This window comes from Glycine max, chromosome 6 (assembly GCF_000004515.6).
Source record: "Glycine max cultivar Williams 82 chromosome 6, Glycine_max_v4.0, whole genome shotgun sequence".
Classification (NCBI taxonomy): domain Eukaryota; kingdom Viridiplantae; phylum Streptophyta; class Magnoliopsida; order Fabales; family Fabaceae; genus Glycine; species Glycine max.
The window spans coordinates 6317602-6446059 of NC_038242.2; the positions used below are offsets into that span (position 1 = coordinate 6317602).

Here is a 128458-nt window from a genome sequence, read left to right on the forward strand (position 1 = left end):
AGTTTTATTTTTTATTATTAATTATAAAATATCACATTATTTTTATTTTATTGTTAAATACTTACATGAAAAATAAAACCATTTTTTTATTAAATAAAATATTTTCTGGAATCAAATAGACTTTAAGGTTCGTACTCTTATTGAGTTTTTTTTCACACATATATATTTAGAAAAAATCATATTTGAGACATAATAAAACACTAAATTTAAATAAAATTGTACATACCCAATAATTGGAGACTAAAAATGCAATTAAGAAAAGGCAGGCCCAGAGAGAAGATCGACAAGTGCACTTTGCGATCCACCTTAGGAAAGGCAAAGCTTGGTCAATGGTCATTCCCAAAATAAAATTATTTACAAGCTAAACTACACAAACTACCTACTTGACCAGATGAAACCGTAGTTCAAAGTTGAGCATCAAATCCATACTTCTTTAATCAACATTTGTTTTTGTCATATGATACGTGTCAACATTTTTTGTCCAAAACTGATTTCCAAACCATACAGCATTATTCAAGGCATGAAAGGCTGGAAAAGATGATGCGAGGCTCTTCACACTGAATTTATCCAGTTCAGAGTCTTTGCCTGTTTGAGTTAGTACGTGCTGAATGAGGTGCCTCATCATAGCTGTTAGGTTCGTCTTCTTCATCAGAAGAAAGAAGGGATGGACCCATCCATGCCTTAAACCCTTCATTAACACGCCTTTCCACCTCTGGTGTGACTTCCAGGGGGCTTGCTTCCAGCATTTCCAGCCCTAGATTTCGACCACTAAAATTTCCCTCATCAAGAATTGTGGCTGCCTTTCTCCTCAAGAAGAAGGCAGTGCCACCATATAGAACAACCAGTCCCCAACATGCAATTTCATAGCACCAAAACAGAGGTTTAGAACAGTTGCTCATCATTGTCAAGAGGCTTGAACCAAGAAACAAGGCAAGACCACCAAAGACGATGGCAAAGATAAGGTTTAAGATGGATAGACAGCGAACACCGCCTGTAGGTTATCCAAAGAAAACAAAAACTTAAGAAGAAAACTGATGCCATAATTGAAAGCGTAGAAAAAGCACACAAGGGAAAAAACCATTGACAGAGAAGAAAACATACCCCGTCTTGAAGCACAATAATTATTTTCAACCACCTTCAAGCATCCATGCCTATTTGGAGCAGAATATGCAACAGCCATGCCTGTGAAATAGTGTTATCAAATAATAAAAAACATCAAGCATAACCAAAGAGTCTCCATAGAAATTTTAGAATTAATAATAAAAAACACAAAGCTTTTAGAATTAATACTCTACCAGAGAAATTTAAAACATAGTTATGTGGCGTTATCTAAACTTCCAATAAAAAGGTAGGGGGTTGTATTGAAAATAGAAATGAGAAATACTCTACCAGAGTAATGGACATTTGTGCAGCTTTCTTAAGTTTAAAACGGAAAACATTTGACTTACATGAATCAAACTGTAAAACTGTGCAGGATTGTGAATCCAAAATTTGAGAATGTAGCATTACTCTACTAAGATAGTGTAGACACTATCACATATCAATTCTCGTCTTCGAAATAAATCAAGTGATGCAAATTAACAAGATGCTAGAAAGAACTTTTGAGAAGCACAAAATGATCTATTTCCCCACCCAATACACCTCTAGAATGCCAGAAATGCATAACTTCAAATTATCAAAGACAACGATCCCATATTCCAAATTTGCTCATATCAAACTTGTTGAAAATAACCCACACGCTACATCAATGCCTATAGATAATCCTTAAATTTCAGCAATCACAAACTAGACAAGTTAATAGGAAATCAAAGAATTGGCTTTCTAAATATCACAATAGCGAGACAATCCAAGTCCATTGAAGTATTTTACTTATCAATTCAACTTGTACCATGACTCATGTGAGCTAAGACTTCTCTCTCAATCTTTTATTGACATCAACCATTTTGCTTCCATTTCTTGTGATTTTAATTCCGTTTCACGACTACTTCCTTTTAACCATGATGTAAGAAATTTATTTCCTGATCATCCCCATAGAAATTTCAGATTTGACGGCAATCATGAATTATACGTCCGCCATAAATGGCAATATCAACAGTGCAATTCTTCCCACAGTGCTTCTCTAGAAAAATATTCCCAGCAGCCCCCATTCCTGAATTCTTTCAGTGCCAAACAATTCTCCACCTCAAATGAGCCCCCACGCCTAATATTCTCTCAATCATTATTTTATAGCCATAAATGTTTTAAAATCAAACTTAGAAGTTAGAACCAAGAGAAGAGGTCACCGAAGTGACATTGACATAATGACATTACATTTAACATACAGTCTCTCTAACTATATTTAGGCACCTTTCTCAATTAATACATACTGCAAACACCAACAATATTTTTTAAATGAAAATATTGCGCATTCTACCTCTTAACAATAATCAGATAGAAAAACATAGCCAAACAACTCAGCAATGAAATTCACTTCCTTACCAGCAACGAGATACACAACGGAGAGCGCGAAAACGATCATGGAGGGAATAAACACAACCATCCAGTAATAATCAGCAATCTCCTGGTCCGTAAGATAAAAAGCGCCAGGGAACAGATCCGAATCGGGACCACCTTTCATACCTAACTGTATGGATTGAAGCCTTCGATCGACGCAGAACGCTCTTCTTCCATCGCTACTCGGAAACACGATTTTCAAACTGATAACAGTGGACACGACGATTGCGAGCACGATGACGGCCACGGAAGCCACCGTTACGGGTCTCTGAAGCTTACCCCACGCCTTGTCTTCTTCTCTGAGGCTCTCGTACTCGCGCTTCGGCATGAACGCCTGGCGAAGCGCATCGCCGATGATCGCCATTGACGGAAGCACCGCGAGATCAAGCTGGCATGGATTTGTGGAATCTAGGGTTTCAAGCCTGCTCTGAAATTGGCTTTTCGAAACCCTAACATGCTGCTCCGATTAATTGATTTTTATTTTAGTGAAAAGTGTATGACTTCGAAGAAAATGGAATTTGAAAGATGGTAAAGAAACTTGAGAACAGTGACAGTGATAGAAACTTGTAACTGCGGGATTAGGGTTTGAATCGTGAATTAACAGATTGCAAGTTGAACCTAAACGTGAAGGAGATGGTAAACTTTATTCTATTTCGGTGCTCTCTCGTTAATTCTTTAATTTTGTTGAAATACTTTTTTATTTTTTAGGTGACAATCACAAAGCTGCTTTCAGAATTTGGTATGCCAGCGGCGGTATGCATACTTTGGAATGAAATGAATAATTATTTTTCATTTTAAACTTTTTTATTTTTTATTATTACATTTTTTATTTTTTTTATATTTTTCCTTTGAAATTATATTTTTATTTTCTATTTACACTTATCCAATCCAACCAACATTTATTTAAATAATTTTATTAATTTTTATAATAATAATAACTATAAAAAAATTATACCATTTTTTTATTAATTGATATTATAAAATGTAAAAATAGGTATTAAACTCTTTCAATTTATATCTTTTCCATATATTTTTTCTCTCTACTTTTTCTAGGGGTGAGAAAGATCTGATTGGTTCATTAACCCAACCCCTGAAATTGATTTTAATGGGTTTGGATTTTGAAATTAAACAGTGTATATTTTAAGATAGATTTGGGTTGGTAGCTATATTCCAATTCAGTTGTCTCCTCTCGCTGAACCTAGAATTGAACCACAGAGATGGTCGAAACTCGAAACATACAGCTTAATGACAAAAAGTGAGAAATAATTTCAGTGAAGCTTGAACAAAAGCAATAATAAAAGGCGTGTTCCCGTGTACTAAATTTGCTAGTTAATGAATTAATAAATTAAAAAAATAATGAAATTCATTATTACACTTTTAAATAAAATAACTTTACTTTTATCACTAATAGTAAATAATAATTGATTTATCTTAATATATTTTTTTCCCGTGTTCTGTACTATGTTAGCATAACTGAAGTCAACGTAATGCTTCTTCATAAACCATTAGCCTTCAAGCCGTTGGTCTGCTTATGACATGCATTCTCTCGTATTGCAAGAAAACAATTTCTTATTTTTTTATTCATTAAGAAAACAATTTCTTATTGGTTTAATGATTAAATTTTTTGACACTATACTTCTAATATTTTATTAATAAAACAAACCAGCTTCTAGTTGATAATGATCACCTTATGCAACTTATATATGCAACAATGCAGAATCTCTCACTTTAGGGACTTGACCACCGCTTTGTTCCACGTGGCTCCATCATAAAAATGAAGGCAGTGACAAATTGCAATCAATCTGGATGCTTGGCTTGTAAGTTTTTTTCATGAATCTGCTTTTTTATTTTTTATTTTTGTGGCCTTTTCATGGACCAATTGATATATCACAATAATCAAGTGACATGATTTTATGGTTAACAAATATTGATGTTCATAAATCATTTGATGTTGCAGATTCTAGAACTGAAATATCTGATGTTCCACTTTTGTCTTGTTCAGAGGTTTACCTTTCAACCTCTTCATTAATTTCGCATTGGCAATTTAATTAGTCACAAAGGTTACTTATGGTTTTTCATTTTTACATTTATCAGGCTATGGAAAAACTAAAATCATTCAGAGAAAAGGTAAAGGGCAAGCAGCAATTCCTTGCTATGTATTCTAGCATTTTTGGTGGGATAACAACAGACCCAGCTGCTATGGTTATTCCCATGGATGACCACATGGTCCACAGGGGCCATGGTGTCTTTGATACTACAGCAATAATAGACGGGTTAGTCATTTCCTCCTCATAATGAGGACACTGTATTCATATATATATAACTCAACATAGAGAAGCCCACACTTTGTTGCTAGCTAGAAGATCTATCAGATCTCAATACTTTATGCTGATTTCATAAGATGAATCTTCTGATCTACTACTCTATATCCCATTATGAATCATACTTAATCAACAAGGCATTAGATATATAGAAAGACGAGTGTTTTGTTTAAAATTTGATAAAAATTACAAAATCATAAATAGGACTTGAATCCACAAGGGTTGGTCCACTACGAAAGAGTATGGCCGAAACCCCCCAGCCAGAATCAAACATCTCGAGGCAACTATCTATCCCTCGGCCAAAGCCTAGTACCATCCTCAGATATAGCCAGATACTCCATCTGGTACAAGACTCGCAAATTTGTGGGTCAAATAAACTTCAAACAATAATACAGATTTTTTTTTATATAAAAGAATGTGTTTAAAAAATTGTATTAGAAACTATGTGACTGAAATTTAGATATAAAACCACCAACTATCCCTAAAACATCAAAGGATCATCGACAAGATGTGAGAAACAATTAACGAATGCTCTAAGGTTCGATCCTTGACACCCCCAAAGATTACCCTCCCCCACCATGTCAATAATATATATCTCAAAACTTCAACACTAAAACATTATTGGTTGTATATCTAACACAGTTTCAATACGAAGCAGGATTATTTATGAATTTTGAATTTATGATGTAATATAAAGTCTCTTATCTCATTTTTTCCTTTATATTTTTTTTTATCCATGAAAATCAAAAATAAAATTTTTATGTTCAACCAATTGAGTTAGAATTTTTTATTATTTTTTGTATATTTTTTAAGCTGTCAAATGATGTATTTTATGCATTATTATAGATACCTCTACGAGCTGGATCAACACCTTGACCGCTTTATAAGGTCAGCATCCACAGCCAAAATAAACCCCCCATATGATCGTGGAACCATAAGAGGAATACTTATCCAAACCGTGAGTGCTTCAAAATGCAGAAACGGAACACTACGTTATTGGCTCTCAGCGGGACCAGGAGATTTCGACCTATCTCCCTCTGGCTGCCACAAATCGTGTCTTTACGCAATCACAATACAGGATTTGTCACCAATCAACTTCAGAGGAGTTAAAGTTGTGACCTCAAATGTTCCCATTAAGCCTCCTCAGTTTGCAACCACCAAGAGTGTGAATTATCTTCCGAACGTGCTCTCCAAGATGGAGGCTGAGGAACTTGGTGCGTTTGTGGGCATTTGGCTTGATAGTGATGGGTTTGTTGCTGAAGGGCCTAGCATGAACGTGGCTTTTGTCACCAAAGAGAAGGAACTTGTGATGCCTCTATGTGACAAAATTCTAAGTGGCTGCACGGCTAAGAGGGTTTTAACCCTTGCTGAGTCTTTGGTTAGGGAAGGTAAGCTTTGTGGGATAAGAATGAAAAATGTGAGCGTGGAGGAAGGGAAGAATGCAGATGAAATGATGCTTCTTGGCAGTGGAATTATGGTTCGCTCTGTAGTGCAGTGGGATGAGCAGATAATTGGATGTGGTTAGTACTTTTACTACTTATTTTCTTGGGAGGAAAGACAATGATTAATATACAAATTTAGTTGAAATATACTGCGAAGGTTTTTGCTGCTATGATTTACTAATATACTTGAAAATTATTAAATTTTAAAAATATGGTATTCACTAATTATTATTTACTTACTAGTAATTGATAGTATACAAATCGCTATACTGATACTATATCAAAATTCTTGAAAACGAAAAGCAAGAGTAAAAACTTTTTACCGACAATACTCTTGGTCTTGGCTTATTTAGTTGTGACCTGTGGGCATTTGACATATGCTGTATATTAATTATCGTCAGCAGATTTAATGATGCTTATGTTCTTCTTATATATATATATATTTTTTTTTTTCATTGTGCATTTCTTGGGTGGATAGACATTTCAATAGTTATAATATATCATTCGTAGCTTAATGTTCTTCCATTTTATATGAGTTGATTTGATTTCGTTAATCATTTCTTGTAGGTAAAGAAGGCCCTATAACCCAGACTCTACTGAATCTAGTTGTTGAGGACATGAAATCCACCCTGCCAGCTGTTGGCACACCTGTTCCTTATTGATGCAACTTGCTTTTTGTTTTTTTAAAATACATGTATTATATTTTTTTTCCAATTTACTATCTAAAAATATTTATTTATTATTTTTTACGATCTGATTTTTTCATTTTTTTTTTATTTTGATGTCTATGTAAATCTCGATCTATTAAATGATGACGTAATAAATTACATAAAAAAAATCAGCCAATAAAGATAAATTAAAAAACTCTACACTAAATCGTCATAGAATTCCAAAAATAAATAAATATTAATTTTATGTCATATATAAATATATGGTGAATATTTGGTCCCACAAGAATAAAATAGTCAGTAAAATATGTTTTTTTATTATATTTCTTGCACTTAATGAGAAGTATAAGGGAGAAAAAATTGATGTTACAATTTTATATATCTATAATATAATTCCAAACTTCCAATCCTAAAATTTCACTTATATCTTTTATCGTTTGTAAATTATATCATATCCTTTCTCAATTTGGCGCTGATGAATCTATCTTGTTTGTTTATTTAACATTGACGCTACTGCCATATATATATATATGGTGGCGTTCTTTCCTTTAGCTGGCTGGTTTCCTTCTGAGAGCGGGCACCAAAATGAAGATGGCAATAGCGACATGATGGAGCCACCAATGTAGTAAACTATTGTATTGCACTGACAGAAATTCTGATCGTTGCGTCATAATTTTGGTAACTTTTGGTTTTGATTTGTAAGCATACTTTATCACTATCATTTATCTACAAGCTAGAAAGTACAATTATCTAGATTTTTTTTAAAATATTATCACAAGATTTGTAGAAAAGTTTATTTGTAGGATGTTTATAATCTGCAGTTTAAAAAAAGGATGTTTATAATCTAAATATGTTTATTTATGGTTTTTTACATCAATTTTTTGGTGGCTTTTCGGGGGATCAGACGCAAATTATAATTTTTTTACATGAGGCGCAAATTATAATTAACGTACATAAATCTCACCAAATTTCATTATATAAAACAATCTTAACAAGTAAGAAATATACAAATTCAGCAAGAAAAAAAGGTAAGAAGTATACAAAATAAATACAATTCATTCAATACAGAGGTTTGTTATCCTAGTAGAGAGAATATACGCTTGGCTATGGTCGATGGTTACCTCTAAGCCGATTTGCTTTGAAAGAGGTGATCGTATTTGTTTTCTTCTAGAATATTTTATTCGTGACAGTTGGCTTAATCATATATTAAGTTTTGCTTAATGATTGTGGTGATTCATGACATGTTATTGAAGGTTGACTTATTGACTTTAAAAAAGTTGTTGTAACTTGAGGTAAATATGAAAATTATTTATTACAAAAAAAAAGTGATGGGTAAATTAAAAATGTTTGTTTTTGCTCATTATAGAACATTAAAAGGAGATTTTGCTCATTATAGAACATCAAAAGAGAGAATTTGAACATCAAAAGGAGATTTTGCTCATTAAAAGTTTTTTTTAAGAGTTAAAAAGTCAATTTTTTTTTAAGAGCTAGTTAATTAAATTGGAATTATTTGATGAAATTAGTTATCAAATTAACTAATAAATGTAAAATAATATGTGATATATGATGTATGATGGCATACGCAATATATCAAATGAAAACTTTTTTTATACGTAAAAATGATAATTTTTTTACTATGAAAAATAAGAATTATAAATATATTTCATTAAATCATATTTAAATAATCAAATTAAAAGAAAAAAATGTACATGGTTTTTAAGTTATCATGTCATCTCTAATTTTTATTTTTAATTATTTATGTATGATTATATATTTTAGATTTATAATTTTAATTATAAAAAAATTCTCACATATACATCATGCGCAGACACACATCACTTTCAATATTTGAATTTATTTATTATAGTTCATCATCTTAAAAATTAGCTAGAACGATAATTTTTAAATTTCATATTACAAAGGAACGATGAAAAAATGATTATTTTGCTTAATTGTTCTCAAGTATGGCAATTCATTACTTTTGAAAAAAATGGGCAATTGACCAATTGTTTTTTGTGTGTGTGATGTGCGTCCTCTTCACAAAACAATTATAATATTATTTTAAATCATTTTTTAACGTTTGAATAATTTTTAATAACACGGTACCATTTTAAATAATATTTTTCTTTATAAAATGAACAAAGTGGAACAAGGTTTCAAGTAAATTGGTGCAGATAAAATATGAAAAAAGAAAATAAAAAGTTAGTAGTCTTAAAAATAAAATATTTGTTGAGGTTTTGTTTGGATGAGAAGAAGATAAGAAGAAAAACTGAAATAAAATTCTCTCAAATATTTTTTTTATTTAAATATGTTTTTCATATTTAGAAAATATATCGTTTTTAAGTTATAACCTAAAATTTACATTTGGTCATTTATGCACCTAATTTTTTTTAATGTTTTAATATAATATATGTAGTTAGTCTTATTTTATTATGTGATGATGTCGTAGATGAGGTATTACGTCACCAAGTTTAATCACTTGATACCTTAGCAAATTGAAGTCATATTATTATTTATTATTTAATTTATTTAAAAAAATTAATTATTATATTTTATTAACTAATATTTTTTTTAAATAAATATGACTTCACTAGACAAGATTGAGTTCACCACCATGCTCCTTCACTTGCTCACCTACCTCCCCCGCGCCACCTCTACTCCTACCACCTCATCCTCTGCCTTAGGTCCACTGATTGCGTCGTCCACTTCACCCCCATCATTAACCTTGACCTCCGTCTCGTCCACACTTACACCTTGCGTGCTGAGGAGATCACGAACACTATCATGACGACGACATGCATTGATGAAGTTGGTGGTGGCTGTCGCATGGGCATTGACCTGGCACGGTAGAGGGTCGTGGTGGGATCATGATTGTGCACAAATGAGGGGTGGTAGTGGAAGGATGAAGAAGATGGACCAACTTGGGTGGTGGTGAAAGGATGAAGAAGATGAATGGAGGAGGAGGAGGGAGGCGATGGCATGGACACTATTGGCGGTGATGGTAGCGGGAACTACGGTGGAGAGTGGAGGCTCATGAAGAAGAATGCAATCACAACTATGGTGATGCAAGTGAGTTTGACAAGAGGGGAGAGAAAAAGGGTTGAGTGAGATGTGAGAATGAAGATTTTTTGAATATGTGTAAGTGATTGGTCCTAAAGATGTGATACTCCACCTATACATTATCATTCAATAGAACAAGACTAACGATAAGTACTAAGTACTATACTGAAACCTAAACAAATTTTAGGTACATAAATGATCAAAAATAAATTTTAAATAATAATTTGAAAACGATTTATTTTCCAGGTATGATAAACATATTTAAGTCATTTTTTAATAAAATTTCTCATGACAAATTAATTTATAGAAGTTTTCTCATTTTAACTTATGTATAAGTTTTCATTTTTGCCATCATAAATATTAGTGTAAAATATTCATTAATTATATTGAAAACTAATCTCTACTAAAAAATATAGTTAATTATATTGACTTGGTCTTCTTTTTTAATCACACTTTTTTCTCATATAATTATGATAATTTTAATCATTATACTTTTATTTATTTTTTCCTCTTATAAGTGCTTTTTGAGAATTTTATTTAAATATGATCAAATTAATGTAAGAAAATAAGCTAAAATTTACTTAGAAATGGTTGTGTATCTCGTTCGCTTATTATTTTATATAAGGATCGAAACGGAACAAGGAATCAATGATTTATTTTAATACAGGAAAAAAGGTTTTAGACTTTAGAAAAATAAAGTTTTGGTTGATATATTTTTTATTAATAATCATAAAAATATGACCATATTTTGATTTTGATTCAGTTTCCTATTTTATGGTTTTGCGGAAACAACGTCCGCATTTAAATTCAAATACTGTTGACTATGTACGTATGATGCAAATCTTGTTTCGGGACTGTTACCAGGTGAAGGTGTGGCATAGCGAAAGCACGCCTTCACACTAACACGTGCACTTCAATTATTGGTCCCTTATTTCTCATTCCAATTCTACCCCTACTTTACCTCAACGGAATTCATTCAGTGACGTATGCAATCTTTGTTATTGTTGTTAGAGACATATAACGAGCGAGGCCGTTACTTACTTATATATCTCTGTGCTATTGCCGGAATCGTTCTTTCAACTCACCGGAAAAGCATCGATCATATCGTCGCCGGCGAGAGGCCATGGTGAATCCCTTGGTGGAACGTGCCACGAGCAGCATGCTCGTGGGCCCTGATTGGGCCTTGAACATGGAGATCTGTGACATACTCAATCGTGACCCTGGGTGCGTATACCTTCGGATTTTCGCGTCCTTTCTTTTTCTCAACGTAATTGTTTTTTTACGCGCTATTTTCTTCTTCTTTCTCTTTGTTGCGTGTTTTGATCGAACAGTTCTTTTTTGTTTCTGTGGTTTATGGCGGAATTGTTGCGAGTGAAAATGCACGAGTGAGATTTCTTTGGCCTTATGTTATGAATGAATTCTGACGATGGTAGCTAGGTTATAGAGTGGAGTTAGTGTCGATGGATGAAGATTTGCGTTTCCTAATTCCTTCTGTGTTTCTTATACTCTTATTTGTTTCATGATGATGATGATGATGATGACGGCTGTGATTTCACTTTTTGCATTGTTTTATTAACTGTAACAGCAATGGAACAGAGAGTCGAGCCAGAGGTTGGACTTGAGTTTTCACTTTTTGAATCGGTGATTGGGGATTGAGTGCTGTTGTTTCATTGATCAATTAGGGAATAGGGATAGTAGATGGTTATTATGGATTTCGCTAATTCGTGCATGATCATCTAGTTCAGTCTGATGCTGTGTGATGTCTAATTTGCTTCTGGTCACTATAAGTTGCCAGTTCCCAGTTCCCTTCCACAGGACATTATAAACCTTCTAGGAGCTCTAATACTTTTGTGTTTGTGTCCATTAAGTTACGTTTCATAATTTGGAAATCTCCAAGTTGATTATGAGTTGTTTCAGTCTTTTGCTAACGGGAGAAAAGGGTGGAACATCTTATTTTATTCTTTATTTATGGTTCTATGCATTTCTGAGTTTATATAGTTTGAGACTGGAATTTTTCGTTTTTTAATGGATATTGGTCTGAGGTGATCCAGAATGGGGTATATTCACTCTCAGATCAATTCAGCTCTTGATAGGCTTAAAGAAGATTGGACACAGCAGAGCACAATGAAGGTGGTGCAGTACCTGTAAAGACTCTAATGCTGGAGTTAAAGAGTGATTCTGGCAGAGTAACAATATATATTGAATCTAAGATCTTACAGCTAAAGGGGAGGAGGCATGTATTTACAGGTGAAGGTGGTGGATGCGTGATAGTTACCAAACCCAGTGGGTTGGTGGTGATAGACAGCCATATTTCGGCGATAAAGATGGGGGACTAATGTTGTCCTGGTTAAGATCAATGTTCAGGGGCCATCTAGAGGTTCTTAAATGACAAGGCGTAACTAATGTGGAAGAAGAAAGGGTATATGGGCCTTGTTGAGTGGGCAATACCTCATAAATGCAATCTGTACCTTCCTGTGCACCATGTGCTGGAATGAATCCTCTAGATGATCTGTAGTGAGATGTTTGCTTGGGCCAACTAGAGGCTGGGTTTCCAGGTTCATTCTGTCTTAACTGAGGCATTGTGGGGGACATATGTGTGGGGCCCACCGATTTTTGCTTATATGGGATGGTCCAGAACAGATATAAATGTTTAACTGGAATTTTATGTATATAATTATAATTTTGCTTCCTGGTTTGTCTTTGAGAGTTTGCTAACTCAGTTTGGTTATGATTTATCAGGCATGCAAAGGATGTTGTTAAAGGTTTAAAGAAGCGGATTGGAAGTAAAGTTCCTAGAGTTCAAATTCTTGCACTGACTGTAAGCTCTCTGCTTGTCTGAAATAGACATTTCCTTAAAATAACAATAAACCAAGAGCCTATGGTAAAAACCCTGTCTGATAATAGATTTAAGGAATAATAGATGCCACATTCATCAACTATTATGCCCGTGGATTAAAGAAAAAATTATTAGAAGAGAATAAAACTATTAACTTGTTTGATTCCTTGGATTAATTTTTTCAACGTTGATTGATAAATAACTGGCGGAAAGGTTTTGTTATCTATTGACTATTAGTGTGCCATTTTCTTTTTGATGTTTGAAATAGAAGTCTTTTCTTTGAACTAGTTTGGAGTAAAGTCAATAGTGTGATGTATATGGAAATTGAATGTTCCATAATGCAGTTGCTGTTCTTTGTTCAGATTGCCTGGATGTTTGAGTTCATAACTTCCATCTGAGAATACCTTATAGCTGTATAAATTAGGTTTGCTCAGATACGGAGGATTCTATCTAGTCTGCGTATAAAGAAAATGTCTATAGCTGTATAAATTAGGTTTGCTCAGATACGGAGGATTCTATCTAGTCTGCGTATAAAGAAAATGTCTGTATCATCTTTAATAATTGGAAAGGCTCATTTGTTTTCGATTTGACTGCTATATTTTAGCTGCTGGAGACAATCATAAAGAATTGTGGGGACATTATCCACATGCATGTTGCCGAGAGAGATGTTCTTCATGAGATGGTGAAAATAGTAAAGAAGAAGGTATTAGTTTTCATGGCATTCCTATTTTATACCTGATTTCATCATGAAAAGTATGTTTATCATATTTATCACACAAATTGTAGCCTGATTACCATGTCAGAGAGAAGATATTGATTCTTATAGATACTTGGCAAGAAGCTTTTGGAGGGCCAAGGGCAAGATATCCACAGTATTATGCAGCATACCAGGAACTTTTGGTATGTTAATCAAGTTATTCCCATCGAGATATTTTTTACCAAGTATTTCATCTCCACTTATCACTACAAAAAGGAAAGATACAGTTCTTAAAAGAAGCATTTGCCACTTTTCTTTTGGACATAATGCTCATCATCTGATTGCTTATATGGGTTTTGACTTTGAGTGTTAATGGTTACAATAAGAATATTTTCATAAATTTTTTAAATTTAATTTGTTTATCTATTCCTTTTTTTCTATAAAGGATTTGTTTGTTTCAGCATGCTGGGGCAGCATTCCCTCAGAGGTCTAAGCAATCTGCACCTGTATTCACGCCGCTACAAACACAACCATTGTCATCATACCCTCAAAATATACGAGACACTGTTGCTCAGCAAGACGCAGCTGAGCCCTCAGCGGAGTCTGAGTTTCCAGCCCTTAGGTACATTTCTATCTCTTTTCTTGTCATTATCTATAAGGAAGTCGACTTCATTGTTGATAACTTGATATTGATTGATACTCATCTCTTGGCTTCTAATTCCATGCTATCTTCAGATTTTTCTTTGATGGAATGTGTTAATTATATACTATCTCTGTCCCTAAATGTAAGACTCTTTTAGTATTTAATAGGGTGTACTAAATGCTCTTTAACTAGTGTCCTTAGGGTGTTTATTAGCATGACCCTATTCTTTTTTATTTATAGAATTTCATGTGGGTTTCACAAAACAGAAACTAAAGAGTGGGCCAAGGTTTTTCAATGGGTCTCATAAAATATACCCAATAATATGTTGATGATGACAAAATTATGCTAATGGTACAGACTACAGTCAATAATCATGCATGGATTTGCTTTGATTGAATTTTCTATTGCCAGTTTGTCTGAAATTCAGAATGCACGCGGTATTATGGATGTTCTTGCAGAAATGCTCAATGCATTAGACCCTGGTAACAAAGAAGTAAGTTGTTCAATTCAAACTTTCAAATTATGATGTAAATGAATAAAAAATATTTTGTGATGATTAAGGCTTTTATCAACAGAACTACTGATTCTATTGAATATATTATGACATTTCATGTATGACCTTCTATTTTCAGGGGCTTCAGCAGGAAGTTATTGTTGATTTAGTGGAGCAATGTCGAACATACAAGCAGAGAGTGGTAAACCTTGTTAATTCAACTTCGTAAGGCCTCATTCCCTTTTCATGATAAACAATGTAATTATTGCCATATTTATATATTCTTCACATGTTTGATTCATGTTAACTCTATTCTTAATAAGTTTTTTCTTCTTTAAATCCAAACAAAAAACCATTAATCATGGAATGCTTTTGTCTACTTTTTCAGGGACGAGTCACTGCTATGCCAAGGCCTAGCTCTGAATGATGATCTGCAGCGTGTCCTGGCCAAACATGAATCCATTGCTTCAGGAACTTCTGCTCAAAATCCTGCTGAGAAACCGAAACCTGCACCTACTGGAGCACTTGTAGATGTTGATGATCCTTTGGTTGATATTGGAGATACTAGTAAACAAACAGATGTGAGGTTGTCCATTGTCTATTGCTGTTCTCCATTATTGCTCCGCATTCATTGACATGATTTTATCAGTCAAACCCAATGAGGAGAATTCAAATAATTCCTTTTACACCCTATTGTAGTCCGTTTAATTCATTACCACTATGTTTGACCCAGTAAATTTTATAATTCAAAATAAATTCTAAACTCTGTGCCAATGGAACCCTGGAAAACTGTTTGTATTGTTTCTAGTGGAATGATGTCTTCGTTGTTAGGAATCAAATTGAAGATGATTTTTTGCTGTAAGCTTTAAAGCTAAGGCTTTTGTTTTTGTTCATTTTTGTGCTATTATTTTGTTTTGGATACTTTAGTTTTTGGTCATTCTTGCACTTTGGGAGTTGGGTGTGTTATATGCCATCATCAGAAGTTTCCAACAATGTGTCTTGCTTCATATATTGGTAATTGTTGATTCTCTTGTCTTTGTTGAACTACTCCCTCCGGTCTCTATTATAAGAAAAAAATGATTTCACTTAAGAAATTAGTTAATTTCATTGTGTTAATCCAAAACAAAAATAAGCTTTTTTCCTAAACTGTCCTTCATTGGAACTTGATATGAAGCATAAAAAAGTCTTTGACCCTATTAAATGAAGGGCATTTTGAAGATAGTCTCATTAAATAAGGCAAAGTTAGTTAACTTTTGCTTATATTTGAGACTAAAAAACAAGTGCTCTTGTTGCTTATAATAGAGACTGGAGGGAGTATGTAATAAGTCTAGATTTGGCTGCAGACTTGCATGTTATTGACTCATGTATAAACATGCAGAAACAGATTGGCGTATGAAATTAATTCCAAGTTGACTTATCCTGTCTGGTGCCTTCTGGTTATATGGCTTTTCATTTTAATATAATTTTGCAGATCGTCTTCTAGTGCTGGAGCTGGGTCTCAAACATTGAATCAGTTAATGCTTCCTGCACCCCCAACATCAAATGGATCAGTCCCCCCTGCAATGGTTGATCCCCAAGTGGACCTACTCAGTGGTGAAGACTATAACTCACCAAAAGCAGAGACTTCACTTGCTCTTGTTCCTCTAGGAGAACAGCAGCCAGCCAGCCCTATATCTCAACAGAATGCCCTTGTTCTTTTTGATATGTTTTCTAATGGAAGCAATGCACCTATTTCTGTTAATACCCAGCTAATTAATGTTGCTGGCCAAACCAGTCCGTTAGCTCCTCAATTTCAACAACAGACTTTCATATCTCAAGGACTGTTTTACCCTAATGTAAGTGTGCCAAATGTGGGGTCACCTCGATATGAGCAATCACCTTTTGCCCAGAGCACAGGTCCTTCTTGGAATGGCCAGGTTGCGCAACAGCAACAGCCTCCTTCACCAGTTTATGGTGCACTTTATGCTTCTTTATTGTGTTTAATTCCCGTTTGGCTCAAATCCTTTCACAATTGCATTCTCTTCTTTTTAGCAGTTGCTGTGATGAATTTTGATTTCTGATCCCTGATTGCTGCTTTTAACTTGGTTTACGGCAAATTCATATAGGTCTTCAACATTTTCTTTCCCAACTGACCGGCTGTAATTTGCTGGGTTGGTGACTGATTGGATTGGGGAGAATGTCAATGTATAGGATTTGTGCTCTCTTATTTGGGATTTTTTTGTATCATTCACCCTTTTTTATTTTCTGGTTTACAGGTACAGCAAGTGGTGGATCATTTCCGCCACCTCCCTGGGAAGCGCAACCTACAGATAATAATAGTCCAGTAGCAGGCAGTCAATACCCACAACCACTGCAAGTGTCTCAAATGATTATGACGAGTATACAGAGTGGTACACATCCTCAGGGACCTCAAGCAATGGGGCATGACCAGGCTGTTGGAATGTATATGCAGCCACATGCTGGCCATATGTCAACGATCAATAACCATGTCCAAAGCAATCAATTAGGCTTGTACCGACAGCATATTCAGGGTGCTGCTGGTCCCTATATGGGCATGGTTTCACATCAAATGCATAATAGTCCCGTGGCTTCCATGTATCCTCAACAGATGCATGGCAACCAATTCGGAGGATATGGCTATGGTCAGCAACCAGGAGTTCAATATCTTGAGCAGCAAATGTATGGTTTATCTGTGAGAGATGACGGTGCTCCGAAAAATTCTTACCAGGTTTCTTCTCCATCCTATGTGCCACCGGGGAAGCCTTCCAAGCCAGAAGATAAGTTATTTGGGGACCTTGTTAATATGGCAAAAGTGAAACCAAAACCTACTCCTGACCAAACTGGTAGCATGTAAAACTGTGATTGGGCTTGCATTTTTCACCTGTTTGCTAAATCTTGTCGTCTATTTTCTTGATTCTTTTCATTTTTGTTTTACATATATTAATTATAATAATGTATGTACATTATTTATTTTGTTATCCATAAAGTGTTGCTTGTTTGGCAATTGGCAATAAATTATGTACATTTTTTCTAGAGAAAATACTGAACATGGGGGAAAAAATAGGGAGAACATCCTATCGGTTGAACTGGAGTTTGTGGCATCTATCTTCCTCGCTCTCTGTAATGGTTAAAAGTTTGGTGTGCCCTCCAAATTGGGGTCAAATTACATGGAATATATTTCACGCAATTTTTCTATTCCCTAATTTCTCGCCTGTATTTTTAAAGGAAAAGAGAAGTTAACCCTACACGCTGACTGAAATGTGGAGAAAAGCATGTCTTACACAACAATGAAGATTGAGTCGAATAGAAACTTTTTGGTAGGGATTGTCGCTGCAGTAACTAACGGATGATGGGTTTTATTTATATTAAGAATATTATAGAGATAATTAATGCCAAAATTATTTACAACACAAACATTAATTAAGGGTGTATTTGGAGAGAAAAGAGAATAAAAGAAAATAAGAAAAAGTTAAAAAGAGGTTATTTGGTTGAAGAAAAAAAAGAACATAAGACAAATATTTAAATTAAAGTTAGTTGGTAACTAAGAAAAGAAAAAATAATATTAAATTTGTAAATTTAATGTTTGAAAAAATAATTTTATTTTGATTATATAAATTTTTAAATTAGACTAATTTATTTGTTAAATTAAATAAATTAATTTACATATATTTTTATTTACTTTCATACAAATTAATTATTAAATTACATGATTTCTTTATTAAATATTTTCATTTTATATAATTTACATACTTTTTATTAGTTCAAACACATTATAAATTGCATGTATAAACATATAAATTTATTTGTAAATGTGTATATTAAAAATAAAAATAAAAATATTTAATAAAGAGTATGCACTAACAACGTCACTTTATTATAAATTATATATAAAATAAATATATTAATTTTTATAATAATTATTTTAAAAATTATATTAGTAATAATTTATAATTAAATGATAATATAAAATTATTTTAAATTAATCATTCAATCCATATTAAAAATTAACACACAGACATATATGACTATGTTGCTGATATTTATCCAAACTAATTTAATTATGAGAATGTTAGCAATACATCTTTATTTATACTTTTTTTTATTAGAGAAAGACTAAGTGAAATCTAATAAAATTTGTAATTTTTAATAAATTTGGTCAATAATAAATATATATTTTAAAAAAAGTACTATTTAAGAATGTGTTTCAGTATTTGTACCATTTCTGATCAGGACGATCTAATCTCTTGTGGAAATATTACTGATTAGTTCCCACCATCGGTGTTGGTAACTAAAGACTTCTTGGTGGGTCCACTGTTTTAGGGTTTGTTTGCACACTTTTCATTTCCGATCCATAATTGTCCCAATTCTTTCCACTCGCGAAATCCAGAGATATCGATCAACAGATTCGTGCGACACGGTACCATACTTGGTTCCTTGAATCTTGTTTACGTTTTCTCAATTTTGTCCACACACACGCATAATGAAATTCATCTCTTAACACTGCAGTTAAATTGTTTTCAAGGTTGCGCATATCCAGGATGCAGGTTCGTTGTCACTCACTAGTTTTCTGTTTTATTTTTATTGTTTTCTGGTTAGAGTTGATGTGATGGACGCAATTGTTTATGAGTAATGAATCTGAATGTATGTAATTGTTATGGTGTTTTGAATTATTAACTTTGCAAGGGGGTGGTTTGTTCCTGATTTTGATGCCATCTCTTGCAATTGTACTGAGGTTGATTTTGACTTTGGATTGCGTTTTCTCACGCAGGCATCGCGGGCAAGGTTGTTCAAAGAGTACAAAGAGGTGCAGCGGGAAAAGGCCGTTGATCCTGATATTCAACTAGTTTGTGATGATTCAAACATTTTTAAATGGACCGCTCTTATCAAGGTATGCGAACTAAGGCTTGTCGATTACAACTTGTCAGTGATGGTTCTGAAATTTGCTCTGGTTTGTTTTGTTTTGTTTACAATTAGGGACCCTCTGAGACTCCTTTTGAGGGTGGTGTGTTCCAGCTTGCCTTTTCTGTTCCGGAGCAGTATCCTCTACAGCCACCTCAAGTCCGGTTTTTGACTAAAATATTTCACCCTAATGTGCATTTTAAGGTAGGATGGATCCCCGTGTATATTAGTTTGTGTTGTACTGGTACTTTTTGTCTTATGAAGATAAACTGTATGATTTCTGAGGAGAATTATATTATCCTAATTTATCTCACAATTTTCTCTGAAGAATGGTTTCTGATTTTTTCTAAGTGATGTACTGTTTAAAAAGTATCTATGGGTTTGTTTTGTGAATGGAATGGGAATTATTGTTCAAACCTCAAAATTGAAATTGCAATTCCAATATTGATTGGTTTGGAATTATATATCCTATGACTTGATACAATTCGGCTACATAAGATGAATCTCAAATGACTTTTGTATTTTATCGTACATGAATGAATCTGTGCAATTTTGTATCATCGGTATGAATCACACAATTCATTATTATTATTATTATTTTTGTTCACTTTCACTAAAAAAGTTCTGCAACTTTTATTATAGATATGCTTTAGTGCTTTTGTATGATGTTTGAAAATGATGACTGTTTTTGCTTGGTCTTAGTTTGAAAATGATTACCTTCTCAATGGTGGAAAGAGCTATAATGTTTACCATTTATGGAAGGTTGATAAGTAAAAGAAACCTAAGCTCTATGTCTACTATTAGCCCCTTTCAGTTTCATAAGGAACTCATTGAAAATTGAAAGCCTTTGATTTGAGTTTGATTGCATGTCTTTATAAGTTGATGGATGACATTTTTCTCTTAGAATTGGAGTTCTTGACATTTTTTCATGACAATTGTTTAAACATCTAGTAATTTTCCAGACTGGAGAGATTTGCCTAGATATCTTGAAAAATGCTTGGAGCCCGGCTTGGACGCTTCAATCTGTCTGTAGGGCTATAATTGCCTTGATGGCCCATCCAGAACCTGACAGCCCACTGAATTGTGATTCAGGTTGTTTAACTCTCTTCACTTTATATTGTTTTCTCATTTGTCTCTAGTTGTGTGGAATCAAAAGAAAGAACTGCAAGAAAAAGAAACTTGAATTCATATGATACTCTTTCATAATTCGTAATATATATGTTACCTTGATTATTGATGACCAAATTGAAGCTGGATATGAGGATTGAGAAAATGCAAAAAATATGCCAATTTTTATACATCCACATGCTTATCAGTCATGCTTGAGAGAATGGATGGGGAGGTGGTGCTCTAGAATCTGATGTTTCATTTGTTGTCTTTAACTGTGTGTTGTTTGAATTTACATGTATATTTCTAGATTTTTGTTGTTGATTATAAAACTATCTACAATAGCATTTTAGTATTATTGGGAAAACAGAGAACTTCAAATCCTTACGTCATCAGCTCATTCCAAATATATGCCCTCATTTTTTATTTTTTTTAGTGAAAGGTTTAATATTACTCATTTGGTCCCTACACATAAAAACTACTTTAATCTTTATACATACACTCTTTAATCCATTTAGTCTCTGTTGTCCATAATTGTTGAGACTAAAACGAGTTAAAAAATGTATGTGTAGGGACGAACAAGCAGTTTCTAGGCATAGGGACTCAAATATAAAGATTGTGCAGGTGGGATAATAAGTAATTAAACCTTCATGTAAAACTTGTAATTTTGCTGACCAGTATGAAAGGAGACCTTTTTTCTGGCACTTATTTTCATTTGTTGTTATAGGAAATCTTCTGCGTTCAGGCGATGTTAGAGGGTATCAATCCATGGCAAGAATGTACACGAGACTTGCAGCAATGCCAAAGAAAGGCTGAATGATTTTAGATAACTTGCTTCCTATGTTCGTTGTTCCAATCTTAATTGTTTGAAATGTATGCATTTTAAGACATGATATTGATTGTTTGATTATATGTATTAAAGTAGTGACTTGTACAATGTACAGAGTGTAGGTGTGACCTCGCATATCTGGATTCATGCGAGAATTGAGGTCAACATATTCAAATAATCCTTATTGCTTGAGTTTTATGAAAGCCTATGTTGCATGGATTCGGGTATGGGTATGGCATGAAATACGGGATTTTCCAAAAATATAGGGTACAGGTATGTTAATACAAATTCTTAAAAAAAAATGTATATATTAACAATAGAATTTAATACAAGTGTGACTACATTTTATAAATGATGGGAAAAAAACACAAATAAGCATAATCTATAATATAAAATGACATTAAATTCTTCAACCTGACAAAAAAGTATCTAATAATAAAAAATCGTAATAAGTAAATGTTTAACTGAAACTTACGACACCTAAACATTACTATGATATTACACATACTTTCAATCTCATTTTTTTGTCTATAGTGAAAAGAATTGTCTCCAAATTTGGTTAATCAAAGAGAAATAGTAGCAACTTCAAGAATTTCAGTCCATTCAAGTGGTTGGCATTCATCTTCACCAATATTTCACATTTAATCCTCATCCTCATCCTCTTTATTTATATATATATATATATATATAAAAGGATATTATTTTTAGTTATTGGACTTGGATACAGGCCCGACACATACCCAAAAGATCCCATAAGTACACTTTTTTTAAAAATTTTTTTTTTACGTATTTACGAGTGTCCAATATGTGTACCGCATGGTTTTAGGAGTACCCATGCTTCAGATGAAATTCCAGAGCTTGCGTTCAATAATTTGAGTTCGAAGCAGGATAGTGCTGTGCAATTACTTTAATGGCTTGTCAGATCCTATATAATTGACGATCTAATTCTTGTTTTCTTTTGGTGGAAGCTTTTTACTTCTTCCTTGTGGACTAACCATTTCAATATCAATGGGACTGAGATTCATTTATATCTGATGGTCGTAATCTTAGAGGAAGAAACTTCTTGGGGATCATTGCAACTAATCATGTCGTTTATGCATGTGATTAAGAATTTATTTTCAGTCTTAGTTTATGAGAGAATATTTGTATCTAGAAACATTAGTTTCTCACTTTTAATTGGGAGATATTTTTTATTCACACAAAATCTCAATAATGGACAAATTAGTAAATTAATAATCATAAGAAAGAGTGATTTTGATTCCACCTCTGTACCCTAAATTAGTAGGGAGGGGGACTCAAATTAGGATTAGGAGATTAGATGGAATTCGATGGAATCCATTAGAGACCAAAATCTCATGTGCAACCTCGACCATCCTTCGATCCACTCCATCGTGCTCCCCTTTTGAACACTGTAATTTCGCTCATGAAAACTCTTGCTACAAGAAAATATAACATGATTTGAGACCACCAAATATCAATAGTCTCAACTAATTTTCACATAACATAATTAAATTTTTTAATGTCACAGATATTGATGCAGACTAAATTTGTACCATCTAATTTCTCCTGATCTACAAGGAGAGACAAATTTTTCTGACAAGTGGATATCAAAGTAGATAATAATCATGTTTCCTAGACACAGAGAGGTCAGACATAAGTGGAATATTTTATAGTGATTAGCAATATCTTGGACTAGAAAATATATTCAACAAGAAAAAAAAAACATTTTTTAATCTTCTCTATATGCACGATCAAATAATTCAAACCATGTAGCATGCTTAAGGAACTCAGTCATCTATCAATTGTGTTGAACCTTCTTGGTAAAAAAAAAAAAAAAAACTGGAAAAAAGCATTTTGCTTTATTCATATCATGACACATACAATCATATAAACACAACTGGAATGAAGCAACGAGCTAGAGCAAGTTGGTTTATAATTTTACAACCACACAGGGCTCGAAGAACACATTCTGAGGGCACAGGCTTAAGGGTTCAAGAACCTATCAAACCAATCAGATGATTCTTTCACCTGAAATCTCGTTAACCGGTGCCAAATTCCAGGTTCTGCAATAAACTGCATGTCAATGCAACCAATCATAAACTTGGGCAAAAAAAAGCAACCAATCATTAAACCCCCTTAATATAAAACTAAAACATTTCTCTTTCCTTTCCCTCCAAACTTACTTCCAAACATACCCTAAACAGAATGCCCAACCAAACACCTCTTTGAGTTCTCGTAATGACATCCAACTTAAGAGGCTGCACCTATAACGGTGCCATTACTTGAGATTCAGATGTTAAGTTTATTGAATCTAAAGTCAAGCTGACAAGACAAAGTCAACAATATACATGCACTCACATGTTTGGCAGACTTTGGAAAGCGCATGTCAAATTCAAGGGACTTTCATTTCCACTTTTATTATGAGAGGTGTTTTATAAAATGGTGCTCCGTTTAAATCGGAAAATTGCAAGTTGCAACCAACTGTTAAACCCATTCTTAATAAACTGATAACGGACGACATTGGCATGTATAATTTTCTCACCGAAGTAACCAAACAACACAAGTTCATATACCTTTAAATTATCTAAACACTGAAACTCTCCATATGCCTGGCTTGCCATTGACCTTGGAATTTCCAAGCCTGCAACAGGACACCGACGATCTTCCGCACCTAGAGTTCTCAAAACCCAAACAAATGCTTCAATTCCTAGTTAGCTTAAAAAAATCCACAAAAGCTAAATGAACGGAATAACAAAATTGACTAAACAATACGGATGGATGCGGTCATGCAGAGGCCTACGATGTTATTGATATATATATATATATATATATATATATATATATATATATATATATATATATATATATATATATATATATATATATATATATATATATATATATATATATATATATATATATATATATATATATATATATATATATATATATATCTTAAAGAAGCAAAAACCTTATGTTGCAGCAGTGCAGTTACCCTGAATTGCCCATACATGAAGTTGTATATGAATAAGGTAGCCAGATTCAATTTGAATAAGGGTCTTACCACCAAGAATAAGCAATGGACGTGGTGCGATAGTTGGAATTGAATAGGGTGAATCAAATTGGGAAGCTAAACCAGGAGCTATTCTGTCCCACACCTGATCAGAAATATAAAATTTTGTGATCAGTATATAGTATCCACCGACAACAGTTTAGAACTAGAAGAACAAAGCTCTAGATGGAAATTGTGCCCAGTGGGTGAATAACTAGCAATTCTGGGATACGTATCATGGTACCATGCATTGTCAATTGACAATTGTTAAAGCAATAAATCAAATCATATAGCAATTCATTTGGAGACAACCAGAGTTGATTTCACAAAAACTCTTGGCTGACCTTCTCCACCACTTCTTTGTCAATAACATCTTTACCCAAATCATCACGAGCCACTGCATCCATGAACCCAAGTATGTTCAGAATATATGTTCAGTTGTCCACTGTTAGCATGCTTGAATGAATAGTACCTACATAATATATGTCAGTTTTTTTTTTAGCAAACATAATGTGTCAGTTGACTACTGTTAGCAAGCTTGAATGAATAGTACCCCTATTGGGTACCATTATACTCCTATTTCCCTTCTAGCTCTTGCTCAAAAACCGTTCCAGCTTCACCATGTAATTATATCGGATGTCCCCGAGGGGACCACCATGAAATTTAATCCATAGGCTATCTATTATAAATTACCAATTGTAAAAGAAATCATCAATTATAAGAATTTATTAGATACAGCATATGAAATCAAACACCATGCGCTACAATATAAATACATACAAGTTTACAGGATTTATATGAATACTAATTCCAATAGTATTATATAAACCAAAATGAAGTACAGGAAGCAATAAAAGCAAAGATAAGAAAACAGGTAAACATGAAAGAAATTTCAAAAACTCATTTAACATTATCTTACCCTCAAAAAGAGGCTTTATACTATTAACTCGAGCCTGCCATTTATCGTTGTCTATGGCCCATCTAAATCCCTGCAATCATATAGCACAAAAGTTGTCAAATAGTTGTTTCAGAAACACATTTGGCTAAATAAAACCTTCACTCAATCATTCAATGCCACCTGAACACCAATCAGAGGAACAACCACAGCATAGCGAGTATCAGCAACTGCAGCAAACCATGCGTGCATTCCTGCACCAAGGAATAAGTGATGAGTCACATCAAACATGCCATCTGGCATATTCCTTTCAACTTCTTTGACCAACCTCCAAATGATTCTCCACTGATTCCTATCCTAGAAGGGTCTATATCCTCTCTGTGTGTTAGATAATCTGCCAATTTAATCAAGTCCCAGACCTGCCAGATGAAGGAATAATGCACTATTTTTCTGAACCAAACTTATCATAGGTTTAAACTGCCAGAATTACAGTTCAAACAAATAATATGGAGAATTAATTGGTTCCGTCTTAACTACATGATAAATAATAAGTTACCGTGTCATATATGAATGGCATCGTCTCACCGGTTTTCCATGCAGATATAAGGGCCTGTGTATTTTTTTGTAGGAGAGGTTGTAGAGAAAACAAAAAATTTGTAAAGAAAGTCCATTTCTTCTTCATACATGGACGATAAGAATAAAAAACAATAAATTTTTCAGACAAATTACTTCTTCTGAGGCTTAAGCTATATTCTTCAGGGCAAATTACATACACTGTCCTCAGAACCGCTAAAATACAAAATAGATTTGATTTTTAGTAATCAAACTATTGTGTTTGGAATTCTTCAAAAAAAGACTATCTGAACTAATTTGCAAATGAAATTTATGTTGGAACTTACAATTCATTTTATTTAAGTAATTTACTTAATTATCATCAGTCTGAATACGTAAATGAGTAAAGTAATAAGGGAACATAGTTAAATAATTCAAACTGAATTGCAATCAAATCCAACAAATTTTGAGTAACACAACCTAAACTCAAAATGATTATAATCAATTGCTAAAATTTGTTGTTTCAAAAAAAGCATTTGAAGTACGAGTTCCGACTAAAACTTTCCCCAAATAAAATTGCGCAATTTATCAGGAAGACTAAACCAATAAGTAAATCAGAGCAAAGCAAACACGAACATCAAGATAGGTGGTTGCGCTGGTTGCACGTTCTCCATGGTAACGAGAATCGACTGAAATTGCTATATATCCTCGTGAAGCGTACGCCTAAAACACGAAGAATAAAAACAGAAACCGAAGCCAGAATGAAAATCAGCGATTATAATCATATCAAAGAGAAGTACAGTACAATTGCAAATGAAAAATAACTGATGAGTGAAGCAGAGAAAACGTTGTAGCTACCTTGAGCAATGGACGCATGGATTCTTTGTTACTGTACGACCTATGAAGAAAAACAACTGCAGGCCTTTTTCTCTGCTTATCGCTTTCCTTCAACTGCAATATCAATAAAGGCAACCGTCCTTGCTCTCCTTCCTACGATCCAAAGTCAACGAATTCCTCTCTAGCGCTCAAAATAACAAAATTATCGATTCAAAATTAAACTCAAGAGAAATCGAATTAATTAGTTACCTACCTCTACATTCAAGTAGAGGTTCTCCTCCTCGAGCAGGTCTTCGAGGTTCTCTACATCAGACTTTGGACACGACTCCATTATCTCGATCTATAAGGTTATCATGCGATTGAACCATCAAATGAAGCAGAAATTGAAAAAAAAAATGCTATGAATGTTGATACCTCTTTGATCGATGGAGGAGCGTCCTGAAACAAAGGTGTCGCCACTGGCTTCGCGAGTTCGACTGTTAATGGAACTGAAACATATACAACGAACGAGATTTAATTAAAAACATCATTGCGCAATACACAGCGAGATCGTGGAAGTTAATTAGTGAGTGAATTTTGATTGTTATACTAATTAACTACCTTGAGAGGGTCGCCTACTACGCAGGACTTGAAGGAACTCTGATCGGAGCTTTCTCTGAGCTTCTTCAATGGCTTCTTTTTCCGCCATTTTTGTTTGGATTCTACTTACTGTAAGTGGCTTTGGCGGCTTAGTGGTATTTATTGAATGCTCAAGGCACGTGCGGAAACAGAATCCGCACGTGCCTCGTTGTGAGCGGACTCGCAGGTGTAATGCAATGCACTTTCATCATTGCTTTCCAGCTGGCTATGGTGGTGTACTTACCAGTGGCCTTGCTCGTTGCGTTATCCTTTTTCGCATTTTACGAAATTTTTTAAAAAAGAAATTAAGCGGATGCTTGTAAAAAAAATAATGTTATAAATAAGAACATTCATTTAATCCTGATTTCTTCTTGTTATAAGATAAATTATGTTAAAATAAAAATATATTTTATGTACGTTTATTATTCTTGATAAAGATTAATTCTTCTTTTTTATGATGCTTATTTCATATTAAAATCGTGGTTAAAAAAAAAGAAACAACATTCATTTAATTGAATGATTTTATGTGATCATTTATGTTTATTTTGCTAATTTCGTCTCAGTTGATTCAAGCCTTAATAATCATGTAGTTGATTTTGTTCGTGTAATAAGGAATAAAATTATATTTAGAAGTTAATTCAAGACAAGTTGCCGTGAAGGGAAAAAAATCATGTTATTTTTTTATCATAAAAATGAACTGTTTTGTCGAACATATTTTTAGTTTATGAGAATGTTTGTTTTATGGGTAGATTTTTTTTTAGTTTGGATAACATAGGAGGAGGAAAAAAAATAGTCTGACGTTTATTATGAAGTAATAAATTAATTAATTTTGAATATATTTTTAATTTAGGTAAGCAATAATTTCACATTCATTTAATATTTATTCTCATGGGAAAAAAAATTTGTGAGTAAAAAATACAGATACATCTTCTTCATAACCAGGATAGCATTCCTCTTTTAATAATCCCTTCATTTTCATTGTTTAATTTTTGTCATTCTCAAATTTTTTATTCATGCATCAATGCTTATTTATTATCAATCTTATAATTTTACCCACAATATTTTTTGGTTTTCCCTCTAATTATTCCTTGTTCATGTGTGATGTAATGCATATAGGTATATCTATAATTTGAGTCATACTTTAATGAATAATAAATGAGTAGTAAGAATGATTTTGTATTAAAAAAAACTTGACATACATAATTTTTTGAGTATGCTTGCATTTGTTGGTCTTATAATAAAATTTTTTGTATTATAAAAAAAAATATTTTTAACATAACAAGAATATTTTAATAATTATAATATCTATTCCAAAGAAAAAATAATTTAACCAAACTTATGTCTTAATTATTCTTGAAAATATAAAAAATATTTCTAATTAATTTTGTAGTTAATTAAAGATATTTTTTTATTAAATACCCAAAAATAATATTTTTATATTTTATTTTCAAAAATAATATTTTTATATTTTATTTTCAAAAATAATATTTTCGAGAATAAAAAAATTATTCATAAAACAATCGTCTCCTATGTAAATATTGAAAGGGCAAATCTACTTGCTGAAGTATGGAATTTAGGAGAGGGGGAGATAAAATTTAGGAGATTTGATGAACAATAATAGGAATCCATTTAATTAGAAATCTACTTTATTTCATTCCAATTTTATCAATTTAAACATAGCATATTTCTTCCGTCTCAAATTAAGATGTTTTAGTTTTTCATGAGATATTAAATCATCTATTTTAATTTTGTCTTCTATTAAGTATTGTTGTATTAAAAAACTGAATAATATATCTATTGAAACTAAAAATAGAATAATAATATTTTAGAAAAATTGTTCCCAAATAAATACTTTTATCATACAATAATTATTATTTTTAATATGTATAAAAAACTTTAAATATTAGTAATTTAAAAACGAAAGAAATAACAAGATACCGCAACATTTCACCTCTTACCAATACTAATTAGCATTCAGTTAAGCCAACTGTACTGATCCCGATGTATCTAAAACATCAATACTCGTATAGTCGTATTATTCTGTGAATAATTGAATATGATACACTACAATACTGCATCTAGCTGTGAATCATTTTTCTCTCACAAGGAGAATTCAGCTTCTCCTCTTTATAATTTTCCATTACTGGTCAGATACCTTTATTGCGTTTGCTTAAGGTGCACTCAGTCAAGTCAACTATTGAGGGATTATTAATTAATGTTTAGTTATTTCTATTGGTTACTATATTTTTTATACATTTATTAGTTAGTACAAATTTATTAGAATAGAAGTGAGCTGAAATCTCATATTAAGAAAAAAAATAAAAATTAAATATCATATAAATAAAAGAAAAACTCATAAACATAAGTTTTAATAAAATTCATTGGTGTAAATCTTTGTCATATTTACCCTTCAATTGCACAACAATATTACCAATTTATTTTATAAAAAAAATATGTTACTAATTTATTAGCTTAATTACTGCATCTAACTTGAATGTATCAAGGTTTTTGCCATGAATTTGTCTGCACAGTAATATTGCTCTTTCGTAACATGCTTAACTCGTTGCCATGTTTGACAAATTTGTAGAAAATTGATTTTGTCCTGGAACAATGTTGATGAATTAACATGTTATTATAACGGGGCAAAAAAAGTTTGAATAAATAATATATGCAATGACAATATAATTTTTTTTTTACTATCATTCAATTACACACCATCATACATAATAAATTTATTGACTGTACCTTAAGAGTCATCATGATGATGATTTCTATTTGACAATTTATTGACTTTGATATCATGACACAATGACAATAGAAATGAGGCAATGAGCTAGAGCAACAACCACACAGGGCTTGATGAACACATATGAGGGCACGGGCTAAGGGTTCAAGAACCTGTCAAACCAATAAGATGATTCTTTCACTTGAAGTCTCGTTAATTGGTGTCCAACTCCAGGTTCTGTAATAATCTACATCTCAAAGCAACCAATCATAAATTAGGACAAATAAGAAAGCAACCAATCATAAATTAGGACAAATAAGAAAGCAACCAATCATCAACACCGCCTTACTATAAAACTAAAATATTTCTCTTTTCTTTCACTCCAAAACTAAATTACAAACATACCCTAAAAAGAATCCCCAACCAAACACTCAGCTAAGCTCTTCTCACAATCGCATCCAATATAAGAGGCTGCACCTTCAATGGTGTCCATGTTGGAAATTCCACATCAACATCGACTAGTGATATGAGTAAATTAAAGTATATATAAGTGGAAGGAAATTCTCTTCTTCAAAATGGCTTAGTAAGATTGAGTTAAGTTGAAACGCAAATTTTAAGAGCCTTGTGACTTGAGATGTTATGTCTATTAAATCTTACAAGTCAAGCTGAACAAATAAAGTCAACAATAGACATGCACTCTAATGTGTTTGCCATACTTTGGAAAGCCCATGTTAAATTCAAGGGACTTCCTTTCCACTTCTATTATGCGAGGTTTTTTATGAAATGATGCTTTGTTGAAACCGGAGGAGAATTGCACGTTTCGACCAACAGTTAAATATATTCTTATTAAACTAATAACGGAAGATCACTGGCAAATTTAAATTTGTCATCAAAGTGACCAAACTATACAAGTTCATACCTTGAAATTATCTAAACAGTCAAACTGTCCATATGCCTGGCTTGCTTGTGCCCTTGGAATTTCCAAGCCTGCAACGGGACACCGAGGATCTTCCGCACCTAGAGTTCCCAAAACCCAAGCAAATGCTTCAATTCCAAGTTAGCTTAAAAAAAATCCACAAAATCTAAATGAACGGGATAACTAAATTGACTAATACAGGGGTCTACGATTTATTGATATATCCTAAAGAAGCAAAAAGCTTATGTTGCAGCAGAGTGGTTACCTGAATTGTCAATATATGCCGTTGTATATGAATAAGATAGCCTGATTCATTTTGAAAATGTTTAATGTACAATATATACAAGGGTCTTACCATTAACAATAAGCAAAGGACGTGGTGCGATAGTTGGAACTGAATAAGGTGAGTCAAATTGGGAAGCTAAACCAGGAGCAATTCGGTCCCACACCTGATCAGAAATATAAAATTGAGATTAGTATATAGTATCAAGAATCAACTGCAAACACTGTAGAATAACAAAAACAAAGCTCTCTAGATGGAAATTGTGCGCAGTGGGTGAATACTGAATAACTAGCAATTGTGGGATAAGTATCATGGTACCAAGCATTGTAATCATGTTTAGTTAAAGCAATAAATCAAAGCTTATAGCGATTCATTTGGAGACGGAATCATAGTTGGATTCATAAAAACTTGGCTGACCTTCTCCACCACTTCTTTGTCAATAGCACCTTTACCCAAATCATCACGAGCCGCTACATCCACAAAACTAACAGCATTAGGGATAAATATACCAAAGTACCTTCAGAATATATGTTCAGTTTTCCACTTTTAGCATGCTTGAATGAATCCCAACAGATAGGACCAAGATTCATATCATATTTTCCCTTATAGGTCTTAAACACCGCTCCAACTTCACCATTTAATTTAATCCATAGGCATAATCAATTTTAAGAATTTATTTAATCTTGCATATGAAATCATACACTATATCCCACAAGTAAAAACTGCTACCTACAAGATTACAGGATTTGTGAATAGTAATTCCAATATTATATAAACCAAAAAAATTGAAATACAAGGAGAAGTAACTTAAGCAAAGATAGGAAAACAGGTAAAACATGAAAGAAATTTCAGAAAACTCGTTTGACGTTATGTTACCCTCAAAAAGAGGCTTTATACTATCAACTCGAGCCTGCCATTTATCGTTGCCTATGGCCCATTGAAATCCCTGCAAGCATTTAGCACAAAAGTTTTCAAATTGTTGTTTCAGAAACACATTTTGCTAAATAAAAGCTTTACTCAATCATTCAATGCCACCTGAATGCCAATCAGAGGAGCAACCACAGCATAGCGAGTATCAGCAACTGCAGCAAACCATGCATGCATTCCTGCATCAAGGAATTATATAAGTGATGAGTCACATCAAGCATGCCATCTGACATTTTCTTTTCAACTTCTCTCAACCAACCTCCAAGTGATATTCCAGTGATTCCTATCCTAGAAGGGTCTATATCCTCTCTCTGTGTTAGATAATCTGCCAATCTAATCAAGTCCCAGACCTGCCAGATCAAAGAATAATACACCATTTCTGAACCAAACTAATCATAAATTTAAACTGCCATAATTACAGTTCAAACAAATCAGTTGGAGCATTAAGTGGCTCCATCTTAACTACAATATGGTAAAGCTGCATGATAAACAAGTTACCGTGTCAAATATGAATGGCATCGTCTCACCAGTTTTCCATGCAGAAATAAGTGCCTGTGTATTTTTTTGTCGGGGAGGTAGCAGCAAAACAAAGTAAAACAAAACATGATCAGTTTCGAATTTTATATAGATGACTTATTTTTAACTTTCCTAATAATCTTGAATAAATATGTAAGCAAAAGAAAGTCCATTTCTTCTTCATATAAAGACAATACGAACAGAAAATAGAAAAGAGACTTGTGTAATTTCTTCAAACCTGAAGGGAGGTTTGTGTAATTTAATCTTCATGTAATTTAAGTAATTTACTTTATTACCATCACTCTGGATATGTAAATAAGTAAACTAATAAGGGGAGCACAGTTAAATAATTAAAACCGAATTGCAATCAAATCCAAACAAATTAGAGTTGCACAACCTAAAATCAAAATGATTTCAAAAGCAAATCAATTCCTAAAGTTTTCTTATTTCTAATCAAATCCAAACAAATTAGAGTTACACAACCTAAAATCAAAATGATTTCAAAAGCAAAATCAATTCCTAAAGTTTTCTTATTTCTAATAAAGCATTTGAAGTACGAGTTCATACTAAAACTTTTCCCTAAATAAAATTGCGCAATTTATCAGGAGAACTAAACCTAAAAATAAATCAGAGCAAGGCAAACACGTACATCGCGATAGGTGGTTGCGCTGGTAGCACGTTCTCCATGGTAACGAGAATCAACAGAAATTGCTATATATCCTCGCGAAGCATACGCCTAAAACACGAATAAACCGAAGCCAGAAAGAAAATCCGTTATTAGAATCAATTTATCATAAATGCATACAACAGAACAGTAAATTGCAGAGAAGATGCAGTGTTAATTGTTAACCTTAAGCAATGGACGTAGGACTTCTTTGTATTTGTTCGTACTGTGAAGAAAAACAACTGCAGGCCTTTTTCTCTGCTTATCGCTTTCCTTCAACTTCAAAATCAACAAAGGCAACCGTCCTTGCTCTCCTTCCTACGATTCATAATCAACGAATTTCTCTCTCTCGCTCAAAATCAAATCCGAATATCAAAATTATCGATTCAAAATCCAACTCCAGAAAAATCGAATTAATCAGTTACTACCTCTATATTCAAATAGAGATTCTCCTCCTCGAGCAAGTCTTCAAGGTTCTCTATATCAGTTCTCGGACACGACTCCATTATCTTGATCTGTAAAAGGTTCTCATGCGATTGAACCAGCAAATTAAGTAGAAATTGAAGGAAAAAAATGTTGATACGATACCTCTTCGATCGATGGAGGAGAGTTCTGATGCAAAGGATTCACCACTGGCTTCGCGAATTCGACTGTTAATGGAACTGAAGCATATAAAACGAACGAGATTTAATTAAAAGATTTGTTGACTCGTTGTGCAATACATAGCGAGATTAGGGGAGTTAGTGAGTGAACTTTGATTTTTATACCTTGAGCGGGTCGCCTACTACGCAGAACTTGAAGGAACTCTGAACGGAACTTGCTCTGAGCTTCTTCAATGGCTTTATTTTCCGCCATTTTGGTTTGGATTTTACTGTGAGTGTGAGCTTGAGCGATGGTTCTGCTTCTCCTGGTGAAATGCGTTCCGCGTTTATAATTAAGTGACTTTGGCGAGTTGGTGGTAATTATTGAATGCTCAAGGCACGTGCGGTGAAACAGAATCCGCACGTGCCTCGTGGGAAGCGGACTCGTAGGTGCAACTTTCATCATGTTCCTCTCTTGCTTTCCAGCTGCTATGGTGGTAGTACTTACCAGTGGCCTTTCTCGTTGTCTTATCCTTTCTCGCGTTTTTGCTAAATTTTTAGAAAAATAAATTAAGTGGATGCTTATTAATTGCATATCACAAAAATAATAATGCTATAAATAACAATATTCACTTAATTGATTGGTTTTATGTGATCATTTCAGTTGATTCAATGCTTAATATTCTTCATCTCGTTGATTTTTGTTCAATGCGTGTAGTATTTAGGAATAAAACTATTAAGATCCTCAATGATATATATCATTTACTAATTTAACCTATTTAGAAGTTAATTTATGACAAGTTGCTGTGAGGGAGGGGGGAGGGGGAAATCACGTCGTTTGATGAATATATAACAATAGTGAGTTGTAACGAAGCTTCATGTTCCTGACTTTTTATCAAAGACAAATCTCAGTGAGTACTTTGATTACTTATTCTCCGCATTGTTTAACAAGGATTACGACAAAGGAATTGATGCTGTATTTGTTTACATTATTGAACAACCGAGATCCAAAGGAATGTATCGAAACATTCACTAGGCTACATTGACGTACACATGCAAGGCTCTTTGTAGGTAATTTATAGATATGTTCTCATTAATAATCATACGAAAGAATTTCTATAAATTAATTAGTTAATGGTTAGTTAATTAAAAAAATTGTTTTAGCTTATGGAAAAGTTAAGAGAAAAAAAATTAAGTTTCTCTTAAAGTTAAAATGAATTTTTCATTAGTTAATTTATATATTTATCTCATTTTCTAGAAAACTTATAACAGAAAATTTCTACAAAAATTATGTAATGAAGAGTTTATTTTAACTTATGGAGAACTTTTTTCTCTTAAAAGTGTTTTTAGGAAAATACACCAAATCAGGCCCTAAAGCTTACTAATTTTGTATAGAATAGTTTTTTTTAAGCATCGGAATTATATATATAGAATAGTTAAAATTTTCCTATAATTTGTACTTCCAAATCTTTCTATTTATTAAATAAAAACTATTGAATGCTTGTCCTACTTTAATGATATTAATAATATTTACTTTTCATTTATTATTTATTTCATAGGATATTAGGAAAATTTGTAAGATAATATTTCCCATATCTATATTTATTTATTTATAAATAAAATATAATTAAGAAGAAATATTAATAAATTTATAAATAAATAGATTTCTTTCCTATATAAGTACTTAGTGATTAATCAAGCAATCCAAATTCTTAGTAATGAGTTTAAGCTCTTCATTAAGACTTTAGTCAAAGTTATTGAACAATAAATATATAAAGTCATGTGTTGATTAAAAATATGCATTAACTCATTAGAGTTTGATAATAATATTATAGTCTAAAGACAACTAAGAGCTATAATAAATTAATAATAGAAAAAAATCCTATTATATTATTTTTCATTAGTTCTTGAAATTAATTAAAAAAATATTACTTCATATTATATATTATGATTTAGAATGTTTATGAGAGTTGTCTGACATTTACTTTGATTAATAAATTAGTTTTGATTGATTTACTATCAATTTAATATTGAACCCACATGATCACATACATGTGATTTAATCTTTGTGTAGAAAAACAGTTTATTTGATAATTGAACTTATGTGATAACATAAAAAAAGTTTTAATTGTTTTTTATTCTTAAAATATTTTAAATAACACTTTAAACAGTATAAAAATATTTTGAATTGTGAATTTTTTTTAATGTAAAACACTTTAAGACAAAAAATAAAACAAATAAATTTTACAATGACTAAAACAAAAAAATAATTACAAGGATGAAATGAAACAAAAAAAATATTAAATTACCGCAAAAATATAATTAAATCTTTAAAAAAAATTTCGCATAATAAATTTTTAATCACCAAATAGGCAAATATATCATTTTATTTGGCAGTATATAACTTAAACACAGCCTTTTAAGTCTTAACTATATATCCATTATCCAATCCCTCCACTAAATCAGCCATAGTAGCTAGTGGGTTTCAACGGGTAAAGCATTTTGTATTGCATATTATCACGACGGACATACAATCATACAAAGGCGATTGGAAAGAGGCAATGAGCCTGAGCTCTGAGCAAGTTGGTTTATAATTTTATAACCTCAGAGCTTGAAAAACCCAGATGAGGGAAAGAGCTAAGGGTTTAAGAACCTGTCAAACCAATCAGCTAATTCTTTCATCATAAATCTCGTTACTTGGTGTCCAATTCCAGGTTCTGCAATAAACTGAATTTCAAAGCAACCAATCATAATATTCTTAGACGATAAAAAAAGACAACCAAACATTAGCATTCACTTAATTTTGTAGGGTAATTGTCTTCACAAATTTTGAATTTTATATTACTATTTCTTTTCATTTTTAGATGTGTATTTTACATACTATATTTATAATTAATAAAAGATTTTTCCTCATTCATTTTAAATTACTTTTCTTTTTATCTTTACACACATAATATTTGAATATTTTAATTGCCTATCATTTTCAATCTGCATTCTTTTACCTTTATCTTTCAATTAAATTTCAATAATAAAAAAAAATTCAATAGTTGTTTTTCAAAATAAAATATCAATAATTAAAAATAATCTTAAATCATAATTTAAGTTTTTCACTCTTAATTATATTTTTCATTCATAAATCTCAAACTCAAAAATTTATTTGAAAGATTAAATTTAGTATCACTCAAACTAATAATTTAGTTAATTATATTTATTTATAATTATAATTATAATGTAATTTATATTTTAAAAATTATTGTTTATTATTTAAATTTAAATTATATAAAAATAAACATTTATTATCTATGTTCCATAAAATAAAATACTAATTTATATACATAAATATTGCCCCCATAACCCAAAATTTCTCCATCTGTCCGTCAGGGATTCCAAACAGATCCTAAAAAGAATCCCCAACCAAACATGCCTTTGAGTTCTATCACATCCAACAAAAGAGGCTGCACGTATACAACGGTGCCATGCCATGACTTGAGACCTTAAGTCTATTAAATCTTAAAAATCAAGCTGATGACCAAATAAAGACAATAATATACATGCACTCGCATGTTAAATTCAAGAGACTCCCTTTGCACTTTTATTGTGAGAGGTATTTTACGAAATGGTGCTTTATTTAAATGGGAAAATTGCAGGTTTCAACCAAATGTTAAATCAATTCTTATGAAACTGATAACGGAAGATCACACTAGTTTAAATTTCTCACAAAAGTGACCAAACAAGTTCATACCTTGAAATTATCTAAACAATGAAACTTTCTGTATGCCTCGGTTGCCTTTGCTCTTGGAATTTCCAAGCCTCCAAGAGGACACCGAGGATCTTCCGCACCTAGAGTTCCCAACACTCAAGCAAATGCTTCAGTTCCAAGTTAGCTAAAAGAAATCCACAAATTCTAAATGAATGAAATAATTGAATTGATCAATACGGATGGATGCAGAGGTTAATTTACAATGTTATTGATATATCCTAGAGAAGCAGAAACCTTATGTAGCAGCAATGTGGTTACCTTGACTTGAATTGTCATTACATGAAGTTGTATATGAATAACGTACGTAGCCAGATTCGGTTTGAAAATGTTTAATGTACAATACATTACACATAGAAGGGTCTTACCATTAACAATAAGCAAAGCACGTGGTGCGATAGTTGGAACTGAATAGGGTGAATCAAATTGGGAAGCTAAACCAGGAGCAATTCGGCTCCACACCTGATAAAAAATATAAAATTTTGAGATTAGTATCAGCTGCAAACACTCTAGAATAAATAGAACAAAGATCTAGATGGAAATTGAACCTAGTGAGTGAATAGCTAGCGATTATGGGATAGGTATCATGCTATCAATTAAGCATGGTCGTCAATCGTGTTATGTTAAAGCAAATCAAAGCATATAGCAATTCATTTGGAGGTGGAATCATAGTTGGATACTTGGGATTCATAAAAACTTGGCTGACCTTCTCCACCACTTCTTTGTCAATAGCACCTTTACCTAAATCAGCACGTGCCACTGCGTACATAAAGCTAAGAGCATTAGGGATATATATATACACTAAAGTACGTACCTTCAGAATATATGTTCAGTTGTCCACTATTAATTAGCATGCTTGAATGAATAGTAGCCCTATTAGGTACTATTATATTTTCCCTTCTAGGTCTTACTCAAAAACCATTCTAACTTTACCATGTAATTTAATCTATAGGCAATCTATTATTATAATGTAAAAGTCAATTTATTTGATGTTGCATATGAAACCACACACTATCCCTACAAATATAAACCGGTACCTACAAGATTACAGAATTTATATGAATCATAATACCAATATTATATTAACCAAAATTGAAGTAAAAGGAGAACTAACTTAAGCAAAGATAATAAAACAGATAAACATGAAAGAAAATTCAGAAACTCATGTGAGATTATATCTTACCCTCAAAAAGAGGCTTTATACTATCGACTCGACCCTGCCATTTATCGTTGTCTATGGCCCATCGAAAACCCTGCAAAAGCATTTAGCACAAAAGTTTTCAAATTGTTGTTTCAGAAACACATATACATTTTGCTAAATAAAAGCTTCACTCAATCATTCAATGCCACCTGAACGCCAATAAGAGGAACAACCACAGCATAGCGAGTATCAGCAACTGCAGCAAACCATGCATGCATTCCTGCATGAAGGAATTATACAAGTGAATGAAGTGATGAGTCTCATCAAACATGCCATCTGACATATTCCTTTTAACTTCTCTCAACCAACCTCCAAGTGATATTCCAGTGATTCCTATCCTAGAAAGGTCTATATCTCTTCTCTGTGTTAGATAATCTGCCAATTTAATCAAGTCCCACACCTGCCACATCAAGGAATATAATACACCTTTTTTTAACCAAACAAGTCATAAGTTTAAATTGCCATAATTACAGTTCAAACCAATCAATTGGGGCATTAAGTGGTTCCATTTTTAAAGCTGGATGGTAAACATTAATGCGTTACCGTGTCATATATGAATGGCATCGTCTCACCGGTTTTCCATGCAGATATAAGTGCCTGTGTATTTTTTTTAGGGGAGGTTGCAGGGGCCAAAACAAAAGTAAAGATCAGTTTTGAATTTTACATAGATGACTTATTTTTCACTTTCTGAATGATCTTGGGTAAATATGTAAGCAAATTAGTGTCCATTATTTCTTCTTTATATAAGGACAATACGATCAGACAAAAATATGTTTTTAAGACAAATTACTTCTCCTAAAGCTTAACGTATGTTCTTGAAGGAAAATTTACCTATGTTCAGAATCACTAAAATACGAATTTAATTTGATTTAGTAATCAATTATTATGTATGGAATTCATTAAAATAATAATTTGAATGAATTTACAGACCAAATTCTATACCCGTTACAGAGGTAGATTATTTTAATTGGTGTGGATGAATAGAACACATTTGTTAAAAAAAAAAAGTTAGTTTGTCAATTTATTTGGTGCTAATATTATAAAATAAAGTATAGATTCTAATGTAAGCTTGTTGAGTTTAATAATAATTATTTTCTTCTTATATTTAATTATATCATCTAAAAAGTATCTTTTAATTTATTGAAATTTTATTTGCAATAACTCAATAACTCATTTTTATTCCTAGTATATCAAGTTCTAAATAAGAGTATTTTAGTAGAAAAAGTTTATTTTTAAAAATTATTAGTAGGATTAAATGATAATAATAGTATAAAAGTTAGTTAATTTTATATTTGAATTCAGTACAACTTATACTAATGGTATTTACTATTTAATAACAATATAAAATTGTATAAATATAAATAGGTGGTTGTGCAATTCATTAAAGTCAAATAACATTGTGCAATTCATCACGAGGTAAAAACCCAATAGCAACCACTTAATAATAATAAAAATTTAAAAAAGCATAGCAAACCAATTAAACTTATAGTACATCAATATAGGTGGTTGTGTTGGTGGCACGTTCTCCGTGGTAACGAGAATCAACCGAAATTGCTATATATCCTCGAGAAGCATACGCCTAAAACACCAAGAAACCGAAGCCAGAACCGTGATCATAATCAATTTATCATACAGATGTATTGTACAATCGCAAATGAAAAAAAAAAAAAAAAATAACCAATCAGTAGTAGCAACCTTAAGGAATGGACGCATGGATTCTTTGTTAGTGTATGAACTGTGAAGAAAAACAACCACGGGCTTTTTTCTCTGCTTATTACTTCTCTTCAACTTCAGTATCATCACCGGCAACCGTCCTTGCTCTCCTTTCTTCGATCCAAAATCAAAGAAATCAGAATAACAAAATTATCGATTCAAAATTCAACTCTAGAAGAATTAAATTAATCACTTAATTACCTACCTCTATGTTCAAGTACAAGTTCTCCTCCTCGAGCAACTCTTCAAGGTTCCCTATATCTGCCTTTGGAGTCGAATCCAATATCTCGATCTATAAGGTTGTCATGTGATTGAACTAGAAAAATGAATTACAAATTGAAAAGAAAGAAAAAAAAAAAAAAAGATACTATGAATGTTGATAATACCTCTTCCCTCGTTGGAGGAGGCATTTGATACAAAGGATTCTTCACTGGCTTCGCAGGTTTGACAGTTAGTGGAACTGAAACATATATTAAGAACCAGATTTAATTAAAATTATCGTTGCGCAATACATAGCGAGATCGAGGAAGTTAATTAGTGAGTGAATTTTGATTGTTAAACTACCTTGAGTGGGTCGCCTACTACGCAGGACTTGAAGGAACTCTGATCGGAGCTTGCTCTGACTCTGAGCTTCTACAATGGCTTCTTTTCCCGCCAATTTGTTTTGGATTTTACAGTTAGAGTGAGAACCACCGCCATAGCAGCTTGAGAACAAGAGGTAAATGACGAAAGATGCACTGTTTAATGCTATTATTTTATTAGGATTAAAATTCATTTTTATTCTGAAGAGAGATGAGAGATCTCAAGCTGGACGATGACTTAGTGGTACACAGTGGACCAATTATTTCATATCCTCATCGTTGGATATAATATAAAAAGAAATATTAACAACACGTTTTTAATATAAAAATAATAAATGGCAGAGATCGATATTTTTTTTCTTCAGTTATAACAAGTTTTCAAGAATTGGCTTTATTCCCTAAAAAAAAAAGAGACTTGGCTATATTAAGGGCAACAAATCTGCCGTCATAGGCCTTTGTTAGATCATTTTTTATATATTTCAAAAATAATAAATTCGATTATTATTAAGTGATTTACTTCATTATATTATTTGTAGTTAATTTGTTAATAAAATTATAGAATTTAAAAATATGCGTATATACATAAGATATAATAGTAGGTTATTTGAGAAGTTTTATTACTCTTTCTTTTTTTTCTGCAGTTTTGTTACTCATTTAAAAAGTTATAGGAAAATTAATTTATATTTACTTTGAAGCTCCTTTCGCATTCAAGCGCCCCTAGCCTGTTCATTGTTCTGAACCCTAGTCTCTTCCTTATGCTTGTTCTTCCATTGAACCTTAGCCTCTTTGACATTCAAGCAACACCCTAGCTTGTTCTTCTTCCATTGAACCCGACGAGGTCTACTTCCCGGTTCGAACTGGCAGTTCATGAAGAAAGAGATTGGTCTCACTTCGAAAAAACCAAGTTAATGAGTTACTTATTTAGTTAGGTTAAGCTTTGAAGAAACCCAGTCAATAAGGTTTGTGTAGCGTTGAAGAGAGGTCGTGGGTTTGATATAAGCTTCTTTTGCTGCTGATGTTTGCTAATGGTGGTTCCAGGGAAGACGCAGGTCATAAATGAGTTGTTTGTGAACAACAACTGATACCTTATTAACTGGGCTGCAAACGGGTCAGTGGCTATTTCTTAATTTTCTCTGGTTCATGCTTATTCCTATGGTTTTTTATTAGTAAAATATATTTATATTTATATATTGGTTATGTTTTATTAATTTGATATTTCTTGATATCTTCAACTTTCTTGATATATAGTTGATACTTAGGTTGACATGCTAATTGTTATCATCATAATAATTTTGTTACTGAAGAAGCATAATTTTAGTCAAATTTAAATAAAAATTCTTGATTCAAGTCATCAAATTGATTCCTTCATTATCTAAAGAAAAAATGTACACAAGAGGGTTAAAGATAAAGACACTTAAGCTCAAATAGGGGGGAACCACCATACTATACATATATCAGTATCCCCTTTAGGTATGTAGATCCCCTTTAGGTATGATATAAATACATAGTCAAATTTAAAGTGTTCGTGCATTAGAGTGTAAAAATATATGGAAGGAAATGATCAGTAATCACACAAATTATTACATGTTTACAAGGTATTAAACAGGAAAAAATAAACACACATTAAAATAGTCCACACAGACTAAGTAGTAAAAGATCAGAATAATCAAATCATGTTTGAAGTAGAATTATAGACAACAAAGTATTTAAAGCCACAGTGATGCTGAACTTGTCCAAAATAGGTACAATAGTCTTACCTTATAGCTTTCAAGAAATGCTGAAACATCTCCAAAATCAGTGCATCACATTCAAGGTCCAGCATTACCACACTTGATCTGACTTTAGTCTTACCTTATAGCCTAAAACACATTCTGATACACCTTTCAAGACTTTATATTATTGGGTGACATATCATATTGGGGACTAAAAATAACCCAGGCAGGTTCACTGTTTATTAGTAGGGTCAACATAAAATGTTAGCTTATTATAGTGTTCAAAATAAAATGTAAGAGTGTTTTCTTATCATTTATCTGATGAAGAATATATTACTATATATGCGGGCACAAGCACGAAAGACCATTCATTCATTGGATAAGCTTTTGGATAAGTGGGAATTCCACAACTTTGTAGTAGAAAAGAAATAAATTTGTTGAAGTTAATGCTACGAAGGATCAAATGTCATTTGTTAATGGACACGGAGTGACTACCAATGTTGTCAAATAGCGGCTATCGCGGCGCTATCACGCTATAGCGTAGCGGGTTTTTTGGAGAAAACGCAATTGCAACGGCGTCGCGTTGCGGATTCCGCGAGAATCGCGATCCCCGGAGCCTTACGCATTGCGAAACCACGTTGGGTCGCGGCTGTTGCGTCGTCGGTTTCCGACAAGGATGAATCCGGAGAGAAACTGCATCGACGGCGACGGCGACGGCGACGGCGCGTTTAGGGTTCATCGTGCTGACTGCTGAAAGAGGAAACCGGGTCGGAGCGGATGCGGGTCAGTGCGGATTGCAGTTGTTTTGGGCTTGCAGAATGCTCACAAGGGCCCAAAAGTAGCCTTGCTTATTGACTTTGTTAAAAGTTAAAACTCATTTTACTTTCCACTCTATTCCTTTTACTTATGGACTTGGGCCCAACAGTAGCATTTTAACTTCAGTTCTACTTCTTCACGTAAGTTTTTTCCAGAGCATTCTAGAACCTCTCATTTCCTCTGATTCTCTTAGTCACTACGTAGCATACTTCTTCGCCCAGCCTCTTGTTTTTTTACGGGCAAGATAACAATTTTTTTTTTCTTTTGTTTAATAGTTCTTTCTTCTTCTTCTGTTTTCTTGATGCTGGGGCAGGGGCAGGGGCAGAGCAGAATAAATAGATGTTTTCTTGATGCTTTTAGCTTTTTTTGATTATATGCCTTAATGGGACTTGTTTAGCTAATTAGCTTTCAGCTGTTTATAGCATTTTTTTATTATATTGGGGAAGGGGCAGAGGAGAATGAACATATTTTGTCTTGAGCAATTTAAATTGATCTTATAGCAAATAACATTTTTGTTTTTCCCTACTGAGGCAAGTACTCGTAAGGTGTTATACTCGATGGTTTCTTTGAAAAAATCTTATAGCAAATAACATTTTTGTTTTTCCCTACTTTAGTAATCTGCATTCACAAATTTGATCTTTGTCATGAATGGCAAGTACTCGTAATGGGACTAGTTACTTGTAAGATGTACCAGTCTGTTTATTTTGCATGACTAAGCATGGAAAGCCAGTACTGACACTATGTAAGTTAATCCAGAATTTGGTATTGCATTCTGACGTTGAAGCAGTGTATCAAAGACGAGAATTACTGTATCTCAATGGCAGCTTCAGAGAAAACTCTAACAAACAAATGCACAACAAATGAAGGTTGGACTGTAGTTTTACCCCGTCGCAGCAGACAAAGAAGAAAAGCTACCAAATCTGGAGTTTTGGAGGAAAAACAAGAGCCATGGACTCCAACAGATTCTCAGACTGACCCAAGCAAAGAAGCAACATTGGTGCAGAAAATGGAAAGATGTATAAATAGGATTGAGGGATCTGAATTCTATCATACTTTCAGGGATCAAATTCAAACATCCGTTGTTGATTACTTCAATAGAGTTTTGGGCTCAGAGATAAAGATGCAAATGGTCATTTATGGTATTGGCAGCATCAAATTGTATGAGCCCCCTCGACTGCAGCTTAGTCTTGCAATATTGATGAGAAGAGATTTGAGTTGGATTGGAAACATAGAGGTATTTGATCCTATTCTTTCTGCAACTGAGTCTCGGGTTTTGGAAGCTCTTGGTTGTTCTGTCATGTCCATAAATGAGCATGGGAGGCGAGAGGCTCTAAAGCCAACAATGTTCTTCATGCCTCACTGTGAAGCAGAGCTATATAACAACCTGTTGCAAGCAAATTGGAAACTGAATCTCTTAAAAAACATGGTATTATTTGGGAACAGCTTTGAAACATATGAGCAGCACGTGTCACTGTGTAAGAACTCACCTATTCTTAACTCTATGGGGCATATTTTGGCTGCTCAAGGATTCACAAATGAATTTAGAATCCAAACAGTTTCAGATGATTATTATAATGCATTCCATGATTCAAGTTGGCATTTTTTCAGCCCTCTCCTTGAGACAGAGCTGCCTATTATCAATTCTTGATCGAGGGTATCTTATAAGCATAAATTCATTTAAAGGGATGTATATCCGTATCAACGCGGTTGTACATCATTTTGTCATAATTATTGATCTAGTGTAAGAGACTGTTACCCTCCCATGTCTTCTTATTTTTTCAAATATCCTAAGCTTATGTATGCTTTAACTGTCAACTTGTATATTGTTTTAAGTATGCTTGTTTATCTTTGCATTGTTGCACGTGTGGTCTGGGTCTGTGATGACCCTGTATCTAGTGTATGTGGATAATAGATGAATAGGAGGCGGTTTGGAGACTTCATATCTGGACGTAAAGATGCGATATTTGTTTTTGTTTTCTTTAAAGTTATGTATAGTGCTGATCGACTTATAATTTATGTAGTTTATTTTTATAGTGTGGTTTAAGTTTATATGTATGTTTTGAGAAAATTTAGATTAATATGATGTGTGTGTGTATATATACATATATATCATGTAATGTTTTATTTTGGGGAGTTGTGCATTTTAGTTTTTGGCCTAAAAAAATTTATAAATATTTTCATAATCAAATTAATAGAAGAGTTTTAAATGAATTAAAAATAAAGTCTTATTTGAATTAATACTTAATTTCATATAATGATGATAAATGATTATATAGTTCTTATCAATCATATCATCTTTTATGTGAGTGATTTTTTTTTTCAAAGTAATGTTACTAATTCTAATTTTTTAGTTTTTGGCCTCAAAAAATTTATGAATATTTTCATAATCAAATTAATAGAAGAGTTTTAAATGAATTAAAAATAAAGTCTTTTATTTAAATTAATATTTAATTTCATATAACGATGATAAATGGTTATATAGTTCTTATCAATCATATTATCTTTTGTGTGAGTGATTTTTTTCTTCAAAGTAATGCTACTAATTCTAACTTTTTTATTTTTCACATAAATAAAAAAAATTATACTAAAAAAATATGTTTCAAAAACACTCTAATATTATCACAGATAAAGGAACAGCAGACGCATTTACATTCAAACCTCAATATCCATTTTGGAGTCTTTGGAACAATTTGATTCCTCGTGTGGTGGCAACAAATGATTAACATTTCAAGTTTGGCCCGCATTATATTATGCCATTTGAATCCATGTCATAGTTGAGAATCCTTTTGGTGTTTTATTTATTATTTGGGGTAGTCGTGATGTCATCATGACTCTTTTCTATTTAATCCATGATGTTGGAGTATTTGGGTTAGTATAAAATTAGAGAATTTTTTTTTTTTTACGAAAGCACATGTTGTTATTATATATAAAAAAACGTGTTAAATACTTTAGAATAAAATTTGTAGTTGTATTAAGTATTCATAATATATGTTACAAAATGTACCCGTGAATGTAGCTAGCAATTTTTTTATATGTAATAATTGAACTTAAGGATGAAGAATTTATAATAATTCACTCATATAACTCAATCAATTAAATTAAACTTATTTAATATAGTTAACAATTGATTTGTTTCTTTATTTTTAATAGATATATATATTTTTCGAACTATGCAAATACTATATTAGTTACTTATATGGAAAAATAAAAAATATCGTCATTTTATAATTTCGAAAACAAAAATATTTATAATCATTAAAAAATAGTAACCGGAAAGTAAAATATAAAATATATTTTGCATTTCATTTATAATAAGAAGGATAAAATATAATCATTAAATAAACTAATGAAAACTTTTGTATTTCATTTATAATAAGAAGGATAAAATATATTTTTGATTCTTAAAATATTTCATAATTTGATTTTAGTTATTATAAAATTTTATTTAGTCCCTACATTTTAATAAAAACACGTTTATAGTCTTCAATGAAGGACTCAAATTACATTACTTTTGCTAAATGTAGGAACTAAAATATATTAAACTTTTATATGAACTAAAACCTAATTTTAGGGTATTTTGAGGGATCCCAAGCATAATTTATTCTAATAAGTAATATTATTTTATTCAAATAATTTTTCTTGAAAAAAGTATTAATGGTTTTTAATCAATTAGAAGGCTTTTTTTACAACGACAACATATTAAAAAGATTTTTTTTACTTGTGTTTTTTTTTAAAATATTTGTTATTATTTTGTATGATCATATTAGATTATTTCATTACTATATAGTATTTGAAACAGATAAGTATTATATTTATTAACTTTTAAGAATAAAAAATTTAACATATTTTAAATTTAACTTTAAACATATTTGATTATTTATTTTATAAGATAAAATATTAAATGTTTTTGTTAGATTAAATGGATTTTTTGTTAATTTATTCTACTAACTTGTTCAACCTGGTGAAACTTGACAAACTAGAAAAATATATCACATTAGATTAACGTTTTGCATACATTAATCAAAATTGATATTGTTATTGTTAAAAATTGATCAACTGACCGATTTAATCAAGTAGAGATGTTTTAAGAAAAAACATTTTTTTGTTTAACTAAGATATATATGGAATTTTTATTTGACAAACTAAGAAAACATTTTTAACTTAAGAAACCTAACTCAAACAAAGGTCTAAAATTTTATTTTAGCTATAAAGTTGTTAAATTCAAAATAAATAATATTTTTTTCTCCAATAATTTTCTGAGGATATTAATTACTCGTTCATGTGTAATTTTGAGGTCAATTGTGCAACTTTACAAATCTATCTTTTTCAATTTTTTGTGTTAGAAAAGTTATCACAAATTTACTGTAATCTATCTTTAGTCATAAAAGAACAACCAACAAGCACAGTATCACTCATTCGGCTTCGTTGTTCTTCGTGGTTCCACCGTTTCGCACTAATTGTTCATCTACTCTCGTTTGCGCGTGTCAGCGCTTCCCTCGACTTAATTAGATCTATAATCTTTTTCAACTCTTTCCGTGTTGATAACTAGAATCAAAAAGAAAAATAAATAAAATACTTGCTAGTGGTGCTAGAGAGAGATATGTTTTTAGATCTTACATTTTAAATCTTTCTTTTTAAATCTTTTTTCCATCTATAATTTATTTGAATTTGAATTTAATATTATTTTTCTTATTCTAAAGAATATTAGTTATATTTCTCTAGAGTTTTTTTTTTCATATTCTATTGCATATTATAGTATAGGAAACTAAAATAATGACAGAAAATTAAATATATTCCATTGTGAAAATTATAGAAAAATATAAAAAATCATAAATAATATAATTTTATGAATCATAATAAAAAAATATTTTAAATTTTTTAACCATTATCCTAAGGTAAAACCTTTCCAGCCAAACTAATTATCACATGTGATTCAAACTTATACCATTTTTTTAATTTTGTTGTATTTTCATAATTGAACGAGTTTGTGTGTCTGTCATTTTGAAACTTATGGCTAATAATTACTATACATAATTTAAGTTTATAATTTCTATTGTTAGTTTCAAAAGTCTATGTGAACTTGTAAACTCAAATAAATTAACTCAATTTGAGACTACAATTTCAACTTTTTTTTCTTTGAAGACGAACACGTGAAAAAATAATCTATGGTGTACTTAAATGTTCCATTTACTACACACATTTTGTACGTATTAAGAAACTCGTTGAGTTCGGAAACTCGTTGAATATGGAAGAATCGCGTTTGGGATGTAAAAGTTGTAACTATTAGTTTCTAAAATCATATCCAAAACATAAAAATCACATTTGATACTTGAAACACCAAACACGTTATGCATATACTGTTGTTATATTTATCTTTGGTTATCGCAACAATTTTACATAAATACAAAGAAAATTATGCATATAAATTATCATCGATGTCAATTGTTATACTGTCTTGAAGGTGGACGTCATTTTCTCCTAAATTTTCAGTGCAACAAATAATCAATTGCAATAACTAAAAGACTTAAATATGATTTTGACCTATAAAATGAGTGAGTTTTAATTTTAGTTGTTATAAAAAGTTATGTTTTCATCCATCAAAAAGCTAAAGTCAATATTTTTATCTTTCACTGTTATGTGACACTCGTTAATGCATTTCGACCCCGGTTTTTGTTCTAAATCATTTTGTGACACCGGGCAGGCTGAACGAGAAAAAGTGTTACAATTTATGTATTTAACGAAGATCAAGTGACCATATTAGGTGATACTAGTATTTCTATGAACATGTTAACATGCGATACAACAAAAAAATTAGATCTCTAAAATAAATGTTATTGATGTATCTTGAAGTGAATGTTAAGAACAAAAAAAAAAAGAGATTTCAAATAGATAAAAATAAACAAAAATTAAAAGGACTAAAACTAAAACTGGATCCTTTTATAGGATTAAAAACATATTTAATTATAATTAAAATAAAAATAAATTATACTATTTTCCTGAAATATATAAGATTTATATTTTCCTTCATATGATAAAAATTTACCCTCCATCTTATGGCATTTGATAAAGTTAAACTCAATTTTTTTAATTTTCATCAAAATTTCGTTAACTTCTACTAAAAAATAAAGTTATTACAAAAATGTGTTTCACGCTATCATTCCCTAAGAGATGTAAGTGTTTCATTGTCCTTTTGTGTTAAAATACACACTACCCTTAGTAACAAATACAAATGTTACATGTTACTCAAAAACACACACACTAGTATTTTAGTCTAGACAAATATTTACTTTATATAATTAAAATTTATAATAAATAATTACTTTTGAATATATATATATATATATATATATATATATATATATATATATATTATAATTAAAATTTGTAATGAAAAAATATTTTTGAACATATATGAATTATATTTTAAATTATGATAATTTCTTTTAAAAATAATAAAATTTAATTTATAAATAATAATAATAATAAATGATAGATTAAAAAATGATGAAAGTTAGGGTGAATCAAAACTCTAAATTATTAGATTAATCTTTTCATAAATCATACTCTACATCTTCTACACTAGATTACTTCTCCCCCAACTCTCTTCTTGACAACCCCTCTGCAGATCATCATTCTTCATCGTTGGAGGCAATTTCCAGCTACAATGTTTCCATAAAAAATAGTGTAACATGTTTCACTCTATTTCATTCTGATTTGATCATCTCAAAAGAGGATGAACGATGCAGGGAGACAAGGGCTAAAATCGGATACAATTGTGGGGCTTGCCAATACTTTGAGAACTTCATCAACGACTTATCCAATAGCAACAAGTGGCTCCAATCGATTGGCCTTCAACATCTTCAATCCTCCACCAATCCCTTTCCTCTGCTTAACGTGATCTCATCATTTTTTTTTCCTTCTATTTTTCCTTTCCATTATCGGTCGGACAACATGAGGTGAGAATTATCTAATTCAATCTTAAAAATTAGCTCATGAGATGAGAATCACTTATTTACACTACTTTGATCATATTGCAAGTTAATAGAGGATCCTCAACAGTGTACCCAAACTCATTCAACCATTTGCCAAAAAAAAGTAATAAAACTATTTTTATGGGGATTCTATCTATCGCTGTAGGATCCCTATTCAAGATCACTGCAGTTCCTTTTCGGAACCCTTAAATATCTATTGGTATCATAATAGTAGCTCTCTTACTCCAATTCCTATATTCATTATTCTTCTATTAAAACATCTTTATTTTCTTTTGAAGCAAATATGATAGACGATGTGTTTTTCAGATACCAGAAATGGATTTCACAAGTATATTTACATTTTACACGGTAACATTCAATAGAATTTTCTGGTGTATATTAACTCATGTGAAATGATACAACTTATGTCATTTACCTATGAACAGAAAATACTTCTGTTTATATAGTAAAATCAAAATTGACCCGTGTCCAGGCCAATACTTAATTCTGTTGAGATGTCACTGCAGCAAAGAGGCTCCAGTTATATCCTATAATTCTAGACTAGACAAGCTCTAATTTAACAGCAGAGAACAGGGCTTGTATGTATCATATATAACCATGCACATCAGTGCCAGAAATTACTGGCTGCACACTGTCAACAGCAACATTTTTCATTATCAATCAGGTCAACGAAAGATCATTATTACCATGTCCATTAGTTACGGCATAATTTGTCTGGGATATTTTAGTAACAGATGGGATGAGGTAATTGCCAAAGGAGTTGTTATGAATTCCCTTCTCTCTCCCAACGTTAGTTTCAGCACCAATATTGGCATTGTCTGCAGGCTCTTTCTTGCTTCTCTCCCCTTTCTTGGTCGATGAAGAGCACATTGTTTCTACAACGTTAAAGATAACTAACATTAGTTAATTAGCATTAGTTAGATTCTTAATAAAACTTCATAGAAGCTCAAGGAGTGAAAGGATCAAACAGTTCTGATTATTATTCTTTCAATTGCAAATGTTACCGATATTTAAACAAACTACCAATGCTATTTTTAGGTCACTAATTCTTTCACTATATTCTTGCATTCAATAAAAACAAATACCTAAAGATGAACTGAGGAATTGGTCCTTCCTTTCTTTTCTCAGCATGAATTGGCCTAAGACAAATCACTACAAAGTACATCTAAGATACACCATAAAGAAGTTAATACCATCTAACAGCTAACATAAAATTGGCCCAAGACAAATCACTACAAAGTACAGATGCATCATAAAGAAGGTAGGTATGGGTACACTACATGGTCAGCTGAATTAGTATTTCAGTCACACCACATAGGGTAAATATTTGTTAGCCATGTTGAATGGGACTTTCCACAATGACTATTAATAGAATATTACAATCTTAAGACAGGAATATCCCGATTAATTTTTCCCAAACAAAGTTGTTAGTGTGAAGACTTCAACACCATAACACAATAACACTAAAGCCTAACCTTTGATGCTACCGTGAGTAACGAGTCCGCGAAGAACGTCCAAGAACTTGGTCAATATAAGCCTTTCCTGCTCTCTGCAAACATCAGTGCATCCATCAGAATTAGATGACTTTTGAATCATGTTTTGCAAAGTGCTGTTGCATGCAACTCCATTTGCAGAACTATTTCCAAAAATCATATCATCCTGTTCATCACACATCAATGCCAGTGTTTCTGGTGACAATGGCCTATTATAATTAGCAATATCAACTGCATCTGCTTCATCTTTATTCACGTGATCATCACAAACAAGCTGGTGGACATCTCTAGTTTCTTGCAGTGATTTAGATGATGAAGCAACAGAAGCTTCAAAGTTCCCAGTTTTTGTTTGCTGGTCTACTTTGCCTATCATTTCTGGAAAGTTGGAAAACAATCAAAATGCCTTGTGTTCAGATAAAATACGTTGAGAAAATATGGAAATAGGGAAAGCTAGAAAGCAGAGCATAGAAAGACAAAAATATTGACAGGTATTTGAACAGTGCATATAACATTGACTCTCAAACCTATGTTTCCAAAGATATGCCACTGCATAATGCACTTGTGGCCAAATTACATTTATGGCTGAAAATGAAAGACTTCAGGCATATTTTAGTAGTGATTATGGATACCTAACCAATTAAAAAAGTGAAAAATGACTGAAAGTATTCAGTGTGTGGAAGGTCTCTAAAGGTTTTAACCAGAACCCCTTACTTAAATTATTGTTAAATGACACTAGCTTCATAAAAAATTGCCTCATTAATTTTATTATATGTCTATAATTTCCCTTCAAACATTACAAATTCAACGCTTACAGAACCAAATATTCAATACTCAATAGTAAGTTTTATCAAACATACTTTAAAATCTTAACTTTGGATATGCATTAGTTAACTCTTGCCAAAGTACCATAATACTTTCCCAATTCCTTAGTACTTCCCTGAGAAAAATATATCCTGAAATATAACACCGCTACCCCATAATTTATCCCTTAATTACAAGTACATATGTAAATATCTTCAAAATGATAAAAAGAGGACAAAATAGGTGGGAAAATAAAATAAAACTGATGTTAACATTAAATAAATGTCCTACCAGCATGAAATTTGGAATATTTGCAAACAAAAATATTCAAAATTATTCACCAGACATTAGATAAATCAAATTATTTTAAACAAGATAAATATAGTACACATCCATGAGTTGCTCAAAACCTGCATTTGTCTTAGCAGCTACTTGTGAGAGAACAACAAAAAGTGAACAGAGATTCTTCACATTTTGTGGCTGGAAGAAATCTGCCAATACGGACCTTCAGCATGAATAAATTGTTAGTTGTACATTTTTTAAATTTATATTTAAAATGTTTGATAGATTTCTCAAATAATGATTAAAAAATTTATATACCGGTATGTAGATCTTGAAGACGCTGAAATTCTTGTGTTGGAAGGGTCAGAAACAAACGAATCTGACAGAAATGAAGGCGATGAAGCCATAGGATCAATTTCCTGATTAAAATTCAAAATAATGTAAAAAGCATTATATAAAGTTTTGATATCTGGGGATGGAGAAAAATGATTACTAAACCAACAGGAAAATAATATGGAAATAAAGTGTTCCAAGGGATAAAACTAGGATTGAAATGTTGATTTATGTGATGCGATAATTACAAGACAAAGTTATTGCTTTGTTGGATTCACATATTTTCATTTTCCAATCCAATGATAATGAACCTACCACATAAAGAATAGGTAAATTATTATTTATATAAATCCAAGTAAATCCTGTCAAGAATGCAAAGAAGAAATCACCTGTTGGTATTGAGCAGTAATGTTATCAGTTTGATCCATGGCTGACTTTCCAGGAAACATTTCATGAATTTTTCTCTTCTTGGGTGTTAAATGGGTTCCATAGCCAGATGATCCAGCAACTCGACTAATGGTAGCATTAGCTGCCTGTTTGATGTGAACTAGATTATAATCTTTGTGAAAAATTGCTCTTCTTTCATCACTTCCTTCAAAATTCTTGCAGTCCATGCATTTACAATTTTCAGAGCAGAGGATATTGGCTTGGAAGCACTCACAATACTTCTTAAGGCAACCTGATTTCTTGCAGTGACATCCTTTATTGTGCTTTCCTATTACTTGAATTTCACATTCCTGTGTTCAAACAAGATATTTAAATGCACCACAAGTTAACTAAAATATCAGATAAACCCAGAACAGTAAGTATCATCACAAAAAACTTGACTTAAAAGCATCATGCCAAAAAGCAATAACACCTGTTTGAGGGAGTTGAAATTGAATTACAAACCTTGGAATCTCTTCTTTCTAGCGGACTGCTAGCAATTTTTGGTCTGAAAGCATTTGGATTGCGTTCCAATGTTATTCCAACTGCCTCCTGTCTGGCAGCCTCATTATCCACATTATTATGGCAATTTACACAGTTGCAGCCATCACAATAGATCCCAGCTGCAAAACACTCACAGTACCTAGCATTTGCGAAATTAGGTTTTGCCAATTAGAGAGACAGAGAGCAGGAAGAAAACATGCAGGATGTTTAGATATAGCATGGTTATGTGATAAAGTATTCTTGATAAAACTTTTCATATAGAGAAGCTAAAGTACTTACAACTTGAGGCATCTAGAATTTTTGCAGTTACACTGTTTCTGTTTCTTTGGAGTGGTGTCCTTCAATTCCACATTACATTGAGGTTGTGATCTAGGAGACTTCGGCTTTCTGAAAGAAAACAAATAAATCCTCAAACAACAAATTCAAATTAGTACAAAAGTTCTTACTGTGAGGCAAATTTTAATAGTGAGTAAAGAGATGTAACAGTATCTCCAATCCCTTTATATGGGCTGGTGAAATATTTAAAGTTTTTTTTTTCCTTAACAAAAAATTTAGCTCTTTTGAGTAGTTTCCAAGCTTAGCAGTAATGATACTACTTGTTTTCCCAAAATATATACATACTATTTCCTTTTTTTTTACCCATAATTAAGATGATTACAACCAGCCCCAAAATGATAACAGTGAGCCCCACATTGCATGCGGACACAAGCAAACCAACCTCTTTTTTTTTTTTTTAAACGTCAGAAAACAAAATCAAGTAAACAAACATTTATGATTACTGAATTACTGAAATGATTTATCAATAGCAAGTTAGAAGCAATTCCAGCCTCCCACCCCCTACAGAAATGATTGTCACTTCTTTTTTTCCACCAAAAAACACTCTACTTCAGTACTTATGTAACCATCTCACCCTTATAAATTTTGGTTTAATTATAATCTTTACATTTTAATCCCTACAACTAGAAAGTACAGTTTTAGCCACCACACATACATTTTTTTTAACTCGTTTCAGTTTTTACCCATACACTTTTTAATCTCTCAGTCTCTATAATTTTGGACGCCAAGGACTAAAATATGAGTAGTTTCTAATTGTAAGGACTAAAACATAAAGCCTATTCAGAAATAGGGATCAAAATGAGTAATTAAACCTAAATTTTCCAAGAACCATTCTTTTTGGGGCATCTTACCAAATTATTTCAGCCAAGAACCCAGGTCTTCAAATAGAAGCTAACTTCTAGCAACTGTCTTCTTTTCCTACACTCTTACACAATCTTAATCGCACTAAAATTCAACATTCTAAACGCACAGTGATACACTTGAGCGCGATCCGAGTATTCCTTATCATTCAGACAGGGCAAACCAAAAACACTACCGTTTTCTTTTCTTTTTAATTTCGTTTGAGCTTTAAGAGTACTTACGCCACTTGCAACACCTTCACCGGAAGCTTCTTCACGGGGTGCGGAATTCGTCGAACCGGCGAAACTAGCTTCAGCCGCGGTGAATATAACCACGCCTGTTGTTCCTGCGGCTCTGAACATAACCACGGCCGTTGCCCCGGCGGCAGCAAATCCAATTGCAATCGCAACGGAGAATGCGACGGCGGTGGCGGTGACGGTGACGGTGACGGTGGAGGCAGTTTCAGGTGCGACGGATCTCCGTAAACGGCGGCGAAATTCAATTGGCGAACCAATTTCCTCGGAGCTAAATCCGACGCCGTTTCGCTCTGTTCCATCTTTCGGCAGTGATGAGAAACCGATCTCGTAAAACAGCGATTTGAATTGCAATGTTACTGCTCTCAACAACTCGCCGTTTGGAGTGGCGTTCCCGAAACGCGCGGAAAAGGCTTCGGCGAAGTCTGTTGTAACGAAACGGGGTGGCGTCAGCCTCAGAGTGGCGCCATAAATTCTCGTGCGTTATGAATTGAAAGGAATCAAGGGCATTTAAGAGAGGGAGAGTTTCGGCATTTGATGAAAAGAAAAAAATAAGCGAAATTATTGTGGTTCGGTGTCGCCGGAGAAAGGGTGCGTTGAGGAAAACTCTGGTGTGGTGTGGCAGTCGATTTTGAAAATTGAATTGAATAAGTTGGAAGGTTTGGTTTCACGGTTGTGATTTTCTGGGGGAGATTGAAGTGACCTGTGTCCGTTGGATAAGGAAAAAGGTAACGGTACTTTCGGAGTAGTGACGGAGATACATTTTGGCGCTAATTGAGTCCAAGTCCAACAGAGGAGTAAGCCACTCTGCCAATTTATCAAGACAATTATGGGAAAGATATGTTTTATCTCTCCAACAAATTTCGAATTTTATTTTAGTTCTCTAACGAACAAATTATCGCTTACCAAAAAAAATTATCGTTACTTTAATTTGAAAATATTTTAATTTTTATCTCCAAAAAGTATATTTTCTTACTATTTATAACTAGTTATATATTAATTGCTATAACCATTTTAAAAATCAAAACTGAAGTATTTCTAAATTAGATACTAGAAAATAGGATTAAATTTTTCAATACCAAAATTAAATTTGATTTTTTTATAGAAAAAAACAAAACATTTTATTCAACGATAATTAATTATCAATTAGTCTATTCTAATTCCATCGAATAAATAAATTTAATTTATTTTTACTTTTCATAGCATATTTTTACATATTAATAAAATAAGTTATGTCAATAAAATAAAATAAATATAAATATTATTATATTATTATTAAAGATAAAAGAGAGTTTTGTTAAAGTAGGTAGATGTTGTGATTTTTTTCAATCAAAATGTCTCTAAATTATTTTACTTTACTTTTTAATTCATAAAATACATAATTATAGCAATAAAAATGATTTTTTAAAGGCTAAGGAAGGTTATTATTTAATTATGAAATATTTAATTATGATAATTAATCATGATTTAAACATTTTAATTGATGTTACAATTACATATTCTAAATTAAATTAATTATAAAAGATAGAAAAAAAATCAAGTAGGCAAATTTGTCTAAAAAAAATAGACAGATATCATGTGATAATATCATTTCGATACTTTTTTGTCAAAGTATCTTTTTAAATTATTTTATTTTTTAATTCATAGAATACATAATTATAATAATTATTGAATTATAAAATATTCAATCATGGTTTAAATATTCTGATAATATAAAAAATCAAGGAGGTTTAACTAAATTGGTTAGATAGAATGTATGAGTGTTGTAAATCCCATGAATAAAAAAAATTGACAATATAAAATTCAAGTGATTAAATATAAGTGTTTGATGTGTTGAAGTTAAGATTGAATTGTTTAGATATAAATAATTGATAATAAAAATATATATCCTGAATTAAATTAATTAACTAGTATTTTAGTTTGTAGAATATATATGATATTTGTTTATTTTATATAACTTAAATTTATTATAAATAAATACTTTCAAATTTATAAATTTTATCATAATTAAAATTCATAATAAATTAACATTTTTAAGCATGATAATTATATCTTATATTTATCATGAATAATTTATATTATGATATAAGATAATTTCTAATTATTAGTAACTCTTTTTTTAAAAAAATATTAAAATTCATTTTAAAAATAATAATAAAAATGATATATCGAAAGAGATAAGACATTAAAAAATCTCTTAAATTGTTTTTGTTGAAGAAAATTGTCTAAGAACACTCTCAGACTAAAGATAAAGAATTACTGAGAGACTTGATGTGGGTGATCTGGAGGGAGAGAAGTGGCTGGGTTTAGTGCTTAAGTTGGTAGAGATGGAAGACGCTGCAAAACCACACATCGAGGGGAAAGGATTAGGTATTGGGCTCAATTTTTTATAGTCATGAGTAGGAACTGGGAAGGGTTCTTTACTCTTATCCTTCATAGACTTTGTGCCATTCTGGGTATTTTTATTTTATTTATGAATTTAAAAAAAAAATTGAATTAATTTTTCAACAAATAATTATAAAAAGAGGAAAATAAAATAAATAAAGCATATCATATAAGCTAAAATTATTTTATGCAATTATTTTATGTATTTTTCAACAAAATTTCTTTTACCTAAATTCTTTAAACATTAAATAGATAAATTCATTTTAATTTATGATAAATATGAATACATTTAATCTTTTAAAAAAATGTTTTACAAGTACCTAATAAACTTTTTATCCAAGCATATTTTTTTTAATTCAGGTTTGCGTCAATCGTTGCTTTTCTCATTGACATGAGAATAATTAATTTGTGATAAAAATATTTTGACAGATTACTTTGCAGTAATTTAAGGAAAAACGAAATTGTGATAAAAACATTTTTAATAAAAATATATTATTTTTTGTCATATAATTTTTTTCTTATCGAAGACGATATTGAGTTTACCACACTTAAAGATTTATAAATAAAAGTAATGTTCAATAAAATATTTTAGCTAGTTTCTTAAAATATCTTTAATGAAAAAAAAATACATTTTAGATTCTTAGATTACTCTTTGTTAGTCTTGTAATGTCACGGGGTGAAAGAACTTTGCTCATCTTTTGTTATAATAATAAACCCCAATTTGAATTCTGATAACTTTTTGTAAATTTCACGTCAAAGTTAAAATTAATTAGAAAATGAGACATTAAAAATAATATTTCTTTTAAGAAAGATAAGTTCTTAAAAGTTCTTATTCTAAAATTCAACTTATAGCATAAAAAACTTTTTGAGCAAAAATAGTAATAGATATGATGAATAAGGTTGTTTGAGCTTAAAAAATCCATTAAAAGATATTCTTAGAAATCTCTGATGGTTTGTAAAACGTTATGAAGTGGTATTTATAAAAGTTAATTTCTAATTTTTTATATTTTTTTATTTTTATCTTTAATATATTTATCTATTTATTACTTTAACAATTAATTTTATTAAATATTTATAATTTAATAAATTAATTTTTTAACTTTCAACTATCAACTAACTTTTTCAACTTTTAATTAGATTTTCAATTTTTCTATCCAACAGTCAAAATATTTTTTCACGTTCTTGTTTAACTAAATAAATTACTTTGGTTGTTGTCAGATAGCTCAAGGCCTTATGAGTTATAACCAAACACAGCTTTTGAAAGTTTATTATACACATAGCGTGCTCTTCACTTCTTCCTTTTGACGTTCCAAGTTCCAATGGCGCCTAAGCACATAAAAATGGTCAACGTCTCAACGAAACTTTTTAACGTGTCTAATAGCAAGTTGGCAACTGATCAATCTCAATGTCATGGTGGAAGAAAAGTTTATTAACTGTCAAATTTTGTATGTAAGTGAGAGTGAGAAAAGAGAGTAGGAGAATGGGACGACAAGGCTTTCCAACTTTTATTTCAGATATGAATGAATATTTTTTTATTCATAAAAATAAATACAAAATAATTTAAATAACTCAAATATTTTACACAATCAACATAATTAAACTCTTTTAATACATTTTTTTTATATATATCAGAAAGTAAAATAAAACAAAAAATAATAATTACAACGAAGATGACGAATGCCTATGGCATCCGCCAAAGCTTATTGTGCAAATCATGAGGGGGCTTGTTGAGAAGAACGGGAGGTGAAAAAGATGATAAATTGGAACAAATATGTGGACGGTTAACCTTTTTAAAAATAATAAAATATTAAATTATTTTTAAAAAAATATAAAGTGGACTTTATTATAAATAAAAAAATGCATTCTTACTGTTTTTACAAAATCAACTTCGTACTAAATAGTATTATCCTTTAAAGAAAGGTTAACCTTCCGCATATCCATTCGTATGCTTCGTGAAAGAAAAAAAAATACTCAATAGCAGTACTCTTTATACATAGGGAGGGAAAAATTAAATTAAGACAAATCATCAGTTGTGTTTAATTAACTAGTGATTTTATTTTATTAAGATACTGTGAACCCTTTAATATTTTAATTAATTAAAAAAACCCATGAGTGTTTCAGCAACAACAAAAACTTACGAGTGACTAAATCCAAAATCTTCTATTATAAGTTTATAACCAATCAAAAGAAGAAAAAAGTAAATTCTATTGTACATGCTCACTTATCATCCTCCCAAAGATATACTGATTAAGTTGGATGCTATGTCACTGTCACTCATACTTGTCAGTCATCAAAGTGTTAAGTGATTATCGATAGCTTTCGTGATCCTTTTAATGGTTGTGGGTAAAAAATGCCGATGAGTTATGCTAGACTAATATGGAGCATCGAACTCGTATTTTCCAGATAGATTATTGGGATAGGGAACTTGTCTAGATGCCTTAATAGACATAGTTATTTCGTTTGAAACATTTTTGTCCAATATAAAAAGGCTTATTAACTGATAAATATACAGGTGGAAACTATGTAGGGATATTTATATTCATATTTATTTTTTTAATAAAATATCAATAACATATAATATTTTGTCTGCCTTTTATGCTAAAGTGTCTATTATTTATGTTTTGAGATAAGTAAAATATATTAAAAATATTTTCTTACTAACCATTATATTTAATTAAAGTAAAAAATAATTTTAATAAAATATATTGTGATTTTTTTAATAATTATTCTAAGAATAAGAATGTAAATTTATGTGATACATATGAAACAAGAAGTAGAAATTCATATATGGCTTTCTAGTATGCGGCTAGAGTATCTCTCATTTGTGCTTGCGGATGTATATAGGCGGGTGTGAGGGTAGAAGTAGGTTGGATGTAATGTGTAGTTGAGTATTTCATTTAGTAGTGATACACAATGATTTTTTATTTTAGATATTTTTTTGATATCTTTTATTTTTTTTATTATATCATAAATTCCATCATATTTATATTTTTTTTCTTTGTTTAGGTGTTGAATAAGATTTGAAATGTTTGTCAAACATTTTCTATTTCATTAACATGAATGTACTAATGTGACAATAAAATTGTAAATTGTAATAATTGAAATTAAATTTATGATTTTTTTCTTCTTCTAGGAAACCAAGTTCACTAAATAGTGATAGTAAGAGGACAAGAGTGGAATTAAGTTTTTTTTAATGTATTAATTAACTAAAAATATTAATTTTGCAATGCCCGATCGATTAGCCAACCAATTACCATTATAAAAGAATGCATGGGTCGCCATATCGAGTGACACAATGAAGCATCCCAAAAACACAAACACAGACCTCTTTAGAACAGTTTCAACTAATTATGAACATTTCATTTAATACCGATTAGTGTAAAACTGATTGTCCGATCCATTAATAATCCTCAGCTGATGATTCTTACATTTTCTTTAATTACATTAAAGTTGAAAGTTTTTTTACTCACTTTTTTTAAGGCGTTTTTCTTTACTCACTTTTAAAATACAGTAATATTATTTTCTTTAAACATGAACAGTGGATAGATTTGTGACTCATGCTCCAAAGACATGAGATCCTGTCATACCCATGTTTGACCTTTCGGAATTATTCGTACATTAAATGCCCAGACAATTAACCTTTCAAACCGATCAAACCAGCGTCACGGTAAAGGATAATGTTCCTTTAACATTTTCGTCGGTATTCACCACTTACCACTTACCACCTTTTCATTAATAATTAATTATGAGAGTACTACCCACACTTTCTTTTGGATATTTTATTTATAATCAGTTAAAATTTATTAAAAATTATTTATTTTGATAGTTTTTATTTTTATTTAATAGAAATCAGAAAAAAAAAACATTAATTAAGAAATAAAACTTATCAAAATTAATAGTTTTCAAAATCAATCACAAAGAAAATGTCAGATAGTGTTCCTAGAGCTCCTCATTAATTGTATCAATGCAAACCCATACTCCATCTACTAACGGCCTCTGCTATAAATTAATCAGCCATTGTTGAAACGTTTGAGGCTTTTAGCCATTTTTTGCATTTTGAAGTTAGCCACATACTAGTATATTTCTAATTAAAAAAATTAGTTGTTTCAGATTTTAAGAACACCCGAACGTTCTCTTAAAAAAAACACACACACACACACTAGAACGTCAATTTGTTACACCCATTGATTATGAATGCTAGAAGGTACTCCATCCATCATACATGGACGCCATCGTGACTACCACCCCATCTTCATCGTTGTGTTGTGAATGTCTATATTTTGATATACAATCAACAGTAATTGACAACTTATTTTGGCAAGAAAATGGTTTGAAAAAAATATACTATCAATTATTTATGGCAAAACCATATGCGTCATATCAACTATTAGTATCTAAGAATCTTATACTAATCATATATATATATATATATATATATATATATATATATATATATATATATATATATATATATATATATATATATATATGTAATTCTACATTTCACTTTCTTTTCTCCATCAATTTTTTTATTATAAAAATTATAACAAAAATATAAAAATACAATTTCTCTTAATATCAATGACATATATAGCCACTTCAACTTAGATGAACTTAACAAAGTTTTCCCTCTCATTTGTTACATCGATAATCGCTTGATGTGATACATTAGAATATTAAAATTTAACTTATTATGGGTCAGTTTTTTTAAATTTGTTTTTTATTTTTTAAAAATAAAATAAACAGTTTTATGTTTTTTTGTATTTTTTTAAATTACTTTTACTTAATACTATTTTTTCTAAAAAGTAAACCAAACTGTTTCTTAAAAAAAATATATTTTTAATTTTCTTATATTTTTTAAAAATTTAAACAAATTCACCCTATATATTAAATTGATAGACATAAAAGTTATGTACTTGTAATTTAAAAAAAAAACTGTTTTTATAAATTAATTTAGTTTATTATTATTAAAAAATATATTTTTAAAAGTACATTATTTTATAAGAATAACAAAAATGTTTTAAACAATACGCATTTAATATTTATATTTTTAAAATGTAACATAATATTTTTGGGGTCATATATAAGAGATTATGGGTGTTCTTAATTTCTTAATTCAATGAGTTAGAAATTAATCTTTCTTACAATACAACTGCTAGCCAAAGAAAATCATACATAAAAAAAATCAAACACATAATTTTTTCATTAAAAAGATCATTCTCTCACAAATAAACAAACTATCGCGTCAAATATTGTTATTAGTTAAATATCACATGATATACGAAAACTTACTAATTATAATACTCTTGTAATATATTATAAAAATGATACTCTTATAATAATGATTATGGTACTAATGAACGCATGAATATATCCATTTAAGTGGTTTAGGACACCAGCAACCCTTGCAAAAGCCTTAAATTGCGCATTGAGTCGGCATTGGCGTGAGCTTTTGCAAATATATATAATACACAATATACAACTAGTGGTGTCCTTTCGATCGAGCCTTGCCCACCAACACCCCCATCCTGACCTGAACACACTCATGCCAGTTTTTGCTGTCATGACTCATCACCATTTTTTTTGTTGCTAATGCATGCTAGCCATTCATTTAGATTTTTTTACCCCTTTTCATCACTGTTTCATTTTCAATCCTCCCCCTGCTACCTATAGTCAGTACCATACCAATCCAACTGACATATAACCAAGGACAAATTATTACATTGTTCTACAAAAAGTGCCAAATTAATTAGCCCATTTGATTAATTTAGTTATTATTTGAAGAAACCAATTACTTGAAGTTGAAATAATATTGTGTAGATCTTAATTATTGGGAAAAGTTTGGCCACCAACTTACAAACATCGCGAATTGCTATGGGTATCACAATAAAAACCAAGTGTCGTATTACGAGTCTATGTTGTCAAACAGCGCAGGTACCCTTCAGCTCTGGTACAAACTGGCAATTCATCAGATAAGAGGCTTCTGAATTATTAGAGACATGAAAATGACGTGACAGATAATGCAAAATTGAAAAAAAGCCGATTCAACCATTGCTATTTTTTATTTTTTTTGCCACAGCTTAATTTAATTCAGCATTTATATATATATATCGTCTTCAGTATGGGTTATAACCCCTTTCTAATTAACTTCCCTTTCTTCGCCAAAACCGGTCTTTAAATTAATTATTCAAGCTTCCATCTTGAAATCACTAATTTTAACCTAAATATATAAGTAAGAAGATATTACGAGTTTTTTTAGGTTGAATTAATAAAGGTTAATTACAAGGCTTCAGCTTAATTTGAAGTTGGTGGCGAGTAAATCCCCGCTGCAGACCTTTCTGTACGTTTATATATTTATAGAATTATAGAAGTTTGACATAGTGAGGGTGTCAAGTTAGTATTTCTTCGGAATAAATTGTACGATATATATCCAGTAGTATACTAGTAGTTTAGGAATAAAATTTAACAAGGGACATAATTAGATAAAGTAGAGATCACATCTTGAATTTGATCTCTTACGGAAGCAGATCAACTGAACCGAACCATTAGATCAGAAACAACTGCTACGAATTAACACGGGGATATAGATAACTCATAAAATGAAGTGAAATCTTCAATTAGGTGGAAGAGTTATAACCAACCTGTTAAAAGGAAAAAAGAAAATAGACGAGTTAATAATAATCTAAATTATAAATCGACAGATTTAAAATAGTATTGGTATATGTATACGTGGTAAAGTTAAACTTACAGACTCAAAACACACATGTTTTACTGCAGAATAATTAATCAAGAACTCATAATTTTTTTAATAATATTGAAAAAAACTCGATCAAGTTCCAGATAAATTAAAAATAAAGTCAAAATAAAATATATAATATAAGAGATAATCCTTACCTCATAAGCTAATTTTTAGAGTTAGAGTTAAACCTAAACCTATATTTTTAAAAATCTAAAAAATAGCTAAGTAAAATGATATTACCTATCGATTTATTTATGTTTTTATAATATAAAATCTTTATTAATTGGATTTGCAAATAACAATGCTCTCTCTATATCTGCATGTATATGCACTGCGAACTGATACAAAAGCAGCCATCCTATCAAACATCTCTTCAGCTATATATATATATATATATATATATATATAAATAATAATAAAGACTGTTTCATCAGAAATTCCGTCCAAGATCTAACTAGCAGCAAATTATTGTTTGATGAATGAAATATATATAAGTGTTGATCAAACTAGAGGTTCTTCTTAAATTATATAATAGATGATAAATTAATTAACATGCATGTACACATGCAAGTAATTAAGTGAATATTAGATCTAGATGTGCCTTTCTTAATTAGCATGTAATATGCGGATTAGATGACACAGTAAGTTTTTTTTGAGAAGCGATTAGATAATAGTAAGTGTCTTAGATAGCTAGGAATATGTGGATCCATGAGTTATATATAGATAGACGCTTATGAGAATAATATATAGATCAGTACTTATCCAGCAGCAACAACAAAAATTAGTAGTTACATACTAATTATAATCAATGTCACAGTTCTAAGAACGATAATAATATTCCACGAAGAACAACTTTTTCCATAGGTTAGTGAGATATAGTTAAACTAGCTTGCATTGATTAATTTGGGCCATATATATATGATTGGGATGTTTAAATGAGAATCATCCGATGCAAAGGCGTACAGATTAAAGTTGGTCGAGAAAAAGCATTAGATTCCACATTTTCACTGAATAAATATAAATTTCATCCAGGAAAAAAATAAATGGAACTTTTGGGTTACATGGATATATGGATCGTTTTATTTGGGTAAAATAAGATGATGGTACGTGGGGTGGGTGGAGGGTTTTGGACAAGTGTGATTTTTTGTACAGCTTCCTTTAATTTCATTGGTTTCATTTCATATGATCACATGGGTCATGCAGACACTTCCCCATACTTAACATTATTTATTTATTGGTATATATACACATATATACATGCATGGTGGCACATAGGGCCCTCTACCCCCAATATTAGAAGGTCATGCTATCCCTACCAAATATATATATATATATATATATATAAACCAATTCTGTCATTTTAAACTCAAATACAATTAATTATACACATTTATCCCTGTCGCTATTGTGTACACTGAACCCTACACACATATTAAAGATTGAAAATGCAAGATACACTCTAGTTTTTTTTCCCGCCAAAATAGAAGAGATTTTTCCTCAAGGAGTTTCTTCTAATAAAATCACTAAGTATCCAACTGGAACAAGTTTTTATTAGTGAGATCAATCAGATGTAATTTCTCTCTTTTCAGAAGAAAAAAAAAGAAAACTGTTTTTACTGCTGGGTGTGTTAATTTTTTAGTGGTCATTTTGAAGATAAAGTTATTTAAGGTAATCTGCGAGGACTCATTTATTTGTACACGTATAGCTATTTATACATGACAATTAATTATATGATATACCTATCGGGTGCCAATGTCACGGAGATAATAAGCTTTAATTTCGCTATAATTTAACGTGAATTTATTCCCTTGTCTCCTTGCAAAACAGTGATCATAGCAAGAAAACTTTCGGATGAAGTAAAGTCCACGTATATAAGTGGAAAATACCTTTTCCCTATTGCATGAAATAGGAGCTTACTTAATAATGGTAATCTAGGCTTCGTTCTAGGCGTTTCTATAGGAAATATTGTTCTTTCTATTCAGCCTATATTAATGAAACCTCGAAATATTATATATATATATATAAGTAAACCTCGAAATAAAGTGAGACGTATATAGATGGAATTGCCCGAAATTCGGAAACGTTACTTTTATTTTGAGATTGATAGTTTCCATCATTTTTAACTCTCCTACATACATGTCATTTAAAAAATCAAAACTAAACTAAAACCAAAAGTACGGGAATTTCAGTCTGTGTGATTTAAGATTATATTTAATAAAATTAGTTGAAAATTTAATTAAAAAATAAAAAAAAAAGTCAAATTAACTTTTAAACTAATAAAAAAATTAAAAATTAACTAAAATATTTGTCAAACATACTTTTACTCGGATGAATACTTGTTTAGTTTTCCTAAAACCTCAGTGACTGATATTAAAATTAGCTTACCCGCATCTTGGCTAGCTAATTAACTATTCTTGTTCCATAAAGGCAAAATATTTACGTTCAATCTAATTCATTTTAAAGGATGTTTCTTACAACTTTACGATAAATCATTGATACAATCCAAATTCATATTAATTGTGGCCATTTTTTATTATTAAAACACATCCTATAATTTCTCATCATTAAAAAAAAATCCTTGCTTTTGGGTTTCTAGGTGTATGTTCCATTTCTATAAAAAAAGAAAGAGGTGTATATGTTCCATTACCTATAAATATTATTTAAGACTGTAACTCATTAATTTGTGAAAGACTATAATTATTTTAACTCAATTGGTATAAAATTAATTTCTCCTTTTGTAATTATTCACTTATTTATTATCTATGCACAGATCATCTTATTTCATTAAAAAAAATCTCATGCCATAGTTATTTTTATAAATGAGTTTGAAACGTGTCACTCTGTATTTATGATTTATGGGCAATATCGTGCACCCATATAAATTCTATTTAGTAAATGCCAAAAAATTCAAATTTCTTCATAATTTGAATACGTAAGTTTATAATGTCATTCTTTTACTAATAAATAAAAAAGCCAAAGTCTAACGTTACATCTACCAACACCACTACTGGTTTGATTTGGGACACAGGTTGGAGATGGTGTGTGCTGCAAAATGTTTAGGGTTAAAAACTTAAAACGCTTCGTCATTTATTAAAATGAAAAAGAAAACAAATAAAAAAAAAACTTAGGGTTTCAAATAACGTCTCAGTTCGCACCTAAATCCACTCTCCCATGGGAATCGTGGAAAACACGCACCAATGAGACGCGTTTAATGTGCAAAGGGCATGAGCAGCACCTTTAACCTTGGATGACACGACAGGCACAAATTAATAAATGAAAAACGCTGAAAAAGGAAGAGTGTAAAGTATACGCGCGAGTTCTGTACCCGCTTCTTTTTTTTTTCACCCTTCCGTCTAGGGTTTCCTCGCCGTCCACAAAGCCCATTATAAATTGTTAGCGATAAGAACCGTACATTCTCGCCACGTGGTGGTTCTTCATTGGCTTTGGTCTTTCTCTCTCCTAACACACTCTCTCTACATCTACAATTCCTATGCATATGGATCCTACATAGACATGACTCGCTACGGGTTTTTTTAATTTTTAATATACAAAAACAAACACACCTTCTTCCAAGGACAACAAGATAAAAATTCTTCTCTCACTCTTTTTCTTTCTCTCTCTCTTACTTACTCGCGCGCACACACACACTCTCTCTCATCCGAAGGAATCGAAAGCCCTCTCTCTCTCTAGGGTTTCTGCGTCGTTCGCAGTCAAATTATGCTCGCGAGGTAGGGAATCGGAGCTCGGAGCTGCGCCACGTGGCTTCTGCGTCGAATGCGCTACCCTTGGATGTGGATTCTTCGCGGAGCCGCTCCGAATCGGCGAGGAGGTGGGAGGGGATCGTGGGTGGTGGTCCGCAGGTGAGTTCGCGTGGGCCTTCTTCGTCTCTCCAGATTATTATTATTCCTCTTTTCGCCCTCGGTTTTCAACTCGGTGATTGATTCCGTGTTGATCGGGGACCGGTTCTCGGATGCTCTTGAGCGTGTTTTGATTTGTTTTTTTTTTTTTTAGATATTAAGTTCACTGTACTGTTTATGGTGTGTCCACTTCAGCTTTTGCTTTGCGTTTCCTTTTTTTTTTCTGCGTTTCGCTTTATTGCTGCCATTCACTCTCTCTCTCTCTCGTTTTCGTTGTTTGTTAATTCGAGCTGCGTTAATTTTCGTTTATCACTTGATTAGAGGTGAATTTGTATAGGTCGGTGAACCCTAGAATTTAGGCTTCGTGATTTTGTTGTGCTTCGTTGACTGGTTCCAGCTCCTTGCATGCGTTTATGATGTGCGTTTTTTCTGTCTTTGCGTTAATTAGTATGCTGTGATAGTATTTTAGCTGCAAGGTCAGTCAGTAGTTTCGTTTTTGATTTTGAAAAGCCCTAGCGAGATGCTTGGTCTTGTTAGCTGTATTAATGTTTCAATCTGTGTATATTTGTACGCGTGGGGTGGCTTTTTTTTTGTTTTGTTTCGTTTCAAATGTTCAATTGTTGACTTCGAGCATCTTTGTGGTTGGTTTTATTGATGGGAAACTAGGGTTTAGGAACTTTCATGATGTTGGAGGTTGTTATTTTATGTGATTAATCACTGTGTATGGAGTTCTTGTTGGCTCTATATTACTTTATCTTGGACTTTGCCCTTGATTTCCTTGTTTTACCTTTTTATTTGTTAGCTGATTTGCATAAACCCTAATTTTATATAAAGCTTGATTAAGATATTTATCAAGTTTTTCCTTACATTTCGAGTGTTACTGTCGTTTGATTAATGATAGCTTGACTTAATTGTTTGATCCTTTGTTTCCATTTCAAGTTTTAATTTGAGTTTAATATGTGTTGATAGGAAACACTATTTAATCTGTGCTTCTTGCTGGTTGCTTGTACTGTGAGGATGTGCATGCATAGATTTGGAGAATCATTTGCAAGGTGGTTCTAATACTGTCACTGAGTTCATGGGGTCATATATTCACATTGATTCAATCTCTATCGATCTTGCCGATTCTGTTGGCAAGAGAGATGCAGGCAAATGTGAACATTTCTCAATACGGTACGTAGACCTTGATGCTACATATTCTTGCTATCCTACTAGTTTTGTCAAGAAATGGAGGAGAGGGAAGCATATTTGTGTGTTATACAGTTTATGTCTGCCTTTCACTTAGTGTATAGTATCTTGTAATTGATGTCTACAGTTACTACATCTTGCTCTTATTAGATGAGATCCTAAATTCCTAATGTATTTGTGTTCTCTATAGTACAATAGTACTGTCATATAGATGATTGCAAGTTTGCAACTAGTAGCAGTTTAAAGTTGATTACAACTACTAGCAATTTAAAGTTGAAAGCCAATCAATTAATACATGACAATAAGGTCTCATGAAGAATAAAATGGGTGGTGATGCCTAACTATAGAAAGTTCCTGATATTACAGAAATAAGTCAATAAGTGTTCAGTTTTGTAGTCAATTTAGGGATATATCAAAATCCAAAACTTAGATGTAATTCCTTAGGTGTTTTTTGTATTGTTCTCTAATCAACATTATAGTTTTATCTCAGTAGTAACCTATGTTAATCATTAATGCAAACCTTTATTATTTGAATTATCGAGGTAAACTCCAATTCTGATTGGAGAGCAACATAAAAAATGTGCAAGGAACTGCATCCGAGTTTTGTATTATATCACACTCTTTCTTCTACCAAAGGAAAAAAACTGAAGATTGCATTATCTTTTTAATTTAGAATCGAAAAGCTATCTCTTGGTTTCATTTCAGAATTCTTAACACTCTTAATTTATTGTTAGTGCAGTGGATATGTGTCTGAAATGCGCAGAAAAGACTGGAAAAATTGTTGGCCATTTCCAGAACATGAGTCTGACAAACAACCAACATTTCTGCCATTAGATGTACCAAAATATAGATGTCTGCATTGTCAGAACTCTGCACAAGAAGTTGCTGCCAAGGACATCCAGAGAGACGACCAAGCAGACTTTGATTGTTGCAGTACTGGATGCAGATCTGGTAGCAATTGCAATAACGCAGCTCTTAAGTCTGGTATTCAGCAAGATCCAATGCTTGACACTCTTGAGAGAAGAGAAATTGATCTTAATGCTACCCTGAGCTGTGTCAATGATTGCTTACCAAATAATGAGAAAGGCAAGAAAGCTGGAGTCGTACCTAGCAGAATAATTGGTAACTTAAATTTCAGTTCTGTATATCTTCTTTATTATTTTTCAGTGTGGTTTGATTTTCTGTGTGTCCCCCAGACCTTGAGATTGGCTTGGAGGATAATCTCAATCACCAAGTAACTAGTGTTCCATCACCTAAAAATTATCCAGACCTCGCACCAGAAGTGCACACTATTAAGAAAGGTAGGTTCAACTGACAGGATGTAATACAGTCAAGTCAAGCCGCAATACTTTTACTCTTTTCTATTTCATAAGTGACAGATTTCTGTATATTATTTTAGTATGTTCTTGATTACAGAGACTGCAATTTACAGAAGTTTTTTTTTTCCTTGAGACAGGTGAAGGTAATGAAGTTTCTTTTCCTGAGCTTGCTAGCAATTTGAAATGCTTGGGGAAGAATTCTGCTGAGATGTGTAACGGAGGAACACCTGCAGATAACCAATGCCAGAAAGATTTAATAAAAGCTTGCACAGTTTGGGGGAAAGTCACAACAGTAATAGAGGTGGACAATACAGACAATCACCCAACTGGACCTCCTCTTGAATCAGTTGCTTGTAATAATGCTGCACCTGCAGGAAGTGTGGACAATACGGTTGAAAATGATTTTCAGGATCATCATTCAGAAAAGTCACTTGGTTTGACTCGTAGGAGGCCTCGGAAGGTGCGCTTGATGGCTGACTTATTAAGTGACAATGGTGAACTGAAGACTGAGCAAATTTCTATGCAAGAATCTGTATCCCATGGTACTTCCAATGCCTCTGCAGCTTTGCAGGCACACTCAATTTTGCCAGGAAAGGTGGATATTCAAGGATGTTTGACTTTGACAAGCACAGGTCTTAGTAGAAAAAGGAAGTTTCCTCTGGATGAGGTACGGAGACCTGCAAGCATGTGTTTTCAGAGGGTCGAGAATGGAGTTCAGAACTCAGAGGGAGATGAAAAAACAACTGATACTGTTTTGGATACTAGATCCAATTCCAAAGATGTACCCGCGGGATTAGGTTTACAAGATGCCGCAAAGGGACAATGGAGTAGAACTGAAACCGAAAGAAGCCATATCATTGGCAAGAAGAAAAACAAAAGGATTCAAGTTGTAGATAATTGCTTGATTCCTGAGCAACCACAAGGACATCGAAGAGACAATGAAGACCCCGTGGATACTCTAGACAAGGCATATACATCTAAAACTAATTCTTCTAGATTAGCTCCTCGTGCATTCACAGGGAAAGGGATGGATAATTTTCCTATCCCCCCCCTAAGAATAGAAAATGAGTTCAATTTGTCCAAAGAAAAGGGGAAAATGCTGCAAACTGATGGGGAGATGGATTCTTTATCCTGGCAGAAAAATAGCATGCTTGTACAAGATTCCTGTGCATATTCAGGGGAAAAAGCCTGGTCTAATATGCCTGTAACAATTCCAATTCCTTCAGCCCAAGGGGCGCTAAAAGGAAAAGGACTGGAAGAGGGACTTCATCTTTCTCTAAACAATTATTTGGTGGATGCACATGTTTACAACAAAAAATGTATCCATCAAATTGAAAATCACTTACCTTTCTCAATGCCTTTTGAAGATAAAACTTCAAAAGTACCACAGCTTACTTGGAAGGACAGTGACACTAATGTTTTTGGAGGGCAAAATATTCCTTCCAAAAACCCAACAGCAAATGCTCATTCTGGAAAAGTAGTTCATTGTGAAGTAAGTAGCCAGAAAAATCCCCTTAAAATGCTTTTTTTTTTTTAATTAGATGAATAGGTATACCACTTAGGATGAAGATGAGATTCATTTCTATCAGTAAATGGTGTTATGTTTTTCCCCTAATTTTGTAAGCATTAATCAGATCTTAGTATTTTAATTGATATGGTTCTTCTATTGACTATTTTGACTTCTACTTACTGAGAATATCAATTTTTTTTTCCTTTTTGCAGGAAATTAATGGTGCAAGAAACGCACAAAAAACTGCTGAAGCTGTGGACCAACTAGGTTTTAAGAAAAGATACAGTGAACAAAAAGTGGAGGTGTCTGAGCAGGGAACACTTGATGATATACCTATGGAAATTGTGGAACTCTTGGCGAAGAATCAGTATGAGAGGTGTCTTCCTGATGTAGAAAATAGAAATTCCACATTAGAAAAACCCAGTCTTGGAAGGAAAGCACAGATGACAGGTGGCTCTACTGTACACAGAAAAGGGGGGATGAGCTTGTTAAAAGACAACCAAAAGGAGAAACCTCAGGGTAGACATAAGAAAAACAACATGGTCACAAGAGCAGAGAATGTGAAACCTAGCAAAAGAAAGACAGTTAATTATTTTTCTCCATTTGATGGAAACAATTTGGGCATGAATAGTATCTGTCCACCTCAATCCCCCTTTGGAATTGAAGTTTCCCAGTCCCAAAGGAAGCCATCAAGTGGATTCCAGTTTTCACCTATTGGTTCTAGTCAGCTTGGTAGTGCTCGAAGTTTCAGGTTGAACGGGGCTTATGAAGAGCGTGGATCTCCTAATGCTACTTATCAAGCCCCTGGAGGATGTAGCTTACACAAGAATATCCTACATCAGGATGAAGAAGCTTCTCGCATCTGGGCATCCCTGAGTTCAAATTCCCAAGGACATGATTTTCCCAAAAAGGTTGTTTCTTCTCAGCATCCTAGTAGTAGCATGGACATAACTTCACACCAATCTGGTGCATTTCAAAAGCAAAACATGAAGAGGGATATTGATCTAAACTACATGAATCTGAATGCTGCTGGACTAGAAAAGCTTAGTAGGAATACAGGTTCTGAAACCTTCAACAGGATGAATGGAGAATATTCATTTCCTTGCAAACATAGTGGAATGGAGCCTCATCAAAATTTGAGGGGATCTCTTGATTTGTATTCTAATGAAACAATACCAGCCATGCATTTACTAAGCCTTATGGATGCAGGCATGCAGTCCCGTACAGCCTTTGATGTGGGTGTCAGTTCTCAGATGCTTAAAAGGCCCTCTTATCCAGGTGATTGCAATACTAAGTTGGAGATTGGTACAACTAAGACTCCTGGTACCCTGAAAAGACCATCATCTGATTATTACAGCAGAAGCTTCTTATCAGATAAGCATGGCTGTTTTGCTGGCTCTCCAACCTTTGGTGCATCTTCATCAACACCGCATGATAAGAAATTAATAAGGGCTACTGGTTTCAACGGTCAAAATCCAACAAAGTCTGGAAAGAAAGAAAAGATGAAGAGCTCCAACTCTACCCTGCAGAATAAAGTTAGTAAGCAAATTAGCTGGCCTCGTAATGAAACCGAAACGTCACTGCAGTGCAAATTGGAAGTTAATGGCAATCATGAAACCCCTGTGCCATATAAAATCATCTCTGGAAACACATGTATGGTGAACAGGAATCCAGCTGATCTCACCATACCAGAAACAGGGAATATCTATATGATCAGAGGAGAAGATCTGAAATTCGAGAAGAGTTTTCCCAAAAACAAGCCTCGTTTCCCCATTCCATATGGATCCAAGCAGCAGAAGAATTTGAAGGGAACTAAAATGAAAGAACATTCAAAACATTGAAACCCGGCATTATTCCATAAACTGGTAGCTTTTCAGAATCTCCTGAATTTATGCTACAGCTTTTCTTTGATACACCACCTTATTTTCCGTCTGTCTTACTTAAATATTTCCGCAGGTGAAGTCTTCACATGGAACTTGAGAATGGAAGGTGACTTTCATTCTCAGCGTAGAAACAAACTTTTGACTTGGAAACTGAAATTTGTTGACTCGGGGAAGGGTTGATCGGATGTCATTTCGAAAACCGAGTGATACATAAATCAGTCACAGAAGGCCATCGTGCATTTATTTAATGAATCTGTTGTAATTAGTATTAATGTGAGCAAGAAAAATGTTGTTCGTCTATCATGTTGGTGTCGTAAAATTTATGGGGAAGCATCGCGATAGCTCCTTAAAGTATCATCAGTTTGTTTCATAAAAGTTTACGGGGAAGTCTCAAAATAGCCCCGTATAGACTTACTATAATACTACTGTGGTTACAATTCATACAAGTGCCAAAACCAAGGTGAAAAATATAGTTTGTGGCTTAGATGTGAGTTCCTCCCGACAAAACAAAAAATTAGATATTGACATTTTATATTCCTCGCTTAGCTCGCTTCCCATTTCTTTCGGTTCGTATGCTTCATTGTAGTAGGATTCATCTCGTTCATCTAAGAATTTATTCAGTAGTAAAATGTTAAGTGGCAGGAATTAGGAGGAAGTGGCGTCATTTTATTCTCCCTTTGTCAAATTATAGAGTTAATGGCCTTTGTTTGCGTGTACCATTGCCTTTATCTATAACAAAACAAGAAAAATATCAAATAACATGGGTGTGTACTTTGGTGCAAACGTATGTCCAGAGTAAAATACTCTTCCATTTCCTTTAAATTTATAAAAGTTTATTTTTAATTTATTATCATTCGTAAGTGTAAAACATTATCAATCAATCCATTAGAAATTACCAAAGTAATTATTATAAAAATTATAATTTTTTTAATTCTATTACTATGATTGGATAATACATAAGACTTATAAGGTATTGAGTCAAAGTTTGAATCTCCATTAAGTAACCTCATTTAGTGTTGAATCAGTTTTGAACAAAATTGCCTTTAATAGAGAACTCTTGTGAGAAAAAAACATTAAAAAATTGAAATGATATCCAGTATAATAAATTTTTAATTGATTGGTTAGTTCATGTATGTATGTTTTATTGTAAATTGTCATTTATACCGTTTTTTTTTACATGAAGAAACCAAAATGTATATTCACTATGTAATTGAACATTCAATTATGTTACATAGCTACACATTGGTGGATAAAGATAATTAAGGACATTTAAAGATTAAGTAGAACTCCATACTAGAAAAAGAATGATTGAAGTTTGAAGCCTAAAAAAGGAATCTCAAGATCCGTTGAAGGAGAAAGACCTAAGGAAGAAATCAAAAAGAAAAATAAATAAAACAAAACAATTTATATTGATTTGAGTATGAAATTTAGCATGGATACAATTTAGTTGGAAGTCACAAAATCAATTCTCTCGATACGAAAATATCATTAAAATGAATTTTATTTCTCTCACTAAAGTCTTCTTTATACACGATCAAGGAAATAAGTTTTCTCATTAGAGTATATTATGATAAACATTTTTTTTTATAATAAGAGTACTATTTTTCTTTATCTTTATTTAGTTCACTAATCATCTTATTCCACACTTCTCTATATAGATTTATTATATAATTACTTCTTTTCATAATATATATAGAGAGAAATATATCTGCAAAAATAACAAATATAGAAAAATACAAGTTTAAGAAATTTTTTATTTAAAATTTATAATTCATATCTACTTATGTATCTATAGATAGATATACATATAGACATAAATATATAAAGTGAGAGAGGGAAAGAGAAATATATAAAGAGATTTTAGTGGGATATTTAGTTATTGTAAAAAGTGAAAATAATACATATTAATCTCAAGAAAAGAAAATAATAAATATTAATCGATGGATTTTATGTAAAAAGTTGCGTTTTTAAGTGTTTAAATTACTATTAACTATGAATAAAAAATTACTATTAACAATTACTATTTAAACTTAATTATATAATTAAAATTGGTATTTATATAATATTTTGTTCACAAAGAACATATATATGTTTTTCTCTTTCTGATCTTTGCTAGTACTGTTTAACGTCGTAGAATCTAAGCTAGAAAGAATTGCAAGAACGAAAGAAAAAAGAAACAAGAAGAGCATAAAGGAGAGGTAACGTAACGGGTTTTCGAAAAGACCAAGAATGATTATGCGATGAAAAACTGGAAATAGAGAAGATGAAAAGGAGGGAGAGGAGAGGGACACTATTAATTTATACCCAAACGAAACGTGTAAGTGTGGATGAGCTTTTGCTTGCTCTTTTCCCTTTTATTAGCTTTAGCTTTTGGAGGGAAATGAACATACACCGATTCCCCCAATTATCCCGTAACCCAGACATCTGAAAATCGAAAACTTCAATCTTGCGTTTACAAAAATTAATTGCACACAATATTATATTTCGTAAGCACAAAAAGGAGTCAAATTAACGTTGCTGACACCTTTATAGCTTCTTAGATTTAAGAAAAATCTTAATAATTAGGATTATATCCATAATGAGCCGGGTTAGAGGTGTAACGTAAGAACCGCCAGCTCAAATTAAGACGCGGTTATGAATCTTCTTCTGCTTCAGACCATTCGGCATGCATGCAATCACTGCAAAGACAGGCTCTGTTTCTTTAATTTTGACTTTTCTTTATTATTTCCTGTTAAACCCCCTTCTTTGATTTTATTTTTATCAGCCAAGATGAAAAAGAATGGATACAAGGGTTCCCTAATTCTTTCTTTAATTTTCTTCGTAATAAGGAATTATTATACTCACGAAGATTAGTTACTGGTCAGTTTTAATAGCCTGCCGTTTTTCTATCTTTCTTTCTTCTAAGTGTGATATATATATGTTCTACTCAAAATATTTACCACTCTTCAAGATAAAGGTGTGATATATTTATCTCAAGTAAATTAAGTGCGATATGTTATACTCAAAATATAGAAATAGCTACCACTTGAATCTTATAGCAAAAATATTAAATGTATAATTTATTTTTTGAATTTAATGGTCTAGAGTAAAGTAGTTTTTTAGTGTTACTCAATTACAAGTAATCATAAATATATTTTTTGAAATAATTATCATAAAAATTAATAAATTTAGTATAAGTTGTGATTAAATAACGATATAAAATTATAAACTATTTTATACGGTAAATGAATTATCAATTTTCTCTTAATATTATTGGTGAAAATGTTCTAATTAGACATAACTTTAAGCATTAATAAAAAATAATTTTCAAGTAAATTATTTAAAGTGGAGTCACATACAAATTTAATTAGGTTTCTTGCAGATACAAAAATGTAAGTGGTATTATTCGGTTTATACGCTAGTTTAATTTAGGTCACATACAAATACAAAAAATACTGCTTAATTAGCATGATAATTAACTTATGCAGATTGAATGTTAATTAAAAATTATTATTAAATTTTATTTTATAATAATAAAAATATAGAGATTATATGTGAGTGGGATAACTAATAAATAAACCTAAGAAACTATCGTATTGAAAAATGATGATAGAATTTTTAAAGAACGGTGTAGAAAATAATTACTGGAACAACCACTTATCCTCGCCATGTGATTCTCTACAGGTAGAATCAGATGCCAATTGTCATATAAAGAAAAGGGATGAAATGCAAATATTAAATAAGTACTGTACGACTTATTGTTTTTTACTTAGTATAAAAAAATGAACAGGGAAATTTACAAGAAAAAAATAATTTTAAAAATGAAAGAAATTAAAGGATGGAGTATGATTTGTGAACCAAGAGAATACATTAATATTTTCATTATGTCAACGTGTTTGCCTGTAGTAATCGATGTCAACCCTAAACAAACTTCCTCGCCACTGCAAATTAGTATGCATAATGCCTACATATGATGATGATCTTGTTGCATGTAATCAAGAATTTCATGCATGATAGTAAGTTTTTGTTGTTTGAGTACGCAGCAATAAGCTGGGTGCCACTTTGCCGTTAACGTAGGTAGCAGCAGCAGTTTCTTCATTAATATAGTAAGGTGATAAATAGTAAACAATGACAAGATCTGGTTTCTTCTCGGGCATTGTTGAGGAAATTTATAAACACAAGAAAGAGGAAGGAGGAAAAATCAAGTTTTAATTTGAGCACAGACAAAAGAAAAGCTTTGTACCATAAAAAGGTATCATGTTATCGAAGAAAGTAAATACCTACAAACTCTACCTACACTGTTGACAAGACCTTTGATGCAGAAGTATGAAATGTGTAACACCCCTATTTATGAGATAACAACATCAATGTCTGCCTTTGTTAATTGGTACAAGTAGTGAGTGCATAGTCCTTATAGAGTCTACACCACACTCATAAGCCTTTCCTGATTCCCACTCAATACAATATCTCTTCAGATCAGTTCAGACCATTTACTAGTGAACACATTTTGAGAATCCATTTGTTGTTTGAATGCAATAATTATATAACCTGATTAAACTGTAGGATATGCATTATGCTGCAACCCCAAGAATGTTCCCCTCTATTGAAGAATGCAACTCACGTTCACCCTTTTAATCTAGAAGTTAACGGGTCTTGCCCACACTATATATAGCTGAATTCAACCACTAGAAGTTAGGTAAGCACATCAAAGAAAATTTCTGGCTTTAGGTCTTTTCTTGTCACATCAGGGAAGATTATATGTGGCTGTATACTCGAAATCCAGTTCCTTCTTGGATCCCAAAATTCATACAGTGCCAATAGTTGTTGTCTGTATGTACGTATGAACCTGAGACTTGCACTTTGCCTTGATATATAGTGCATTATACGATAGCCTGAATAGGCCATTATTCTTTAACCTACAATGTGAAAGTGGTATGAGTTGTATGCATTTCCCTATAATTTGTCTTGCTTTTTCTATCAATTATTTTTCGGCGTTTGCATGTTAATTTATGAGATATATTGAACTTTTAGGCTTTTTTATCGTATATATATGCTCAAAGAAGAACAATTAACATGTCCCGCCATATAAAATGCATGAAGAAGTTATTGTGACACACTCTAGCTGATATATGGAAACTAACACAGACTTGGAAATCAATGAAATCATAGACTCCGTCACAGGAGGCATCTAAGGACCCCTGCAATAATTTCTATACACAGCTGATTTTCTTGATGGGAGTGTCGTACTGAGTTATATCTGCAAATTCTTCCACTTTGCATTGTCCATGTAGACATCTTGATCTATATTCTGAGCAATGAGCATCATCGTAAATGTAGGCTAATGTTGATGATTCGGGAAACTTTAAAAAATTTCATGATCATGGTCATTGCGAATTTCTGCTAGTTACTACTACGAATAACAAATAGTAATTAACCATTTTATTTGATTCGGAATGTTTACACACACAAAAAAAAGAAGGGAATATATACATTCTTGTGGTCATGGATGAAGTATTTTTATCAAAATGAATCATTTCCACGCCATTTAGGCGTGCACTCAAGTGGTTGAGATAAATGAAAATAGACTAAAAAATGAGTATTGATCATACATGAATACTCTCATTCAGTCTAAAACATCTCATTAATTTCAGTTTTCTCTATACCTTTTACTATATCATGTCATCTATTATACTAATATATTTTTTCATCTTTCTATTACTAGGAGGAGGGACATAAGGGTCAGAGGAATAAGAAAGTATGGGTTCAAATCCTTCCAATAACATAACATATTACTTAACTACTGCCATTTGTCTATATAAAAAATAAAAAAAGATTTGTGGTGTTTATATAAATCATTTTTGAAAAAATAATATACATCAAATTACAATAGTGACTCCAAATAAGTACTGGGTTTTCACGTTTCATTTGGATTCTAAGTCAAAATAGATGAGGATCATTCATGAAGAGCTTTGGAAGAATTGGTAAGCTTAAAATACTGAGTGTGCAGTGCTTAAAATCTCAACCGTTTATTTGTTTGTTTTTATGATTTCAACCGTTGATTCTATTAGAATGAATTAGAAACTGCCACCTATACTTTTCTTTTTTTCTTCGGATGGACCAACCTATGTACTTCCGAATCAAAGCATTAACTTGAGCTCATTTGCCCAGAAAATCTTCCCTTATGTGAGAGAGATGCAGAGAGTATTGAAGAAGCTTGCATAGGGCTTTTTCACAGATGCTTTGAGGAACATGGTTATTCTCACTGTACGCATTGTATTCCCTCCTTTGGACCCTGGAAACCATGGCTTCATTCTTATATATTCAGTCTCGTATTCTTATACGTAGGAACATTTTTTTTTCTATTATATTGCAACTTTTCTTTTCTGGGATAATATTCTGCATCTAACCAGTTAGATGAAAAAATAAAGTACACAATGTTGTACGGATGGTGTTTTGAATTCGAATATTGCGTATTCTCTGTAATTTGTATTTTGCAAATACCGGATACAACTTTTTGGCTTGATAATTAGAATACCGAAATATAGTATTTTAAACAGCCCAAATGCTAAATTCTATTGGACGTAGAAGTCACTGCAGTGATTAGTTGTTTTGTGAGGAGACTGCAACTCGTCTTCGTCAAAGTTAATGACTGCGGCATTTTATATATTAATCAATCTTTGGATGTACTTTTATACTAATGAAAAGTTCGATCGGCACTATAGTCAACTATAGTATAAAATTATTACAGTTTCAACAGGTAGTTTTGAATTTAAATTTTAGGTATATAATTTATTAAATAGTGGCAGAAATTTTTTACCACTTATAATAATCTTATTCAATTTAAAGAAAATTGTCTCTCAAACATGCATGCGCCTCGAACAAAAAAAAAGGTACAAATTTTAATTAGTGTCAGCAGTGCAGGCTAAAATTCATGGGAAATTTAGAGGATCCTCATCCTAGAGTTTTAGGTTAAGGAAAAGAACTTGTGCATCCAATCTTGGCTTGCCCTTAAGATTTTGAAGCAGAAACACAATACAAAGCCCTATAACATGGCCATGGAATAATGGAGGCAGGAACTACAGCCCCACGGCAGTTTTACACAGCATAACATTACAATGTGCGGCATCAATGTCTTGGTTTAACTTTTAAAACAAAAATGGGTACTTGTGAGAACGGATTGATTTAAGTTTGAATTTTGTTGATAATAATTAAGTAATTGTTCACACATATATATATATAATCACGCTCTATATCAACGTTTAAATCAATCAGTAGTTTTCGTTGCTATATATGAGTAGAACTATTGAATCTCTAGCTACTGGGTAATTATAAAAGGAGGTGCCACGTGCTAAGTGCTAACAAGTCCCCCAAATTGACACCTTCCCAATAAGGAGCATCCACCAGAGCCAGGTTGTTCAACTTTATCAACCCAGTAATAATACTCTGATCCTACGTATAAATGTAAAAAAGAGATAGGACGAGAGAAAATGTAAAATAAATTGAGTATTGTGATGGACAGTGATAAAAGAAAAACTATAAAAAAAAATAACCTAAAAAATTATTATATACCTATATCATTGTACTCTTATCTATCAATTTCAGAAGCCCCACACAGCCATTAGATACGCAGTTACACAATTTAGGTGTCAAAATGATACTTATCTGAGCTAATCTTCAAAGTATGCATTTGGCATTCCCTTGTTAGGAGCAAATAAAGATTATAATGGCCACGCCCAAGGGAAGTACTTTTGCATTAATTTGTTGGATGTGAGTATGTGATGTTGAGAGCAAGGTAGTGTTTTAGAGGGTGGAGTACTCATGCTGCCATGAATGGCTAGGAATATGATGAAGCAGTTTTGAGCCAATTGTGGGGGGTTAACGTGGATGCATGATATGATCATATATAATGCCGGTGCCCCATTGATAATGGTGACTTGTTAGTTAGGTGGGGGCATTTCTATCAATAAATTAAATAAAGGCAATATTGCTTTCATGGGAAACAAGAAATTATAAACAAATTCAAGTTTCTTGAAATGCAAAAAGTTACAGTATATATATCCTTATGTGACGTTTAATAACATAATCGAATAGGCATGAAACCATTTACACAACTTTTTTTTTATTATAACATTAGTACGAAGGCTAATTATTTTTAGTGAAATCACTTCTTTTAATTATATATTTTTTTTCTTTTCATTCTAACACAATATCTTAATTAAGAGATTGAATCCAATTCCGTGTCGATTTTGGCTGTGAAGGAAATGTCTATATAGTTACATTATTGCCGTTCTAGCAAACTGATATTTTCAGAAACCATAAAAATATAAAATACTTGAAAAGGCTTACTCACGTAAAGTTTTATTGTTATCCTCTCTTTTAATAAAATTGATTATCTACTTTTACAGATTAGTTGTTTGATAACGTTTTTTCAAGTAAATTTCACTTTTGTTCTTATAATATATTTAAATAAAATAGCCCTTTCCTATTTTAAAAAAATTACATTCACACATTATACTTCAATTTATTATAATGTAGCAAGTTTATTATTATTATTATTAATTACTATGAATGAACTTTTAACATTGCCAACTAATATTAAACATTGTGTAAAATAAATTGAACTTCAATTTAAGATGAAATGATATTTTGAATGTTTATATTAATGACTTTGAAACTTTACTTATTTTTTAAAGTTTTAAAGTTGACTGTAGTTGGAGATTCAAAATTATTATTGACAATGCTTTTTTTAAAAGGATTACTGACAATGGTATGAGTCATAAAGGTGTAAAATTTGACTTTAAGATGTTCATTTACATTAAAGTAGGCTAAATTATGATGCATATTAATCTTTTAAAGATAGAGATTACTAGTATAGTTCTTAAATTAAGAGGGAAGAAATGTATAAAATTAATTATTTGTTTTTCCAAATCCATATGTTGGAAGCATTTTGTATTATACGGTTAGTCGAAAACTAGCTACAAACCGTAAAATCAAATAGAATTATTATTTAATCTATTTGCTTCTTCTTCTTTTTTTTACACAAGGACGGTATGACCTTTAATAATAATAATAATAAAATAGACGGTACGACCTAAAAAATGATAAAAGGTACAAGTAAACAATCAGCTTAGATATAATAATTTTAATATCAACAAATGAAAGTTCCTCACATCTGCTGAATATGGATTGGTGTCTTTGTCTCATTGGTTGTATTGGGATTTTATATAGATAGTATAAGTCTATATGTGTATTGGGAATTTATATAACGGTTGGAGTGTACCTTTTATACTCCCCTATGTAATATTTGATTGCCTAAATAAAAATACGTGTCAAGATTAAACCATAAATACACTTCGCTGTTACTGTTTTACATTACTTTGTGTTTCAAAATCCTAAAATGAAATTTATTTTAACTAATTTATTAGTTAAACAATTTTGCATTTACCAAAAAAATTGCTAATTAAAAAACCGGTTTTGTCCGTTGTAAATTGATCAAATTAACAATCTCGTCAAAACGTTTTCAAGTTATCAACTCATCATTGATTGAGATGGTAAAAATGAACGAATAAGAACTCTATACTGAGCCAGAAATTATTGTTATGAACCACTACTTGATCTTTAATTCCTATGACTCTTAATCAAGGGTTATTAATTAATTTTTTTAACTATAAAATTTCTTCTATTGATCGAACATGTTTCGTAATTGTTGAAAGTATATTTAACTATTGGTCCATGTCATTAAAAGTATAATTTAACTGTTGAAAATATAAGGTCAAAAGCAAATGTTGTAAATATCATTTCTATGTAAAAATGTTGAATATTGGGAGAAAGTATTAGTTCCTCATGGAAGAGACGAAGGAGGTGGAAATTAAAGCGATCCAGAGTAGAGTTTTAATGGACTATGCCTCGTACTTTTACTTCCTTATAGAAATATGTGTTCAGACTTGTTAAAGGTGGCGAAATGTATTAAGATCGATGAAAATTTAAAATCTTGACTATGGGACAAGATATCCAGAAAAGATGAAGAATTGCTTCCAAAAACTATTCAATGAAAAACACAAATTTAAGTTTTACTATATTGATCATTATGATAGGATAAACACTGGATAGAATCATAGGAAGGAATAATACCTTTTTATCTAAAATTTGGTAGCCTGTGGTGAAAGAAACATAGAAAAGGAGGGATAGTGACAAAATAATAGCAGGATCAAGTAATCTACTCATTGAGATTATGGAAGTATTTAGGAGAAAAGGATATTAGTTGTTAAACGAATTATGAGGTCTAATAAAACGTTGAATAAGGGGAGGAGAGTCACTTTAATTAATCCCTATTTATAATAAGGCTCATATTATATTTTTAGTCTCTTACATTAGGAGTTTGTATTTTTAATTCTTTAAATAAAAGTTTATATTTTCCGGTCTCTTGAATTTTGACAGAGATACTATAAAATGAACATTTTTTTGAATTTAAATGACAATTGTTATTTGAAAGACTAATTTTGAGAAATTAAAAATATAATTAAGTTTTACATAAGTCTTACATATAAAAAAAAGGTTGTACATTGATAGTATACAAAAATTAATATACTCATATAACCCACTAATTATAATAAGTTTATTGATTTTTTAATTAATTATCTTAATATATATATATATATATATATATATATATATATATATATATATATATATAATTGTACAAATTTAGTGGGGATCGGATCGATTAAGCTCATGAACCTTACTATATATGAAGCTACGAGATTGGGTAATTAAGGGGATACTTTTAAGACAAAAGATTCATATTTCTAAAAGTATTAGTTTTATGTCAAATATGTCGGCTATAGAAGCAATATACTTCCTGTGATGATTAAGAAGTGATAAACAGGAAATCGAAAAGACTTATATATAATATACAATTTTTATTGATTTGGAAAAGTGCATGATCGATGGAGTGTCAAGAAGTGTGCAATATTGCCTATACTCAAGCAATGAAGGATACGTATAAAGGAGTCATGACTAGTGTGAGAACAGAAGGTAGGATCGCAACAGATCTATCTACAATTATAAGGCTAAGAAAAAATGTAAATTCAATACAATTAATGGTATGTTAGAAGAGTGGACACATTAGATTAGATAAAATTAAGAATAAATGCATTAGAAACAAAAGTTAAAGTAACACTTGTATATATTGTAACATAAATGGTAGAATATTGCCTTAATTAAGTGGTATGGGCATGTGTGGAAAAAATATAAGAACCCGATGAGTAAGAAGAGTGCATTAGATGCACGATATGTAGCTTATCATTATAGGAAGAAAAAAAAAAGACTAACAAACAGTATTATTAACAATATCATTAGCAGAAAAAAAACAATATCATTAGGAAGAATGTAATGGTCAATATTTGTTTATAATTAAACCTGAGTAAGAAGAGTATATTAGATGCAAGATGCCTTATCATTAGAGACAGAGGACCGGAAGACTGAAAAATTCTATATATTAGCAAAACCATTAAGAATAATTGAAGGTTCAATATTTTGTTTATAAATCTTATTTTCAATAAAACAATTGTGACGTTGTATAATTTATGTGATTAATTTCATCAAATAAGAAAAACTTGATAGCTATTGTTCATCAAATAATCTAGTTATTGGTGAGCCCATGAAGTCATGATGATAAGATATATATTAAAAGAGTGTTTAGAAAAGCTTATTCGAATTTATATAAAAAAATTATAATCTTAATATAAGTTTTTTTAGTCTGTTTAGGTGAATAGTTTAATTAAAAAATTAACAAAATTTCATTAAAAAAGGTCTAATTCATAACTTTCACTGTGAAATGTATTAAAATAAGTTTGAAAATTTTATTTAATAAATAATTAGAAAATCATATAACATTTTTATAAATTCTTTCAATAGTTTTTTTTGGTTAATTAAGTTTTTAATCTTTCAATTTATTCATAATATATTTTTGACAACTTGTAGTTTCCTACTAATTTTTTGTCAGGATTTTTAGTCCTTATAAATATTTTTGTTTGTTTTTAGTCTTTTATTTATTTTGGTTGTACAAAATTAGTTTTAAATATAAAATAAATAAGAAACTAAAAATTGATAAAACAAAGATTAATTTTAAGCAATAAAAATAAACGAAGAACTAAAAATTCTAACAGGAAATCAACAAAGACTAAAAGTTATCAAAAAAAATTTAAGAATAAAAATTAAGATACTAAAAACTTAATTAATTTTTTTTACAAAATTTATGAACAATCTTATAAATAAATAAATAGTTAATTAAAAAATATTTATTTAAATCCATATAGTAGTTATTGACTGAATGCAAAGGATTGTTCATAGCAGTGACGCATTGCTTGACCGATAATATATTAATAAGAATAAATTACTCTAAAAATACGTGAACTGAGAGTATATATGGCTCTACCATCCAACATGGAGATTAACTGCTATAAAGTTACCTTAAATACATGTAAGTTGAATCCATATGATGGTCCTACACAATAAAAAAATCTTAATTATTTAAGAAAAAACTAACAAGTAAATTGAATACATGTAACTTGATTTTCCTTTTTCTTTTTAGAGATTGAATTGATTTACTTGTTTTGGCAAGAGCAATTCACATGAGTCTAATTAACTAGCTAGCCCGACAACCATAAGAAATATTTTCCCAGGAAATGGAGCCATGACTCTGTTCCACTATTATTCTCTCCCAAGTCTGACAGAAACAAACACACATTTTCAGCAATTTCTGAAACTTAGCCCCACTCCACGTGAACCTGACACGCTCAATTTCAGGATATAAAACTCATTACATTGCTTAATTCAATCCTCATGCATGCTTCTCTGGAATGGGTGAGTTTGGCTTGTCGTCTTCTTCCTCCAGCTCAGCTAGCTCCTCTCTCCACTCTTTTTCAAAATTTAAATATAAATATAGCAGCTGTACACTTTTTTTTTTTTTAACTTCCGGAAAAACTTGTTTCTGCTCGAAAACCAGAAAACAACGTAATCTAAGTTCATTGTCAATTAATGATTAACTTTATGAAGAAAAAAAGTACAATTGCCTATAATTTTATGCTTTTTTTACAAAATACTATTTGCTTTTATTTAATCTTTAAATTCTTATTGTCGTTATGGTTCTTTTGTTAACTTTAAATTAAATTATAAACTATAAAAAATTAAATTTTTATTTTTATTGAGATACATAATTACTTAAAGTTTTGTATATTTTCTAAATAGACATTTTGAACTTCCACATTTTGTCACAAATAATCCTTAAACTCTTATTAACAACAAACAGAAGAGTCTGTCGTCATAAAAATAAATAAAGATTAATTAGGAGAAAAAGAAATTTAATTAACATACCTACTTATAAAAAGTGAAAAGTTTTGGATTGTATGGTTCTTTTTTCTAATTTTAATGCTATAAGTTTTTTCCACGTTTTCATTTACCATGTAATTTATTGAGTTTAATTGTAGCCAAAATTACTCAAAATGTCACCCTACATTATTGAATATTGCAAGTATATAATGTTGAAAAAATGATGGGTGAATACCCAATTTTTACCTGACACTGGATAGAGAAATATACATTAGATAAGCAATTAGTTCTGTAAAAAAAAAAAAAAAAAAAGAGCAATAAGATAGGATAGAAAAAAAAGTTGAAAGTATTGATAAAGTGTTTTGGAAGTTCTTAAGTGTTATACTTCAAAAAAATAACTTATTAACCAGCTCACAGTATAAAAAAACATTAAGATACTAGTAATTAAGTATTTACATGTGTTGATACATAATACTCTACAAATGACACTAATATGAGAAACATGTGAAATAATTACACCAATTCGACGTTGATATTAGTCGCAAATAACAACCAACCACGACGCCTATGCAGCAAGTGCTGATTGATCCTCTCACCTAATTAATTAACTAAAGGTGCATGCCAATGATAATCAATACATACAAATCCCAATATTAATATAAGCCGATGAAAGATTAGCCATTCATCTCATCCTAATAGCCAGCCAGAAGAAAAAACAATACACAATAAGTTTGATAATATTGTAACAGAAGCAAGCATAACAAGAATAATTCTAAATACTGTACAGTCCAAAAAACTAGAAAAAAAGAACAGTGTTACTTTATTTTACAAAAGTTTTGCTACTGCAATGTAACTGTAATCATGGCCTTAACAGTTACATTTCTAGTAACTGTAATTTAAAACCTTCAATTGGCTTCGTGAAGGTGAGACTCAGCAGCTTCAAGCTCAGCCTGAGAGAGTTGTTGCAGCGTCTTCAACAGCTGCGCACCTTTCCTCCTCCCCCTGGCGCTGCACTCGCCCTGCAGAGCGAGTTCCACCGCACGCGCCACCTCTTCGGGAGGCGCGGTGTGGTGCTCCTCGCCGCCGCCTACGCTGCCGTAGACGACGGCGAGGACTCCGATGGCGTACTCCTTGCCCCTTGCGGCGGTCTTGGCCATCATGGTGACCATGACGGGGACGGCGAGGGCGTGAGCGCGGAGCTCCTCGGCGCCCTCGGGGAGCGTGCACATAAGCTCGAGGGCAGCAAGGGCGCGCTCGGCGGGGGCGCCGTCGAGGTCGGGTGCGGCCTCCACGACGGCGGAGACGGCGCCGGTCTCGACGGCGACGCGGCGGTTGGCATCGGAGAGGCAGAGCGCGAAGAGGATCTTGGTGGCGGGTTTGGCGGTGGCGAGGTTGGCGGTGAGGGCGCGCATAAGGTTCGGAGGACACGGTGGTTGGTTCTGGGGAGGGTTGGGGACGAGAGAACGTTCTAGAAGGTTGAGAACGGAGGTTGGGTCGGTGGTTAGTTGAAGCTCTAAAATGTGGAAGAGTTCTTGGAGGTTGTGGATTTGGGGTGGCGGAGGAGGAGAAGGAGGGTTAGTGTTTGTTTGGATGAGGTTGCTATTGGTGGTGGTGGTGGGGGTTGGAGGAGAGAATCTCCACTGGGTGAAGCTTTGGGAAGTGGTGGAGGAAGAGGAGGAGGAGGTGGAGGATTCGCATTGGAAGCCAGGGGGGGTCTGAGGGAGGGGAGGGGTGGTGCCGGTGGGGCTGAGGACTGTTTGGGCGCAGTGGCGGAAGAAGCCACATGAGAATAGTTGGGTTTTCAGTTTTGGTTGTTGATGGGTTTTCATGGTGGAAGAGAGAGATCTGAATTCTCAACTCTGATCTTCTGCCTTATGACTTGTGACAATAATGAAGCTGTTTTCTTCGTACTATTTCTGTCACCTTCCTCAAAAACAATGGAATGGGTCACTTCCACTCCTTTTTTAATAAAATACTAAATCATCAAAGGGAGATATGTAAAATCTCACACTAAGTAATATCCTTTAAATCAACACCCAATTTTCACTGGATAAAAAGTGAGTTTCTGCTATGGTCAGTTTCGATTAATTCAACAATAAAGTCTATATAGATAGGACATATCATTAAAAATTATAAACAAAAAATAGTAGCTTAACCTACGTCAATTCCTTTCAAAGAAAAAACCTACGGCAATTTATGTATAAAAAAAAAACTACGTCAATTATTAGTTTGGTACATATGACATCAATTTATCATATAATATGCTTAAGAAATAAGAATTTTAAAATTATGACAAAAATATATTTTTTTTATCTGAAAATAAAAAAAATTATTATTAACGAACGTTATGTTCAAGATGGAGATGATAAGATTCGAAGAATTCTCTGTCCAGATAATACATATATACAGGAATAATGACGTGGAGCATGCTGAAAAGCAAAGTGAACGAACTGTTAAGAGTTAAGACGCACGCTTACCTTTAAATATATATCTTAAATTAAATAGTAGTGAGTCTCTCAAGGATGATACATAGACTCTATACGTAAAAAAAAAAAAAAAAATCATTGATCTGTTGTAGTATTTCTTTTCGATCACCCACTGTTTTCTTCCTTCCTTTCTTTTACTTCCTCTTTTCATCCTATAATTAACCCATTAAAATGTTTGAAGTGCTTCAACAAAATGATGTTGTAAAATAATTTAATTGAAATGAAATAATGACATGATAGTATAATCTTATCATATATTGCTATATTATTAAAATTATTAACTTTTATAATAACTAGTATTTTAACCTATGCATTAATAGAATAAATAATTGTTTTTTTACAAATAAAAATTTATAATAAAATATTTTATTACATAATTTTTTTAAAATTGGATTTATTGAACAATATTTATAAATTAATTTTATTAAAAATAAAACAATTTAATGAATACGACCAATATGCAGTTCTTCTAAAAATTGTGGAGAATCTCAATCCATTATTTCGATACATTGAATGCCTGGAGCAACCCTGAACTAAACAACTGCTGCAGTTTCAATGTATCAAAGTTATGGCTCCGGCATGAAAGAAACATCTGAATATTTTACCTTGACAACAATGATAAAACATTCATGTCAAACATCGGAATTTCATGATTATCTTTCGTACTCCTCAATTTACATCATTAAAATGAAAACATCCTCCATTCAACCTAATGGAATTCTGCATTACTTTTGCAATTCAAGCTACAAAAGATTTCAAAATCCGAACTAATAACTAACAAAGAAAACAGAGATAAAACTACTTAAAACTTCAAAATTAGAAATTATAAGGCAAAAATGGAGGACAGATCATCTCCATTTCTCTTGTAGATCTTTCCTCTGGGATAATACCCAAGTGACAAATATTGCAGCTACAAGTGCAACAATTGTTAGAAGAAGCAAAGCATAGCTGAAATCTTCAGTTAGTGAATCGTAAGTCCTAGAAGGAGCAATCTGAGTAAAAAATAGATCAACTCCATAGGCAAAGACGAGAGATGTAGACTCCAGCTTGGCAGGCACAGTTACAATGCCTCGAAGACCTTCCACTTTAAGGGAATGCGTAATGTAGGACTGCAGAAATTCAAGCAGAACGAATATGAAATTCATGTTAAGGAGTACATTAAGCTCAAGGAGAAACATGGGGTTGAAGTTATTGCTAAATGCAAATCTTACTAATTTGTACGTATTTGCTTAAGTAGACCTACTACCCTTGCCAATTGAGGGAAATATACAAATGATGACCGCAGCAAGTAAAAGAAGGGATTGAAGTCATACTTCTCCAACCTCAATATGATAGTGATTCATTACTAGTACTGCAGTTCATTCAACCTTTATGCATGCAACTTGTTTGTTTGCATTGCAGATAAATCATACCAGAAATTTACTGCACACTTTATGCATGGACACGGTCATATGAGAGAAAGATCTATTTTTTACTCAGATTGAGAGAGAGACATATCATATGAGAAAAAGCTATCTTATGAGAGTGAGAGGATTAAATATGGACCGTATAACTAAACATAGATGGTCAAGATTTAATGTAATGTGACCACTTAAAAAATCACGTGACTTTTTTACATTAAATTTCAACCCTCCATGTATGGTTATACGTCCCAGATTTAATCCTCTCACTCTCATATAAGATGTTTCCTCTCATGATATGCCCTCTCTCTCTCTCTCTCTCTCTCTCTCTCTCTCTATATATATATATATATATATATATATATATATATATATATATATATTAATGGGTGCACATTATCTGCTTAGCCTCCGAACTATCTTTAAGGATAAAGAGCATAGCCTTCATTTTTTTGTCATCCAAAATAGGTCCCCAACCCCTCTCCTCTTTTCAATGTACTCTATCCCCCTCACCAGCAAAGTGATTTATTTAATATTTACTATGAAAAAGGGAATAATTCTAGACAGATTAGAAACACGCTATCACCATACATTGAGAATTATTTAACAGACTAAAAATACCTGAGAAATAATGGGCAATGAATCCGTAAGAGGAATAATTCCTTCTTCTTTCTCAGCTTGTGAGGGATTAAGTGTGCGCCGGGGATCCAAAAAGCGCTTATCAAGTGCCAAAACCTGGAAAAAAGTTCCCAGTTGACACCCAAAATGTAAGATTTCATAGAAGAATTAGATGAGGAAAAAAAAAGCAGATTGTTTCTGTTGATCTCAAGTTGAAAAACTCAGTAGAGTTACCTGATCACCAATTGTTCCAATAAGAAGCTGCTTAGAGGTTATACCCTTGGCCGTCGAAGTCACTTCTATTGCTTTCACAGAATGGGTAAAAAAGTATGACTGTGATTTTGTTACAACTTCTGGTCGATAATAAGAAGAGATGGGTGATGTAAGATTATGCTTTCCAAGAACAAACTTCCAGACATCTTTGTTATCCTGTTAATTACATTAAAGGATATCACAGCAGAATGAGCATAGATTAGTACCCCAAAGAAAAGAAAGAATGAACACAAAAATCATGCACCCAGAAAATGATAATAAAATATGACAAAACAAGAGAGAATGAGGCTCATTAAATGAAGATATGCAAGTTAATAGACATACCGCTCGAGACTGATCATAGACCTCAACAACTGACATCTCATATCTGTGTGCTCTGAGATTAAAATAGTGGTAGACAACCCAGTTTTCACTAAATACCTATACAAGTAATAATCATGTAAGAAATTAAAAAAAAAAATAGCTTTCACCTTTTAAATGAGAATGTAGTTCACAAACTTACAGCATGAACAGGACCCTGGCAACCATGATGTGCCATGCGATGCAATACGCGACCAGTCACAGTATCAATGATATAGATGACCAACAATGCCTCCTCTGGGGTGGCTGTTCCAATTTCCCCTCTGGCTTTTGGTGCTGCATTTGCGACAAAAAGTACATTCTTCGATACATACTTATACATGACATCGTGATCAGTCATAACTTTTGCTTGAGTATGAACTACCTAGATGGAAAAATGGAGTAACAAATTTATATAGAAGCAAAGCAATGACTAAGACTCAATGGAAAAAAAAGATCATTATAAAGTATGAATATGTGAGAAAACCCTTCAGAGAACAGTATAGATACAAAAAATTATTGACAGATAAAAAATCCATTTGTGAACTCCCTCCAAATTTAAACCCATTCTTTAATGCTATTGATTAGTAATAAAACCCACCTTAAGGAAAAGGCAACTTCTACACTCGTATTTATTAGAAGCAATAAGGATTTTAAATAATGCAAGTTTATATATATGACAGGAGATTTATATTTTTTGAAAACATGAAAAGGTAACTACAGACAAAGTGCAATATAACAATCAATTTTATTTTATAAAAAATGCTCTTTAAATTAATAAAAACTCAATGCCAAAGGCACCATACCTCATTTGATTTTCTTGTTACTGTTGCAATAATCTTTTCTGATTCAGATGGGAATACAATAGACCATAAATCCCTGAAGTCAAAGCAGTATTCATCCACTACTTTGTGAATGCAATTGCTCTTCAAGGCATGACCTCTGATAACACCATTATCAGCATCAACTGAGTACCAGTACACATTTGAAAATTCACGTTGCAGAATGCCAATAGCTTCAGGAGTTCTTGGGTATAGGTATGCGTGTTGGTTTGTGTCTATAATTAGATGCAGACGCTGTTCAGTTGAATCAGTATAAGGCAGTGGAATAACTTGAGCAACAGTATGAGCAAGACTCAAAGAATTGAGTTCCTTCCCTGTGTATGCATCAATAAAAGAAAGAACAGATGGTGCAGCCAAACTTGGTCCACATCTTCCAACTACAAGGATAGAAGGATTCTCATCCAATGCATGATGATGCGGAACCTGCCACTGATAAATGTTAAGCCCAATGGGATGTTCACAAACTTCTGTTTTACGCAGAGTATGAAGTAGAATAGACCAAACTACACGCCCATCTCCAGTGTGCAAAGCAAAAACCTTTCCTGCCCTTGTAAGTACTATAAGCAACTTACGAAAACCATTATGATCACGAGTCATTTTGCTTTTCTCAGAACTCCTTAACCTCAGCGCTTGAATAGCTACTACATCCTCTGGGCTTGCAATCATTAAAGTTCCTTTGAGCTTCAGCACATGTCCCTTTCAATAATAAATCAATGCATAAAAAATTTACCGTTAGAAAAGTAATTAATGATATCCACATAAAAACCTCAATCCCTAATCTACAGATATAATAAAATTGTCTGCGCAAGTTGCACATCTCAGCATTCTGTTACTTTTTCCCCCTCCAAAAGGCAATTGGGTTACCTCTGTGAGAGTGAAGTGCAATTTTGAATTTTGATTTTATGGGTTGAGGGCTTTTTCCCATGCAAAGCATGGGCCCACTGCTGACTGTTCTGATTATTAGAAAAAAAAATGAGATCACTTTACACTAGTGCAAGTCAAAGTCACTTGCATCATTCAATAACTTTTTATTGGATAAATCTATATCAAGATTCAAAACTTGCTATTGGATTGAAAGTTCTTATCATATAGATTATGTCTACAAATCTTAGAATAATCCAAAATTACTTGATACACCATTGATATACATCAAAGTAAATGTTAATATATACTTTTGAAATATATGAAATAAGAACCATTTGATCATATTCTTGTTGTTGCTTAATTTTATTTTATTTTTATTTGAGACAAATAAGGTAATATACAATTATATTTCAATGTTGGATCAGTAAAAAACACATTATATACAGTTTTATTAAATGATATAAGAGTGCTAAGTCTTGCATGGTTACACCAGTGTAAACCAATGTGTGCATGATAAATCATGCAGGGTGATGTCCTGATTAAAAAGATCAAAGGCATACCCCTTAAGCTGATTCCAAAAAAAAAAAGGCATACCTTAAGCCATTCAAAGAGGTTCTGTTCCACTTTCGCCACAGATACACCTTCCTTTTCCACAGGTAGTTCTGACGTTGTTACATCTACAACTGATGCAAGACCATCCTCTCTACTCCAGACAATTTCTCCTTGTTGTACTAATAAGAGTGAATGATCCTCCATTACCATCAATGCTCTAAAACCATAAGATCTATCTGTCCTCACATAATTGTTTATAAAAATCTTATCAATGTTCCCTCTTTGATGGTCTATTACTACTCTTTCCTTGAGCAAATCACCATTCCAATCATTAACATCCTTTACAAAGAGGTGAATTTTACTGTCTTCATGTTGAACAAATGCAAAAGCATGTTGACCCTCTGAAATGGACAAAGCATCACTAACAGCTGCTGCATTATCAATTTTGTCCACCAGCACCAACTCACCTTCATTTGTCACTTTAATTAAAAGAACGAGGGAATTGATACGTAATGCAAACAACTCTGGAAGCCTTAATGGTAATATTACTGCCTGTCCAGATGAATCCTTGATGAGGTCTGAAATAGGCTTCTGTTTGTAACTAATCCCTCCATTCTTGATGTTTAGTGTTAATATCTTAGACCTCGTTTTATCCAACACGACAAACTTATCACCTGAGACTGATAATAATTCCCCAAAAGTATCACAAGCAAGTGTTTTATGATCATTGTTTAGCAATTCTCCATTCTTAGCATTCAATTGATACACATAAAACTTTGAAGAACCAACAAAACCAGCTACATATATCTCGTCAGTAGACTGAATAATATGGTTAACCTCAATGCTGCAAATATGAAGATAACAGTGTTAATGGCAAGTCAAGCTTTAAAAAGAACATTTTGCTAATTAAACTCTAAATCTGCCATACCTTTCTCCCACAAAATCTTTCTTCCAGAGAACTTCACCATCTATGCTGGAAACAGCATGGAGACAACCTTTACCAAAAACAAGGATCAAATCATCCTTATCAGCTTTCAGGTTTTTCTGCACAATTAAAAACAGCACTTAATTGCCCATGTATGGAAAACACTCATACACTTAGGTTCAGCTACAGTTAAATAAAGCAACAGGTTTGTGACAGCAAAAGGGAAGCCTAATGCAGGTTCATGTCAGTGATCACAAAAAATACTGAAGGTGTTCATTAGGTACATGAGGAGACTTCACTGGATAAGGGGCATGAGTCCAAATATTTTGGTTGGCCAAATTACTTCAAACTTTCAGACTCTGTTCAATGAAAGTAACTTAGTTTTGGGGCTTTCACACATGCAACAACAATAACAACAGTATTTTCCCATTAGGTGGGTACTGATGTCACCTACCTGGAATCATGTATTAGTGTATTACAAACAACACCATCCTGTTCTAGTGTTCTCTCAAAAACCAGTGTTCATGTGCAGAGGAAGGAAGGTTACTGTGGAGATGTGTTTGCATTAGCACCATGCACTTAGTTAGGTCACCTAATTTGCATTGGCATTTAACTCAATTTATATTTCAAGGAGCATTTCTCTAATCATGTCCCAGGGAATTAGAAGTCTAAATGTAATACTTATGTTTCACTCTATACGAGTCCTTTTCATCACTCTACAGGATGTTATACCCTTTATCAAATACTATTCTCTTTGCCTTTTACAACTTGCAGGCTTTCTTACTTTACCCAATAAGAAAAACACATTTCAGATAAATCTACAAAAAAATATAGTATTTAGAAAATCAACAAGAAAAAACTATTCACTCACTGGAATGTATAATATTGACTTTGATGCCACTGATCCCTGAAGGAAAGACTCCCAAACCATCTGTCCATCAGGAAGGTTCCATGCTCTCAATATGCTCCCATCCGAGGAAAGAGTTATGACATCTGAAGCATTTAAATGCAAACTTAATGAATTTGATCACTAATGTAAGCTAAACATTTAAAAAAATCTCAATACAGAAAACAATTTACTCTAACAAAGTAACAACATGCTGACAAGCAAAGATTAATTAATGAAACTTGAAGCTAAGAAATCATTGTAAGTCTGTGATAATGTTGTGCAGTCGTGCAAACATCTGACATCCTTCAATTGATTTTACATCATTACTCAAAAGGGACAAAAAATACAAAGAACATTATTGCCTTCAAACATGCATATAATGTTAGGACTATGAGGAAGGGGAGTTAGTTACTACAGTTAGGATATTGATTAGTTAGTTAGTAAGTTAGAGGGATTTATTAGATATAAATAGGGGAAGAAGGATAGGAGATTTGGATATTACACACTTGAAACGGGGGAGGAAATGGAACTACATTTTTTATCTTTTTGTAAGAAAGCAGTTTAAACTTTGATATCTTCCCACAATTAGAGTCATGCAAGCATGTTTTTGACGAGCCTGGGATCTAGATCTCCAATTTCAAGATCTTCATGTGCTACCACGGTTGAGAATTAGAATAGAAAATTCAACAACAGAACTGCTTTTGACTATGCATTTTATGAGGTAATATATCATGTTATGTTTGCAGAGGAAATCAGATCCAGTTGGCATCCAAACATATATATATTTTCAAGGAAAATACAAGTTTTGAATTGAACTGAGCACAAAAAAAAAAGAATGGGAAAGGATCAACTATAAATGTACAGTAAAACTATTTTCAGTACAGTAAAGAATAGCATGTGTTGTTCTACACAGTCAAAGGTTAAGCATGATACATTTTCCCAGGGCAATGTCAAGTCCATCAACAATATCGTTGGTTCCAAGAACATGCCTCCAAACTGCAAGCAACAAAACACAGTTCAGCATTTTCTGATTCAAAACAATGAAAACAAATAGCTAAGCAAACAATGGGTATTACTTGGCAAGACTAGTTCAACCTTATTAAGTTCAATGTTGATGATATTTTATTGGATTTATAGAAAACATTACATTCATAACAACTAAATTAATGGAGTCAGCAAGAGTAGTTAAACAAATCAGACTTACAAATCTCTCCATGACGAAGGTCGAGTGAAGCTACAACATTCTCTTCGGTGGACACTAAAACACGCTTTCGCCCAGACTTTTGAGTATGGAACAAAGCGTGTTTTACTTTCCCAATGTACTGTTGATGCCTACAATTAGTAGCCAAACATAATATTCAATAGTTACTAATATCCAAAATGCACAAAAGGCAAATCAAGCATTAGAATCAGATAATTCCTTGTTTAAACATGTTTCAACTTCAAGATGTTAATCGATCAATAAAGCAATTAAACTTTAGATTAAGCAGCAAGTAGCAACAACATTAACAAGTTTCAAATTATAAATTAGATCGAGGTTACAGGCGATAACTGCAAGTGGCGAATGAAAACGAATTGAATCGAAGGAATGGAACGGAAACAAATCGAATAATCGCACGTGTTAAAGGAGCATTCAGTGATGGAAAAATCTTTGACCGTGTGAATAAATAAGAGTAATTGAACTCACCAATCCATGAGGCCAACTTGATCTTCGTAAAGCGAGTAACTGAGATGAGTAGATGAGAGAGAGAGTAGAAGGATGAGAAAAACCCTAATCGCCATGGCCATGGCGATTCAGCCACAAGCACGGATCTGAAGAGTGGGAGAGTGGTAGTATTTTGTATTTGCGTTGTTCAGAATCGAAGAAGGCGATGTTTACGGAAGATATAAGCCGGCTTCTCCCCAAACGCAGACTTTCGATTCCATGATAACAAGGTGACCAAAAAGAGAACAACAAGGGCTTAAAATTTTCGAAATTAAATAATTATGAAATTAATTTAGATTTAAAAATAATATTCTAATTTCTTTAAAATAATAATAATAATAATAATAATCTACTCTAAAAGTTGTCCATTCTAAAATAGATAGAAGTAAAGTGAGTAATTTTAATCATTAATTAAAAAATTAACTGTTTGTATTTTAATATATGCATACTTTGTCATGCATGTATGTGTAATATTGATCATTATTTTACTCAACAATGATTCAAATCATTTGATTTACCTTTTTAAATTGAAGTGTTTTTGTACATCAAACTTAAAATTATATCGTTCGATGAATAATATCTATAAATTAAAAAATACACTTTGTAGAGTGAGATTTCCACTTTTCACACTCCCAGATAAATATTATCCATGTTCTTTATTCCTTTTATATGGATATGCATTTCATACGTAATTTATAGTTAAAATTTTATCTCTTAATCATCTTAAATTATCCTTCTTTTTTATTTACCTTAATTTATTTTTACTCTCAATTGAATTTCATTCATTTTTAAAATAAAAATGCTCAATAAAAATACATTTCTTTTAGGTGACCGGTGGTATTTTTTTGTTTCACATCAACAAAAATATTCTTGACTAATGTGACTAAAAAAAATTAATCGATGTTAGCAAAAAAAATCCTCAACTAACATCGATAAAAAATATCCTTGACTAACATTGTCGAAAAAATCCTAACAAACGTCAATAAAAAATATCATCGACTAATATTGGCAAAAAAATCCTAATTAACATCGGTTAATAAATCATAATTGACATTGACCAAAAAATACTCTTAGATGACATCAATTGAAAAAATTGATGGCCCACATAGATTGATAAATGGCCCTCAGCAACGTTGAGTGAAAAAACCCTAATCAACATTATTAAAAATATCTATGCCTAAGGTTACTAAAAACCTAGCCGATATCAATTAAAAAATAATCATGATCGATGTCAATCGAAAAAACTCTAATCAACGCTAATCAAAAAATAATTTGAACAATGTTGACCAAAAGAATTCTAGCCAATATAAAAAATGATAATTCATGCAAACATCAAAAGAAAAAAAAATAGCCCACTTTAGCCCAAAAAAATAATTATACTAATGTCCCAAAAAAATATCCCGTCAAAGACAATAAAATCCAGTAGACCTATTAATGGTTTGAGTTCACTCAAATCAAATACACTTGAATGTAAGATATATATCAAGAAATAAAAAAATCATTAAATAAAAACATTAACATCAATGAACTCTTTTAATGTGAGATTAGCATTCTTAAATTTTAGTGTGTTGAGTGTTTTTTTATAACATTAAGATAATTTTTTTGAGAGATGATTATTTATTAAATGTGAGTGTCTCTTAACATATAAACTAAATAGTAATTTGTCACTTTATGAATAATTAATTAAGGTGATATAACTCAAGCAAAGATGTGCAAATGTTATAAATTCCTTAATACCATATTTAATTCTTACATATAAAAAAAATTATTCTCCTTTATTGTCTCAAAAAAAAAATCCTTTAGTAAAATTTACCTTCACTATTAGTTAAAGAAATATTATTAAATCTACCTTCCACTCTTGATGAAATATTTTCCTAACATTTACTCCATATTTTTTATTTATTAAATTTTTCTAAATTTAAATGATGATACACTTTAAATTAAATTAAAAGACAGTTTTTCATTACTTTTTTGGTGAATATATTATTACTTATTTACTCTAAAGATGAATACACTTTTTGATGAGATCATTTCCTAACATTCAGAAAAAAAAATAATCATTTCCTAACATTTACTCCACTATCTTAAAAACATTGAAAACATTTTGGGTTGTATTCAATTAGGATTTTCAAAGATTTTTTTTTTAAATCTTAAGGCAATAAATCAAGATTTTTAAATATTTGAAATAAATTTTGTGATATTCAATCAAGATTATTAAGATTTTTTAAGAAATTAAATAAAATTTGTTGATATTTAATTAAAATTTTTTATAACTTAAAAAAGATCTCGTGGTATTCAAAAGTATAAATATATAAATTTGGATGAATTCTCTTTAAGGATGAATTTTAATGAATTCATGAGACTTTTTAGTAGAAAATACATATAAAATAATCTCATTCGAACTCCTAAAATTTAGGCTTTATTTAATTTTTTTTCTCGTTGATTGCCATTTTTTTTCTTATCATAGATAATGTCTTGTCTCTTTATTAAAAGCGGTAAATATTTATAATGTATTTACTTTTTAGACCAATGAACAACAACATATAATATGAGAGATCTTTTTAATTTTTTTTTTAATTTTGAGACATTTTGATTAGGTGCTTATACATATGCATTGCTAATTTTACTAACTTTATCTTTTTAATAGATGTTGTCTCCAATAGATAAATTTCCAAATAAAAAGAGAAAATAAGTTGATACTAATTTTACTCACTTTATCATTTTAAATTTATATAATATTAAATGTAATTTGTTAAAGTATATAATATTTTTTGTCAATGAAGCTATTATGGACAATTTCATTACCTCCACTAATTTTTTTTTTCTAAATCCGTCGTTATATATATGAACATGAAAAATATATAATTTTAATCAATGTGAGAAATTGACTTATATACAATAAGATAAACATATAAATGAAATTTAAAATAATTGTTGAACATATTTTTTGTTTTGTGTGATTGTTATTGTAAAAATAACTACAATTATCCATAAAATGTTAAATGAAATAAATTCTTAGATTTTTATATAATTTTGAAGGTTTTTAAAAATTGACGGAATGCTTTACGATCTTAAAAATTTATAATGTCTTTTTAAATCTTATAGATTCATATTTTATAAATTCATTAAAATTCAAACTACAAAATCTTAATCATAAATTTTTTTTAAAAATATCTTAAAAGTCATTATATTCTTAAAAACTCTTTTAAAATTCACATTTATGTTAAAATATTCTTTTAAAATCCTAATCCATTACCTAACTTTAGTATTTATTGTTCAAACAATTATAACAATTTAATAAAATTAATATTATCAATTTAATCGATGATTGTATATTAAACCTACAACAACAACCAGTTTAATTGTATATTAAACTTACAACAACAACAAGTTCTGTTGCATATTATGTTTGATATATTGACAATTTTTCATCAATTAAAAGTTTAATAAAATCTTCCTTTGACCAAGAGATGAAGATATTTGGAAAGAGACTTATATTCAGCGGCCAATTATTTTTTCCTAGCAGGTTTGTACATTTTTTAAATAAAGTGATACATTCAATTATAATTTTATGTTCAAATTAAAAATAAAACCTGGGACCTTGATTGTAAGCGTCGAGTATCAATAACTTTTATCAATGATGAAGTCTCCTCCTAACATTTACTCCATTATCTCAGAAACATTTACTATTTATTGTTCAAACAATTATAACAATTTAATGAAATTATTGTGGTTATTTTAATCCTTAGTTGCACATTAAAATTACAACAATTATGTTTAGCATATTGACAAATTATACGTTACTTACTAAAAGTTTAATGCAATATTTTTTTTTTCTGAATATACAATATTTTCTTTTATCTAGGCCTGAGACCCGCTTTTATTTAGAATAAAAGTTTAGATTAGGTGAAAATGTAACTCTTTCAAGGTAAGGAAAGACCACTAATTTTAGTAAAGATTTATGGTAAAATTTATATATTTTCTATCAATAAAGAAAATTGTTTATTTTAATTATAAACAAAACTTGTTTTATATTGGACTCATAGGATTACCCAATCGCAAATCTTGATAGCAATTTTTATATAGATTCATTTTTTTTTCCTTTAATGTCTCGCCCATTGACATCGTCAATCACATGACAAAAGCGGTGTTAAATTTTCTTTAAAATTTTAAAGAAACATAGCACTGTCCCTGTCTTTATGTCTTTTTTTCTTCCTTTGCTTTCCTTTTTCTTGTTTTTTTGCAGGATTTGTTTTCTTTTTTTGTTTGAAGTTCCTTCCATTTAGATCTAAGACCAGCACAGTTTCCTCAACCTTAGAACTAGTTGCGCCAGAAGGGCATCACTCAAAGCTCAACTTTGCCATAGTTCTACTTTTTTAATGCCCCACTTGTTTGGAAAGTTGGAAGAATCGTGCTGCTTCATTCTGCTTCGCTGTCATTTGTGTAACTCAACTTGTTCCAAACTTCCAGTGTCAAATTGTTATGTTGCTAAAAATGCTATCTTTATACAAGACACCTTGATATTTGGTATGTGCATTTTCACAGTTTCTAGTGGTTCTTTCTTCATTATTGATTAATAAACTCATTTTGTTTGGTTTTATAGACACTTAAAAAGTATTTTTATATGCATTATGAAATGTGCTTTGCGGATTTTGAGGGATTTGAGAGGGCTTACTCTTGATATATTCTTGGAAGGATTGCTTGCAATTTACATTGTTTATGTACTTGACCTGATATGCTTTGCTTACATTGTTTTATTATGCCAGCTTTATTTTGCACCTTTGGCTCTGTAACATGGTCATCTGGAAGCTCTTGGTAAATGCCAATTGGTCATGACAGTTGTTGTTTTTGGCTTTGAAAGACAAGAAGAGTTTATGATTGTTCAAGAATTTGGATACATTCCTGCCATAACCGTGTTCACAGTGCACATTTGGGGATACATTGGTTTGGGTTTCTGTTAATGGCATCTATTAGAAGAACCTTGTCTCCTGTGCCTAGAGTTGGAACTGTAGCAAATGGAGAAGTGTGTTCAGTAGCTTCTCCATTGTCGAAGTCCTCGTCGAGTCCCCAGAACTTCTCACCGTCAGTTGGATTGGACTACCGTGCACTTGTGTTTGGTGTTTTCTCCCCGAGGTCTTTTTGGGCTCTTGAGAGATCAAAGCCAAGGGGGCAGCTTTGGAGGAAGGTGCTTTTCCATTTTTTCATTTGTTTCATTGTTGGTGTTTCTATGGGACTCATCCCACTTGCATCAACACACATGTCCTCAAATATCATGCCAAAACAACAAGCCTTCTCCTTTGAGATGATATCTGCTGTGGGGAATTTCCAGCCATTTGAGAATGTAAAGATAAATGTGACGCCATCGATCGATAAGGCTGTGAATTTTAATGCTACTTTTTATTCAACTGTGAAAGAACAGGAACTAATAGATGGAGTAGCATATAATGTCTCAGATAGCCAAATCAGTGAAAATCCATCTTTGGAGTCTCAGAAGCTTCTCATAATTGTGACCCCAACATACAATCATCTATTTCAAGCATATTACTTGCATCGCTTGTCTCAGACATTAAAATTGGTCCCACCTCCCTTGTTGTGGATTGTTGTTGAGATGACTTCTCAATCTGAAGAAACTGCTGACATCTTAAGGAGTAGTGGGATTATGTACAGGCATCTCGTTTGTAAAACAAATCTAACCAACCCAAGCCATAGGAGCATTCTTCAAAGAAATGTTGCAATGGCTCACATTGAAATTCATCGTCTTGATGGAATTGTTTACTTTGCAGATGATGATAACATCTACTCATTGGACCTCTTTCAGCAAATGAGAGAAACAAGGTCTTTCTAGTTTCTGAGATATTAATTTTGTTTACGTCTCTCTGCTTCTGTTCCACTATAGCTACTCTGATGCAACTTATAGTCGAATGTTTCTGATATGTAATGTATTGAGGCAATTTGGATAAGATAACAACAACTATACCTGCATTTAACTTATTATGAATTTCTGATTGTCACTTCTTTAAGGACAAGGGACATGGTTCAGATTTTGTTTGCCTAACCTATTTAAGGAGGGGTATAGGGACGGTCATCATAAGTGTTGTTGATTCACTTGGTGCCATAATGTTATGTATTTGTGTGTGTGTAGGAAAGTAAACAGTTAACACTAACGAGTAGTGTGACAATGTTTCTGTTATTCACCTCTCACTCTTCAAACAAATTGGGTTATGCTGAATGTTCTAGCATATTTGTCTTTCCTACATTATTTTTTCTTTTTCAATGGCTTTTTCATTCATTTATTAGTTGTGAGATATCCTCATTTTGATTTGCAGGCGATTTGGAACATGGACTGTAGCAAGATTATCAGGGGATAAAAGTAGCATTGTCTTGCAAGGGCCCATTTGTAATGGAAGTCGAGTAATTGGATGGCATACAAATGAATCAAATGGGAAATCTAAAAGATTTCATGCTGAAATGCCAGGTTTTTCCTTCAATAGTACAATACTATGGGATCCAAAGAGGTGGCATCGCCCCACTCTTGAACCTATCAGGCAACTTGACTCGGTCAAGGAAAGTTTGTGGGTTAGTAAATTAATATATATATTCTTTTTTAGTGATTTTATCTTTTTTGTAACATTATTTTCTGTGTCTGACCCAAGCTGTGAAAACATATTTAATCAGACTAGGTAACATCAATAAAGTAGCATTCAGAACCATACAACCTGAAATTGTGCCTCGATCAAATTTGCTTTTCTATATGCAGGTTAGCACATTGATTGAGCAGGTGGTTGAAGATGAAAGTCAAATGGAGGGCTTAATGCACAACTGCTCGAGAGTTATGGTCTGGCAGATTGATCTTGAATCATCTTATTCATCCTATCCTCAGAAATGGATTGCAAAGAACAACCTAGATGCCATTGTTCATCTTCCACTTGTGTGAAATCCTCAGATGCAGAAGTGGAGAGCAGTAAATTTTCATCCTGATTGTAAGTGAAATATTTAATCTCTAATACTTCTATATCCCATTTTGATTTGTTTTAAAATAAACTACTGGTCTGCAGTTTATATTTCAAGTTTTACTTAGTAGATGTTTGGAACAATGTTAAAATTTCAGTAACAGAAGTGACTGTTTATCAGATTTAAGTAAAATGACTCCTGATGAAATTAAGTCATCATTTATTACCCTAGGAAGATTTGCCATTCCTGCATATGTCAAGCAACCTGTCTCTGATAAAATCACCCGTTTATTCCTTCCATTCTTTTTAAATTCCTATTAAATTGAAAAAAAAAAAAAACTAGATTCAGCACAATCTGGCAAGATATCCCCCTCCTTCTCAACACTCATTCTTATTTATAGGCAACATGCCTTAACCAAACTATCTCATGTAACTAACTAACTCACTAATATAACCAACAAATAGGTAACTAACTAACCTATTGTAACTAACTACTAATGGTGGTTTCCTAACAATAATTGGTAAGCACCAAGCACTAGGGAAACCTTCCCTTAAAAACTAGTTGTCAAAGGTGAGAGAATCAAGCCACTTAAATACTCAATTGAGCATCCCATACTACTCAATGTGGGATTTAAGCACCCCATAAAATACCCAAGTCCCTATCATAGCATCATCCTTGAAAGCTGACGTCATGGCAGCTGCACTCTACAACACTTCACTCAGCCTTTTTTGTCATCCCCTCCGCAAGTAACCTTTTTTGAGATACTGCCAGCTCACTCCGATACCAATTAATAAGTACCTGAGCACCTGGAGAATCTTCCCTTAAAAAACTAGCTGTCAAGGGTAGAGAACCAAACTACTTAAGTACACTACACTGAACATCCCATACTACTCGAAGTAGAACTTAGGCATCCCATGAATACCCAAGTTTCTATCAGATAATCACTACTGAGAAAACTACTCCTAAGAGATCATCCAAGATATTTAAATGGAGGGAAGGAGATGGAATATAAATTTATCATTATATCCTTGGAACAGACTAGTAAAACCATTTTAGATAATTTAATTTTAGCCTAATTAGTGTAAGATACATTAATGATCTTATGAGATATTTTCTAGATATTTATATTTTGCAGCTGAAATTGCTTGAACTCTACCCGTGTCTAATAATTGAAACTTGTTTATATTGAATGTTGTGTAACTGTGAATCAATAGAGAATTATGTGTTGAATTTCTGTTCATATGTCAAACAAATCCCGAACAGTACATTCATGCATTTCTCGTGTTAAATTCAAACTTTCCCATCTCCCTGAGATGGTGTTTTGATTTAAAATTCATCTCAGCATTCTGCATTGCAGGGAAGATTATAAAGAATTGGAGGTCGCCTGCTAATGCTGTTATTTATCTTTACATGCTCCAGTGCCTACTCGGATATTCCATTTAACGTGACACACTGTCACTCCGGCACGTGATGTCGTAGTTGTCAATTGTGACAAAGTCCATTAATTAATGGTGCATTTTCTCCCCCCTAACAATTTGTACATTATAATAATTATACAGTTTCTATGAGTTGTACCACTCCAATATGTGGCATGTTTTGGATTTTGTAGAGTTCGTGGCAGGGGCAGGAATGTCTCAATTGGCCCCTGGTATATCTGTTGTTACAATTAAGCAATCTCTCCTGTAAAATTATGAGAGGAATTTTGAATGTCAAAATACTTAACAATTTTCACTGCTTTTGGAACTTGTGATTTTGTTCGTGTATCTATTACTGTGATTTTTTTTCTTAAAAAAAAAAAATCTTCCCCGGATGTAGTAAATGATAATCATTGTATGACTCCACGAGTGCATATATCAGTGCAATGGCCTATTAAATTTAAAGTATATAATTCCTAGTAATTTGAGTATAACAATACACACTATCATCAAAATTTATTGACACAAGTGGTTTGGTAATTGAGTTTCTTAATTAAGGTTTGAATTTGATTTTCAGCTTGGGCATAGAGTGACAATTAAAAGTACAATTTTATCCAAAAAAATAAGTTGATTAGGTGGGAGGGGAATTAGGCCTCCTGTTTATACAAAAAAAACACTACACAGTACACCCTATTATTTTCTAGCTTGCCAAACATGTTTTCAAACCCATAAATAAATCATTTTGGAGTCATTAATGGAGAATAGGTGGAAATATTGTTGTGCTCATCCTTAGTTTCTTTTTCTTCTTCTTTTCTCTCTCTATAACTTGTTTGGCTTGTAGGAATCAAAGAAACAAGTGAGAGGAAAGTTGATAAGAAATCATACTCTCTGTTTAACTAATTAAGTTAAACTTGTTTTCTTTTTCTATAACGAAACTCCTTTTAATAACTTTTTGTTTTCATTTATAGGAATCTCAGTCCTAAAGAAATTAAGTGAAATAAAAGTATATTGATTTATTTAAATTGAAAACCGTGAGTTTGTATGTGTAAAAGTATATCATGTGAGAGATTACAAGGAAAGCTAATTTTGACTGTTCAATCTTATTTTGATTTAAAATTGTACAATTGAGCATGTTAATTATTATGTAAACTTCATAGATATTTTAGAGAGAGGGAATAAAGAGATATTTGTGATTTTAGATGTTTGTGACTGTAGAAATTGTGTTTTTTCTTTTTGTAGGGTAATGAAAAGAAACAACAAAAGAAAGAAAAAAAAAAAGGACTACAATCTAGGGAAAAGGGTGCCCATATCGCCAGCTTGCAGAGCCAATCAACCCTAGCTCAGCAGGAGGGTGGCTATTTACCCTTAAAAATTTGACAAAACTACGGGGATTGATTGATAGAGCAATTTAACCTAAAAATTAAAAAGCTTTGATATTTTCAATAAATTATGTATTTTTAATTTTTTTGAGAGGTCTATAATACAATACTCGATGAGAAGGGATCAGATAAGGTTGTTGAGAAAGAAGAAATGGAGGAAGCAAAGGGAGTTGTGAAGCACGTTTTCCTTGCAAAGTTCAAGGACGACGTCACTCCAGAGCGGATTGAGGAGCTCATCAAGGACTATGCCAATCTTGTCAATCTCATCCCACCCATGAAGTCATTCCATTGGTATCATCTTCTTTATGTCTTTTCTTTTCTTTCTCACGCTTGCAATGCAATTCAACAACCCACTTAGATCAGGGCAAAAAACATCAACGTCTACACAAAACACAAACGGGGTCAGCAAAAAGTAAACCCCATTGACCGTAAAAATTGAATTTTTAATAAGTTCATTCAAATGGGTTTGCCCAGGTTAGCCAATGAATGAGATCTAAGTTCTGGTGAGCAGAGTGAGTGGATGTGGAATATTAATTGGGTTCGATTTCAAATTTAAAAATTGGAAGCAACTATTTGTTGCTTGCTTTGGCTTTCAACATAGAATTAGAATTCATTATGGAAAAATTGAATCTAATCCAAAGACACCATAAAGAGTGTTTGGCAAATTTACAATTACAATGGCTCAGGCAAGGCCTAAAGGAATAGAAGGTTTGGATTTTTGTTAAAGTTTACATGCTGTCATGTTAAGAAAGATGGAACTTGTATTGCATTGCATCTTACTTTCCAAGAATTTGCACTTGAACCCCTTCTAGTGGCTTGAGCAATATCTCTAATGCCCGTATATGAACTATGTATGGTAGGGGCAAGGATGTAAGTGCTGAAAACATGCATCAAGGCTTCACTCATGTGTTTGAATCAACCTTTGAGAGTACAGAAGGCATTGCAGAGTATACAGCTCATCCTGCCCATGTTGAATATGCAACTTTGTTCCTTTCCTACCTGGACAAAGTCATTGTGATTGACTATAAGCCTACCATTGTTAAGCTTTGATGGGAGAAGTTATGCCTCGTTCACTGCTAGTGTTCTTATAAAAATAAATTTGGTTTCCTATCTAAGCAATTCCTGTGTACACTACGACGCTCCTCCCGAGTCATATATTGAGTGTCATTCTCTGTTGTCTGGATATTGACAATTCTAAAAACCTTACTGATATAGGAATGTACTATTAAATCACTCCAATGTTTAAAATCAATAATCAGTTACCTATAATTTTACCTATATAAGTTCAAAATGATCAATCTGGATTGTTGGCTTACAATTAGGAAATTTGGGGTACATCACTGTAAGTTTATAGACAATATAGAGGCATGTAAGGGGTGATTTGGGTTTAGAAAAGTGAAATTTGTATATAAAGAATATCAGTATCCAATCACAAATTTATGTATCTTAACTTTTATAATAATTATTTTAAAAATATTTTTTATTGATTGATTGTATTAATTTTTTTATATTGGTAATGACGTTTTAGAATCACATTTTAATATTTAGAAATTAAACTAATTTATTTTAAAATGACATTTTAATAATGACTTTATTAAGCTATTATTTTTAAATATTAAAATCTACTAATACACTTGAAAGTTTCACATATTCCCTGTATATATAACCCAAAGCCTTGACGAGGTTCTTCTCCACCGTGTGCCACTGTCGTTGCTGATTGCTGGTTGCGGAGAGAGAAATGGAAAAGAAAAAAACAAAACAAAAATATTATTAAGTATAAAATTGTAATTTCAACTGCTTAACAAAACTTATCTACCATAGACTACTTAATTACCTAGTCCACCCGGACATCGCTCATATTTTAATAAAAGTAAATTACAATAATCATCCCCTATCATTGCATAAAATTCTATAAATTATTCTATTGTTTTTTAGCCTTTACAGGGTAACCGTCCTTATAAAAAAATTTAAATGTAATATTTTTTAAATAATTGAGATATCTAGTGTAATGTATAACGATTGCCAATGTCCATTTTTTAAAAATTAAGAAATTTAATATAGGAATAGATCAAAATCGGAAGAGCTTGTAAAACAAAACAACCAAAAAGTATACAATTATCATCGTTTCATCATTTATGAATAAAGCTTACATATATTTTAATTTCTTTATTAGTATATTAGCTTTTAGTTTTATTTCTTTTGAGTTTAAATTTTTGTTTTTTATTATGTTAGCAAAAATAAACACTTTAATTCAATTATATCCATTACATAATAATATGTTAATGTTAGTTGAAATTCATTTAAAATGAATTTATAAATAACTAAAATATTCCAAATTACCTATCACATTTTAATTTTAAAGAAAAGAGACATGAAACGATAATTTTTTTAATCTAGTTAAAACAATATTGAAAATATTATTGTACCACTATATAGAATTTTTTAAATTATTTTAGTTTCATTTCTGTCTGAACCATTGTATCTCTGAACAATGTCCAAGGTTGGCCTTGGGTTGTGATTTTTAAAACGCCACAACAATATAATTGTGGTTAATTACTCTTTATTTTATTGTAATCTTAAAATTAAATTATCTTTTTAATTATTTAATTGCATGCATTTTGGCATGTTATTTCATATGTCATCTTAAAATGGTTGTTGACATTTGATTAGATAAATGTCATGTCATAACTAAACAAAAACAAAGATTATTTTAAATTTTATAAAGATTAAAATTTAAAAAAAATGAAAGACTTAAGCTAAATTTAACCATACTTAAAAAGATTAAAAATATTTTAATTGAATGTTTCTTTGATAAGTCTCTATAAAATGAGAGTTTATTCATAACTTGATGAAATATTAATTATAGAAATAGATACAAAAAATATTTTTTATATATTACTTTTATAACTTTAAATAAGTTCTTACACTTGTCTCATAATTATTTATCCAAAAGATTGTATATGATAACAATAATATCAACAATTTGGGAGATAACACTAACATATGTTAGGAGTAAGAAAGTATCATTACAAGTATCATATGGTGACTTTCCATCAATATAGAGATCAATGTCTCTTTGTATTTCACATGCAACAAAATTCAAGATATAGAATTCTCTCTTGCTTTTAGTTTTATTTTAGTGGACTTGACTACATCGAGAACACCCTGATGAATCCTTCAAACATAACATGTAATAATCTTTTGCCTCAACACCATTAGGATATCTTCGAATCAATCTCTTGATTAGTTTGGTTGTGCTAGATATATTGACACTTGTTACATCAAGGACATATTGAATAAGATCAATAAGATTTGCATTAAGTGTTTCACCCTATCTTAAATTGAGAAGATAAAGACAAAGTTAGGATTTTTAGTTTGCACATTAAGTTCTATACATTGGATTGCATAGGAGGATTAAACAAATAAAAAGAAACTCTAACAATACCGAGAAGTTGTGAATCATTATTCACTTTGTCTTATTTCTTCTTTCTCTGTGTTTGACCTTTTTGTCTAATTTCTTTTTTACACCTAAAACTACACCTAGATTTATTAGTTTTGTTGAAAAAATTTCAATATTATACTCGAAACTTTCGGAGAATGTTTAATAACCTAAATAAAGGAAATGATTAGTTTTTTTTAACACCACTTGTTATCTGTTATGGGCAGGCAAAACAAATTAGCTTTCCTTGATTCTTATTTTAATTTTTTATTTTATTTATTAAAATTGTAGATAAATTCTTCTAATATAGCCATAGTTGTAGTTATCAAGTTGTGAAGTTTTTTTTTTAAATTATTGATGACTTTTTTAAAATATATAGAAATTAATAACTAGAAAACACTCTCATACAAGATGAGAATTTAGATTTATAATTTAGGAATAGACCACATCGTTTTTAAATGGTTTAGAGAAAAAAGCCAAAAATACTTTGATATTTTCAATAAATTTTCTATTTTTTATTTTGTTGAGATGCCTATAATACATGGTGATAAAGGAGATTTGGTTGTTCTGTTGTGAATGAAGATATGGAGGAAGCATAAGGAATAGTGAAACACGTAGTCCTCGCAAAGTTCAATGACGACATTGCCCCAGAGCGGATTGAAGAGCTCATCAAGAGTTTTGCCGATCTAGTCAATCTCATTCCATTGGTACTTACTTATTTCATCACTTTCTTTTTTATGTCTTTCTTTTCTTTCTCACACTTGCAATGCATTTCAACAACCAACTTTGATAAGGAAAAAGCTAAACCGTTGACCAAAATATTGTTTTTTTAATAAGTTCATTAAAATGGGCTGCCCAGGTTAGCTGATGAATAAGTACTACTAATTACTGATGAGCAGAGTGGATCACTAATTGGGTTGGTTTTCAATTTATTTATGGCTACATTTTGATCCAATGGATATTGTGCTTTTAGTATTCATAAATGTTATACTTAGTGGTCCATCCATAGCTAAAATTCTAGGGTTTCAGAACATGATTTTTGCTTTTTCTGCATTATAGGGTCATTTGTTATTTAAACAAGCAAGTATGATATTAGTGAGATACATGTTTAGTTCAGCTTATTAAAGAGTCAAAATAGCTTATTTTTGTCATCTTAAGTGAGTTTTTAAAACATAAGTGACTATTTTGTGAATATGTGATGATGGTTTAGCTTTCATTACCATCAATTTCCTTATGACCAAGACTACGAGTGTTTGGCAAATTTTACAATTTTAGTGGCTCAGGTCAGGCATAAAAGAATAGAAAATAGAAGATTTGATTGTTAGACTTATCTGCTGTCATGTTAGAAGAGAATAATATGAAACATTATATATAGGTGATTGAGAAATGTCATTCAACTATTGCGTTGCATTTTACTGTCTAACACATTTAAACTTGAACTCCTTCCAGTGACTTGATTAAAACATTTCAAAGCAATATATGAATTATGTACTATAGGGGCAAGGATGTAAGTGCTGAAAACATGCATCAAGGCTTCACTCATGTGTTTGAATCAGCCTTTGAGAGTACAGAAGGCCTTGCAGAGTATGTAGCTCATCCTGCCCATGTTGAATATGCAAATTTGCTCCTTCCTTGCCTGGAGAAAATCGTTGCGATTGACTACAAGCCTACCATCGTTAACCTTTGATTGGAGAAGTAATGCCTCGTTCATTGCTAGTGCTCTGATAAAAACAAATATGGTTTCCACTCAATATTTGTATGCACTATAAATTATGCTCCCTCTTATCATACATTGTTATTCTCTGTTATCTTGATCTTGGCAATCCTGAAAACCTTCTTGGTAGGACTATGTACAATTTAATCAGTCCATGTCCAAGGTTTAAAACCAATAATCAGTTACCTACAATATCACCTAAATAAATTCAAAATAATCAATCTGGATTGTTGGATTGCGATTGGGAAATTGAGGTACATCAGCGTAAGTTTATAGATTATATAGACGCATATAATAAGGTTGGTTGGGATGAGAAAAGATATAGTAGTGAAATTTGTATCTAAAGTATAGCATTTTTGGCAGATAATGATTTAATCAAGCTGTTATTTTTAGAGAGTTCTAAATATTTATGCGTGTTTGCCCGTGGTTGTTATACTAAAGAAAGGACATTCTTATAGAGGATTCAATGCAAATCCACATTGTTAGGGGCCTCAAGCTTGTTTGGATAATGTTTGGTCACTCCCAACTTACTTTTATCTCTATAAACTTCCTAATAGTCTGAGGTTCAACTCAAAGTACTATCAAGGTTGCTTTTTAAAAGTTTTGTTTTCCGTTAACTTCAAGTAAGATAGTTTAATTGTTATTATCCAAATAAAATCATTTTTTATGTACTTTTAAATAACAAATATCAAATATGAACCACGTTATAGTTTTTTAAAATCAGCATGAACCACGTTATAATAAATTCATTTTTTTTATGATCAAATTGAAGTTTACAAAAACATATTCTTCGTCATTCAAACTTATATTTATGAATTTTAATCTAAACTTACCCATCATTCTTTGTAATTAGATCAAGCATTACCATTTGCCAATTCACGTGATTGTAATATCCTAATTTCAAGTTCTGTTAAGCATTCTCGATCAAATGTACCGCACCACCATACACAAATACTTCTCTCTGTGTGTCTCTGTAGACGACTTCTAGCATTTTTGCACTTCTAAGGGTCAAACTCACAAATTCTATTTCTTAACACTTTACCAGTTCAATCCTAGCCACTAACAAGTCTAACTGTAGATTTTTTTTTTTAATCCAAGGAAATCAAACTCAGTTAGAGAAGTTTACAATAAACTCATATAATATACTGTTTAACGGCTTTAACCAACTAGAATGCATGTTTGAAAATTCGTTATAAAATGATTTTTGAGACAAATAGGCGTTACAATAATTTTAACTACAAATTAGTTAGGAGCTTGAAAAGCCTAAATATTTTATAATGTAAAATCAAGGAGAAGGACATAAGAATGAAGAAGATAGCATTAAATGTTGTCTCCTTATCCATCTTTCAAACTTGCATTTCCATCAACGCGCCTCGTAGCACACAATTCCGTTCTCATTCATAATAACAAGGAAAAGGAACAATTTCTAACTTACTCCCAATCGAACCCCTCACAGCGGGTACTTTACTCTCATTCTTCACTTTTAAACAATTCAATATTCTTATTAATCATTGAATAGATAACATTTTGATGGGACTACTCGGAAATTCTTCGAGGGTTTTTATTCCATCTTACAATCTCATAGTTAACGCGCAAATAGCCAAATAGAATCTTTTGGTTTTCGGAGGATCATGCATTTTATTTATATATTTTTTTTCTAGACATGATGACACTTCTGTGTTAAATTTTCTAATTAAGTTCACTGTTTCTGCATTGTGTTTGCATCAATATTGTTTCTTTCTTGGAATTCATGATCATATTCGTAAATTAAGAGATATCATAAATCATGCCCATAATGCGGACACTGTCATACAGGTTCGTGAAGAATTAAACCATGTTATATATATATATATATATATATTCAGAAACTAAGGAAAAACTACTCGAAATAAACCACCCTATTTGGGTGCTAACTTCCCTTGTGATTGTGACTGGTTCCGCTAATTGCCGGATCTGGAGGTCCAACAAAATTTAATGCATTTGTTGAAAGTTTTTAGTAATAAAATGTAATTTTTGTCTCCATTTTTTTAATTTTTTTTAATTGAGATATTTTTTCTCTATTTTTTAAAAATTCATATTTTTATTTCTCTATTTTTAATTGAGAAACTTGGCCCCCCACTTTTTTTTTTTATAAAATATACAAATTTAGTCCTATTTTTTAATTTCAGACTTCATTATATATTTTTAATTCTTTTTTTAATAAAAAAGTTTCTTAACATTTAAATAATTAAATAAAATATTTGTCATGTAGATGATAAATAAATACATATTGATCAATCTTTATAGAATACATAAAAATCAACGTTTGAAATTGGTCACAAAGATTAAAATTATGAATTTTAAGAAAATGGAGAACAAAATGTCTCAATTAAAAAATGTGGAACTAAAATTATGAACTTTTTAAAAATAAGAGAAAAAATGTCTCAAATTAAAAAATAGAGAAGCTAAAATCTTAGGTTTTAAAAAAATAAAGGAACAAAATTTACATTTTAACCATTCCATTTGTAGTGTGGTGTCAATTTCTTTGAAAAATAATTAAGTTGTGTTTTAGTTGTGAGAGATGAAACACATCGTCAAAAATAGAAATTAAACCAAATAAGGGTGTCGGTAGATCATTTAAAGGCTACTTAAAGTTAAAATTATATCATAAAATGTATAATTTTTTTAAATACCATGTAACTTAACGTTGTGGGATCAATTAATAGGAAATAGAAAACTTAAAATAAGTAGTTTAAATTGCACCCATTAAATTTTTTCTAAGATATTAGCTTTCAAAAAGTTATACATAATTATTAAAGTTTTGAATAACTTCACAATTGAATATGATAAATATAATAATTTCCATCTTAACTAATTTTAAGTTATTTCATTAAAATTATTGAAATAAATAAATATGATAAAGTTATTTTTATATCTTTAAATAAGTTTTTACATTTGTCTCATAATTACTTTTTCCAAAAGATTAAATATGATAACAATAATTATGACAACTTTGGATATAACACTAGTATATGTTGAGAGTAAGAAAGTATCATTAAAAGAAGTATGAGATGATAACTCTCCATCAATACATAGATCATCATGTGTTTGGATTTCACATACAACTAAATTTAATATATGAAATTCTTCTTGATTTTAGTATCGTTTCAATGAACTTGATTGCATCAAAAACATCTTAATGAATTCAATTCAAATATAATGTGTAATGATCTCTTGCCTTAACATCATTAAGATATCTTCGAATCAACCCTTTGATTAGTTTGATTATCATAATTATATTTACAGTGTTACATCAAGAGTATATTGAGCAAGGTCAACAAGGTTTATTCAACCTTAAATTGAGAAGATTAAAATAAAAGGTAGGATTTTTAATTTGCTTGCAAATTACATTCAATTCTACACCTTGAATTGCAGAGGGGGAGGCAACAAGTAAAAAAACACTAACACCATGAAGGTGAAGTTGTGAGTCATTATTAAATTTGTCTTATTTCTTCTTTTTTTGATCTTTGGCTTTTTGCTTGACTTTTTTTGTGATTTTCAATTGATATATATATATAACATAAAACTACACGTAGATTTATTAGTTTTGTTGAAAATTTTTAATATTAAACTCAAAACTTTTGGAAAATGTTTAATAACCTAAATAAAGGAAATAGTTAGTTTTTTTAGCACCACCTGTTATGGGCAGGCAAAACAAATTAGCTTTCCTTGATTCTTATTTTATTTATTAAAATTATAGATAAATTATTTTAATATAGCCATAGTTATCATATTCAGTTGTGAAGTTATTCAAAACTTTAATTAGTTATCATAATTATGTAAAATTTTGCAACCTAAGTGTAATGAATCATTTGAGCATGTAGCACGTGAGGTTTAACAAGTTGATTTAGTGGCTTTGGAAGGAAGGATAGAGTCTCCTGTTTTGAGTGGCACTGGTGAGTTAGCCGAAAGCAATTAACTAACAACTAAGTCGCACCGTTTTGTTCTGCTTTCCTACATTGCCATTGCCATTGCCATGGAAGCCAAGCTCTGGGAGTCTCCTCTTTTGTCTCCCTCACTCCCTCTTCTTCCTTCTCTCAATCTCCACTTTCCCTCTTCAACGCGCCTCCTAGCTCGCAGTTTCTTCTCAGACACCGTTCCCATTGATAACAAGGAAAAGGAACAACTTGTAACTTCTGTCAAACCTACTTACTCCCCTACTCCTCCCAATCGTCACCTTCGAACTCCTCACAGCGGGTATTTAACTTTCTTTCTTCAATTCATGAATTCAATGTTCCTATTTTTCTCAATTTAATTGATCAACCAATAGCTACCATTTCGATGGGACTACTCGCAAATTCTTCGAGGGTTGGTACTTCAAACTTTCCATTCCGGAACGGAGGCAGAGTTTTTGCTTCATGTACTCCGTCGAGAGCCCATCCTTTCGTAAACCACTGACGCCGCTCGAAGTGGCCCAATACGGCTCCAGGTTTACTGGTGTCGGTGCTCAAATTCTCGGTGCCGATGACAAATATATTTGTCAATTTTCTCCTGAATCACAATTCTTCTGGGGAAGTAATGATTTCCTTTACACTCTGCTATGTTCTTTCAACTTTCTTTATTTTTTCTGATTTTCAAATGACTCGTGGTTGGTATTCTGTGGATTTGAACAATGCTTAGGTAGGCATGAACTAATGTTGGGGAACACTTTCGTGCCCAACCAAAATTCTAAACCTCCAAACAAGGAGGTTCCTCCTCAGGTTTATTTTCAATCTCACTGTTAACATGCTAATAGAATGTTTTTCTAGACACATGACTATTCCGTGTTAAATTTTCTTCCTAAGGTGTTCCACCGATGAGTTCACTGTTTCTATTTTATGTTTGTTGAGCTTTGTGTTGGAGATTGATCCCACATTGACTATTGATATGGTTAAATAATTGGGAGGCAACCTTCACCTCATGAATTAGCTTTTGGGGGTGCTGAGCTAGACGTAAACTCAAATTCTAAGATGCTATCAGAGTCCATCCTAGTATCCTAGTGGTTGTTGTTGGGCCTATCTGATCATATGTTATTAGACAACCCGTTTATGTCCAATCCTCTAAAATTCATGTTAGAGATGCGTCCAGTTCTTCGTGGGGTATGTTGAAAATCCCATTGACTAGCACTATAACCATAACAGTGTATGTAAGTTAAGGTCTGAAAGACAACTCTCTCCTCATGAGCAACTTTTGAGGTTGATTAGGCCTAAACTCAAATTCTAAGACTTTAGGTGATTGTTTTTCAATGGCATTAATTTTGTTTCTTTCTTGGACCTTGGTTTTTCTTAGTTGGTAGTCCTTGACTGTCTTGCAAATTGCGATGGTTATTTTTCTTTCTTAAATTTCCAACTATTTTAAACTACCTTAGCAAATGGTGTATGTTCTGTCATATTTGGCTTCCAGCAACAAGTCTTGTTCTCTATTTCCACTTATTATGCTTTGTATTCGGTCATTTTGCTTAGGAATTTAATGATAGAGTGCTGGAAGGTTTTCAAGTCAGTCCCCTTTGGCATCAAGGTTTTATTCGCGATGATGGAAGGTGGGGGTTAGATTGCTTTTTAAGTATTGCATTGTTTGATTGTATTTGTACTTGACACAAATTTTAATTACAGGTCAAATTATGTAGAGACAGTAAAGACAGCTCGTTGGGAGTATAGTACGCGTCCTGTATATGGTTGGGGTGATGTTGGTTCCACGCAGAAGTCTACTGCTGGGTGGCTTGCAGCTTTTCCTGTTTTTGAACCACATTGGCAAATATGCATGGCTGGTGGACTGTCAACAGGCATTTTCTACTTGTTCAGCTATTGGCTATTTGATCTTTTATTTATTTTGTGGTCTAGTGTCCCACTTGTTATGTTATGTCTGAAATGAAACATGATAATTTTGTTTGAACTTTTGATACGAATCTATTATGTCCGTAAACTGCTAATGTGATTTGCAAAGTGATTGACATTTAGTCACTTAAAAAATGTTAAAACGTGAAGAAGATTGTAATGCTGAAAGGATTTAGTTGTTTCTAGAGCCACGATGAGACAGGAAAAGAAGAGAGGGAGAGAGAGTGATATTCACATTTAGAAGGTTAATGTTTTGTTTTAAGACCGGCTTTTTAGGATCCTGTTTGATAATCAGTTTGTGAAGTGCATTTGTTATTAAAAAAATAATCACTCTTGTTTGTGATATGATGTTTATGTCCTCATTCATTTTCCTCATATAAATATTGGATCTCAGGTTGGATAGAGTGGGATGGCAAGAGGATTGAGTTTGATAACGCTCCTTCTTATTCAGAAAAGAACTGGGGTGGAGGATTCCCAAGAAAATGGTTTTGGGTAAATATTTTTTTCATCATCGAAGTATATCCTTAGTGTTCATAAGTACATCAATTTCATGGCTTGCTACAAAACTTCAGATATAGCTGGTTGTATGTAAGCAATTACAAACCTTATTGTCTTTTGAAAATTATGGTTAGAATGATCTATTTCTTCATTTTATTTATATTTTTATTTCTTTAGAATAATCAATTGTCTATTTACTTAATAAGCACTAGATGCAAGAACAGTAGTCCTTATTCCGTAATCATCAGGGGCTTGAAGACTGTAGTAGATGAAGAGTCCTTTTGTTACTTGTGCGTCATGAAGTACAACTTGACAAAATATAATTTTATAAAAGGAGTAGCTTTATCGTGATTCATGATCATATATGAATCATAGAACACCAGTTGATAGACTGATAAAGTATAATTCTGAACATAGAAATCAAACACAATACAGTAATTGTTGTCCTAGAGACAGAAGTCTACTACAGTGAGTATTCTCTGTCCAAAAACTGCAAATAACATCAGACTTGCCTACTTACACAATCTGTTATCGGATATAATCCTAATACAAAATTGCCATCAGTTATTTTTGATGAATAACTGTCATCATGCAGTTTAATATAGAACTAATACTTAATTGCTAATACAGGATAAGTTATTTCATATCACATTCACTCCTAATAATAACTGGCTCCAATCCATCATTGGATCCTTCCTAATTGACCCACTTGGATGTTGGTTTCCATTAGTGTACTTGAATTTTTACAGCCGGTATTGTGGGTTAATATGCTTTTATGTTATATCAATATTCAGTTATTCTCACCAATACTTGGATTAATGTTTGTATATTTTTATGATCTCAAATAGTTGATGTCTCGTACAGGTTCAATGTAATGTTTTTGAAGGGGCTAGTGGAGAAATTGCTCTTACAGCAGCTGGTGGATTGAGGCAAATTCCTGGAATTGCCGAGACCTTTGAAAATGCTGCATTGGTAACTTTATACAGCATTTGACTATCAATTTGACTCACTTCATAATTTTATTTCACTGACTTTATTATGTAATATTAAGTTTTCCTCCAAAATAAATGAATCTATAGCTAATTTGAATTTTGTCCTTTTTGTCAAAATAACATTCTGCGCTCATGTTAAATATTCTCTATGATTTGAGAAACTCTTGTGTGAGGATGAAAACACTAAGTTCTTTTGATTTCTTCAATTATGTATCAATTGCATTCCTTACACTTCAAGGAAACCTTTCTCCTATGTAGTCATATGAGTGATAGTATTTCTAATGAAGTGGTTTAATTAGGTCAATATTTCTTTGGAAATTTTCTAATTAATATATCTAACTGTAGATAGTGATTTTTTTTTTAACTAAACCTCTAGATTTGTTGTTGAGAACTTGAGATTATAAACATTGGTCGGTCACTTAAGTCCTGAATTTTCTAAATCCTTATTTAGTCTCTAACTTTGCAAATTATTATTCACCTTAATCCCTTTCTACTTCATTTTTCATTGATATTAAGGGCTAAAGTGAATGAGTTTCTGCAATCAGATAAATAAGGATTTAAAAAGGTAAGGGACTAAAGTGACCGGTGCTTACAATCTTAGCGACTAATCTGAGGTTTATTCTTTTTTCTATGTAAATATATTTAAGGTCCTTGATAAATGGTCGAATTTTGTTTTGGGTCCCTAATAATTTTTGTTGTTGTTTTGAATCCCTGATATATGAAAACTTTTATTGAGTCTCTGCTATCAATTATGTGATGAGGGGTCACCTTATAAACTAATCTTCCCAACATTTTCAATAGTGGTGATGGTGTCATATCATCACTTAACTGACGACAGTGACTTAAAACAAAAGTTTTAAAATATCAAAGACTCAAAACAACATAAAAATTTATTAGGGATCCATAACAAAATTCGGTCATGTATCGGGGACCTTTAACATATTTAAGCTTTTTTCTATTTGTTCTATTTGCCATCTTTTGGTCACTACAAACAATTATTCTTTTCAGTTTTCTATTTTATTATTTTATAATTATTTTTTCTTAAATTTATAATATTTTCTATGTTGCCAACTGCTGCAGATTGGAATTCATTATGGTGGAATTTTTTATGAATTTGTGCCATGGAATGGTGTTGTTAACTGGGAAGTTACTACTTGGGGTTATTGGTTTATGTCAGCAGACAATGGCAGATATGTGGTAAATATATCTTTCTAATTACATTTTACTTTTTCCAGTGGTTAAGGGAGTTGTTACATACTACGCAGACCACACTAGTTGTAGTTGTTATTAAAGTTTTGCATCTGAGTTCCGTTTAGTGAGATCCAGGTTGAATGAGAAGAACATGTTAATGATTATAGGATAAGTTAGGCAGTGGGGATTGCTTTGAGAAACTTTGATTGAGCTTCTCGATCCAAGAGAAACAAAGTAGTCAGATGGGCCTTATTTGGCTAATGACAGACTAAGGCTGTGTTTGTGTAGGCGTTCAGCACATTGAACACCAAAACTTCCTCTCAGTGAAATTGTGTTCAAGGTGCATCGGACGCGAGCAAAGCTTAAAAAACCAAACAACACTAAATATTGTATTATTTTGGCAGGTTGAAATAGAAGCAACAACAGAGGATCCAGGTACAACATTGCGTGCTCCAACAGCAGAAGCCGGCTTGGCCCCTGCTTGTAAAGATACATGCTTCGGAGATCTAAAATTACAAATGTGGGAACGAAGATATGACGGCAGCAAGGGGAAGGTATCACTCTAATTCACTCATAAATTAATTGTTTTTCAGATTTGGTGTTTTTGAATGGAACATTCTGATGAATAATATTTGGTAAATGGCAGATCATATTGGACGTTTCAAGTAATATGGCAGCACTAGAAGTTGGAGGAGGTCCATGGTTTAACACTTGGAAGGGCAAGACATCAACTCCAGCAGCCCTTAGCCGTGTCCTTGAATTACCCATAGACGTAGAGGGCATTTTCAATCCTGTTCCTCTATTTAAACCGCCTGGCCTGTAGTCATTTGGTTTGGTATCTTCCCCTTTTTTTAGTTTTTAATCTAATCAGGCAGCATAATGCATGGTTTAATGTTATAAACTTTGCCGTAGTGCATCAAAGGATTCAGAGTTTCACCATAAGGATAGAAACTAGAAAGGGATTCTTGATTAGAAAAACACAATGTCTGTATCCTTAGATAAAAAGAGAGAATTAAAAAAAAAAAAAAGTTTACATGTGCGTGTGAACTAGGGAATACATAAGAAAATGTGTAATAACGATTTTTATATTGATATTATTGAATATATTATAATTTTATGGGAGAGTATTTAACCACTTTAAACTTTATCCCTTAAGTTTTAGTTCTGTTGTAATTGATCCTTAAATTTTATCTCTTGTTTTACATAAATTTTAATTATTTTTCGAATTTATTTTTTTGTAAATAGTCTCTTGTATTGAATTTAGGTAAAATTACTAACAAAAATGAAAATTCAATCATTTTTTTATTTTATCTCCCAATTATTTATTAGTTTATTTTTATAAATAACTTTTGCAAACATTAAATCACAATAAAATTTATAATTAGAAAACTCAAATAAAGACCTTATTGTTTTTTCTCTAAATTAATATTTTGATATTTTAGTATGTGACAGAGTGAATTATATAAAAAAAATAAGATTAAAAATTAATAAATGATTGCCATTTAATATAAATAATTTAACACTAATTTGATATAAAAAATTGTAAAAAGTAAATTCTAAGGATGAATTAGAATGAAATTATGTTCTTCAGAAAAAAATTAAATTAAGATCAAGATGTCTATTTAAAAAAATGGCAAAACTCGAGGATAATTAGAATTAGAATAAATTAAATTTTCCTTTAAAAAATAATAAATTTTAAAAAATTCACTTAATGTAATAAATGTATAATTTTACATTTTTATTTTTTATGCAATATATATCATTTTTTTAATAGTTATATATAAAGAAACCCTTATAAGTTATTCGGCCTCAAGTCCATAAAATGTCAACACTGATCCGAATTTTTCACATAAAGGGTGTCAATGGTTTGTAAAAAAAATATTATATTTAACGGATAATTTATTGTTACACGCTACATTTTAAAATGTATGTAATTGCACTTCTTAACTAATTTTATTTTGCAAATATTTTGAATAATCTACCTTATCGTCAAGATATACTTAACTTGCAGAGTTATACAAATATTAAATGAAATTATAATAATTAATTAAAGTTTTTAATATCTTCAAAAAAAAATATGACTACAATTATGGATGTTATTAGAATTTATCTATAAATTTAATAAGAATTAAAAATAGGAAGGGTTAGTCTAGTCTACCCATAACATGTAGAATTTTTTTTCTCTCTTTATTTTGGTTGTTAAACATTCTCTGAAAATTTTGAGTTTAATATTAATATATTAGTTATAAAACTAATAAATCTAGGTACACTATTAGGTGTATAATGTTTTTTTAAAAGTCGTTACAATTAAGTAACAAATGCATTGCATTAATCTTTATGAAATGAATCTATATATACCATTATTTTTTTTATTGAAAACCGTGAAAAAAGTTAAACAAAAAGAATAAACATAAAGGTCAAAGAAGAAAGAAGACAAAGTCAATAATGACTCACAACTTTTCCTTTACACATGTTCATTCTAACCCTAATTGCGGTAAACTCATCCCTTACTTCTAAGCGGCTTCACGTGTATAGTTTGAGAAAAACATTGACGTCTCTAGCAGTTCCCTAAGATTCTTCAAATTTTTTCTCTAATTGCTCTGCTAGGATTTCTAAGTATTAGAGAGGAAAAGAAAAGATTGAAGCCTCCATTTCAGTATCTCCGTGTGAAAGATATTTCTCTTTTCATAGACATTATTTCAAAAATCTCAACGGTGGGAGTGAGCGAAAATGATTTTTCAAACCTGGTATTCAAATTTCACAATGATCCAATGGTCAACGAGTCTGAGATCATAGTTTTATTGAGATAAATTTGAGTGTGTACGAAAAAAAATAGCTTTGTGCAAGAGATATTTTTCTCACAAAAGTTGTTATTTTGCAAATCCCAATGTCAGGATTGTGTATAAATGAATTATGAACCTGGTGTTCAAATTTCACGACGATCTAACGGTTAATGAATTCAAGATCATAGTTTTACTGAGACAGGTTTGAGTATAACGGAAAGGGAAGGGTTTTGGAAAATGGAAAGAGAAAATGAATTTGAGGAAAAGATAGAGTGTAGAGACGTGAACGTAAAAGTTGACCTAATATTTGTCTATTTATAGTTAGGGTATTTTTAGTCTATTATTTACTATATTTTTTATTATTTTATAAAAAAAAAACTCTATTTTACTCCCTATCAAATAAATAAATAAAACATCATTTTTATTTTCGAAGATCATTTTTTTATTTTATTTATCTTAAAACTATTATTTTAATTAATAAAAATATTTTTTGTTATTTATTTAATTAAAAAAATCTCATTATTTTCCTAAAATTCTATTTATTTTTTAAATAAAATCCTTTTTAATTTATTTTTTTAAAAATAGGTGTTACAATGAAAGAGTTTTTTTATTCAAGATAGAAAATTAGTTTAAAATGTTCTTAAAGAGTTCTCAAAGGATTTTCTTCTTAAAAATTGTCCATTAACAAAGCGTGGTAGTAGTATTAAGTATGGGAGACTTTAGGTATAAAGGTTTGAAATCTAAAAATTTAAGAATTAAATTACTATAATAATTTTATATTATTATTATTTAACAGTAGATTATTATAATATGATAAATGATTGATTTTCATAGTAATAGCTTAAAATGCTATATTTCTCTGGTCTTACTTATAAGACCTAGATTAAAAGGGGTGCTTGCTATTGCTATAAGATTTAATCCATAATATTTATTTTTAATTAATTATTTTATATTTTTTTATTATTGTAATAATTATTTTATAGCACTCAAATTAAAGTACTCCTAATTAAAGTATAGGTTTTAATTATAAATAATTAGAATTTAAAAGAGAAAGAGAGAGGTTATTAATAATAACGATAGTTTTTAAAAATATATATAAATATAAGATATATTTATGGTTATCATCTGATTTTTTTTTATAGTTTTAATAAATTAAGTAGTAGTAATTGGATAAATCAAATCTAAGGAAGTATTTAAAGTGGTTTTAAATTAGTTTATAGTGTAAATCTTTTACACTAACAGTATTCAAAATTTAAAATTAAGTTAAAATTCAATTTGTACGCGTAGCTTTCAAGTTTCACCGCCTGTTTATGTGGTGTTCAATTTGTCACGGGACAATAGTCTATAATCACGTGTTACAGGAGCATCTAATTCGACAAATATTATTTTGTACTATCTGAATTGTTGGTCTGTACTTTTAGGCATCTCATAAATAAATATATTATTTTTCAATTAATGAACATTTAGGTGAAATGAATTTGGGGATTTTTTTATCATATTCATATGAAATACTAGCACGAGTTTGTTAATTATTAACTAAATTAACTTTTGTTGAAGTATTTTAGTTCATAAAGACTAAATAGGAGTCAAACTTTGATGATAAAGAGTTGATAATAATTTATACTCACTTTTTAGTCAATTGAATGAGTGAGGTTAGATTCTTTAATAAAAAATTACAAATTATAACTTATATAGGTTCCATTTATATTTCTTTCAAAAGAGTTATTCTTGAATATAAAGAATTAACGTAATCATATAATATCATATTATATTCACATAAATAAAAATAATTTATCTAACAAGAAAATTTGTATTCAATTTTGATGGTGTAAATTTTTCACCATCTTTAATCCAGAGTAAAATAAAATTATTTTGTTTATGTAATATATTTTTATAATTATTTTTTTCTGTTCAATTTTTTGTCTAATTTTATTTATTTATTTCTCTTTTTATTTTATATATAAATTATAAAATGATATTTTTTTTATCTAACACATCAGTTAATTATATAAAACATAATTACAACAAATACAATATATATATTATGGTAAAATCATGACGAATACAGTCAATTTTGATTTAACTCAAATTTAGAATGATTGATTGCGAAAACAAAATTACTTTTAATTAGACAAAATCAAGTTAGAATCAAAGCAGTATAAAACTTTCTTTAAAAAACAAAAAAAAAAAGCAATATATAACTTTTACGTTATTCAAAATTAATTTTAAGCTTTTAGTTATTATATTTTTTCTAATTTATCCTTGTACTTTCGCCAAATTCATACCTATCGGTATTGGAATCAAAATAATGCCATACACATACCAACATTTATGCAAGACAATGATTGTAACATCCATGATATATGTTTGTGTTCATATATATATATATATATATATATGGGTGTTTGTACGTGTGTTTGCACTGTCATCAATCATGGTTTGTTTGATTTTTAATAAGGAAAAAAAGTGTTTTTTATTTATTATTAAATTTGGTTTTGGTTTCTATGTTTTTAAATTGATGAATTTAATTTCCAACTTTAGAAAATATATAAATTTAGTTACTTTTCCAATTTTGTGGCGTTAAAAAACTGTCAAATGTTAAGTTTAGATTTTAGGAATGACTAAATAATAGTAAATACACGTATTTTTAAAAGATTGAAAGGTTAAATTTATCAATTTAAAATTATAGAAATCAAAACTAAGTTTACCTAAAAATTATTAAAAATATTTTTTTTTCTTTTAACAATTTTTTTTGAAAAGCCAATAAAATTTATATTAATAAAAAGGTCCAATCCAAGCACAAAATGAGTCTGATTGAGGACAAAACCGAACATAGCAGTGAAAGTTTTTTTTTTTTTTTTTTCTTTTAATAGTTAAAATAAAATCACTACCAAAGACTAGTCTGTCATGGTCAACAGAGTAGTTATAATCGGGCAAAGGAACGACACAGAAAGTTCTAGTTTTTAGCTAGATTTTAGACTCGTGCAGCACGGGTTTAATATTATATATTTATAATATTTTATTTAATATTATGTCTTTTAATAATTTTAAAAGCACGGAGTATATA

General features: G+C 31.4%; 15 protein-coding genes across 36 annotated transcripts; 8 read left to right on the forward strand and 7 right to left on the reverse strand.

Annotated features, from left to right (window-relative positions):
• Positions 1-226: 226 nt before the first annotated feature.
• On the reverse strand, positions 227-2954 carry LOC100787078 (uncharacterized). Its single transcript, NM_001255492.2, is given in 3 exon segments — positions 227-991; positions 1102-1182; positions 2479-2954. Coding segments are annotated over 3 exon segments (879 nt in total). The 5' UTR covers positions 2858-2954; the 3' UTR covers positions 227-572.
• Positions 2955-4456: 1502 nt separating this feature from the next.
• Positions 4457-7697, forward strand: LOC100787617 (D-amino-acid transaminase, chloroplastic). Of its 2 annotated transcripts, XM_006581362.4 has the most exons (4): positions 4457-4497; positions 4588-4766; positions 5661-6334; positions 6824-7697. In XM_006581362.4, the coding sequence occupies exons 2-4, from the start codon at positions 4591-4593 to the stop codon at positions 6916-6918; spliced, it is 945 nt and encodes a 314-aa protein (XP_006581425.3). In that variant the 5' UTR covers positions 4457-4497; positions 4588-4590; the 3' UTR covers positions 6919-7697. The 2 variants fall into 2 exon arrangements, with proteins under 2 accessions (XP_006581425.3, XP_040872276.1); XM_041016342.1 differs by lacking the exon at positions 4457-4497 and having other exon boundaries at positions 4543-4766.
• Positions 7698-10975: 3278 nt separating this feature from the next.
• LOC100788146 (TOM1-like protein 9) lies at positions 10976-17631 on the forward strand. Of its 4 annotated transcripts, none has more exons than XM_003526431.5 (10): positions 10976-11208; positions 12724-12802; positions 13425-13523; positions 13607-13720; positions 13979-14139; positions 14572-14653; positions 14793-14878; positions 15042-15239; positions 16125-16606; positions 16909-17631. In XM_003526431.5, the coding sequence occupies exons 1-10, from the start codon at positions 11108-11110 to the stop codon at positions 17505-17507; spliced, it is 2001 nt and encodes a 666-aa protein (XP_003526479.1). In that variant the 5' UTR covers positions 10976-11107; the 3' UTR covers positions 17508-17631. The 4 variants fall into 4 exon arrangements, with proteins under 4 accessions (XP_003526479.1, XP_040872277.1, XP_014631732.1 ...); XM_041016343.1 differs by lacking the exon at positions 10976-11208 and adding an exon at positions 12041-12539; XM_014776246.3 differs by lacking the exon at positions 10976-11208 and having other exon boundaries at positions 12041-12802; positions 13624-13720; positions 13963-14139.
• A 1242-nt stretch (positions 17632-18873) lies between these two features.
• LOC100305756 (uncharacterized) lies at positions 18874-21687 on the forward strand. 2 transcript variants are annotated; one of them, XM_006580852.4, is made up of 7 exons: positions 18874-19070; positions 19160-19197; positions 19422-19541; positions 19628-19756; positions 20515-20644; positions 21232-21283; positions 21387-21596. In XM_006580852.4, exons 2-6 carry the CDS (start codon positions 19192-19194, stop codon positions 21270-21272), a joined length of 426 nt encoding a protein of 141 aa, XP_006580915.1. In that variant the 5' UTR covers positions 18874-19070; positions 19160-19191; the 3' UTR covers positions 21273-21283; positions 21387-21596.
• Positions 21688-21810: 123 nt separating this feature from the next.
• On the reverse strand, positions 21811-27703 carry LOC100788676 (putative esterase YitV). 11 transcript variants are annotated; one of them, XM_006581370.4, is made up of 14 exons: positions 27425-27703; positions 27239-27312; positions 27078-27164; positions 26846-26977; positions 26624-26710; positions 25992-26045; positions 25764-25854; positions 25619-25689; positions 25460-25529; positions 24885-24937; positions 24553-24646; positions 24062-24159; positions 23517-23551; positions 21811-22924 (listed from the first exon to the last, which is right to left on the reverse strand). In XM_006581370.4, the coding sequence occupies exons 1-13, from the start codon at positions 27510-27512 to the stop codon at positions 23528-23530; spliced, it is 1023 nt and encodes a 340-aa protein (XP_006581433.1). In that variant the 5' UTR covers positions 27513-27703; the 3' UTR covers positions 21811-22924; positions 23517-23527. The 11 variants fall into 11 exon arrangements, 10 of the variants coding, with proteins under 10 accessions (XP_006581433.1, XP_006581432.1, XP_006581434.1 ...); XM_006581369.4 differs by having other exon boundaries at positions 23517-23561; XR_001388601.3 differs by lacking the exon at positions 23517-23551 and adding an exon at positions 23042-23120 and having other exon boundaries at positions 22909-22924.
• Positions 27704-30116: 2413 nt separating this feature from the next.
• Positions 30117-34589, reverse strand: LOC100789212 (putative esterase YitV). The gene is made up of 13 exons (XM_003526433.5): positions 34241-34589; positions 34062-34135; positions 33902-33988; positions 33660-33791; positions 33459-33545; positions 32792-32845; positions 32553-32643; positions 32402-32472; positions 32243-32312; positions 31784-31836; positions 31439-31532; positions 31087-31184; positions 30117-30414 (listed from the first exon to the last, which is right to left on the reverse strand). The coding sequence occupies exons 1-13, from the start codon at positions 34518-34520 to the stop codon at positions 30325-30327; spliced, it is 1281 nt and encodes a 426-aa protein (XP_003526481.2). The 5' UTR covers positions 34521-34589; the 3' UTR covers positions 30117-30324.
• Positions 34590-36423: 1834 nt separating this feature from the next.
• Positions 36424-41574, reverse strand: LOC100811861 (putative esterase YitV). 4 transcript variants are annotated; one of them, XM_006581365.4, is made up of 13 exons: positions 41290-41574; positions 41112-41185; positions 40931-41017; positions 40708-40839; positions 40505-40591; positions 39556-39609; positions 39322-39412; positions 39162-39232; positions 38995-39064; positions 38518-38570; positions 38180-38273; positions 37797-37894; positions 36424-36781 (listed from the first exon to the last, which is right to left on the reverse strand). In XM_006581365.4, the coding sequence occupies exons 1-13, from the start codon at positions 41498-41500 to the stop codon at positions 36692-36694; spliced, it is 1212 nt and encodes a 403-aa protein (XP_006581428.1). In that variant the 5' UTR covers positions 41501-41574; the 3' UTR covers positions 36424-36691. The 4 variants fall into 4 exon arrangements, 3 of the variants coding, with proteins under 3 accessions (XP_006581428.1, XP_014631734.1, XP_006581430.1); XR_001388600.3 differs by having other exon boundaries at positions 36730-36781; positions 37797-37938; XM_014776248.3 differs by lacking the exon at positions 39556-39609.
• Positions 41575-41897: 323 nt separating this feature from the next.
• LOC100812408 (protein SENSITIVITY TO RED LIGHT REDUCED 1) lies at positions 41898-45649 on the forward strand. 2 transcript variants are annotated; one of them, XM_006581374.3, is made up of 2 exons: positions 41898-42414; positions 44591-45649. In XM_006581374.3, the coding sequence occupies exon 2, from the start codon at positions 44652-44654 to the stop codon at positions 45480-45482; it is 831 nt and encodes a 276-aa protein (XP_006581437.1). In that variant the 5' UTR covers positions 41898-42414; positions 44591-44651; the 3' UTR covers positions 45483-45649. The 2 variants fall into 2 exon arrangements, with proteins under 2 accessions (XP_006581437.1, XP_003527828.1); XM_003527780.5 differs by lacking the exon at positions 41898-42414 and adding an exon at positions 42451-43974.
• A 5732-nt stretch (positions 45650-51381) lies between these two features.
• On the reverse strand, positions 51382-56872 carry LOC100812944 (protein tesmin/TSO1-like CXC 5). 2 transcript variants are annotated; one of them, XM_026128850.2, is made up of 9 exons: positions 56084-56872; positions 54945-55052; positions 54627-54804; positions 54125-54472; positions 53721-53821; positions 53531-53625; positions 52302-52694; positions 51912-51978; positions 51485-51701 (listed from the first exon to the last, which is right to left on the reverse strand). In XM_026128850.2, the coding sequence occupies exons 1-9, from the start codon at positions 56395-56397 to the stop codon at positions 51623-51625; spliced, it is 1683 nt and encodes a 560-aa protein (XP_025984635.1). In that variant the 5' UTR covers positions 56398-56872; the 3' UTR covers positions 51485-51622. The 2 variants fall into 2 exon arrangements, with proteins under 2 accessions (XP_006581438.1, XP_025984635.1); XM_006581375.4 differs by lacking the exon at positions 51912-51978 and having other exon boundaries at positions 51382-51701.
• An 11907-nt stretch (positions 56873-68779) lies between these two features.
• Positions 68780-75521, forward strand: LOC100813480 (protein EMBRYONIC FLOWER 1). The gene is made up of 7 exons (XM_006581376.4): positions 68780-69079; positions 70046-70249; positions 71004-71386; positions 71461-71565; positions 71721-73075; positions 73306-74958; positions 75050-75521. Exons 2-6 carry the CDS (start codon positions 70155-70157, stop codon positions 74932-74934), a joined length of 3567 nt encoding a protein of 1188 aa, XP_006581439.1. The 5' UTR covers positions 68780-69079; positions 70046-70154; the 3' UTR covers positions 74935-74958; positions 75050-75521.
• Positions 75522-89003: 13482 nt separating this feature from the next.
• On the reverse strand, positions 89004-90241 carry LOC100814020 (uncharacterized). Its single transcript, XM_003527783.5, has one exon. The coding sequence runs from the start codon at positions 90111-90113 to the stop codon at positions 89190-89192; it is 924 nt and encodes a 307-aa protein (XP_003527831.1). The 5' UTR covers positions 90114-90241; the 3' UTR covers positions 89004-89189.
• Positions 90242-91473: 1232 nt separating this feature from the next.
• LOC100790095 (ER membrane protein complex subunit 1) lies at positions 91474-99425 on the reverse strand. The gene is made up of 12 exons (XM_003526434.5): positions 99160-99425; positions 98677-98804; positions 98406-98468; positions 97455-97576; positions 96587-96702; positions 95701-96502; positions 94207-94938; positions 93564-93785; positions 93386-93481; positions 93023-93217; positions 92792-92905; positions 91474-91879 (listed from the first exon to the last, which is right to left on the reverse strand). Exons 1-12 carry the CDS (start codon positions 99258-99260, stop codon positions 91619-91621), a joined length of 2952 nt encoding a protein of 983 aa, XP_003526482.1. The 5' UTR covers positions 99261-99425; the 3' UTR covers positions 91474-91618.
• A 3850-nt stretch (positions 99426-103275) lies between these two features.
• LOC100790621 (probable beta-1,4-xylosyltransferase IRX9H) lies at positions 103276-107843 on the forward strand. Of its 2 annotated transcripts, none has more exons than XM_041016349.1 (5): positions 103276-103704; positions 103944-105012; positions 105504-105753; positions 105935-106157; positions 107471-107843. In XM_041016349.1, the coding sequence occupies exons 2-4, from the start codon at positions 104138-104140 to the stop codon at positions 106109-106111; spliced, it is 1302 nt and encodes a 433-aa protein (XP_040872283.1). In that variant the 5' UTR covers positions 103276-103704; positions 103944-104137; the 3' UTR covers positions 106112-106157; positions 107471-107843. The 2 variants fall into 2 exon arrangements, with proteins under 2 accessions (XP_040872283.1, XP_040872282.1); XM_041016348.1 differs by having other exon boundaries at positions 103278-103704; positions 107486-107843.
• A 969-nt stretch (positions 107844-108812) lies between these two features.
• Positions 108813-110105, forward strand: LOC100791148 (stress-response A/B barrel domain-containing protein HS1). The gene is made up of 2 exons (XM_003526436.4): positions 108813-109213; positions 109783-110105. The coding sequence occupies exons 1-2, from the start codon at positions 109074-109076 to the stop codon at positions 109970-109972; spliced, it is 330 nt and encodes a 109-aa protein (XP_003526484.1). The 5' UTR covers positions 108813-109073; the 3' UTR covers positions 109973-110105.
• A 7800-nt stretch (positions 110106-117905) lies between these two features.
• On the forward strand, positions 117906-123723 carry LOC100791679 (tocopherol cyclase, chloroplastic). Its single transcript, XM_003526437.5, has 10 exons — positions 117906-118311; positions 118385-118629; positions 118735-118814; positions 119556-119632; positions 119706-119875; positions 120322-120419; positions 121290-121397; positions 122498-122614; positions 123013-123162; positions 123255-123723. The coding sequence occupies exons 1-10, from the start codon at positions 118091-118093 to the stop codon at positions 123429-123431; spliced, it is 1443 nt and encodes a 480-aa protein (XP_003526485.1). The 5' UTR covers positions 117906-118090; the 3' UTR covers positions 123432-123723.
• The last annotated feature ends 4735 nt before the right edge of the window (positions 123724-128458 follow it).

Coding starts and splice junctions, on each gene's coding strand:
- LOC100791148 (XM_003526436.4), top strand. CDS start 109,074: ATGGAGGAAGCAAAGGGAGTTGTGAAGCACGTTTTCCTTGCAAAGTTC. Junction 109,214..109,782: donor CCCATGAAGTCATTCCATTG/GTATCATCTTCT, acceptor TATGTATGGTAG/GGGCAAGGATGTAAGTGCTG.
- LOC100787617 (XM_041016342.1), top strand. CDS start 4,561: ATGGTTTTTCATTTTTACATTTATCAGGCTATGGAAAAACTAAAATCA. Junction 4,767..5,660: donor ACTACAGCAATAATAGACGG/GTTAGTCATTTC, acceptor GCATTATTATAG/ATACCTCTACGAGCTGGATC. Junction 6,335..6,823: donor TGAGCAGATAATTGGATGTG/GTTAGTACTTTT, acceptor CATTTCTTGTAG/GTAAAGAAGGCCCTATAACC.
- LOC100812408 (XM_006581374.3), top strand. CDS start 44,652: ATGGCAGCTTCAGAGAAAACTCTAACAAACAAATGCACAACAAATGAA.
- LOC100789212 (XM_003526433.5), bottom strand. CDS start 34,520: ATGATGAAAGTTGCACCTACGAGTCCGCTTCCCACGAGGCACGTGCGG. Junction 33,792..33,901: donor ATCTCTATTTGAATATAGAG/GTAGTAACTGAT, acceptor TATGAATCGTAG/GAAGGAGAGCAAGGACGGTT. Junction 31,533..31,783: donor ACAAAGAAGTGGTGGAGAAG/GTCAGCCAAGTT, acceptor ATTTCTGATCAG/GTGTGGGACCGAATTGCTCC.
- LOC100790095 (XM_003526434.5), bottom strand. CDS start 99,260: ATGGCCATGGCGATTAGGGTTTTTCTCATCCTTCTACTCTCTCTCTCA. Junction 96,503..96,586: donor AAAGATTTTGTGGGAGAAAG/GTATGGCAGATT, acceptor TCATATTTGCAG/CATTGAGGTTAACCATATTA. Junction 93,218..93,385: donor TCTATGATCAGTCTCGAGCG/GTATGTCTATTA, acceptor TGTAATTAACAG/GATAACAAAGATGTCTGGAA.
- LOC100788146 (XM_003526431.5), top strand. CDS start 11,108: ATGGTGAATCCCTTGGTGGAACGTGCCACGAGCAGCATGCTCGTGGGC. Junction 11,209..12,723: donor ATACTCAATCGTGACCCTGG/GTGCGTATACCT, acceptor ATGATTTATCAG/GCATGCAAAGGATGTTGTTA. Junction 14,140..14,571: donor TCTGAGTTTCCAGCCCTTAG/GTACATTTCTAT, acceptor TTCTATTGCCAG/TTTGTCTGAAATTCAGAATG.
- LOC100812944 (XM_006581375.4), bottom strand. CDS start 56,397: ATGGAACAGAGCGAAACGGCGTCGGATTTAGCTCCGAGGAAATTGGTT. Junction 55,053..56,083: donor GTGAAGGTGTTGCAAGTGGC/GTAAGTACTCTT, acceptor GTTTTCTTTCAG/AAAGCCGAAGTCTCCTAGAT. Junction 51,702..52,301: donor TACTCACGGTAGCATCAAAG/GTTAGGCTTTAG, acceptor TTAACGTTGTAG/AAACAATGTGCTCTTCATCG.
- LOC100811861 (XM_006581365.4), bottom strand. CDS start 41,500: ATGAATTTTAATCCTAATAAAATAATAGCATTAAACAGTGCATCTTTC. Junction 41,186..41,289: donor TAGTAGGCGACCCACTCAAG/GTAGTTTAACAA, acceptor TATATGTTTCAG/TTCCACTAACTGTCAAACCT. Junction 39,610..40,504: donor ACACAACCACCTATATTGAT/GTACTATAAGTT, acceptor AAAAATACACAG/GCACTTATATCTGCATGGAA.
- LOC100305756 (XM_006580852.4), top strand. Junction 19,757..20,514: donor ACCCTAATGTGCATTTTAAG/GTAGGATGGATC, acceptor GTAATTTTCCAG/ACTGGAGAGATTTGCCTAGA. Junction 20,645..21,231: donor CCCACTGAATTGTGATTCAG/GTTGTTTAACTC, acceptor ATGTATGTGTAG/GGACGAACAAGCAGTTTCTA.
- LOC100813480 (XM_006581376.4), top strand. CDS start 70,155: ATGGGGTCATATATTCACATTGATTCAATCTCTATCGATCTTGCCGAT. Junction 71,566..71,720: donor AGTGCACACTATTAAGAAAG/GTAGGTTCAACT, acceptor TCCTTGAGACAG/GTGAAGGTAATGAAGTTTCT. Junction 73,076..73,305: donor GAAAAGTAGTTCATTGTGAA/GTAAGTAGCCAG, acceptor TCCTTTTTGCAG/GAAATTAATGGTGCAAGAAA.
- LOC100788676 (XM_014776249.3), bottom strand. CDS start 27,512: ATGGCGGAAAAAGAAGCCATTGAAGAAGCTCAGAGAAAGCTCCGATCA. Junction 27,165..27,238: donor CTCCTCCATCGATCAAAGAG/GTATCAACATTC, acceptor ATAACCTTATAG/ATCGAGATAATGGAGTCGTG. Junction 26,046..26,623: donor GCGCAACCACCTATCTTGAT/GTTCGTGTTTGC, acceptor AAAAATACACAG/GCCCTTATATCTGCATGGAA.
- LOC100814020 (XM_003527783.5), bottom strand. CDS start 90,113: ATGAAAACCCATCAACAACCAAAACTGAAAACCCAACTATTCTCATGT.
- LOC100790621 (XM_041016349.1), top strand. CDS start 104,138: ATGGCATCTATTAGAAGAACCTTGTCTCCTGTGCCTAGAGTTGGAACT. Junction 105,013..105,503: donor CAGCAAATGAGAGAAACAAG/GTCTTTCTAGTT, acceptor TTTGATTTGCAG/GCGATTTGGAACATGGACTG. Junction 105,754..105,934: donor CGGTCAAGGAAAGTTTGTGG/GTTAGTAAATTA, acceptor TTCTATATGCAG/GTTAGCACATTGATTGAGCA.
- LOC100791679 (XM_003526437.5), top strand. CDS start 118,091: ATGGAAGCCAAGCTCTGGGAGTCTCCTCTTTTGTCTCCCTCACTCCCT. Junction 118,312..118,384: donor CTTCGAACTCCTCACAGCGG/GTATTTAACTTT, acceptor ATCAACCAATAG/CTACCATTTCGATGGGACTA. Junction 119,633..119,705: donor TTTATTCGCGATGATGGAAG/GTGGGGGTTAGA, acceptor TTTTAATTACAG/GTCAAATTATGTAGAGACAG.